The sequence below is a fragment of the Schistocerca gregaria genome, chromosome X, assembly GCF_023897955.1.
Source record: "Schistocerca gregaria isolate iqSchGreg1 chromosome X, iqSchGreg1.2, whole genome shotgun sequence".
Lineage (NCBI taxonomy): Eukaryota > Metazoa > Arthropoda > Insecta > Orthoptera > Acrididae > Schistocerca > Schistocerca gregaria.
In genome coordinates, this window is record NC_064931.1 from 533484414 (window position 1) to 533628592 (window position 144179).

The 144179-nt window shown below is 40.6% G+C and overlaps 1 protein-coding gene across 3 annotated transcripts; it reads left to right on the plus strand.

Moving 5' to 3' along the window:
* Positions 1 to 13238: 13238 nt before the first annotated feature.
* LOC126298639 (histone-lysine N-methyltransferase SMYD3) lies at positions 13239 to 118013 on the plus strand. Of its 3 annotated transcripts, XR_007552635.1 has the most exons (10): positions 13239 to 13741; positions 26324 to 26495; positions 26576 to 26645; positions 69279 to 69406; positions 72057 to 72233; positions 80495 to 80671; positions 104187 to 104304; positions 110659 to 110821; positions 112263 to 112362; positions 117703 to 117791. XR_007552635.1 is itself a non-coding variant. In XM_049990051.1 (9 exons), exons 1-9 carry the CDS (start codon positions 13572 to 13574, stop codon positions 117911 to 117913), a joined length of 1386 nt encoding a protein of 461 aa, XP_049846008.1. In that variant the 5' UTR covers positions 13239 to 13571; the 3' UTR covers positions 117914 to 118013. The 3 variants fall into 3 exon arrangements, 2 of the variants coding, with proteins under 2 accessions (XP_049846008.1, XP_049846009.1); XM_049990051.1 differs by lacking the exon at positions 112263 to 112362 and having other exon boundaries at positions 117703 to 118013; XM_049990052.1 differs by lacking the exons at positions 112263 to 112362; positions 117703 to 117791 and adding an exon at positions 112076 to 112150.
* The last annotated feature ends 26166 nt before the right edge of the window (positions 118014 to 144179 follow it).

The window sequence follows — 144179 nt, forward strand, 5'->3', positions numbered from 1 at the left end:
CGACTCCATTAAGCGTTTACGGTGGCATTTTGGGTGGTCCAGTAAACAGGGGATGGCGGAGGGTGCGTGCTCCGCGCTCAAAAACTTTTTAACTGTTTGATTACGTACGATGGGTATTTCATGGCGGTATTCCTTGCGCGATCGGATTGAAAAAAAGCGCCGCAATTGTTTAAATATTCCACATACTGCCATCGATTACCTTACAAATTCTTTGAATAAACTATAGTCCGTACACTACCTTGCCACCCATTAGTTTTTTTAAATAAACAGAATTCCACGCATTGCCTAAATTGTTTAAACCAGGGCTTCCCAACATATGGTCCGCGGACCCCTTAGGGGTCCGCCGGCTCTTTCTAGGGGATCCGCGGCCACCTTTCACCAAATCGTGTAAAATAATGAGTAAAATTATTGAATAGAAATGTGAAAATCAAATTCATCACTTTTTTTTTCGTGTGAAAAATTTGTGTACTCTTACTTCAGGTCGTATCCCCAGGCAGCGTTTGCGGTTCCTAAGTGAGACCGCATACACAGTTAGTCCCTGAAAATGCGGTTTCTCTGATCGACTGCTTCGCAACAATACGGGGGTCGTTTGTGTCCCGGCTCACGGTGCTCGATGCGCTGAAACCTTTTACGCATGCGCGGAGCGAGCTTTGTCGACCAATCACAGCGCTCGCTGGCACGTATGCGGCCCCAGGCATCATTAAACGTTAAACTTGCTTTGTCAGTGCACTACCTATTTCATAAGTCGATTTTTGACCAGTTTATTACTTCTAACATTGGTCGGTGGCTGAAGTCAGGATCATTCAAGAAGGGTGCAGTTTCTCCATCGTCTTCACAACAATGGAAGTTTCCAGTTGAAATGAATGAGGAGGGAGGACGACCAAAGGAAGAACATTTTTCTTCGGATTTCACGAAAAATCACACACCACACACACACACACACACACACACACACACACACGACTGTTACGAAATATGCATGCTCCTTACACAACAATAGGCAAATAGTGGAAGTGAACAGACCATAAGAGGCAGCTTGTCAACAACGAACAGTTTGGACGTGACGTTGATTACTCTAGGAGGAAGACAGCTTCCCCGTGTGAAATGTCAATTACCAAGTAATTTTAATCAGGCTATAGTGTGTTGAACAAAGGGAGTAAATCTACTTGTAAGTGTCTGGATACAGTGGGAATTCAAATTGGATCGTTAATTTCAAGTTGTTTTCATTCATCTCTAAACCAAAGACTATTGATACTTCGGGGGTGGGGGCTGATCTTTGGGAACATGGCACTTGCATTAAGAAGCTTTCAGTTCCCATGGCTTTCGCTCTTAAATTTAAAGTTAATGTGCTCTTGACTGACTAGGGGTCCACCATAGATTTTCGACTGAAGAAGGGATCCACCAGCTGAAAAGGTTGGGAAGCCCTGCTTTAAACAATATTCAATACAATGCAATCTATCAATAAATACTTGCAGAAAGGTGAAGGAGGCAAAGAAAACTGAGGGATATCGATTTAATTAATTAATTAGTCAATCAAATTGATACGATGGTAGAGAGGTGGAGTGGGCTATTCGAATAACGTGAAGCAGCTCGTGACTACCGAAAGTGATACAACTGAGCTATTTCTCACCAATCGTTTTAATAAATTTAATTAATTAGTCAATTAAATTGATATCAGAAGTGGTGCTGAGTTTCCAAGGGGTGGGCGGGGTAGGGGCGACATTGAAACCTCTTGACGAAACAATAAATTAAGGACCTGCCAACCAAAAGGATGGATTATCCCCAGGGGATCATAATCCCTTAGCAGAACAATAGATTAAAGACCTATCATCCAATGAGAACAATAGGTTTGCCCATGAACTTATACTTTCCCCTGATGTAGGCAACTCACGATGTGGCATGATGCCCCTGTTTCCCTGTTACTGTTGTATTATTCCCAGGCTTAAGTATGTGGATAACTATGCTGTCTTGCCATTGCGAGGGGAAGACACCTGTGAGCCACATATGGTTGATGATCCTGAGTAAATGTTGTTTCTAGATAATGTCCAAGTGGTGGTTCATGTGGCTGTAGATGGAATCTGGGCCTGGGACCAGGTCATGTGAAGAGATAAGAGCCTGCCAGAATTCCCATTCAGTGAAGAGTTCATTAGCCGGCCGGTGTGGCCGAGCGGTTATAGGTGCTTAAGTCTGGAACCGCGCGATCGCTACGGTCGCAGGTTCGAATCCTGCCTCGGGCATGGATGTATGTGATGTCCTTAGGTTAGTTATGTTTAAGTAGTTCTTAGTTCTAGGGGACTGATGACCGTAGATGTTAAATCCCATAGTGCTCAGAGCCATTTGAACCATTTGAAGAGTTCATTACATGCTTCAGCTTGGCGAGGGTTGAAACAGAGGGTGATTTGTTCTACTTGTCATTACTGTCGGAGAAAGGTAGCAGGATGGGAAGAGGACGCCGATGCTGCCGCAAAGTGTGCTGTGAGGTGTTCTGCAACAACTGATGGATCAGTACACAGAGCACACTGTTGAATAAGATTCTGGACAGTTAATTGTCACTGGCGGCCCAGAAAGCTAAGGAGCTTGGATCAAACTTGGTATGAAGAGGCATACGTCCCCAGTGAGGAAACAGAGTTTCCAGCATTCCTTTTTACTCTGCTTAGTAAGGTAGAAAGCCTTAGCATGGAGACACTTAAAAGGGATATGGTTAGTCTGTGAAGGCTGTTGTTTAAATCATTGCAGCACCTGTCAGCAGTCCTGGACAACGACTGCTATGGCCTTAGTCCACCTTGGTACCGGTCGACAATGAGGGGGGCGTGTGGATACAGTGACAGTGGCACAAAGAATAGTGTCGATGTCTTGCATGACCACATCAATGCAATCCGAGAGAGAGGTGCAAAGTACACAGGAGACATATATAATAGACAACTGGCTCTGCAGAATGCACTACGTAGGGGCCTGTATGCCTGGTGGTGACATGGGAACGATAGAATCATCAGAAAGTGGTCACTGTCACAAAGATCATCATGGGGTGACCAGTGTAGTGAAACCACGAGAGCAGGGCAGCAGATCATGAGACCGATGGCAGAAAAGGTGCCGTGAGCAGCATTGAAGTATTTAGGAGAACCATAACTGAGGAGACACAAATCAAAGTTTGTAATAAGTTGGTCAATTAGAACACTCCTACCTGTCGAAGTGGCTCTCCCCCACCGGGGGAGCTTTGAAGTCCCTGAGGAAGCGATACGTGGGTGGGAGTTGCTTTAATAAAGTAGGCAGTTCTACATAAGGAAGTGCCCTTCCTGGAGGGAGGCAGACATTGCAAATGGTGTCTGCTGGGGTTGTTTGCACTCTGACTGCTGTTGCTTCCATGTTGGTACAAAGGGAGATCCAGTCATTAAAGACATCATTGCAAACCAAAGTGCAGACCCCCTCCTGATGCTATCTTGGGGCTGGGTTTAGTTTGGTGATCTGATGCCCTGTTGAACATATGATTTTTCTCTGTCATTGCACATGTTAATGAAACTGGACTGCACTTTGGTTTCCTCACTAAGCTGTAGGCTATGATTCAATTCATACAATGAAGGGTTTCACGTCCGGATGTTTCAGCTGCCGAGAATTCTTCCAGGTTGTATGGCCCTGGTCCATGGAACTCTTCTACCCCTGACGTTTCGTCCAAAGCTACGTTGGACATCTTCGGAGGTGCTCCTGGTTATGCTGAGTCTTGCCGACTGACGAGTCGCACGTCGAAGAACGGCCTAAATACCGTGGAAAGTGGACGTGGTCTGGATTTTACGCGATATCAGAGAAAAATCTTGTCAAGGATAAAATGTAACTATCGATCATAGTACGTCAAAGATAAAAACACCTCATCGATTGTGTAGCGCCAATGTCAATAAATCGCTGAGTTTCATGACTTCTTCTCTTCTGTTAAAATTATCGCCATGTTTATGTAATTCGATGGCTTCTCTATATTGTCGTGGATAATAGTTCGTCATAGTAGATAAAACTTCAGCTTCCGAAAAATTTCGCTACGTGATCACCCAACTCAATTTCCAAGTGTGAAACAGACAAGCACATTCACTCTCAATAAAGACACACATCTAGAAAAGCACTGTCTTATTAGAATCACCATTCCAGTTAAGGATTTATTTTAAGATCTCATTATTTACTGATGTAGTTGTTCACTATCAAGTACACTGCATTGAACCCCATCCAATAAATAAATATACAATCGACTCTCGATAATTTGACATTCCATAAATTGAAACTCTTTAATTTGGAATTTTTTCCTGGTCCCTTGAAAAGTACTCGACAAACTGAAGGAAATCAATGTGTTTTGGTCCCCTCAGTGATTTGAAGCTGTTTATAATTTGAAGTCATTGCTCCCACACACACTATAATTTGAAGTCCCCTACTTCTGTGATTCCCACTGAAGTCCCCCTACACCTGTTATTCCCAGTACAGGCTCAGATCACCTGCCGTTAGTTTCTCCGACCTACGTCCAATTCAGTCAAATGTTCAAATGTGTGTGTGAAATCTTATGGGACTTAACTGCTAAGGTCACCAGTCCCTGAGTTTACACACTACTTAACCTAAATTATTCTAAGGACAAACACATACACCCATGCCCGTGGGAGGACTGGAACCTCCGCCGGGACCAGCCGCACAGTCCATGACTGCAGCGCCCTAGACCGCTCGGCTAATCGTGCACGGCCCAATTCAGTCTCCAATCAGCTTTAATACTGTGTTGTAGTCAGTCCGTGTTTCTTGAAACTGAAACGCTATGACTGCTAGGAGGTACAGGTGTCTTTCGATTAATGAAAATGGGTTGATAATGAAGCTGTGGAGAATGGACTTTCGAAAAAAGATGTGGCAAAACAGTTCGCTGTTTTACCATCTACAATTTTCGATGATTTTCAAAAATAAAGATCGTGTCACCGGAAGTGTCTCAGGAACAGGAAGAAAAAGGCCACGTCAGGGGCGAATTTTCTCGTCTTGAGGTGTGCTTGCACACGTGGATAAATCGAAGTAGAGGACAAAACATTCTTGTGGATGGTTTCATGTTAACGGAAAAGCCACGTCTTTTGCTCAATGTCGTGCGATTGAAAGATTTGCGGCAACTGAAGGGTGGCTCACAAATTAAAGAAAAAAAGAAAAACCTCACGCCATCACGTTAAAAAATCTGCAGAGAGAGAGTGCTGACTAATATGCAGCATATTAAATACCGACGAACGCGGACCTTTATTTTTATAAATGTCTTCCTAATCGCACCCTAGCATTCGGAAAAAAATGGTTCAAATGGCTCTGAGCACTATGGGACTTAATATCTGAGGTCATCAGTCCCCTAGAACTTAGAACTACCTAAACCTAACTAGCCTAAGGACATCACACACATCCATGCCCGAGGCAGGGTTCGAACCTGCGACCGTTGCGGTCGCGCGGTTACAGACTGAAGCGTCTAGAACCATTCGGCTACACCGGCCGGCCGTTCAGTAAGGTGTGACAGGAAAACTGAGCAAGGGCAGAATAACTCTCATTTTAGCCTGTAACATCGACGGCTCTCAGAAGATGAAATCACTCGTAATAGGGAAAACTGCAAAATCACGTCTTCACAATGGAATACAATCGCTTCCCACAACTTACTGTTCAAACAAAAGATCATGGATGTCGACAGAATTGTTTAATGAATGGCTGATGTCGGTTAACAGTGACATGAAGAAGGAAAAACGCAAAACTAGATCACTTAAAATTGATTTTTTTTCCACCCAACACGACATATATTGAGCAAGCAGTAGAGGAAAGAAAATAAAAATTCGGAGTAGGTATTAAAAACCATGGAGTAGAAATAAAAACTTTAAGGTTCGCCGATAACATTGTAATTCTGTCAGAGGCAGCAAATGACTTGGAAGAGCAGTTGAACGGAATGGGCTGTGTCTTGAAAGGAGGATATAAGATGAACATCAACAAAAGCGAAACGAGGGTAATGGAATGTAGGCCAAGTAAGTCGGGTGATGCTGAGGGAATCAGATTAGGAAATGAGACACTTAAAGTAGTAAAGCAGTTTTGCTATTTAGGGAGAAAAGTAACTGCGATGGTCGAAGTAGATAGGATGTAAAATGTAGACTGGCAATGGCAAGGAAACCGTTTCTGAAGAAGAGAAATTTGTTAACATCGAGAATAGAATTAAGTGTCAGGAAGTCTTTTCTGAAAGTATTTGTATGGAGTGCAGCCATGTATGCAAGTGAAACATGGACAATAAATAGTTTGGACAAGAAGAGAATAGAAGCTTTCGAAATGTGGTGCTACAGAAGAATGCTGTGATGGGTAGATCACATAACTAATGAGGAGGTATTGAATAGAATTGGAGAGAAGAGAAGTTTGTGACACAACTTGACAAGAAGAAGGGACCGGTTGGTAGGACATGTTCTGAGGCATCAAGGGATCATAAATTTAGCATTGGAGGGCAGCGTGGAAGGTAAAAATTTTAGAGGGAGACCAAGAGAGGAATACACTAAGCAGATTTAGAAGGATGTAGGTTGCAGTAGGTACTGGGAGATGAAGAAGCTTGCACAGGATAGAGTAGTATGGAGAGTTGCATCAAACCAGTCCCAGGACTGAAGACCACAACAACAACGACATCAAGACCACAACCATTGGACTAAGGGCGCAATACACGACATTAAAACTCTCTACTGCAGAGAGATTATTTCACTTGTGCTGAATAGCAGTCAAAAGCGTGAGACGGCGAATGTAACAGTTTTGACCGCTACTACCATGACTGATAAGGCCTGGAAACATGTCAGCCCTACCACTCTTTGTAACTGTCTGCTTCAGAAAGTGCGGGTTTATAAGGTAAAGAGAAAATGCGGCACACCTATTAAAAATTTGAGAATTAAGGAATTCGACCACCCCCCTCCATCAGACTCGGGGTGGGTAGTTCTAAGTTCTAGGGGACTGTTAAGTCCCATAGTGCTCAGAGCCTTTTTTTGTGGTGAGTTAACCTTCGAGAATTTCTTTCGTGTTGACGGTAACGTCGGTGTCCCTGGTGCTTGGCTTGTCCACGATGAGCATGAGGAAGATCAGGGCATGCCATATTGGCTTCCCGCGCAGACTGCTAGCGAAACGCCGTGACGTCATTATAGTCTGATCCACAAACGATGGGGTTTCGCGGAAGTCGGGGCACGGACGGGGACTGCATTGTTGACGATTTCAAGCGACAGTAGCGGTACGCGCATATGCGTGCTTTCTGCATGAAGAAAGCGTATGTTCTGCAATTATGTCTCTCACTTGCTTATGTAGTATGTATCACTTATCAACACATTCAGCGATGACAACTCGCAACAAATGGGATCGAAATTCAATAAACAACTCGCTACGATCACATTTAATGCTCGCATTAGCTACGGCATTTACAGCAGGGCGCTCATAACACTACTGAACGCTCATTGGCTGTTGTACAATACGTGACGTAGGTGCGCACCTATATCACGTATAACAAGCCTAAATCCGGCCGCCATCGTTCATGACTCCAACTATAGGAATACGGAAAGCGAGAAGTGGTACGCCAGGACACTATATGTGCATTGTTAATGCAAATTTCCCAATTCCTGAGTCGAAATAAATACATCATGTAATCAAAAGTATCTGCACACCCCCCAAAAACATACGGTTTTCATATTAGGTACACTGTGCTGCCACTTACTGCTAGGTGCTCCATATTAGCGACCTCAGTAATCATTAGACATCGTGAGAGCAGAATGGGGCGCTCCGCGGAACTCACGGACTTCGAACGTCGTCAGGTGACTGCGTGTCACCTGTTACATACGTCTGTACGCGAGATTTCCACACTCCTAAACATCGCTAGGTCTGCTGTTTCCGATGTGATAAAAAGTGAAAATGTGAAGGGACATGTACAGCACATAAGTGTACAGGCCGACCTCGTCTGTTGACTAACAGAGACCGCCATCAATTGAAGAGGGTCGTAATGTGTAATAGGCAAAACATCTACCCAGACCATCACACAGGAATTCCAAACTGCATCAGGATCCACTGCAAGTACTATGACAGTTAGGCGGGAGGTGAGGAAACTTGGATTTCATGGTCGAACGGCTGTTCATAAGTCACACATCACGCCCGTAAACCCCAAACGACAACTCGCTTGGTATAAGGAACGCCTCGCTTGGTATAAGGAGCTTAAACATAGGACGATTGAAAAACATTGTGTGAAGTGACGAATCATGGTACACAATTAGACCATCCGATGGCAAGGTGTGGGTATGGGGAACGCCCGGTGAACGTCATCTGCCAGCGTGTGTGAGTGTTAACAAAAAAAAAAAAAAAAAAAAACGGTGGAGGTGGTGGTGTTATGGTGTGGTTGTGTTTTTCAAGGAGGGACTTGCACAGGCCTAGACTTATGTTTCAAGCACCTTCTTGCTTCCCACTGTTGAAGAGAAATTCAGGGATGACGAATGCATCTTTCAACACGATCGTGCATCTGTTCACAATGCACGGCCTATGGCGGAGTGGTTACACGACAATAACATCCCTGTAATGGACTGGCCTTCACAGAGTCCTGACCTGAATCCTATAGGACACCTCTGGGATGTTTTGGAACGCCAACTTCGTGCTAGGCCTCACCAGCCGACATCGATACCTCTCCTCAGTGCAGCACTCCGTGAAGAATGGACTGCCATTGCCCAAGAAACCTTCCAGCACCTGATTGAACGTATGCCTGCGAGAGTGTAAGCTGACATCAAGGCTAAGGGTGGGCCAACACCATATTGAATCCCAGCATTAGCGATGGAGAACGCCACGAACTTGTAAGTCATTTTCAGCCAGGTGTCCGGATACTTTTGACCACACAGTGTAGAATCCAGTAACTGCTTATTTGCTGTTCTTCTTGGTTGTCGTTTTGCAGGATTATGAGCAAAAGTAGAACTCATTGTGCTACTGCTGAATGCTAAAATGCTTCACATAAAACTGCTTATGTCATTTACCACAGATTTCAGAAAGGTAAGGGAATTACAGCGCAAATGGATGTCTCGCTGTAAAAGAACTGATCTTGTTAATGTGAGTAATGCAAGGATTTATTGGGATAATTTCCTTTCTGAAATCGTTAATGGGACTCAAAAAATTACCTGTTTCCTTTTAAAGAATAATTAAGGTGTGACTTCCTGCCATCACAAAAAATTCCAAATTGTCATGGAGATGCATTCGAGGTTGTCGCAAGCACCAACAAGACAACGTACAGGTAACTGCCGAATATTAATCCTGTTTAGGTTCAAATGGCTCTGAGCACTATGGGACTCAACTGCTGTGGTCATTAGTCCCCCAGAACTTAGAACTACTTAAACCTAACGACATCACACACACCCATGCCCGAGGCAGGATTCGAACCTGCGACCGTAGCAGTCACACGGTTCCGGACTGCGCGCCTAGAACCGCGAGACCACCGCGGCCGGCAATCCTGTTTAGAAACACGTTTCTGTGTATTATCGGTTTTGGAATTATTCGCGAAATTTTTTTATAACGGTACAATTTATTTCTAGGCCAACGATAAGGCGATTCTAGACCATTATTATTAGGTAACATGAGCAAGAGATCGCCGATAGGAAAAGAGAAGCGTACTTTGTCTGCCTTAAAAGATTTATCACGGAAGACAAATTAGATCAGACGACCTGCACAGAGGCAGTTCTTGGCCTAGACGTTGCGGCTAAACAAGAAATAGAAATTTTTTAACTGAGTTACAGCTGCTGAAGAGAGAAAACTACGCTCTGAAAAGAAGTAACAAGGCCTGCAGGCAAAGTATTCCAAGTATGTTGCGGATGTAAATACACTCCTGGAAATGGAAAAAAGAACACATTGACACCGGTGTGTCAGACCCACCATACTTGCTCCGGACACTGCGAGAGGGCTGTACAAGCAATGATCACACGCACGGCACAGCGGACACACCAGGAACCGCGGTGTTGGCCGTCGAATGGCGCTAACTGCGCAGCATTTGTGCACCGCCGCCGTCAGTGTCAGCCAGTTTGCCGTGGCATACGGAGCTCCATCGCAGTCTTTAACACTGGTAGCATGCCGCGACAGCGTGGACGTGAACCGTATGTGCAGTTGACGGACTTTGAGCGAGGGCGTATAGTGGGCATGCGGGAGGCCGGGTGGACGTACCGCTGAGTTGCTCAACACGTGGGGCGTGAGGTCTCCTCAGTACATCGATGTTGTCGCCAGTGGTCGGCGGAAGGTGCACGTGCCCGTCGACATGGGACTGGACCTCAGCGACGCACGGATGCACGCCAAGACCGTAGGATCCTACGCAGTGCCGTAGGGGACCGCACCGCCACTTCCCAGCAAATTAGGGACACTGTTGCTCCTGGGGTATCGGCGAGGACCATTCGCAACCGTCTCCATGAAGCTGGCCTACGGTCCCGCACACCGTTAGGCCGTCTTCCGCTCACGCCCCAACATCGTGCAGCCCGCCTCCAGTGGTATCGCGACAGGCGTGAATGGAGGGACGAATGGAGACGTGTCGTCTTCAGCGATGAGAGTCGCTTCTGCCTTGGTGCCAATGATGGTCGTATGCATGTTTGGCGCCGTGCAGGTGAGCGCCACAATCAGGACTGCATACGACCGAGGCACACAGGGCCAACACCCGGCATCATGGTGTGGGGAGCGATCTCCTACACTGGCCGTACACCTCTGGTTATGGTCGAGGGGACACTGAATAGTGCACGGTACATCCAAACCGTCATCGAACCCATCGTTCTACCATTCCTAGACCGGCAAGGGAACTTGCTGTTCCAACAGGACAATGCACGTCCGCATGTATCCCGTGCCACCCAACGTGCTCTAGAAGGTGTAAGTCAACTACCCTGGCCAGCAAGATCTCCGGATCTGTCCCCCATTGAGCATGTTTGGGACTGGATGAAACGTCGTCTCACGCGGTCTGCACGTCCAGCACGAACGCTGGTCCAACTGAGGCGCCAGGTGGAAATGGCATGGCAAGCCGTTCCACAGGACTACATCCAGCATCTCTACGATCGTCTCCATGGGAGAATAGCAGCCTGCATTGCTGTGAAAGGTGGATATACACTGTACTAGTGCAGACATTGTGCATGCTCTGTTGCCTGTGTCTATGTGCCTGTGGTTCTGTCAGTGTGATCATGTGATGTATCTGACCCCAGGAATGTGTCAATAAAGTTTCCCCTTCCTGGGACAATGAATTCACGGTGTTCTTATTTCAATTTCCAGGAGTGTAGATGTACTTATTTTACATTTATATGATTGCTCTGCATTTCGCAGTTAAGTTCTTGAGGGTTCATCCAACCACCTACAAGGTATTTCTCTACCATTCCACTCCAAAACAGTGCGCAGGAAAAACAACCACGTAAATCTTTCCGTGCGAACTCCGATTTATTTTATTAAGCTGATCATTTCTCCCTATCTAAGTGGGCGCAAATAAGGAGGAGAAAGTTGGTGATGTATATTTCATTCGGTCCTGCTGCAACGAAAAAAGCCCTTGTTTTAATGACTGCCACGCTCTCCCCTATTTCGCGATAATACAAAACGAGTTGCCTTTCTTTGAACTTTTTCAGTGTCCTCCGTAAATCCTATCTGATGCGGATCCCACGCTTCACAACAATACTCCAGAAGAAGGTAGATACGCGTAGTGTATGCAGTCACTTTAGTAGACCAGTTGCATTTTGTAAGTGTTCTACCAATAAATCGCAGTCTTTGGTTTGCTTTCCCCACAACACTCCCTACGTGATCGTTCCACTTTAAGTTATTCGCAATTGTCAAATTTCAAATGACTCCAAGCACTATGCGACTTAACATCTGAGGTCATCAGTCCCCTGGACTTAGAACTACTTAACTAATCCAAGGACAGCACACACATCCATGCCAGAGGCAGGATTCGAACCTACGACCGTAGCAGCAGCGCGGTTCCGGACTGAAGCGCCCAGAACCGCTCGTCCACAACGGCCGGCATTCGTAATTGTAATCTCTAAGTATTTACTTGAATTTACAGCCTTTAGATTTGCGTGATTTATCGTGTTACCCGAATTTAGAGGATTTCTTTTAGTACTCATCTGGATGACTTCATATTTTCCATTATTTTGAGTCAATCGTCAGTTTTTTTTCTGCAATAAAACGACAAATTAGACAGTTTTTCACACGAGGCCGGATTCGATCTTAGATTGACACATTATTGGCTTCAGTCTCAGAGAAACTTCTTCCAGATTCAGATTACAACATCGGTAATGACTGGATCTCCTTAGCCTCCAGGGTTCCCAAAATGCAACACAAAGTGGTTTCTCTCTGCTGAGTCTACTAATGTGAACATGTCAGAGTGTAAAGAAAGAACCTGCAAGCTCAAGTGGTGGAAACCCACTGTCGGGAAAAAGAAAATACTGACAGAAAAAGCTTACAAATTCACCCTGCACCTTCCTCAGGAAGCCATCGAATCGTGCAAGGATGGGGAAGGTAATCGGCCACTTCTTTCTTGAAGGAACCATCAGCGTATTCGAATAATCAATTAAGAGTTTTTTTAACTATTTCCTCCCGAAAGCGAGCGAGTCCAATGAGCGTCACGTTTCACAATGTGAAGCTACCTAGCTTGTGCCGGCGAAAGATGGGTGTTTCTAATTAGTTCCGGCCGACTAGCATCAATATTAAGTGCTTGTAGAAATCGGGATTATGAGGTTCGTTGTCAACAGATTACTGATAGTGACGTGTTTAGCGTTCCCACGTTTTGTCTTTGTCTTTCCGCTTCCTCGAACCCAATTAGTAAAAATCAGAATACTTGGGCAGCCAATGGTGTAGCAGCCGCCACGATGCCACTATTAAATGTTATCTCCTGGCGGTTGTGCTAAGTAGCAAGTGTCATTTGCGCAAATCTTTCAGCAATCTAGTTCGATTACATTAAACACGTAAGCGTTGGCTAACAGTACGTTTCTATTCGAAGCACAAGGGGCAGACTTCCCGTTTCCCGTTGGTAGCGCTAGAGTCACATATCCAGACATCCTAATATTAACTCTATTCAGTCGACACATAATAGAACTTGCTTCTCCTGCCGCTCCAGCTTCCGCCGCACTGAAAACAAAGCTAGAGTGGGATGGAGCATCTTTACACCTCTCCTCCCCATTGACCGCTTTGAATCCCCACCAAGCGTTGCCTCCGCTCCCCACTTCTGCCCACAACACGTGGCTGGCGGGGGGAGAGAGAGAGAGAGAGAGAGAGAGAGAGAGAGAGAGAGAGAGAGAGAGAGAGGTGTTACAAGCAGTAATAATAGTTGTTTACTTCTTTATGTGAGTGAAAACTGTTGATATAGGGAATGCCCTCGAAGGAACAGTATTCAGTAGCCCGTAATATGAGACACATGAGTGAAATGCAATATCAAAATTTTTGACGAATAGTTTGAATATAACGCTATGCCGGTTACAGACAATTTTAGCTGAAACAGGGGGAGGCACTCCTATATTTACAGTGACATAGTATATTTATGGTTTTAGCTGCTTATTGAGTCGAAGATAACGCACACAGCATTACCTGTGAATACACCTAGCTCTAAAGTAAACATGCTCAGAAATATGTTTCCGAATAATGTTGAATATTCAATGACTCAAAAAAGTGGTAAAGATTCCCTGCGTGAGATAAGAAGTGGGTCTGTGCTACTTATAGAAAAACCGTTTGCTTTCGTTCTGAAGAGTTCCTTACGAGCAGAAAGATGTGCCTTCTGTTTAAAAACGTGAGTACTGGTCCCTTCCAGACATAACCTAAACGATTCAAAGTCTTCAATTTTTTGTCATCTGATGATTGATAGCATTCGTGGAAGAAAAAGAAATTAGAATGCATAATAAATTGTCTGTATGTGCTGTATGATATTTTATTGAATTCAAGCTCTGACATTTTTTGTGGTATTTATTATTCAATCTACGTCATTATACTACAGGAAGATAAAACTTCGGTTAATTACTCTGATCATTATGCCATAACTGAATATTTCCATTCACATGAGAACGTGTAAGCACGTCGGATTTTAGATTTACTTACAAGGATGCGTAACGTGAGCCATTACTATTACTAATATACTTAATTTCAATGACTTGAGATAATTATAAACTAACAAACACTTATTATGCAAACAAACACTACATCATCGTTCATTCATCGCATCACTCTGTCATCTTCTGGAACACTTGTTTCAGAACATGTATTTGACCTGTTTGCCCCCTCCCCGTTTTCCAATCCAAACTTCCAGGTGAAAGAAATATTTCCACTGTTTTGTTGTTTGTTGCACAGATTTCTCCTTCGTTCCTCAATACAGAAACTAATTCTAATGCCAGCTCATGCATTGAAGCCTTCAGAGGCACTATAGATAATCTAATTTATTATTTACTTTGTTCTCGCTAATGAGTCACATTTTATGCCCTTAACAATATCAGTGCAATACAACAATGCTGAAGTGTGTGTGCTCCTCTTTGTGTATAGCCCCAAAATCAAATATAATTGGTATGGTGCTTATGTAGGATATGCAGTGCACCAGGTCAAGAACTGTGTGACTTTAGCATCACCTTATTCGAGAAAATAACACAATGCCCTGTTGTGTTCATTACTGCAACAATGAATTATACTCGATATGTAATATTTATATAATATTCTTGCAAAGTTGAAGAAACTTTTGTTAGGCTTCAAATAACAGGAATGGGTTGGTGAAGCTGTATGTTACAAATTCGGCAATGAAACATTTCAAATGGTAGATATGAGAACGGAAATGAGAAAAAAAATGAAAGCTCAAGTGAAACGGCTGTCAAATCGGCCTTTATTGTATTTGTTCTCAGCTTGTGAGTTTTTCATTCCAGCGAACATAAACTTCTTTTAAAATTCTTGAAGAGCTTTAACGAAGGAATGTTCACATCTGTCACCCCGCTTTCGTTCATTAATCCTGGCGGCTTGATTGTTTTATTGGTCCGGCATAAAATACCTATAATTCAGAACTTAAATTCCATGGGATTAATTTCGTGCTCTGTTTTGACGATTGGATTATTAATGTACGAAACTCTGTTTACGCTTACCTGGTACGTTTGAATAGTTATTCATGAAATTTTAAAATACGATACGCATAAAGGCTTTCTGCTGTTGAATTAGCCGTGACTTGCGCCCCTCGCGGAGAAAGTAGGGATTTTACTGAACAGCGAACTCGCGACAGCCGAAATACAAAATAAATGTTTGAGCAAAAAAATCGTCGTATGGCTTATCGCATGTTTCCATTGAATTCATTTGAAGAGTTATTTGTTAACATCTAGTAGGCATCGCTGCATAATTCATTCATGCATGTAACCATCATCTTCCATTGCCGCCTCCTGTGTGATAGCTATTACTACTAACCCCACGTTGTTTTGAATATGTTGTTCCTTCCGAAATGAATAAATGGGAAGTTTTTTCTTCTCCAGTTGTATACTTCAGATTGCCGTTATCATTAGCTCTTACTTATTCCACATGGCATTATTTCTCACCATTAAGTGAATATAACTGCTAACCAACATAAAATAACCAAATAGTCCATACAGTTACCGTATGTTATTTTAGGTTGACATATTTCAGTAGGAAAACGCACATGTGTTAGATAAAGTGTTGAACACTGCCAACTAAAATTCATTGCTAATCTAGCAACAGAACACATCGTTGAACAATCTGCACTAGAACATAGCAAGTATTATTTGTTTATATATAAGTCTAGATGGAAACCTGAGCACTGAATGTAACAAACTGAAGACAAGCTAACACTGAATGTCACGTGTGGGACATGTAATTTACATACAACTACCAATTCTTCAACCATAACTAGCAAATTATCTAGCACCACTATTGATCAGATATTCTTAAATACTGACAAGTTTGAGTATTAGAAGGGAAACATCAACATAAGGTATAGTGAACAATATACTCACTTCATTGTTCTACAAACCAAAATTAGGCAATTCAGTTAGCGAAAACAAAAGAAGGCAGTTATTTCACCCAACAAACATGCAGCACTTACGGTACCCACTAAGGAGGAACTGCTAGGATGAAATATATGGCAAAAGTTACAAATTTGGCCCCCTTTTGCATTTTTCAGCATGGTGTGGATGTAAACGTGATGCTTTGTTACCAGTCAGTTTCTTACCACAACCAAATTTTCTTCCACATTTGTTGGCTTCGCCAGCTTACAACCAAACTGTCACTTTCCAATTTAACCTAGACCTCGAGCTACGCTATAGATCAGCCTGTCACCGCAATCAAGATTCTGGGGCGGAAGCAGAGAGGGGTGGAGGGGAGGAAGGAATCCAGTTCATAGCTTTAGCCAAATGTGCAGATACAGGGCAAATAATGAAAATTTTGTTTTCTAGAAATATTTATACGTGGTTGAAATATATCAATTCTCATCAAAAATGAAAATTGAAATCAGTGCTAGAAATCTAACTAGGCTCACCACTAACATTTAGAAATCTACAGAAATATGCAGACACTGTGAGGTCTCAACAACTCATAAAGTGACAGGTGTTTTTATCAGTATATCAGAAAATGCAAAACTACATTCAAAAAATTATGAAAGAGAGAAAGATGGGAGGTAATAATTACATCACAACTGCCAATAACAATATGAAAGCTCTATGGGACATAGTAAAATAGCAAACATATAGTGACAGTTTACAAAATTTCAATGCAAATTTAATAACAACTGCACAGAAATTACTAAACCAAAGGAAATTGTGTACACCATCAACATACGTCTTTCAAATATAATTTGACAGTTGACTCAGACCATACAGTAATAGTCACATATTATCAGACACCTCAAACAATAATTCAACTTCCATTTTCTTTTCTTTCAGCTAATTAGAGAAATTTTAATAATCATTATAATTTTGAAAGCTCACTATTCTACGGCTATATACGGCATCCCAGATTACATTATTATCAATGGTAGTGACTTTATAATTAAACCATTCACCCATTTGTGGAACAGTTCCATCAGCTGGAACTGTCTCTAATTTAATTAAAGTGAAACTGAAATTGTGATTCTGTGGTTTCTCAAAAAATACCAGAAAACATTTTCCAAAAGAGCCTTTAGATTTACTGTACGAACATCAAGTCCTTTCCACAGTAGAATGTGATTTCAGAGGAAGCTGATGAACTGATGCTGCAATGTTTGAATCTGTAAGTAAAATGCTCCATAAATTAGACAATGGGGCTCAAGACACTGGTATATGACTTGCTCTGCCCAAGATTGTTGTTGTAATTGACCAAAACACATTAATTTTTGAGCTCTACAATGTAGGTGTTAGGAGAACAGATTACTCTCCATAGCTAATATGTCGCAATGTTTAACTACATGTAACAACAAATTGCATAAATATAAGAATGTACATAAACTGACAACATGAAAAACAGTTCAAATGGCTCTGAGCACTATGGGACTTAACTTCTAAAGTCATCAGTCCCCTAGAACTTAGAACTACTTAAACCTAACTAACCTAAGGAGATCACACACTCCATGCCCAAGGCAGGATTCGAACCTGAGACCGTAGTGGTCGCGCTGTTCCAGACTGTAGCGTCTAGAACCGCTCAGCCACTCCGGCCGACCTGACAACATCCATACATTTTAAAATGTCCATATGGCTAAATAAATAAATGTACAAAAATAATCTGACAAACAGGGTGAGCAGCAGTCTGCAGCTAATTGCAGATGATGCTGTGGTGTGCGGAAAGGCACCATCATCGAGTGACTGTAGGAGAATACAAGTTGGCTTAGATAAAATTTCTAATTGGTGTGATGAATCCTCACTCTAACATAGGAAAATGTAAGATAATACAGATGAGTAGGAAAAACGATCTCATAATGTTCAAATACAGTATTAGTAGTTTTCTGCTTCACACCGTCAGATCGGTTAAATATCTAGGCATAACATTGCAAATCAATCTGAAATGGAATGAGCACATAAGGATTGCATTAAGGAAGGTGAATGGTCGGCATCATCTTAGGAGGATAATTTCAGGGAAGTGTGGTTCATCTGTAAAGGAGACCATGTATATAACACTAATACGACACATTCTTGAGCACTATTTGTGTGTTTGGGATCTCCACCAGGTTGGAATGACAGACAACATCAAAGCATTTCAGAGGCAGGTTGCTAGATTTGTTACCAGTAGGTTCAGTCAACACACGAGTATTACGGCAATGCTTCATGAACTCAAGTGGGAATCCTTGGAGGGAAGGAAATGTTCTTTTTTGTGGAACACTTAAGAGAAAATTTATAGAGACGCAGCATTTGAAGCTGAACGCAAAAAGATTCTACTACTGCCAATGTACATTCCATGTAAGGACTACGGAGATAAGAGAAATTAAGGCTTGTGCAGAAGCATGTAGCCACTTATTTTTCCCTTGCTGTATTTGCGAATGGAGTCTGAATGAAAATGACTAGTTGTAGTACAAGGTAGTGTCTGCTGGATACTATGCGGTGGTTTGTGGAGTACTTGTTTGGATGTAGAACTACAAAACTTGAAAGAAAGAATTGTAGTAATAATGGAGGGAAGAAGAAGAAGAAGAAGAAGGGGACCATTATTCAGAACTACAGGAATTCTCCATATTCCATATGTGTATGTTTATTAGATTATTGTATTCATTAAAAATATAAAATTGAAAATCCATGCCTGTCCCATGAAAGTGAAAATGTCCATGATTATAATTTACAGCAAGAACCAAATTTCCACACTGAACAAGTAAAAAGCTGGTTTCTGTGAGAGACTAGCATTATACGTCATCCACAAGGGCATTGATGCTGAAGTACTCAGTTGGCATTGGATACCAGCATGTTGTTTTCTGAAGTGATGACTGTAACCATGCAATTAGAGACAGGTGAATATAACTGAAATGATTGAAATGCTGGGAAGTGGGAGACAATTTTTCGTCTTTCACAAGCCAGGTATACTTAAATGTTCTTTATTAGCTAATACCGAATTACAGGACAACATTTTTCACAGACAATTTGAGTGCTAGAATGCAGCTAACTTCTATTGATGAGGAGTCACAAGCAAAGGCACATAATTTTCATTGTGGGTTGCACATGTCAGTGATTAAGATAGCCATGCTGCAGATGCAAGAATATCACAATAATATGGAGCGGCCAGACTAACAGTTGTCCTGAAGAGGGGCAGCAGTCTTTTCAGTAGTTGGAGGGGCAACGGATTGGACAAATGACTGATCTGGCCTTGTAGCACTAGCCAACTAGCTGTGATAAGCTGAAAGCAATGGGAAAACTACTGCTGTTATATATCCTAAGGACCTGCAACACTACTAAATGGTTTAATCATGATGGTATCCTGTGGGGTAAAATATTCCAGAGATAGCCCCTTTTCCGATCTGTGGGTTGGGACCCCTCAGGAGGATGTTGTTATCAGGAAAAACAAAATGATATTTTAAGGGTCATAGTGTGAATTGTTAGATCCTTTAAGCCAGTAGGTAAGTTGGTTGGTTAAAGAATTTAAAAAGAGAAATGGATGAGTTGAAGTTAGCTATAGTGGGAATTAGTGAATTGTGGTGGCAGATGAGAGCAGGGCTATCAACAGAACCAAATAGGGTCAATGAAGAAGTAAATCTAATAATGAACAAGAAAATAGGAATTCTGGTGAGCAGCTATAAACAGCATATTGAATCCATTATCATAGCCAAGACAGATACAAAAGCCAACCTCCACTACAGTAGTGTGTGGTTATATGCCTATTAGCTCCTCAGATGAGGAAGAGACTGAAAGAATGTATGACAAGATACAATAAATTATTCAGTTAAAGGAGGACAAAAATGTAATTGTGGTGGGTCACTGAAATTTAGTAGCATGAAAGGGAAAAGTGTAGGAGAACATGGACAGGGAGAAGGGAATGAAATGGAAACCCACTGGTAGAATTTTGACAGAACAGAAGTTAATCATTGCTAACACTTGGTTTAAGAGTCATGAATGAAGGTTGTATCCTTGGAGATCAGGATACACTGGATTTCAAATTTATTGTGTAATAGTAAGGACAGAAATTCTGAAACCAGATTTTCAACCAAAAATCATTTCCATGTGCAGATGTTGACACTGGCCACAATTTATTGGTTACAAACTGCATATTAAAACTAAAGAAATTCTGAAAAGGTAGAAATTAAGGACATGGGATCTGTATAAGTTAAAAGAACCAGATGTCCAAAGTTTTTTTAAGGTATCGTTAGCCAGTAGTTGACAAATGGGAGAAAGAACACTGTAGAAAATTGTTGGATAGCATTTCTAGATGGACTAATGAAGGTAGCAGTGGGTCAAGTAGACAGAGTAGGATAACACATGAGATATTGGATTAAACTGATGAAAGAGAAAAAAAATGCAGCAATGATCTAAAAATGACACTTACAGAAAGTGCAAAATAGCAAACCAGAAACGGCCAGAGGAGAAATACAAAGCTGTAGAAGTATGCATTACTATGAGAAAGATAGATGTCACCTACAGAAAAATTAGACACGCCTTTGCAGAAAAGAGAAGTACATATATGAATGTTAACAGCACGGCAAGTCAGTACTAAACAAACGAGGCAAGGCTGAAAGGAACATATAGAAGGGTTGTACGGAGGTAACAAACTTTAAGATAATATTGTAATATTGTGGAAAGGGAAGAGGAAGTTGATGAAGATGAGATGAGAAGTATGACACTTAGAGAAGAATTTGAGATAGAGCAAAAAACCTAAGTCAGAAGAAGACACCTAGAGTGAACGACTTACACTCCTAGTTACAGAGAACTGTGGGAGTTCGTGATTAAATTCTACTTGCTATGCAGGCTATCTAAAACAGATGAAATACTCTGACTTCAAGAATAATTTAATAATTCCAAGTCCATAGAAGATGGATGGTGGTAGGTGAGAATATTACTGAACCATTAGTTTATTAATTTGTTGTTGCAAAATTCTGACATACGTTCCTTACAGAAGACTAGAACATCAAAGCAATAATGACCTTGCATTTCTGAGGAACCCAAACTGATCTTCCCTTAGATCACTTTAGAGAAAGCTTTTGACAATGTTGGCTAGAATAAGGTAAAGCTGTCATCAACTTGGAAGTTCATTTGAATGCCATAGTGCATTACTAGGCATTGTATTACTGAAGAAATTATGCTCTTTCCTTCCTCTGACATTATAACTGACTTAGCCACTCAGTTGTTGGGTGATATACTGCTTTATGTGGACTTTGAAGCACAGTGCAACTAGGCATTTTTACATTTACAAACATTAACAGACAGATAAAAATCCGAGAACTAAGTGGAGCTTGTACCTGAGAACATAGGATATGTAGGCTGGTACTTAACTGAGTCACACATTTGACTGGAATACAGCCATCGAAATTCTGAAGGTAGCAGACATAAATTACATGAAATGAAAAACTATCTACAGACCTGTTCTTACACTGTAAGGTGCAGTGCACAGGCTTGTAAGACAGGAAAAGGGATCTAGGCCCAGATGAAATATGTGCAGAAGATTAATAACAGTGGGTTTGTACACTGGCCAATTGGAGTGCGGTTTTTAGGCAGTTCACCAAGCTCACTTGGGCAAATGCTGGTCTGGTCCCCAAGTTCTGCTTCAGAGAATGTGATACATAAACAGTTAAACTTTGATAACACACATGACAAAGTTTACATGATTCACAGAAGAAAATGAAGAAGAAGAAGTGAAGGATTATGTACAACTTGTACAGAAACTAGCTGTAAGACTCCAAGGGCAGGAGAAGGCAGTACCTAGGTAAGAAGGGAATAACAGACAAGGTTGTAGCCTATTGTTAATGTTGTTCAATCTGTACATTGAGCTAGCTGTAAAGGAAGCCAAGGAGAAATTTGTAAATGATATTGCAGTTCAAAAAGAAGAAATAAAAACTTTGAGATTTCCTAGTGACATTACAATTCCATCAGAAATGGCAAATGACTCGGAAGATCAGTTGAATTGCATAGCTAGCATCTTGAAAAGAGGTTATAATATGAGCATCAATAATGGAAAAACAAAGGGTAATGGAATTTAGTCAAATTAAAATTAAGTGATGCTGAAGCCGGTAAAATTAGTAAATGAAACATTAAAAGTGGTTAGATGAGTTTTACTATTTGAGGAGCATAATAAATAATGATAGCCAAAATAGAGAGGATGTGAAATGTAGACTGGAAACAATAACAAAAGTGCACTTGAAAAAATATACGAAATATAAATTTAACTGTTAATGCTGTAGGAAAGAAACATTTGTGTGTTAGGAAGCTGTTTATAAGGAGTGGAACTTTGTACAAAAATTAAACTTGTATTATAAATAGTTTGGACAGGTAGACAATATAAGCTTTAGAAATGTGCTGCAGAAGAATGCCAAATATTAGATGGGTAAACTGAATAACTAATGAGGAGCTACAGAATCAAATTGGAGAGAGAAGAAATTCACAACACAACTTGACTAAAAGAAAGGATTGGTTAATAGGACACATCATGAGACATCAAGGAATCATCAGTTTGGCAAGAAAAGGAGGGGGGGGGGGGGGGATGAAAATCACTGAGGGAGACAAATGCTCAACTACACTAACAGATTCAAATTGTTGTCAGTTGCAGTAATTATGAAGAGACAAAGAGGCTTTCACACAATAGACTAGCATTGAAGAGCTGTATCAAACCAGTCTTCAGACTGAAAACTACAACACCCAAATGACTTTTCACACCATAGATGTGTTAAATAGAAGTGATTGAGTGGGACCATTTGTGTTTTATTCCTGATAAAAATACAAATACCCGTATGTCAAACTTGATTTTTTCATGTGGCTGACTTAGTACAACAACAGAACAAATATTTAATGTGGCAGGTTATGCAGTTGTATACTTCTGCATTAGGAGGAAGCAACAGATTGAAGCTTACTTTTACAGGTTAATGTCGCCACCTGTATTCTTAACAATTCTGAAAATACAGTATTCTACAAAATATAAGCTTATTTCCATGACCACTACTTCTTATTAATAGTTTGGATTTGGGGATTGTTCACCAGTTGACAAAGCAGTTTATTTCTTCTTACAGAGGCTCTTTGCTGCTGAAAGTCACAGCAGTGTTGTGTAAAGTAAAATCTACAGTTAGTTCTACTCTCATGTAAGAAATTGGAGCTAGAAATTAGCTTTATTTTAACATGTGACACGAATTGGGCCTTTATTTGGCTTGGGCATTGTACATTCAGGTGTCCTTCAGGTTTCTATACTTCTACCACTTTTTAATCAGTGACTCATGCAAGGAGAAAACTTTTTTGCTTGAAAGTGAGAAACTGTGTTTTTTTTTCCCTCGAGGAAAAAAAATTCTTTTGCCATAGACACTTTGTAGGACAGTGTGATTTGTCCAGCCTTTTACACCATCTAGATTCTATCCTTAAAATGCAATTCAAGAAGAACTGCAAATCGTCCACCTGTGACTGCCATAATCTCTGCATTTGGGTGCACAGCCACTGGCTCCCATCTACTGGTTTATTGTTGTTGTGCTTCTTACATGAATAGCAGCCTTAATCCCATTCATAGTAACAAACTGATTTACAACATCTGCTGACATTTTTAAAAATACTCCAAACATAACTGAGATATTCATTTTCACATTTGCTTTTGGTTCGTATCTGCCAAATATGGTATCCATCTCACACAGGGGCTTCTTGTTGGCGAATGTTCAAATAAAATGTACTGTGCTCCTTCATCTTATGTCTTTGGAATCAGCTGTTTCATACACCTTTAACTGTTGATCATCCAATACCACGCTGTGCATTATTTCAATGTTTACATGTATGGTTGCAGTTTTGGCATGCCAGTCACATTGGTAATCTTCAGGTGAATTACTCCTGCATTTGAATTCAGCTACTTATTTTATAACTCTAGAAAAGGTAGAGGCTGGCTCCTTATAGACCTTCACCAAATTTGGATCAATTTCCAGTGGCAGTAAACCATATGAGACAAAGAATTTTATGAGGGCACAAATGCCATGTTATCCATCTGACAGGACATTACATGCCTATTTTAAAAAGCCATGAAAACACAGTTATACAGCAGATTTAATTGATACTTCACTTAAGGTACTGCACAACATGTACCATACCTATACAACTAAAATAAAATTCAACCGATATTAGTGCCAGATAGAGATTTTCTTCTTCCCCTACTTTTTGATACATATTTATATCAGGCACTAAATAATAGAGGGCATCATATATTAGGGGAATCAGTTGTTGGTTTAAGCTAGTAGGCTGATTCAGAAACTTGCTCATAATTGTGCTAGGTGTGATATTCTACACCCATCAAATAATGACACAATCAGTGAAGTGGTGGGAATCAGGTAGCTGAGGTTGAGTATTGAGAAGCTGGACTTGAGGAGATCCTCCCATAGACTGCACATCATGTATAATTGTGCAAGCAGAAGTCGAATGATATTACTTTTACTGTCAGAATACTGTCAGTGGTCATCATCTGTTTTGAACTGGTTTACCCTCTGATTCTCAAACAAAAGTTGAAGACTTTTCACTCTGGAAACTTCTGTTTGTGATTTCCTTCACAGTGATAATGCAAATTACTCCACAGCTGTAGTTTAAAAGTGAAGGATAAAATATTTCGCAATATAAATAGTTTGTATCATGACACATGAAGAGTTTCAGCTTTCAGTGAATCCATTACAGGTTGTGCTACTTTGTTTGTCATTGAACTTCCTGTTCTCTGCATGAGCCTTAAAGGTCATTTAGTAATGCCTGTTGTGACTGTAAAAAAACTGAAGGCAGTGCCATGGTACTATTTTGAGAATTCATGCTTGTTACATGATGCAGTCATCCTGAATTTCCTTTTAATATTGTTTTCCTAGATCATTTGTTGTGATTGCACCAGGATGGTTTTTAATTATAAAGTTTAACTGATTTTCACCCACCCTCCCTCCCTCACTGCACCTTCCCCAGTCCCTGTGCAGTATCTAAGTAATTTGAAAGTCACATATTAGACAGTCAAATTGTTGGTGTCATTTATATTATTATGTTAAGTATTGTTTCCTTTTCTTAATCATATTCTACCATATTCAATTAGCATTTCAAAGAAGATTATTTACTGTCATATGCTATATGAACATGTGACAGTGATTCAGTGGAACCCAAAATAAATGTGCTGTTGTTGCAGTCAATGAAACTATCAATAAATGAGCAGTTAGTTGAAGCAGTGCCATAGTTTATAACCAGGTTTATGTTCCTACAGCTCGTATGGCAGAGGATGAACTTTGTCTATAAACTACAAGGACAGTTTTTGAAACAAGTGGCATGAATGGTAATAGCAGGTGGAATCAGAGGGGTAAAATTTTTTGTTTGTTTGATGATAAAAGATTTAGGTGGTGACTCTTATTACAGCTTCTCCAGGGAAACCTTCATTTTACTTTAACCAATTTGTGTCTTGTACGAGGTTTGAACTTTCTCAAGGTAAAAATTGACTTAACAGTGCAGAAGCAGAAACAGAATTTGCCCCAAAGCCCAATAAATCTGTTTCAGCCTTGCTGCTAATGACCTGAGTCATGTGACTAAGTATAATTTAGAACAAGGTGAGAGTAGGCACTCAAAACCCACTTTGTATGAAGAGGATGGAAGCCAAATTTGAAGAAAAGCCATTGGAGACTGTAAGGTGTCAAAGACAGAACATAAGTAAGAGGTGTTTATGTTTAAGTTCAGACATTTGATTTTCACAAGTTTCCTTTCTACCATTAAAACATAAATTTGTAAGACTCGTGATACCAGCCCAAACCGTTGAGTTAACTGTTGGTACAGTAAAAAGGCTGTGAGTTACTGCATCACACCCAAACAAAAGTTGAAGCTCAGCAAAAATGAACTTGTGCCAGTTGTGGCTGAAATGTTGATGTTGCAAACCAGAACTGACAGAGATTACAACAGAACATAAGTGGCTAGTGGTTTAGTTGTAAAGTAAAAACACTTTTGGTGTGACTGTGTTATGGGGTGCATTGGTTATGTCCGCAAGCAAGTGGAATTCACATCTCATCTGAATATTAAGAATGTATAAACTTTCCCTGTATCACTTTGTGTAAAAGCTGCAGTGGTCCCTTTAGGTTGCAACACATCCATGTCCCATGGGCTTCGTCTTAAGTGCTCGAGTTTCATATGCAATGACCCTAATATCAAGAGAAGAAAGAGAGGAGGAAAAGGCTACTTCATAAGTTTATGCTGATCTTGACAAATGCACAAATTTTGCTTACTATTTAGTTTTGTCTGTTTGACATCAACAGATTAATTTATTATTCCAGTGGTAAACTATCAAGATGTTCTGGTTGTCAATTCTGTTATTACTGTGGCCGTGAGTGTCAAAAATCTGCTTGGCTTGACCACAAGTATGAATGCCACTTGCTAAAAAAAATTTCACCCCGTGTTGTGCCAGATGCTGCCATGCTTGTTGCAAGAATTATATTTAAATTACAGGTTAGTACTAATGGTAATATTTCAATGAAAACCTTTTCTGTCCACTGTTATTTTATAACTCTGGGTTTACAAATTTTCAGAGAGGAGCAGATCAGGAAATGGGATTTTACTCAGACAATACGTACCGTAAATTCAGAGATTTGATGTCACGTGAGTAGAATATTCTGTAAAATCGTCTATGCCTAAAATTAAACATAAATGTTTCCTGGTTTGGTTACTTTATTTAAAAAAATGAAAGTGTGATATATGGTGTGTAATTTTGGATACTAAGGAAAAAGTCAGTTAATTGAAAGTGTAATAAAATTCTCTCTATGCTAATTTACAGCCAGTACTTCTGAATTATTTCCCTCACTTGAGAAACCAGCTGTCTTCTCAGTGGAGTGTGTTTTCATAATGATTGTTTATTATTTTGTGTCTTTGCCAAAATATCATTTATTTCTTCACAGTTCAGATAAGTTCAAGACACACACACACACACACACACACACACACACACACACACACACACACACACACACAGTTAACCCACTGACTTACTAATATTTTTCTCCATAGTTTACCCTATATCTGCTATTTAAATTTATGAAAATCAGCATATTTTGTTGTACGCACTTTCCTCAAAATTATAATTTTTTTGATAGGAATTCTTTATAAATCTGTCCTTACTATTTATTGAAGTGATGATGGGTAGAGATAATACAGTTTCCAAAATTTTTATTGATATGGTATACCCGTAAAAATACAGACATGTGCAATACCAATAGACATTTCTCTCACTCACACTGTGTATCACTTTTCTTCTTCCTTGCTTTACATGCTACACAATTTCTGGAGGGCATTTTCTTGATAGGATTGGTGGGGATAAACCTAACAAAACCTGAAAACAATTTCTTATAACTTGCAAAATATAAGAAGAAATCTAGTTTATTATACACCATTAAATAGATCAATTTCTCAGCTTCCCAATGGTATATAACAAATCATGCCATCTATTAACAGAGAAAAAGAAACACTGGGAAGAAGCTATATCTGCTCAGCCTATTTCACAGCCTGCAATATAACAACAGCCTTGAAACTTGCAACTGGTTGTGAGCCTGCTGATAAGCCAATTGGTTAGGAATACTGAAAACAAAGTAGAGCCAGGTCATTGTTAGTGAGAAATATGAATGTTCCAAAGTCATACCCAACTCAAATTAAGGTATGTAGCACACAATCATTGTATAAAGCACAGTGGAAAATAAAGCATTATAAGAACCAGCAAGATAATAATCAATGCAAATTGTGGGTTCCAGTACAAGTGGACATCGTGGTAGGCATCTGACATTTGGTGAGCAGAGACTGGTGGCAAACAGCAGTGCTGAATTTAAGTGTGAGTGTTGGTCACAGAATTTCTCCATATAACTTTCTCCATCATGGGTGGCATGCCCCATAAGAAGGTTGTCTCCATATTTTGTGATAGACATTCCAGACTGATTTCAGAATGAGACTCAAGACAGCATATTAATACACTCCTGGAAATTGAAATAAGAACACCGTGAATTCATTGTCCCAGGAAGGGGAAACTTTATTGACACATTCCTGGGGTCAGATACATCACATGATCACACTGACAGAACCACAGGCACATAGAGACAGGCAACAGAGCATGCACAATGTCGGCACTAGTACAGTGCAGCAATGCAGGCTGCTATTCTCCCATGGAGACGATCGTAGAGATGCTGGATGTAGTCCTGTGGAATGGCTTGCCATGCCATTTCCACCTGGCGCCTCAGTTGGACCAGCGTTCGTGCTGGACGTGCAGACCGCGTGAGACGACGCTTCATCCAGTCCCAAACATGCTCAATGGTGGACAGATCCGGAGATCTTGCTGGCCAGGGTAGTTGACTTACACCTTCTAGAGCACGTTGGGTGGCACGGGATACATGCGGACGTGCATTGTCCTGTTGGAACAGCAAGTTCCCTTGCCGGTCTAGGAATGGTAGAACGATGGGTTCGATGATGGTTTGGATGTACCGTGCACTATTCAGTGTCCCCTTGACCATCACCAGAGGTGTACGGCCAGTGTAGGAGATCGCTCCCCACACCATGATGCCGGGTGTTGGCCCTGTATGCAGTCCTGATTGTGGCGCTCACCTGCACGGCGCCAAACACGCATACGACCATCATTGGCACCAAGGCAGAAGCGACTCTCATCGCTGAAGACGACACGTCTCCATTCGTCCCTCCATTCACGCCTGTCGCGACACCACTGGAGGCGGGCTGCACGATGTTGGGGCGTGAGTGGAAGACGGCCTAACGGTGTGCGGGACCGTAGCCCAGCTTCATGGAGACGGTTGCGAATGGTCCTCGCCGATACCCCAGGAGCAACAGTGTCCCTAATTTGCTGGGAAGTGGCGGTGCGGTCCCCTACAGCACTACGTAGGATCCTACAGTCTTGGCGTGCATCCGTGTGTCGCTGAGGTCCGGTCTCAGGTTGATGGGCACGTGCACTTTCCGCTGACCACTGGCGACGACATCGATGTACTGTGGATACCTCACGCCCCACGTGTTGAGCAATTCGGCGGTACGTCCACCCGGCCTCCCGCATGCCCACTATACGCCCTCGCTCAAAGTCCGTCAACTGCACATACGGTTCGCGTCCACGCTGTCGCGGCGTGCTACCAGTGTTAAAGACTGCGATGGAGCTCCGTATGCCACGGCAAACTGGCTGACACTGACGGCGGCGGTGCACAAATGCTGCGCAGCTAGCGCCATTCGACGGCCAACACCGCGGTTCCTGGTGTGTCCGCTGTACCGTGCGTGTGATCATTGCTTGTACAGCCCTCTCGCAGTGTCCGGAGCAAGTATGGTGGGTCTGACACACCGGTGTCAATGTGTTCTTTTTTCCATTTCCAGGAGTGTATATAAACTTGTCTTTTTTCCATGGCTTTGCCCGTGTATGTGTTCAATGAATATATTGAATACATCTCCCCCTTTGTACACCCACCTCGTCCTGTCTTTCTGTCCACCTCATCCTCTCACCTCTGTCTCTTCCTTCCCACTCTCTCTGTTCATTCCTCCAACACCTCTCTCTGAACATATCTTCCTCCCCCTCTGTCTGACTGTATCTTCCTTCCCCTCTCTCTTTTCATCTCCACCTTCCACTCTTCTTTTTCCACCTGCCTACTACCATTCCTCTACACCTTCTGCCTGCCTCATGCATCTCCCCTTTCTTCCCATTCTCTGTCACTTCCTCTTTCCCCTAATTCTGTCCATCACCCCTATCCATCTCAACCTATTCCCAGCCATGCTCATCAGCACGTGTAGCCCCTGCAATACGGTTCAGTAAAGCAGGCCAATACTACTTCCAGAACACACCTCTTATTCAGGGCAGCCTATACGTCAGGGCCCAGAAAACCATTTCTTGTCCCTAACATGTAGGCTGCCTTGCAAAGCAGGTTGATTTGGCAGGCCAATACTGTTCCCACACAACATGCCTGTTGTTCAGGGCAACCTATATGCCAAGGGATGGAAAAAACACGTTTTTCCTCATATCTCCACTCCAATTGGAACCAGATGGCTATAAATTCCTTAGTGCTGATACTCATGAGGCCTTCTGTGCCAAATTTGGTTGAAATTGATACAGGGGTTTGGGAGGATGTATCACACACACAGCTTTATATGGTGGATATTGTACTGTTAGCTGTGCAACAAAATTTATTGTCTGCACCAAAACAGAGGAATAAGCTTTTTTCACCAGCAAAGTAATACGTGATACATTTCTTGGCAACAAGAATTTTACATGACAATTTTTTTGCAATATATGTACACACATTCATTTTGACTAACTTATTGTTATACAAAGACAACAAAAATTGCACTTCCTTGCTTGTTTCTTCACCCCCCCCCCCCCAAACAACCCAAAATTAGATATTAGTATACTTCAGCAGAAAGCTTATCATATCAACATTCAGGTTAAAATCAGCAGTCGAGAGATCACAATAATATTTGTTTATTTGCTGGTTATGGATTATGTTAAAGCCATCCTCAGTATGATCATGGTATCACAAGAAAATGAGGAGCTGCCAGCACCAGCGATATGTGGCTGAAAATTCTGAAGATGGCTTATTATTGCAATCTCGACTGTTGATTTTAAGCTAAATATAGCACCAGGTCACTGTACTCCATGGGCAATGTTGTCTAAATTTATATCAACATTCAGTGTACCACTTTTTATATGTACGTCGTCATGAAATGCTAGACATCAGTACCTGAAGCTACTTACTGCCTTTGTGCAATGATGTGGGTAAGCTACCATGAACAGCATAGTGAACACATTATTGTAGCCAAGATGGACATGAAGCCAACACCCACCACAGTAGTACAAGTTAATATGGCAACTAGTTATGGAGATGATGAATAGTTTGAAAACAATGTGTGTTGAGATAAAGGAAATGAGTTAGGTGGTTAGGGGAGAGGAAAATTTAATTGTAATGGGATTTTGATAGTATGAAGGGCAGGAGATGGAAAAATCGTAGGTAAATGTGGACTGGGGGAAAGGATTGAAAGAGGAAGCCGTGTGGTAGAATTTTGTTCAGAGCATAATTTAATCATGACTAACACTTGGTTTAAGACTCATGAAAATTGTCTGTGTGAAAGAGACATGGAGGTACCAGATGGTTCCATATTGATTACGTAATGGTAAGACAGAGATTTCAGAACCAGATTTTAAACTATAAGATGTTTCCAGGGGCAGATGTTGACTGTGACCACAATTTATTGATTATTATTGTAGCACACAATACAAAAGAATGCTGGGCAGTTACTTGATTATGGAGCCAAACTCAAGACTGCACAGAATATAAAAACAGGAAAGCAAGAGCCATAGGTAATACGAAGGCAGTAGATGTGTTCTAGCCCAGCATAGCATAACATACGTGGTGCGTAAACAAGCAAAGTCCAAACAATGTAGCACATCCAGATTTTGGTTATGGCCTGGTATGATGGCAGTGAAAGCCAGACGAATAAACGTCAATTTGATAATCACTGTAGCACCATACACAGCAGCACTGAGTAGCCCAGAAGATGTCTGGTAGTGTTATGTGACTCACAAACACAATCCAGTTCCTAATAGCAGCTTTTATGTAGTAGCTGCGCTCACTGCCTGTGAAGATGATGGTGGCACCGGCTAGCATAGAGCTTGTAAACATCATATTTGTAATTAGCACTGAGTTGAAACATGCAATACACTGGCAAGGGCCATAAACAATCTCTGAAGCAGGAGTGTCCGCAAGCCAAGGGCCAGCAACCAACAGAATGCACACACAGTGTCAGAAAAGGTGTGATCAAGTACACAGGGGCCCAGTCCACATATACTACAGTTATGCACTGTAGATAGCTCTAAGAGATGGAATAGTGAAGGTGGCAAAGGATCAGATACATAAAAAAAACAAGGTCCATTAGAAATCCTTGGATATCACAGCACATAATGAATTTAATTGATGAAAGGAGAAGATATGAAATGCATCAAATGAAGCAAGCAAAAGGGAATACAAACCTCTAAAAAATGAGATTGAAAGGAAATGCAAAATGCCTAAGCAGCAATGGCTAGAGTACAGTTGTAAATGTATGGAAGCATGCAGAGTGTTTCCGTAAGAGTGTGAAAAATGTTACAGGATGTAGAGAATGGTCGACTGAACAATTTGAGGTAGGGAACATGGAGTCAGAAAAGCCAGCATAAGGAAATGTGGAAGTAAACTTGTCATAAGGAAATGTGGAAGTAAACTTGTCTACCTCTTTGTCTAGCATTACTGTTTTCCAGCTTATTTGGAAGTAACATGGGTACAAGTTTACATGTACTGTGCTGTTTATTTACATAGACAATCTTTATATCCTGCAAGGAAACGAGGAAGATGAACCTGATTAGTAGGAAGTATTTCCTGATCACTGGGTTGGAAGGGGAGGTCCTATTCCATGGCCTGCAAGGTCACCTGAGCTGAATCCTCTTAATTATTGCCTATGATGATATCTAAAGTCACTTGTGTATGAGACCCCAGTGGATACAGAGATGGAATTAGTCACCAGAATTGTAGCTGCCTGTGATGTGATTTGAAACACAGCAGGAATATTTGTCAGGGTGTGTCAGAATCTTGTTTGCTGATGTCATGCTTGCATTGAGGTTTATGACCATCAGCTTCAGCACATTTTGTAAGGTACAGTACAAATGCCATGCTCATTGTGTCAGTGATGGTATTTGCTGTTAACTGTGACTACTGGAAATAAAAAAGTACACTGTACTTTTACTTCTATTAGCTCCCTAAGCTGGCTTCTATGACCCCAGGTTCCCAACCTCAAATTGTTCAGTGGAGCATCCGCTGAGTATGAATATCAAGAGCTCAGATGGGAAACCAGTACTAAGCAAAGAAGGGAAAACAAAGTCAGACATAGTATACAGAGGGGCTATACAAAGGAAATTAACTTTAAGGCAGTATTGTAGAAAGGTAAGAGGAAGTAGATGAAGATGTAAGAGAAGATATGATACTGTGAGAAGAATTTGGTGGAGCGCTGAAAGACCTAAGTTGGAATGAGGCCCCTGAAGTTGATGAAATTTTTCCAGAATTACTGACAGCCTTGGAAGAGCCAGCCATGATAAAACTATTGTACCTGGTCCACAAGATATATGAGCACGCAAAATAGCCTCAGACCTCAAGAAGATTGTATTACTTCAAATTCCAAAGAAAGCAGGTTCTGACAAGTATGAATATTACTGAACTATCAGTTTAAGAACCCATGATTGTAAAATACTTACACAAATTGTTTATAGAAGAGTGGAGAAACTGGTAGGAGCTGACCTCGGGGAGGATCAGTTTGGATTGGACAAATGTTGGAACACATGAGGCAATACTAACCCTATGACTTATCTTAGAAGGTAGGCTGAGGAAATGTAAAACTATGTTTATTGTTTTTGTAGATTTAGAGAAAGCTTTTGACAATTATTATTGGAATGCACTCTTTGGAATTATGAAGATAGCAGGGGTAAAATACAGGGAGTGAAAGTTTATTTGCAACTTGTACAGAAACCAGACACTAGTTATAAGAGTCAAGGACATGAAAGGGAAGCAGTGGTTGGGAGGGAATGAGGCAAGGTTGTAGCTTATGCCCGATGTTATTCACTCTGTACATTAAACAACAGTAAAGGAAAACAAAGAAAAATTGGTGAAGGAATTAAAGTTTAGGAAGAAGAAGTAAAAGCTTAAGAGTTTTTCCAATGACATAGTAATTCTGTCAGAGACAGCGAAGAGCAGTTGAATGGAATGGACTGTCTGGAAAGGAGGACATAAGACCAACAAAAGCAAAACAAGTGTAATGGAATGCAGAGGGAATTGGATTAGGAAACGAAATGCTATAAGTAGTAGATGAGTTTTGCTATTTGAGCAACAAAATAACTGATGTTGATCAAAAATAGAGAGGCTGTAAAATGTAAACTGGCAATGCCAATAAAAGTGCTTACGAAGAAGAGAAATTTGTTAATATTGAATATAGATTTAAGTGTTGGGAATTCTTTTATGAAGATATTTCCCTGGAGTGTAGGCCTATATGGAAGTGAAATGTGGATGATAAACATTTGAGACAAGAAGAGAATAGAAGCATTTGAAATGTGGTCCTACAGAAAAATGCTAAAGATTAGATGGGTAGATCACATAACTAATGAGGGACTGAACAGAATTGGGGAGAAAAGAAATTTGTACCAAAGCCTGACTAGAAGAAAGGATCAGTTGATAGGACACATTCTGAGACATCAAGGGATCATGAATTTAGCACTGGAGGGAAGTGTGGGGCTTAAAAATTGTAGAGGAAGACCAAGATATGAATACAGTAAGCAGCTTCAAAAGGACATAGGTTGCAGTAGTTATTTGGAAATGAATAGACGTGCACAGGACAGAGTAACATGGAGAGCTGCATCAAACCAGTCTTTGGACTGAAGACCACAACAACACAATAAGACTACTTTCAAGTTGTAGAAAGTGTATCAGGGAGTTTTGCAATTTGAATCTGTAAGTAATCAAGCCATAATTTGCAATTGTGCATGTTTGGACCTCTATACTAAAGGTGAGTGATCCACTCCTGAACTGATTCTACAGAGTGAGCAGTTGATGACTTAAAAAAAAAAAAAAAAAAGGAAGAGTAGCTCTTCAGATCAGAAATGTCTCTACAGCATGAAGTGTACTGACCATATTTGGGCATATTTGCATGAGCCTGGGTGGTGTATTGTAGCAGCACTGCTGGCAGGCTGGTGTGGGATCTCATCACTGTAAATTCAACAGGGCCAATCCAATGTTGGGAGGTGGATTAGCTTCCTGAAACAGCAAACTCAGCAGTACAGTACATACTAGTGCAGCAAGAGCAAGGCAGATTTCTGTACTGACAATGACTATAAGGGTTTAGCATACATGACTGGTAATGACAAATAAATGCTGCAGACTGTAAGTATGGACATTTTTGTAACAAAATTATTCTTAGTCTCACAGCCCTATCAGCACAATGAGACTGTGCTGGATAAGGTTGCCACATGGACATGGCATTTGCCACATGGACATGGCATTAGAAGTCAGCGTTTCAAGGCCATAGCATTGAAATAACTCTACGCTCTTAAGTCCCCCCCTCCCTCCACCCCCCGCCACCTGACATAGCGCCATGGTGCTGCTGGCCATCTCAGATCAACTACAGCAGTATGGTTTACTCTTGCCCAGGATGCAGTGGGTTACTTCCAATGCACACGAGCAGTCTTTCGCCAACACAGGATGGGCATCTCATCGTTACGGGCATCCGGTGCAGTGATGCAGCTGGGTAAATCCCATGGCCATAGCAAATACAGCAGCGTCAAGTGTACACTTTGTTGGTGTAGAAATCACATGGCTGGCTTCCTATGTAATGAGGGCACTGGCACTTGATGGAGACTCTGTGCCAGCATCATGGGGTGTGCAAGCAGCCGGGCCAGCAGAATTCAGTGGCCAGCCACCCACTGACACGGTATCAAACAGTGCAGATGCTTCAATAAGGAACTCTTTTTACATTGCATCTGCCTTCCTGTGGAGCCACCTTGTCTCCCACCATGCTTCTACCACCTGGTCACACCATCTTGGCACTTAGCCATCCTCTCCTGCACTGGGGGCACGACAAATTGAATGAAAATTCTAAGCATCCCACACAACATGCTAGATTAGCTAGTATGGCATAGACCAGTGCAGTGAGAAATGTCTACTAAACTGCAGAAAAATACAATGGTGGTTTGAAATGTTCTCAGAATAGCATAGAAATAGATACTTACATCACTGAAAGTTTTTTTTATTTTTCAATGTAGTCTCCTTGTGGATTAATGCACTTGGTCCAACAGTGTTCCAGTGCCTTGATCCCACCTCGAAAATGAGTACCCTTCAGGCCTGCAAAATAGTTGTCAACTCTGGCTATCAATTCTTTGTTTGAAGTGAATCTTCATCCATTGAGAAAAATTTTCAGTTTTGGGAAGAGGTGGAAGTCTGATGGAGCCATGTCAGGTGAATAAGGTGGGTGTGGTAACAAGTCATACCTCAGTTCGTGTAATTTTGCCATGCTGACGGCATGTGTGCAGGCGCACATTGTCTTGATGGAAGAGTACTTTCTTCCTTACTAAACCTGGCCTTTTTTCACTTATCTTTGGTTGCAATTTGTCCAGGAGGTTAGCATAGTATTCTCCAGTAACTGTTTGCCCAGTGGGGGGATAATCTACAAACAGAATCCCCTTCACATCCCAGAATACTTATGCCATGACCTTTCCTACCAAAGGAATTGTCTTTGCTTTCTTTGGTGGTGGAGAATCAGCATGTTTCCATTGCTTTAACTGTTGTATTTTCTCTTGGGTATAGTCGTGCAACCGAGTTTCATCTGTGGTCACAAAGCAGTGCAAAAAATCTTGTTTGTTTTCTCCTAAAAGGGGCCAAGCATTGTTCCAATATGTCCATTCTCATGCGTTTTTGATCCAGCAAGAAAGGTCATGGCACCCATCCTGCAGATATTTTTTTCATTTCCAATTTTTCAGTTTAAATGTGATATACCCTTTCAGGTGACATCTGGCAATCCTCCTCTACCGTTTTGGGCACTTTTGCAATGATTTCTGTAGTAGTGACACTTCTTGGCCGACCACTGCGCATATCATCGTCTAAGCTCTCCCAACCAAATTTAAATTCATTTGTCAACTTGGCAACAGTTGAATATGAAGGAGGAGAGTCCCCCAGTGTATTCTGGAAATTGGCATGAATGTCCTTTGCTTTCATACCTTTCTTTAAGAAGTACTTCATCACTGCTCGAATCTCGATTTTTTTCTATCTTCGCAAATCACTAAGTGGGAACAACAACAGAGCCACGTCACTGCCACAGCTCTCTTCCAAGAGCACTGATGTGGCACGTGTTTACAGGCAACAGTCCAATGAATATCACGTGAGCAACACGTTGTGCCAGCACTGACCTCTTGTGGTGATTCCAAGAACTTTTCAAACCACCCTCGTATGTTACAGACAGAGTGGATGTGTGTGTGTGTGTGTGTGTGTGTGTGTGTGTGTGTGTGTGTGTGTGTGTGTGTGTTTATATATATGCCATACTCCTATGGGAGCTATTGGCAGCCATAAAAAGAAAGACATGGATGAAAGATAAGTTCTTCAGCACGCTCCGTTAATGAAAAAAATACTTCCTCAACATTGCTCGTGCCCTTGAATTTTAAAAGACAACTTGAAAGGAGCAGTCATACCATACCGTTTGCCTCGTCATTGCAAAAGGAGGTGCTCTGCAGAGCAGGAGCACTCTGCAGCTCACTTGGGAGTGAGTGAACTGCAAAGAACTGACTCATAAGAGCTGGTGATCTAGCTCTCCATTCAGTGCTTACCACTCCCCTACTGCTCTGATCTCCACAGAGCAGACTACTTAATGACTCAGGATTCACCCCACTCTTAGCACTCTTGACTCATTCACTGATTCAGCTTTCAGTACTCCTGGGCATTTAATTATCTTCTTGACTCTGCGCTCTTCATTTGAGTTTGACTCACCATAGATATTGTTCATTATAATACGAGGAGTGTTCAATAAGTAATGCAACATATTTTTTTATCTGCCAGTTTCAGTTGATGAATGTGGAATTTGTTGTGGGACTTTGTGTAATATTTCCACTTCAGCCCCTATAGTTTCATTAAGTTCCAATAGGTGGCAGTGCTATATGTAGCCTACAAAATGGGGTCTGTAACTTAGGTGCATTCCATGTGGAGAGCTGTGACTGAGTTTATTTCTGTGGAAAGCCAGAATATTGCAGATATTCATAGGTGCTTGCAGAATGTCTACAGAGGCCTGCCAGTGAACAAAAGCACAGAGAGTTGTGCGAGGCATCTATCATCATCACAACTATGTGACACAAACCTGTCCAATCTCCTGCATGCTGTCCGGCTGCACACGTCTGTGACTCCTGCAATGTTGGAACGTGCAGACACTCTCATTTGAGGTATTCGATGGATTACAATCAAACACTTCGCTGCTGAACTGGACATTTGTGTTGGTAGTGCTGACACACTCGTCCACCAGTTGGGGTACTCAAAGGTGCGTGCCCACTGGAATCATCACAGCCTAACAATAGACAATAAAGAGCAATGAAGAATCATATGTGCAGAATTGCTTGAGCGTTACAAGGCTGATCATGACAATTTTTTGTCAAATATCATCACAGGTGATGAGACATGGGTTTATATGGGTTTATTACTTCAAAGTGGAAACAAAAGGGCAATTCATGCAGTGACTTCACAGCACTTCTCCTCCAAAGAAAAAGTTCAAAGCTGCACCCTATGCCAGTAAAATCATGGTTATAGTCATCTGGAACTCTGAAGGGATTGTTGTGTTGGATTTTCTCCCTCATGGTACAACAATCAACACTGAAATGTGTTGTGTTGCCCTCATGAAATTGAAGAAATGACTTCACTATTTTTGTATCCACAAAAATTCAAATGAACTACTCTTCCTCCTTGACAACGCAAGGCCCCTCTCAATTCTGGACACCTGAGAGAACCTCACAATACTTCAGTGAACTGTTCATCCTCATCCACCCTGCAATGTGGATCTCCACCTTCTGACTTCCATTTGTTTGGAAGGATGCACTCTACAGGAAGCGTTACGATGATTGGGAGGTTATTGATGCCGCAAGGCATTACCTCTGACATTGACCAGCAGAGTGGAACCATGCATAAGGCCATCACATTGAACATAGATTATGTTGAGAAATAGGGTTTTGTAGCCAAAAGAGTGGGGAATAATATGTTTTGCTGTCTCCATTTTGTTCGATTGTGACCGTGTCTGGATGAATATTTACTGCCTTCAGGTCACTGCGCAAAGCGTCTACCCATTGTTGTCTAGGTCATTCCTTGGGTCTCTTTCCCACGACTTCCAATGTGTATACTGCCTTTGAAATGGTATCATCCTTTGAATGCAGCACATGTCCAAATCATAGCAGATGGCTTTCACACATTTTATTCTTGATCGATGTGACCCAAGAACGTTTCTTGATAGTATCATTCAAGACATGATCTAGTTGGACATGATCTAGTGGAGTGATGCCACCTGCCCATTTAAGCATCTTAGTCTCCATGACCTCCAGTTGTCCTCCTGCCTTTTCTGTAACTTGCCAACACTCAGTGCCATAGAGAGCAACAGGACGGATGACAGTCTGGTAGACATCTGACTTCAGAAGCCACTAGCCAAAATCTGGATTTGCATAATAAAATCTAAACAAGGACAACTGATTGTTGCACTCTATAATTTATAAGTCACATAACTCACTGAGTGCATCCACTTTCCGAATGGAAGGTAACCTGACTCCTTAATCTGACGATAGCCACTTCATCCGGGCTGCCTGAATCCTTGCATTGACCTTGTCTGTAAGTTGCCCATTGTTGGAGACTGTAGAACCGAGATACATAAATTTTGTTACTATTGGTAGATCCTCTCCATCAACACTCATGGTCCCATCTTCTCGCAGATCTTATGTCATGTTATCAGTTTTCTTTTTGCTTGGCCACAGGCCATATTGTACAAGTTGGTCATTCCACTCTTTTATTTAGTGCTGGAGATCAAACATGTTCTCTGCAGCCAACATAACATCATCAGCATAGATAAGTGACCATGATAGTGGCATGTGCAGGTCTGGTGTGACAGTGCCCATCACAAGGATAAACTATGGTGGTGATAAGGCCAAGCCTTTGTTGACTCCTACTGTGGTGTGAAAGTTGATTTCAGATATTCTGCATATCTTTTTGTTGAGAATATGTCCAAGGATCTTCATCATGTGGCTCAGTAATTTGATCAGGTGATAATTAGAACACTCAGCAGGACTTCTTTTCCTTTTGAAGACTGATGCAGTGCCAATCTGTTGGTATTTACGTTCTTTGATGATCCAGTTGAAAAGATCCATTAGCCAATCTGCCTGTTGAGAACACCAGAACTCTGCTGGGAGGTCATTGGGGCCAGTGGATTTCCCTCTCTTAATCTCCTTCAAAGCAGCCTCAACTTCAGCAGTAATAGTGTCCTTGTCTGGTCCTTAACAGCTAACATGGTTGGTAGTGGTGTAGGGGGAAATTCGTCAGCAGAAATTCTTTCAAAATAGTTCTGGCAGCGTTCCCTTGCTTTCTTCATGTCAAGCAGCAGCTCACTTCTTTTTTTGTTGATGCCAAAAATGTGTTGGATACCTTCCGTTTTACGATGTTTTTATTTGACTACCCAATAAATGTCATGTTCTCCTTCATGTGTGTCTAGTTTCATGTAGAGATTGGAGTGCTTGTCTACTTTAGTGAGTGCAATCTTTTTTGTAAGCATTCCAACGGGATAGTATTTTGTCTGCAACAAACTCATGGTACAGTTTTTTTCTTCTTGCCTGTAGGATCCTTAACATCGTCATTCCGGAGCTACATGTCTTAACTGATTCTTAGTCGTATTGGTTTCATTGTTCTGAGATTAGAGCATGCAGCTTTATGAACAAAGGTTTTCAATGTATTCCAGATATCTTCAACCGTGGTAATAGGTAGCACCATAATTTCTGTCATCATGTCAGCCTGCTTCTCTTTGAAGCACCACCATTTGTTTTTTGATGTTCCATTTCTGGCAGAGTACCCTGATATTGGTTTGTTTATTCTAAGCTTACAGATGACTGGTTGGTATTGCATTGTGACAGTTTCATATGGAACAACTCTCATGTCTTAACACATTTTTGAGGTTCTGATGTCTTACTAGGACATAGTCAATCTGAGTTGCGTTTGATCCATTGTAGTATGTGATTAGGTGAGTTTGACATTTTTGGAACCAAGTGTTTGTGATGACCAGGCCATGTGTTTCTGCATAACCGAGGATTTATTGGCCGTCATCGTTCTTCCCTCTATATCCATGTCCACCATGATCTTCTTTCCTTTGTCAACATGTCCATTCAGGTCACCAGTGATAATGATGTAGTCTTCTACTGGGACTTGAGCAGTCTTCTCGTCAAGCAGTCCATAGAAGGTGTCTTTGGTTTCTGCACTCAGGCCAGTTTGTGGGGCAAAGGCACTGAAGAAGTGGACTTTTTGTCTGTATGCGATGTAGACAATTTTCAGTAGGTGATTGTTGTAACACTGCACATCAGAGACAGAACCACTGAATTTTGCCGTTATAACAATGCCGACACCATTAGTTGGTCTGCGGGTACCATCATATATCAGTTTGCAACCACAACCATTGCCATATGACTTTTGCCCACTCCACTTTGTTTCTTGAATTGCATAGATGTTGATACACTTCTTTTCAAGTACCATAGCATTCGCTGCATCGTCCAGTCATAGTCCTGACATCCAGTGTTGCGAGACAGAATTTGTGGGCATGCTTGTTTAGCTGTCGCTGCCCTTGCAACGGTAACCCTTGCCACACTTATCGGGCCCTGCCGGCGCACATCACTTTCGGGGAATCCCCTAACCATAGTAACTAATCTTTGGGACAGCCTTTCCATAAGAATGTGACAGTGGTTTTACAGCTGGCTTGTCACAAAACCCGTTGCCTGGCATAAGTGAGTAGAAGCAATACCAGAATGAATCGGGACCCCATTATCACCATCCACTTACTCAGTAGATGTGAGTCCCTGAGAAATCTTAATAGTATTTTACTTTTTCCATATGACATATTTTTCAGTGCTACAGGACATAAGTCAACTATTGCCTAGAAGAGCTTCAAGTGATGTATGGTATCCATTTTACACAACATTTTAAAAAGTTAATAAATATGCTTTGTCCAAATTATAATTTACAGATTCACAAACATTGTCAGACACTCAAATTTCTAGTTATTTGACAAAATTAAAAATGATGTAGTCAGTGGGATGGTAACAATAGGTAGACAGTTACAAATCATATTAGTTTCTATGCACTTATGAAATTGGTTAAATGCTGTTATCACCAAAAATAATATCAAGTTTAAAATTGTTTGGTTGGCCCAATGGTGGATATCAAGAAATAGGTGGGTGCTGAGACAAAGAGGAAAAATAATGAGAAACACACATAAAATGTACATCCTTCGGTTTACTTAACTTGTTTAGCAAGTTCAATAGTTCCACGAGACAGCAGGTTTGCCATATACAATAACAACAGAGGCTAACTAGTAACACTTTGAATGCACAGATAGAACTCCCCGAACAGACTAGCTGACATTGGTGCAATGTCTCCTTATGTTGGATCTGTGGTGGTGCTAGATGCATGTGCTGCAGAGCGTGTGTCATGAAGCCAGCCACAGGTTAGGAAGGCAGTCACATGAGTTACTACCAACTGCCCAGTGTGGACTGCCTGGTACGGTATTGACCATGTACGACACCATATTCCTCACCCCAAAACTCCTTGCCACCACTGTTTACTGCTACTACCGGAAAAGACGGTGGGGGTTGTGGGCACAGGTGCCAATGAGGAGGCAGGAGCTGAAACTGCAGCCTATGTTAAGCTTCTGCCCACGCACCAACATTTATGTTGCGAATGGCCAGAAACATTGGCTGATAAACCAGCCGTAGGGACATTATTTCCATTAGCAGAGGTACTGAGGTGTTGTGACACTTTGCGATGGCCCACTGGAAGGTGGGAAGGCAAAGGGAGACCATCGCTCACAGCTGGGGCTGCTAGCACTGAGGAGATAGCACTGCATCGATGTCCATCAGCTCTGCAGCATGCACCAGTGGTGTAGAACCCAAGGGATCAGAATGTGGCTAAGGCTGTGGGGTCCTCCTGGGCACCAGATATGCAAATGAAGAACCCTCAATAGGATAATGCAGCCCGCACAAACAAAGCTGATGCTGATGTTACTTCTGCAGCCCAGTGGGACCCTGTAAGACATACAAAGAGCGACCCTAAACTTATTTGATAACACCTCGTTACCAGTGCCTGGGTCTGCAAGAAAAACATTAAAAAGGCTATATCATTCACATTAAACTTAGTGTGTTATGGAGGATGTGCCGATTGTTACAAGTTATGCAGCAACTGAAGCAGTGTTCTATGTTCGCATCCATGCAAAAATTCTACTGATGATTTGGCATCACATGGCTGGGAATGCTGTGAAGTTAGGAAGAGCACTAATGGTTGATTCTGCATTTGGGAAGCACATAACATGTTCATCTGTTGCTTGAATGTTTGGATGAAGTGTTTCGCTTCACCATTGGATACATGAGGATAAAACGATGCTGTTGTCACACGCTTGATGCCATTGGCATCACAAAACTGCTAAAATCCTGCCAATGTGAACTTGTTCCCTTTGTCTGAAATCAACACTTCTGGTAATATTCCATGCAAAAAATCAACGTTGGAGGCGTGATGGTACTAGCTATTGTGGTGGACTGTCCGGTCACCACAAACAGAAACTTTGCAAAGGCATAATAAGCCAAGGGGAATTCCAGTAGGTACCGACAAAGTTTAGTTGCACACACTGCCTAGTGTCGCTGGGCTTGGGCCAATTGGACAATTTCTGCAGCAGAGCAGCCTATGTTCTGACCATGTTAGACATTGCAAAGCCAATTGTTCTATTTGTGTTTTCATGCAAACCCATGTGCAATGGTGTCAGGTGAGCTGTCTAGTGCGTACAATGACCCAATGTCCTTCGGAAACAAATATGGCATGAGCACACAGGATTGGTCATTGTCTGCATGTAATAAGGTAACACCCAGCTGGACAGATGAGTTGTGCCAAAGTGGAACATAATGGCTTACCACGAAATCACTAATTGAATTTGACCAACCAGTGCAGAGGTTGTGAAACAGAATCTTGAGACTTGGATCCACAGCCATTGCCTGAGCAATCTATCAGTGGTAGATGGGAAAACCATCAAGTGTTTCATTGTGTGAACATCAATGTGAAAACAATAATCTTCTGATGTGTTGAACTCTGAATCAGTGCGGACTGGTAGGTGAGAAAGTGTGTCCACATTTGATTGCTTAGCTTTTGGCCTGTACACAATTTCACATTGATCATTTGAGAGGAGCAGAGACCAACGCTGCAGCTTTTGCACCATTTGTAGAGAGACTGAGGCTTGCCATCTGCCACCAAGTAGAATTTTGAACCACATAAGTATTGACAAAATTTGGTCAGCATTTGGAATGAACCAAATGTAATAAGTTAATTTACCGAATACACCTTGGAGCTCACTCATGTTCCTAGGAGCTGGGAGGTCCCGTCGTATGGCAGTTAAGTGTGACTGAAAGTGTGGATGCCGTGATTGTTGTTTGTGTGTCCTAAATATTCAGTCTATATCTGGAAGGAGGAGCACTTGTCTTTATTGCACTTTAACCCAGCACAGCACTTATAACAATTGCCTGGGATTTGACAGATGTTTGTTGGAGGTATGACCTGAAATGAACATGTCATCCAAATAGTTCAAACAAAAAGGAACTGCAGCAGACAGCTGTGACAAATAACATTGAAAAATTTCATGTGTGGACACACTGCCAAAGGCACCTAAAAAACTTAAATGAAACTATGTGGGGCATTGAGCACAAAAAACTGTCGTGACTGTTCATCCAAGGGAAGCTGCAAATAAGCATCACAAAGATCAATCTGGAAAAGAAGAGATCTGGACGAAATTTGTCCACGAGTTCTTCAGCCCATGGCAAAAGAAAAGATTCAGTCTGTCTGTGAATTTACCCTTGCCTTGAAATCTCACCTATTCGGAACCTGCATGGAGTGTTCTCTGCAATCACTAAAGGGGATGCCCAATGACTGGCTGCTACTAGGGAAAATCATGCCACTGTCCTGCCAAGATAAGAGTTCCTGCACCACCTGATCTGTGATAGCATGAGGGATGGGCTTTGCACAGCAAAACAATTTTTGTGCATAGTCTTTCATGGTAATGTGAGCCTCAAAATTACTAGCTTAACCTAGGCCATCTTGAAAAATGTCACTTAATTCATCACACATTCAGCTACCCCACCCGTATGCACAGAGGAGTTCAGAGAGAGAACATTGTCTTGAATGTACAAACCAAACAGATCAAAAGAGTCCATGCCAAAAATATTTTCACTGTCACATGAGCTGTGAATGAAACTGTTTTTCTAATGTTACAGAAAGTGGCAGGTAGCCTGCAAAAGCCTAACACAGAATACCATGACAACCATAACCAGAAAAAATTGCCTATGACTTTTGTAGCTTGGGTTTGCCTAACAGTTCGGAAGGGCTTCTGTTCAACAAAGTCATTGATGCACTAGTGTCAAACAGCATGTGTATTTTGTGATTGGCAAGCTACAGGGTGACAGTCAACTTATTGGTCTGGTGCTGAATGGAAGAAGTTTGTCACTTCTTTACTTTTGGACTTGGCTTGCACTGTGTAATGCAAGAATCACTATTGGGCTCGAAAAAAATTGCATTAATGTCCATTGGCTGAGACTTCTCAGAACTTGCAAAGTGTATGTTGGATGTGCATTTCCGCAAACAGACTGAATGTGACCGATCTTGACAAAATAACACTTAGCATCGCAGCATACACCTGACATTTGTGTACTGTGAAACACAGAGGGCAAGATTTAGCACTGCTAGTCTACTGCCTAGCACACTGGTTCTGTTTGCATCACTGCCTTGGCTGAGACTTGACATGCTGCAGTATACAAACTACATGTATGACTTCTTTGCTACTACTCTGTATTGCCCAAATAGGAGTGGAATCTAAGTCTATGCTGCACTGTCGTACAAGTTCTGATGCTCCACTATTTGCAAAACCTGTTGCAAACTAGGATCAGGATACTTAAGAATTCCTTCATGTATGTGTCAATCTGATACATTCTGAATAATGTCATCCATGATCACAGCATCACTATAATAATGTCCACCCTCACACTTCAATTTGCAACTGCGTGTAAGTCCTTGTGAGTCTGCTACCCACTGCATAGCAGTCTGATTAGGTCACTTACACAACCAAAAGAATGTGTAATGCATAGCTGCCACGTTAACCTGTTCATCTGTATTTATTTAGTGCAGCAGTTAGTTCTTTATGAAGAACACTCTCAGGGTGGGCAGTGGGGGAAAGTTTGTAGGCTAGCCTGTGCTCAAACACTCCACCCGTTGCAAGAAAAATTTGTCTGTCCCTGCAGGGTCACCCACAGGTTTTTGTCTCAGTAGGGGCAAAAAATTTTCACTATATATATTTGTTTTCTTACCACTAATAATTATTTAAGCTCTTAAAAACACTGCTCATGCAGTGAACGCAGTTGGATTTAAATTAACAGTCCGGAAAAAAAAAACGGTTCACTACACTCAACTGTGAATACCTGGTCAAATTCACTTACATTACTGTGAAAGCTTCTTTACTGAATTACTATTGTTCTCTGAAGAGCATTTGTCGTTTCATGGTAAGCCAGATGTTTTCCCCTTATATGCAATTTAGAAATATTGATGCACTTTTAGTACCATGCCAGACTTATGAACATAAAAAACTAACATTATAACTATAGTAAAACCTGTGTTTACATTAGCAGACTACATTTTGGCGCCATTTTCGTTTGGTCCTGTCATAAGCCTTTTTTCTCTCTGAACTACTTGTTTTCCTGCTATTGAAAATCGACATTCAGTAGTAACTGAAGGGTATCTTGTCATCCTTCCCTTCAAACAACATTTAGAAAGCTCCATCCTCCCCTCTTCTTAAATTAATTGGATGATGATCCCAAATTATTCGGTTTTTCCTTCTTTGTATTCGTCGACACAATAACAACACTGTTCATTTCAAACAAAACTGTACGTTCAAAAACAATGAATAATTTACGTAACACATTAAAATTAAATGAATGGGTTTGATGATGAAAGTACATTGCCTTTAATCTGCTGACTCGTGCGGTGGCGACGGTGATTTTACCGCCGTGTGTGTAAACACTGGACTTCTGACAATGGCGACGGCAATTGACTTGCGGGCTAGCGATCCGACCTGTGGCCTTGAACAGCAACGGCAACTGCCAGGCCGCATCGTTGTTGTATATAGGTATCGGTCACACATAGCGCGACTCTGGCCGGCTCGCCGCACCGACTGACGTCGATTTTCAACACAGACAGATTCGCAGCAACCCGGAGCGGCTGTTAGCATTTGCTGGCGCATTTGACAGCAACGGCGCGAGGCAGATCTTTGTTGCCACGCTACACGTGCAGGCTGGTATGTGGCGAGGTTCCGTCCGTTCCCACGGTGTGATAGCTGACGCAGCAGCAACCGCTTTTGCCTGCGCGGCGTTCCTTGCCTCGGTCTTTCGCCGTGCCTGACCCGCACAGACAGACTGCGGCGTTGTGTCTGACCAGGCCTTCAAGACGCTGAAAATCAGTTTTTAATCTTTCCGGAAACTGGCACACTCGCCATATATTATAGGAACGAAGCCTGAAAAGACAGGTGGCCCTTGTGACTCCTAAGGGATTGAGACCAACTCATTTCTAAGTCATTATCAAACTATCACAAACAAGCCATCATTGTCTCATTTATCATCAGTCACTTATTAGTTACCATCTCTCTACAATATGCCATATCGATCAAATGCCTGGATGGTTAATGGGGTACCCTCGCTTGCAATACTGAAGTAAATGGCAACTGGCAAATGTGTCAAACTTGGTCCCAGTGTGGCGACTCCACATGGTCATAGAGGATACAAATAAAACTGGAAACGCATTTCTGAATAAAATTTGGCAGCTCTGCAAAGTTTAGATTCGTGTGCTATGTTGTATTCTTACAGGCAGACGCCCTAGTGTCAGCCACATCGGTTTTAGATGAATTCGCCGTTTCTTACACATTTGCTGTTAAGGTGTCTCATTTTAAGGATTAATGTTGTGGGAATATTCTGAATTGCTCTCGTAAATGCACATTTTGAGGCACATCGCCAGGCCAGTAAGTGCACCACAGCTCAGGGGTGTTAATAGGTGCTTAAAATAAATAATAATTTCAGATTGTTAAATAGGTAAAAATAAATTCTCTCTTTTTAAGTAAGAATATATCGTTCGTTTTCGCCTGCCTCAATACCTTTTCTTGCTATTTACACTTTTCTCTGTTAGTCCCCTGAAAAGAGAAAAAAAAAACCAGGGCTTTACATTCTATTTTGTACAGTAAAAACTAAATGTAAACAATAATTTTCACAACCCATAACAGATTCATGTCGTAACAAATTTTGTAAACTTTGGTTGTAAGGATGATGTGACTGTTTTATTGTTACAAACATATTAATGTAGTTTGAAATGCTGTTGTAAATTTAGTATTAAGAACAAAAGACGGCATACGATTGTGGAAATCGGTTCTGTTACTAATAATGTACAAAACTTGACTACTCACATACCTGCATTACGTAAACAGAAATTGAATTCGTCTCGGGTCCTTCCCATAACTATCTACCACTTTTTCGATAAAGGACTCCTCCTCCGATTTTACCTTATCACGATGAACTGACACCATACACAAACAACTGAGTCGATTATCTGCCGTGGTAGTTCTTAGCCACGGTTTCACGCGCCTCAGAATGCTGCAAACAAACATGATGTAGGCCTATACTAATTCATACAGTGTAACCTTCTCCAATTACACTATTGTGATAATATTTAAAACAAGATTTAAAAATAATTAGAAGAAATGTTTCATCTGACTTAAGAAATTGTTTCAAAGTTTTTCTAATTAAGTAATTACAATCAGAAAAATATTACTGTGGTAATTAAGAACCTGAAAGATCTTTCAGTAAAGCAGGTGGTTGCCGGTAAGCTAAGGGCTATCTTCAAGGCTGAAGCTACAGCGGGCAAGAATTTGGCTTTGTCCAGTAGATCAGTCAGGCTTAATTCAGCAATATCTCCTTCAGTTATTTTTATCGCGTTTCCAAATATTGATCCATGTCCACGCTTCTTCAGTGAAGTTATCTAAAAGATCGCCATAAAAATCTTTTGATATTTTCAATTATCCTTTTCATATTTAGGTCGCTTTGGGATTTCATTACCTTTGAGCGCATGCAGAGAATCTCAAAAGATGCCTTGTTTTCTTCTGAAAACCGTTCTTGCAAGGACTGGACTAGGGAATCCAAATATGGAATAAAGAGAGATTTTCTGTATTACTCAGTGACAGAAACTGATGGATGATTTGAACGATGCATTTGTCGTGCAACAACTTACAATTGTCTAATGCCAGTGACATCTATTCCAAGTGCAATATAGTTGCTTTCAGCACTTTTCATTATCATTTCAAATTCGGCTTCCGCATTTTCTCTGTCATTCAATAACATTTTTACAATTCCTTGAATGTGTTCTGAAACTTCTAACAAGTTAATGTTTACTGATTGTAGGATATTGGTAACAGGTTCTAGTTTGGCTGAATATTTTGCTATGACTTTTAATGTAGCAATAAATGTTGGAGAAGTAAGTGTACAGTAAACTTACCAGGCTTTCTGCCTAGTTTCACGATCTCCTTCTTTATGTAAAATTGCTAATGTTTCAACAGTTTCTAAAAACTTATTATTAAATTTCCTTATAGACTTATGCTTCTCAGACCAGCGTGTCTCACACAGTTTTTGAAGGTTCCCAACTAGGACTTTCCTTTGCGTGCTCCCTCGGAAAAAAGAAATTCCTTCTTTGATAGTACCACTGACATTTTTAAGCTCTGGTACGGTGTTCAAATCATTCACGACTAAATTAAGTCTATGGCTAGCACAATGATAGAAGTGTGCCTTGGGATATTTCTCAGCAACTATCTTCTGTACTCCCCCAATTTTACCCGCCAAGGTACTGCACCCATCATAGCCTTGTCCTACCATTTTATCTAAATTTAAACCCCAGACAGATAAAGTAGATATTATTGTGTTGGAGATATGTTTTGCATCTAACCTTGCTAATGGTGTAAATCCAAGGAAGTCTTCTCTGACAACATTAGTTGCAAGGTCAAGATAACATGCAGAAAGTGAAAGTTGTTCTGTGCCTGCAATATCCATTGTTTCGTTTGCCAAAACTGAAAATGATTCGCTGTCATTGATGGTATTAATCAAATCATTTCTTAGTTCTTTGGCGCATACATCAATAAATCATTTTGGGTTCTATGAGAAACATAGGTAGCATTTTAGGCGCACCCTCAAAATGTTTCCGTAATGTCTCGTCACCTGACTGTACTCTAAATTGTAACAAATCATCAAATACAGCATTTGAATTTGTTTTTCCTCTTAAAGGTAAGTCATGTAATGCACAAAACAATACGCAAGAAACAAGTGATTTTAACTTTGCACGATTAGTTTGTACTAATTTCGCAAGATTCTCGTTGGCGAGTTCTTCCACACTTTTAGTTTTGCTTGTCACAACACTAATAAAATTATTTGACTTTTCTATTACATCTTTATGCCACTCGGAATTCATATGCACTTTTGTACATTCATGGAACTTTTTGAAATTTGTGAATGGGCGGCTTATGAATGCGCCATGATGACTGCCATGCGTTATGCGTGGGCGGAAAAGCACACACAACTTGCAGAGGGCACCATTAATTGCTTTAGAATAGACCAGCCTGACAGCCAGTCAGGGCGAAATGTTCTTTTTGTGCTGTCTATGTCATTCTTAAAATTATAACTTTTTTCAGGTTGCCATGGATTCAATAAAGTCTTATACTTTAGGCATTGTCAATATCCTTTTTTTCAATGTAATTTCCGACATCGGGAATACTGACCAGGATACTACTACCGTTTTCATGAACGCACTTGAAGCCAGCAGAGGTACTGGCTTCGTCTTTATTTTCTCCATCAGCGCAACTACTGAAATTTTTAATAGTGATGGTTGCGTTTGACTTACCCTTTTCCTGTGATACCTCATCGTAGACAGTATCTTCTTCGACACCTGCACTTTCATTTGTAGTTTTCATTCGCTTATGAGGTACAAAAAACTTTACGTATATCGGTCATTTTGTCACTGTATACACTGCGCTTTTACATTCACAACGCACAAACTTCTATGCAAACCACAATCATGCACCACTGTCCACTTACAAGTAACAATGAATTTACACAACCCTTAACGCGATGCGATGCCGAACCGAGCTGAGCGATGACTAAAGGACAGAAGCTGAAATCGTCACAGTGGTAGAAGGGAGGGAGGCGTTTTGGTTCAACAATGCAACAGCGCGGTGGCTATTAGACTGCAAGCCAGGGACTTTAGAGTTTCGCGCGATTGTTTGGAGCGGTTTCTTGCGATGGATGTGGAAATATTTATGCGATATGTCCCTATTAGAACGTGGCAAGACTCATCTAGAACCTTCCGGAAATGAAGGTAGCTCACGCCACACCCTGCTAGATCACGTTCGTTGACAGTAGTTCCAATGACGAATATTGTCTACTTCTACAGACAAGTAGCGTTTTAGTGGCAACACAGTACCCTCGAACACTTCTTCAGCAAACGAAAAGGAACATAATACAATACGCTCATTTAAATTAGCGCCTGACAATTTTTTGAAATTTGAAAGAATAAAATTTTGCCGAGTGTGTTTTGTTGTGCAACTGTATTGTGTTGCCAGTTGAGGTTTATGAAGAGGTTTGTACCTAGTGAGGTGGGAACAGAGAGGGTGACATTTTAGTACCCTATAAGTCAACATTTTCGAGATGGAACTCTCACCATTCTTCATGGGGCCACATACACATGTAGTAGTTTGTCGATCGGCCGATTCGCTTTATTTTATTATAGCTTATTAGTAATGCCCAGAGTTTATTAACATGTAAACGGTCTTTCCCTATCAGGTATGCATTGTTTACAGTTACTAAAATCTCGAATATTCCGGCTATAGATACCTATCTTTAATTTTGTATTTTTCGTCATATAGATACTGTATCGTAGATTATTTTTCAAGGAAGATATCATTTTTTTACGTTTGATTCTTTTAATATGTAAGGTACGAACAGTGGGCGTGCCCTCAGGAAAAACGCTTAAGTGTTGCTCAAGAATGCATTTGGAAAAGTTAACAATAAACTGCTGGTTCATCTGATTATTCCCATTGTTACCTCATTTGCTGTTGTTAATTTCTACCACGTGTAGGTGTAGAAATAAAAATAAAGAAACTTGGTAGGCAATAGCTGCAAGACGGATATATAACAATTTTGCACATCTTCAACGAACAAGATTTCGTAAAGAAAAACACACCATTTCTAAATTAATCATCATTTTTTAATTTTAGTTCGATTCTCCTTTAAAGTTTTTCATTGCTTTAGTTCATCCTGTAATTCTGTTTACATATGTTTTATATCATTTTTACGTCATTTTATCGCTATTTTCCGGTTATTTTAGTGGTAATTTTACAGGTATTTTAAATCATACATAACTGAGCCCTAAAGTTACAGGTATTTTTTATATTCGTAAACTGAATGAATTCTCGCTAGGGGCAACTGCCCCCCCCCCCCACCCCCCACCCCCGCCTGCGGGTGCCCCTGTGTCCCTGCCTTCATTCAGTGTCACGAGTATATGCAGACTAAAATGCACAGAATGGCGGTACTGACACTGACAATGCTAGTTGTGGTGGTGCTGTGGGTGGTGACAGTGTGTTTGCTTGTTCAGTGAGCAATGTGGTCATCATTTTCATAAACTGCTGCATTTGCCGCCCCTGAAACTGAACAGTGTGTGTTACTGAAAGTTCATGACTGACCATGATCAATACATAAAAAAATTATGAGAAACAAGAGAAAGAATGCACAACCATTGAAAAAACTAGAAATGTTATCCTCTGAAAAATGCAAAAAAAAAAAAAAAAAAAATACAGCCAAGTGCAGGGCACATGTTGTAAAACAATGACACAAATGCAAATCAGGGCACGCAAGGTGAGGAGGCAATGTTTTTCAAACAAAGAAGAAGAAGAAGGCAATTTAAGTCAAAGTCACATGGTATTATGGTGAACGAAAAGACGTAGTTGAGCACCCATTGGAACAGCCTCATCGCCAGTTGGTGGGCCAGCCCAGATGTGGGTGTCAAACAATAGGTGGGTGCAGAGACAGAGAGCTAAAATAGTGATAAACACATGTAATATGTATGTCACTGTGTTTTACTTAACTTTTTCAGCAAGTCCAAATATAGTCGAAAGGGTCCGTGAGACAAGCAGGTTCATCATATATAGTAACAACAGAGGCAAACTAGTAATGCTTCAAATGCACCAATAGAACTCCACGAGCAGACTATCTGGCAACGCCTCCTTATGCGGGCTCCATGGCACCACTAGTCACGCGTGCTGCAGAGGGTGTGTGTTGCGTGACTGGCATGGTATTGATAGCATATGACAACACAAAAATCACTGTTATAATAATGGACAGTGCTCCAAACATGAAATCAGCTGCCATGCTTTTGCATCTTCCACATGCTCCGTGCTTTGCACATTCTTTATATCTCGTTCAACATGCACCACAAAAGACAATACAGGAAACTGTTGGTGAGGGCAAACAAACATCTCTGCTTTGTTTCTTAAAAAAAAAAAAAAAAAAAAAAAAAAAAAAAAAAAAAAAAGGGGGGGGGGGAGTTGATTTGTCTTATGCAAGCGTGCTGAAATACAAGAATTTTTTGTACAGACCAGTCATCTACTGGCTACTACCATAACAGGTGTGAATTCTTCTATGTGAGATGAGTTTGAGGATACCATCAGCCAGACGCAAGGAAACTATGCCCCAGGACCTGTAGCAATTGTCAAACCAGACAAATATTGATCTGCAGCATATTTCCAAGAAGCTGTGATTCCTTTAAACTTGGGGAAATCCAGAAAACTACTGTAAGTAATGTTTCCCCAGGCTCTCCTGAAAAGAAGTAAGAAAGAATAATGTGTGTACTCTGTGAGCATATCTTTTCAAAAGAAGACAGACATGCACCAAGAATACAAACCAACTCACTTTGAGTAAAATTGGTCAAATTTTTTCATATATATAAGTCATAACATCAATTCGTTCCAACTTCTTAGAAACTTTTATTTTGGTGTTGATTATAAACAACAGTAGATAATTTCAAGAGGTAGAAAATTAATTTCATCTATGTTGTAATTTTTTTGTATTTTATTTTATTTTAATAAAATTATGTAAAAGTTGCAGGATTGAGTTTAATTTTTATAATTTTCTAAGTTGACAAAAATATTCAGAATTTAGTTATGGTATTTTTAATTTCTACTGAAAATAATGTGTAGGACTTGTTGGAAATCTTAAATCTACAAGGGATATAATGGAAACTTATTAATCTTCTTTCAGCATCCTTTCAAAACAGTTTAAAGTAAAGTAAAAATGACTTAATAAGACAAGGCATATTCGTTTAATTTATTTTAGTAAGTGATTGGTGAGTCATGAAAAAGAGCTAGTTCATTCCAGTGATTGAGTGATTCGGATCCAATCCCTGAAAAGAGTGGTTATGCCCATCTCAACTCCATACTAACTGAAGCTGTTTCCACTGAGCAACGTTGTGCAGCAGTTAGCCCATTGGACTCGCATTTGGAAGGACAACGGTTCAAATCAACATCTGGCCATTACTTTTGTAAATCCCTCCAGACAAATGGTGGTATGGTTCCTTTGAAAAGGACACAGTCATTTTTCTTCTTCATCCTTTCACAATCTGAGCTTGTGTGCCATTTCTAATAACTGTGCTGTCAGTTGGACATTAAACTCTAAGCTTGCCCCCTTCCATCAAGCTGTTTGCTAATGGTTTTTCTATTGCAATTGATGAGTTGGCATTTAAGGATGTCATAATTGGAAAAGAAAGTACTGATAGTGGATTTGTACTTCAGGGAGACTGTATTCTGATTGGTTTTTTGAGGGGGTTATTGTCTTAAAATCAGGAAAACAAGTGTAAGAAGAATGGTCTGTTGTAAAAAAGACAAATAAATCATTATGTTTGCATGTGTAAAGTCATTTAATAGAGACAGGACACTGAATCGGGGCAAATGGTACAGTGTTGCAACACTTTTAAGAAGAGAATTGTAATATTTCTTCCTTTTTGCAATGGCAATATTGAGACACGTTTTGATTTTACTCTCGGGAAACAGTTATGATGGAGTAGTATATGAGACAGTACAATTTCAAATTATAGAGATGTTTAAAATATGGACATCAAAACCTAATTCTTCATGGTGACAATAATGTGTTACTTTCATGGTAGGTTTAAAAGTATTTGAGAGTCCTTTGTACAGGCTTGATCATTTGTCATTTGACTATAACTTGTTTTCACATTCTATATTGCATGAAAGGTTTATAAAATGTGGTAGTCATGTTCTACATGTACAATCAAACTCTCATCTTGACCACAAAATATTTTTGTTCTGTTTCTTTCTTTTGCATTTTGGCATTTTGCCATTGTCAAAGGAACTGAACTAAAAGGAGAATCAAGCAATGAGAAATGCCTCTACATCACAAACTGAATGCAATAGTACAGACAGCAGAACTTGAATATGCGAAAAGAGGGAGGTGTTACATTCAGGGTGTCCATAATTAAAGTTCGAGTTTCAAAACACTGTAGAAAGAGAACTACTACTCAGAATGCTGTCAAATTTGAACAGCATGTTATTGATGCAGTGGGAAATGTCATGGAATGAAAAAATAAATAAATAAAAATTTAATGAAAAGTTGATCAATAGCACTATAAGCATTAGAATATACAGACCATCAGATGTGTGACACGCAGTTGCGTTTGAGACTCCTAACATGATTGAGGACTGCACACTGCTGGTAAAGCTCTTCTACAAGAACAATGACAGTAGCCCTGCAGTAGTTCCAGACATTCAAGGTTATTCTAAAAAGGCATTAGTACAATGTCTGCTAAGGGTCTGCAGAAAATATTATAAAATTTAAAAATACAGGTTCTTTTGAAGTGCAATGTGGCAGAGGGAGAAAAGCAGTTGATCTGACGTGTCTCGAAGATGTGGCTGCAGCATTACAGGAGGGGTCGAACAGTGGTGTGAAAATGTGCACTGCATGGATAATTGCCCGAACATTGGACATGCCTGCAAACACAGTGCATAAAATCGTATAAAACATCCTGCACTGCTATTCATACAGAATAACCAGCAAGACAAACATTCACTCTGAAGTTTCTTCCTCACAAGGTATTGCACAGTGAATGGCAATGGAACATTCTGTGGACAGATGAAGCCCAGTCCCATCTCTAAGGACTTGTAAATACATAGAATGGCAAAACATGGGCAATGGTTAATCCACTCATACATCAACTGGTACCACTTCATTCTGCAAAGGCGACTGTATGGTGTGAGTTGACGGCATCATTTATCATAATGCCAAATTTTTTTTAGGAGATGAGTCTTGCAGGTCCTGTTATCTGTACTGTCACAGGCAAACACTTTGAGAGAGTTTTGCGCACCAATGTTATTGCATCCCTTCAACAGCATGGCTGCGTGGGTAGAATTCTTTTTATGCAAGATGGTACTCCTCGCATTGTACTGCCACTGAAGTGGCTGCTGCAGGTGCATTTTGGAAATGTCAGAATTATCAGCCATCATTTCCATACAGCCTGGCTTTCTGAATCACCTGATCTTAATCCATGTGACTTCTGCCTGTGGAGTCATTTGAGAGATGATGTGTTTTTTTTTGTGAATTGTGGTTTATTTGTCTTGTAACACACATAATCTAAGTCATTTGATTCAGGTACAGGAGATATGTCAAATTGTGGTAAAATTTCACCATAAATGAAGAACAGCTGATGTTAACAGACAGCATAATAATAATAATAATAATAATACTATTTTATTATACATTCATACAATAAAATCGTACACTTGATTATCCATTGCTCAGATCATCATTTCATCATCTATGAATACTTGTATTGAATAGTAGCATTTCTCACACAGAATCTGCTGTAACCTCATTTTTAAAATTTCTGGCTTCATATTAAATATGTTTTTGCCCATTAACATGTTATACACACAGAAAAAAGATTTTGCATCACCTCAGTTCTGAGAGTTCTGGAACCTATACAGAAAATTGGAATGGATGTCAACATAAACATCATTTCCGCCCATTTTATTCCTCATGGAAACCACACACTGCATGTTGTATCACCATACAGCGAGACCTTCGAAGGTGGTGGTCCAGATTGATGTATGCTTGTATTCGTCATGGCATACTTTCCACAAGTTCATCAAGGCAATCTTGGTCCAGATTGTCCCACTCCTCAATGACGATTTGGTGTAGATTCCTCAGAGTGATTGGTGTGTCACGTTGTCCATAAATAGCCCTTTTCAATCTATCCCAGGCATGTTTGATATGGTTCATGTCTGGAGAACATGCTGGCCACTCTTGTCCTGAAGGAAGTCATTCACAAGATGTGCACGATGGGGGCACGAATTGTCGTCCATGAAGATGAATTCCTTGCCAACATGCTGCTGATATGATTGCACTATCGGTCAGAGGATGGCATTCATGTATCGTACACCGTTAGAGCACCTTCTGTGGCCACCAGCGGTGCACATCCGCCCCACATAAAGCCACCCTAAAGCAGCAGGGAACCTCCACCTTGCTGCACTTGCTGGTCAGTGTGTCTAAGACATTCAGCCAGACCGGGTTGAGTCCAAACACGTCTCCAACGATTGTCTGGTTTAAGTCTTATTTACACTCATTGGTGAAGAGAATGTGATGCCAATCCTGAGTGGTGCAATCGGCATGTTGTTGGGCCCATCTGTACCTCACTGCTTGGTGTCGTGGTTGCAAAGATGGACCTAGCCATGGACGTCAGCCTATTGCGCACAGTTTGAGTTGTAACACAACGTCCTGTGGCTGCACAGAAAACATTATTCAACATGGTGGAATTGCTGTCTGGATTCCTCTGAGCCATAATCCATAGGTAGCGGTCCCTTGGGTGTCCTGAGTGAGGCATGTCATAGAGTTTCTCTCTCTCACTGTATCTGCTCCATGTCCAAACAACATCGCTTTGGTTCACTCTGAGACACCTAGATGCTTCTCTTGTTGGGAGCCCTTCCTGGCACAAAGTAACAATGTGGACACAATTAAACTGTGGTATTGACCATCTAAGTGTGGGTGAACTACAAACAACATGAGCCGTGTACCTTCTTCCTGGTGGAATGACTGGAACTGATCGGCTGTCTGACCCCCTCCTCCTAATAGGCACTGCTCATTCATGGTTGTTTACATCTTTGGGCGGTTTTAGTGACATCTCTGAACAGTCAAAGGGACTGAGTCTGTGATATGATATCCACAGTCAGTGTCTATATTCAGGAGTTCTGGGAACCGGGGTGATGCAAAATATTTTTTGATGTGTGCATATTGTCATCCCCATATACTATGGAGTCTGTGCATATAATTTCAACTGGTGTTTGGGCAGCATAAAATTAGCTGAATTGAAGGCATGCATTTCACAACATACTCTGAACATGACCCCCAAGCATTCTGATATGTTGTGGAACATGCTGTTTCTTGATTTCAATTTGTGGCAGGAAACGGTGGACAGCATATTGAACTTGTCTTGTGCCAGTCTCTCAACAATTAGAAACAAATGCTATTTTGCTTTGTATGTGGTTTTTGGCCCCAGGGCAATTACAAACTGATGTCATTTTGCTTTTTACGCAGTTTTTGGCCCCAGGAAATTAAAAACTGTGTCATTTTGCTTTTCATGCGATTTTTGACATCAGGACAATTAAAAACAAATTTTTCCCATCCATTGTGGAATGATGTTCTCATGCTGGATGGGCTTACCTAACTAAGAATGTCACAATTGTTGGCTGCTGAACTGGTGCAGTCAACCACATTGAACAGCACAGATGGTGCAATGCAAACTGTACCAGTTGTATTGCACATCATCTGTGATTTGTAGCTGACCGCATTTATGTCAAGACAGTAATATATCAATGGGTAAAATTTTTGTTAAATGATTTGTTCCATGATGTTCCCCCCTCAATAATATGTGGTTCTAATTTGGCACTATTCTGAGCAGACGTTTTCTTTCTACACCGTCTTTAAACTGGAACTTTTAATTATGGACATACTGTGTATCAAGACAGAACACAAGCTCAAAAACATTAAGGCACGTATGTTTTGTAGTGATCAACACATACAAGTATGTGACTGTGAATTAATACTAAAAAGTATTTCACTTTTAATTGTAACTGTATATAGATCACCACTGGGAAATTTTGAACTGTTTATGAGCAATTTAGATTCCTTACTGCACTATCTGTCAGGTAGTAGCAAATAGTCAATAGCCTCTGGCGACTTCAGTGTAGATTTGGTAAAGGATTCTGGTAGGAAAAATTCCCTTAAAATGTTATTTGCATTGTGCAATTTGATCTCAGTTATCGAATTTCAAGCACTGGTTCATAAAGATAGTTGGACTTGAATTGTTTATGTTTTCTTTGATGAAGCCCAAACTAAGAAAATATCTGTATACCCAGTAACAAATGCTGTTTCTGACTAATGCAGAGTTAGTTAGGATAAATAACATAGTGCATTACAGTGGAGACATTCTTCAGTGAAAATCAGTTGGAATAATTAATGACTCCAGAACAAATGTTTGTAAGGATAGTTCACAAGATATGAGAACTGAGGATCATTAGAGGGGTTAAAATATCATATGAAAGGAAAAGGGAAATGTATATTTTGGCAAGAACAAATAAAGTCCTGCAGTAGTTGTACATTACAAAAACTACTCAAAGTTACAAACAAAAGATATTAAAAAACAAGGAGCTTGCATATTGTCAGAAATCAGTAATTATGACAACAGACTTAAGGCTATATGGAATGTTGTAAAAGGAGAGGCAGGATAACAGGCCACAGAGCAGAATAACATCACTATTTAATTAAATGGAAGGGCTATAAATGATCAGTCACAGATAACAGACATGTTTAATACTCGTTTCTTAGTGATATATTCTTGTCTTGGTCCCAAATTCTTTTTATTATACTCCTTAGTATGGATTTTTCTTTAACAGCACATTCATCTGACCTGACTAATTTTCATGTTCTAACAGCCACAGACCCACAATTACTCGAAATTGTGGTTCCACATTAATTGAATTACATCCCTTATGGATACATGGTATATAGTTAAAGTTAACGTCTTGCACATCAGAGGTCAAACTGGCTCTCGCTCCATGGTACATTATAAGGTAAACTTGTTCAACCACCACAAGGGTGAAATGAAAGGCATACACTGAATATGGTTTCCCATGTTATCTTAATGTAAAACAATTATGCCCACCATAAATTTTAAAATTACAGCCTATACATACTGCAGTATAAAATGCATTATTACATCACAGTAAACATTATTGTGCCTCGAAAATGTTCAGATAGAATCACATGTTCCTACATTTACAGTACAATTGTTAAAAATAAACAAAATTGCAATAAATTAATGTGCAGTAAAAACATATTATTGCAGCATTAATAATATAAACCATAATTAACTGTGTTACATATATAGAGGAGAAGGAAACTTTATTTTGAGTTTAGGAGGCTAAAGGAACCCTTTATATGGTGTCCTAAATAGAGAATCATATAAAAAATTGTAATGACAGTAATAGTAGCAATTATATTGAACAGTGTTGATAATGACAAAATTCCTTCTGCCTTCCAGGTGCATCAGGTGGTTTAAAATCAACGAGCTTTTGGCTGATGCTTCTCAGTCATATAGTCACGTTGCCTTCTGTGATGTCACTGGTGCTTGCGCCAGCACCATATATGGTGATGCTTTTGTTGGTTGCAATGATGTTTTTCTTGTGTGCCAACCGTGTTTGCTTCATCCTTTCAACAGACAGATTCCAAGCTGTGCTTAGCTGCAAGCCACCATCTTTATTGAGGCTGTTGTCACAAATTTGTATCTCTGTTGCTTCTTTTATGATGTTATCACAGAAACTATTAGTCCCTCTAATAACAGATATATCATAAAATGCAATACAGTGTCTGCATGTTGTGCTATCACTTATTTCTCAGGATTCCGTAGGTGAAAACATCTCTCATGTTCTATACGGCACTGTTTAATAGTATGCAGTCTCTCAGACAGAAAACTGTCTACGCCCACAGGGTATTTTATATACTCCTGGCATTTTGAGGTCTACATCATCTGTCACTGGCCTCAGGAGCTGTCAAATTTTCACTTGAGCCCTGAAGACGTAATTGATTTTATGCCTTTTTAGGAGCCAGCTAATCTTTCCTGTTACTGAGCCACAGAACAGCAAAAATGCAAACTTCTTTGTGTCTTCATCAGGGATGTTCTAATTATGGTAAACACTGGCCGAGGCACCCATATGCTGTAACGCAGTTGAGGGGTCAAGGAACAACAAGGCACCAGCTGTCTCTACATCCGTTGTGAACCTGATGTCATCATGAACGTTGTTGATGTCACCCAAGAATTATCCCAGCTTTTCTCATGCATGAGACCAGACAGTGAACGTGTTGCAGTGGGGCGGGGTCGGTTGTCTGTGTTCTCTCTAACACTTATCAAAAGTCCACCTATGTGGATATGCTTCTTTCCAATGTCTCTTCACTCTGCAGTAGCAGATATGTGCTAGGCAGTGTAAAGCAGCGTTGTTGAAACCACTACCTAATACCTACCACACAGAAGCCGCTTAACTCGAGTTGAAAGTCAGTTCCTGAAAGTTCATATTTAAACAATCAGGCATTCACAGGTTGGATTCTGCTTGCAGAAGGCATTTAAAATTAGACTGAATCTGCTTTTTATTAATATGGAAACACATGAAATGGCTATCAAGTCCATATTTAATATGATAATGCTCTATCGTTCAAAGTTCACTGTCTGTACAACGTAGTTTCACTCGAAAAGCAGCCAGAATTTTTGCAAGTCCGACCCAACTAATTTTCATGTTCAAACAGTCACAGACTCACAACTATTCACAAGTTAAACATTCAATCGTTTCAGTGGTCTTCTTAGTAAGAAGTGCTCACCAAAGTAGTCCATACAGAGCACGAAATATGCCACGCAGAATTGTTACTACAACCAGAACGTTCACACACTCATAACTCTCTAATTATTTAATTTATAAACACCAAACTTTCATTAAAATGTTTGTAACTCCAGTCACTTCAGTCACCACAATTAACACACTATTTCTTCATTTTTCAGAGCATTTTTATGGAGCTATTTAACATGGTGTTATCCATAGACTGGTTAGCAAGCGACTGTCTCAAACTACTTTACTCACTGCCCACTCCACTATATTCGTGTGGGAACATCTTAATTCTGATTGGTTGTTGGTCTAAACGACTGATCAGAATGTTCCTTCCAGATCATTCTCATGGCAAAACTCGCCTTATCCAATTAATAATATGATAATAATTAACATAATTAAAACTTCAATTTCTAGTATATTGTTTAATCAAAATAAATTGAAGTATGAATTATTCTCCAAATTGATAAACTTTCATTCTGGCTGTTACAAAAGCAAGCTCACACTGACATACGTCACCTGAATCATGGTTGTACCATAACTTTCCCATGGTCTATTTGTACAAGGTTTTATGAAAAATGACATATTAAGTTTTAACATATGTCCCACATACACTCTCTTAATCATTCTCATGCACTCACTTAACAAAATATAATTGAACAATAATTTTGACCTATTTTTGTATTACGTTACACACAGTGACTAAAGTGTTAAAACACGCATTGGTTTGAGGACTTTTAGGTAATTATCTTTATCTCTGGCACTATAATAAATAAAAATCCAAAATTTTGACAGCATTAATCCAGTAATAACAAAAGGCTGTGTACTAGATTTGAACAAACTCAAATGATAACTAATATGGATTATTTAGATTCATGGAGGGTCTGAATCTTCAGATCGACTGAATGTTACTCTATGCAGTTCTCATGGCAGGCAGCGTCAGCTGCACTGTGAGTAAAGTGACAAAAAAGCATAGCCTTCCTGCAGCCACTGTACCAAATAGCTGCGTGCCTTACTGCAATGAATTTGATCTTGTAATAACTTTCTATGTTACAATGTCATCAATGTAATGATAAAAGCAACTATGCTTTAAGATATTCTCTATAGTAACATAAAATACAATGACATCAGACTTTCCTTAAATAAATCCACAACAGTGTTATCAAAACACTGAGAGAGCAGATGTATAGAACTTTTATGGGAACATATGTGAGTAATGACACAACATCAGAGCTGAACATCATATCTCATTCTTCAAGATGCAAGAATTTAATTTGACTGATAAAGGTAGTTGTTTTCTCGATATGTGCACACAATGACCAATGTGCTGAGTAAGGATGCTGGTCAGATGCTTTGTGAGTTTGTAAGTCAGCTATCCAACGGTGCTCTTGATTAGATTTGGGAGTATGTTCGCCTTGTGAACTTTTGGAAGACCATTCAACACAGGTGGTCGAGGCATCTGCAGGGGGAGATTTTTAATGACATTGTCTTCCAATGAAAACTGCTTGAGAAACTGAGACATCTTCCTCATTATTCTGGATGGTGAGTCACTAAATAATTTTTTATATGTCTGCCCCACCAGCATCAACCGAATCTATGCAGCATAGTTGTTCCATAATGATGGCTGTATTGCCCTTGTCAGCTGTCAGGACTACAATGAGAAAATCGTGGATCATGTGAAGATCATTAGATTCAGCACATCATGTTCAAGGTCAGCAGCTTGGATTTTGAAAGAATGCAGCTCATTTGTAGATACATTTCTTGTGCAATTTCACTGGGACTTGCAAATTGCTTTTACCTCACCACTCTCTGTGTCAGCAAGACAGATACTTTATGGTAATGGTGCAAACTTAAGTCCCTTCTTAGAAACCAACATGGCACCCCCTGTCAATGTTTCCTTTTGTCATGTCAATAAATGTGTGTCCTGCTGTTTTACATTCTACTACCCCATGCTGTTGCTGTGAAAGCCAGCTGAATTTTCCTTTCTACCTTTTTGTTGTTTTACTCTGTGATGACATCTCTTGTGCTACTGTGGCTGCATCAATCCAGTCGGAATGCAAAGCTGAGACTGGCTCTGTCAGATGCATGTGGACAGCCATTAGCCCATGACTGTCTATATCCAACTACTTTCTGGCATGATGTATCCTCTCTTGTAGAAAGATGAAGCTGTCACAACGAAATACTCTCCTGGCCACAGCAAAGTTGATACGGTGGCTCACAACAGCAGAATGTAGAATCACCTTTTCTTCACACCAGTGTAGTAGGAAGGCTAGAGAGGTTAATAAATTAGCCTTCTTAACATGCAGTTTCCCAGGCATGCTGGGTGTCTCAGCCACTGGGACTGGTTTTCTGTGAATGTCCTCACTCTTAGTTTCAAAAAACCCAATGTATCCTGTTCTGTACATCTAGAGATACTACACTAATGGTAAGCATAAAACAAGGTGAGGGAATAGTAAATAAGGTGAAAACTTCAGAAGTTTTAGGTGTCCATATTGATGAGAAATTAAAATGGAAAAAAGTACATTTTGAAACCAGTAATTTTTTAGAACATTTCTCATGGAGAAACAATGGTCTGGCTAAAAATATTTTAAAAAAGATTACAAATAGTTGCGAGTACAAAAACTTTTATTTTGATGGTAACCAATTTTGCTCAGTATTTGACCATCCTCAGACCCTCATACCACGATTGTAGGCAGTGGCAGTGAATGGATCAGGAGTTGTGGCTCCATGAATTTCAGTAGCGTTTTTGTGAAAAGAAAACAAGTTTTTCTGCACTTACAATTTTATTGTCACATCGAACAAACAAACAAATCCCATTTCAAAGGTAGGATTGTCAATGAAGTTCAACACTTGTTATTGAAAGAATATTTACCACTGACATCGAAGTGCAGCAATATAGAACTGATCCCCTGGACGGAGAGTGCAGCCATTTGTAGAATGTTCCAGAATGCTGATATTTATACAAACATTGAATATTCCTGAATATACACACATTACAAACATAAGACTTTTCAAGAAACTTTGGGAACTTATAAATACTAAATAACAAATAATTGCTGGTGGTCATATTTGACCTCGTGACCCATTGTGCCCCATCCAATGACACTAGTCACTACGACATGCTGCATGCACCACAGCTTGTGGCATTACTCCCTACCCTCCAGAACCAGTGACCCACTGGTTCAGAAATTCTTGTTGGACTCATCTGCAGCACCATTGATCTAGATCTTGTCAGTGGTCCTCTGTATGGCGGTGCTGGTGGGTCCTTGTGTTCTGGCCATGTCATGACATTCTCTTCACTATGATGAGCATTGGAAAAAGCCCCTCTCATCAAAGAACCTCCCGCCATTGAATCTGTGCCTATGGACTGTAGGTAGGGCTCCATATGGAGGACATGGATAACATCTCCATGCTTTTGTCTTCTTGACTTCATATGACATGCCCAGCAAGCGCTGAAGGATACGCTACAGTCCAGAGTAGTGCTATAGTAACTTTCCCAGTATTCCCACTTTCCGCAAGGCATAAAAATCCATACCGAGTTCCCCGGGCTGTGTCATTTGGGCCGGTGCTTGCCATTAGAGTCTCTTAGGTCCATAGGTGAGCTAGCTGTCTTGCTTCTTCAGTCCAGATGAGATGTTTCACATAATTATCCCGAGTATCATCAGACTGAATTGGGAGTAGTGTGTCCATTGTTTTTTCGGCATTGCAACCATGCAGCAGAAAGAATTAAGTGAAGCCTTCAGTATCTTGCTTTTCTGTGTTATATGCAAATATCATAATGGGCAGTATTGTATCCCAGTCTCTCAGTTCGACACCTGCATACATCAAGAGCATATCTGTCAATGTCTTATTAAATGTCCTGTGAGGCCTTTCATCTTTGGATTGTAGGCAGTTGTCATCCTATGGGTGATGACACAATGTGAATTTAGCTCTGACACTATTCTCGACTCAAGAACTTTTCAACAGTCAGTTATCACATGGAGTGCTCCATGCTTCAAGATGAAATATTCTATAAGGAACTTCACAATTTATGGACCGATGGAAATCTACACATCTTTGGTGACAGCATAGCAGATGTGGTAGTCAGTGCAGACTGTTATCAATCAGTTTGTGTTTGTCAACTTCAGGAACCTCCCCAAGAGGTTGATTCCAATTCATTGGAATGACACTGCTGCAGGTGGGATTGGTACCAGATTCCCTGGTGGTAATTGGGGCACATGCTTCTGTTTTTGACATTCCTTACAGTGGCTCACATAATGTCTAATGGATCTCTAGAACCATGGCCAGTTATATGTGCCTCCAATACTGTCTAGTGTGTTCACAAATCCAGTTGCTGGAATGTCATGGTAATACTTCAGGATAGCTGGCTATAGATGAGCTGGAATGATGAGCAACCATTTCTGTCCTCTTGCATCATGGTTCCTCTCATAGAAAGCTCCATTTATTAATTGGAAATCTCCTTTTGTTGGTTGCTCCTCCTTCAAGGCTTCTATGGTTTAGAGCAGTGCTGGATCTTCCTGCTGATCAGCGGCAGTGTCATTTAATGCAATGATGACTGACATTCTATCTGCACTGCTGTGTTCCATCAGAGAGTTCCTTGAAAGGTGGTCAGTGTCCTTGGGTTTGCATCTACTTTTATATACCACTGAGACAGCATACTCCTGAAGCCTCGGTGTCTGCCCAGTCTACCTGATGGATCTTTTAGGTTAGTCAGGCAGCATAGAGAATGCTGGGCCATCAAAACAATGAATAGTTTGCCAAATAAATATGGCTGGAACAAACAACTGCAACTGCATATTGATAATGTTGTGGTGAAGGCAAACCAAAGACTGCATTTTATTGGTGGAACATTTAGAAGATGCAATAGGTCTTTAAAGAGACTACCTACACTTGTCCATCCTCTTCTGGAGTATTGCTGTGTGGTGTAGTACCCACATTAGATACAACTGATGGAAGACATCAAAAAAATTAAAAGAAAGAAAGCTGGTTGTTTGTTATTGTGAAACAGGGGAGAGAACATAATGGTTACATATGCAAGTCAGGGTGGCAGTCATTAAAACATAGGCCTTTTTCACTGTGTCGGGATTCTTTCATGCAATTGCAATCTTCAGCTTTCTCTTAATGCAAAAATATTTTGTTGGTGTCCACCTACATAGAGAGAAATAAGCATTATTATAAAATAAGAGAAATCAGAGCTTGCACAGAAAGATTTAATTGTTCACTTTTCCATGCACTGTTCTGGAGTGCAATGGTAGAGAAGTAGCTTGAAGGTGGTTCAATGAATCCCCTGCTGGGCACTTTATCATGAATTTCAGAGTGGAAGACATAAGTGTAAATGTAAATGGAGAAGGCACTCTTTCTCGGTTATAGACTAATTCATCTCGGACTTACTCTGGAAGCATAAGCTATCACGTTTTCGACACCTTTCTGAACCTGCTCTACAACTGTCCCTATTCCAAAACCAACAGTGTCAGTGTGAAGTTCTATCTTTGCATTCTCAGCATACAATCTAGAATTGGAGATCATGTTAGCACCTCCTTAAGGACAAGGCAATATCTCTCTTGTGCCTTGTTTCAGGAAAATTTGGCACCTCCCTATAATAGTTCTTGCAGGGGTGTGCCTTTGTACAGAAATTATGTATGAACTGCTGGTAGTATGAGCACATTCTGAGAAAAAGAAAATGTATGTATCACAAATGTGCTGAGGGATCGGAAACTCTGTCACTGCTCTAATTTTCCCTATTTCTGGACGATTTTATTGCCATTCACTAGTGATCCATCATTTTTATTTCTTGGGCAATAAAAAGGCACTTTTTCGGAATGGGGCTGAGACTAACAGACTGAACACACTTCAACACGGTTGTCTGGCAACTTAGATGTTCTTCAAATTTCTCGGAAAAATAATCAATCATGTGGTCTACAAGCTAAGCTGTAACCACTGTGCTGCATTCTATGTAGGCATGACAGCCAACAAGCTGTCTGTCCGCATGAGTGGCCACCGACAAACTGTGGTCAAGAAGCAAGTGGACCACCATGTTGCTGAACATGCTACCAAACATGACATCCTTCCCACCAACACCAGCTTTTCTGAATTGCACAGGTGGGAACTTTCCCTGCAATACATCCTACATTCCCGTAACCCTCCTGGTCTCAACCTTTGTTAGTTGCTATCCTCACCCATCCAGCCCCTTCCCTGCTCCTATTCCAGTGTTACACAGCTGTCATTCCACCACCACACCCAGTCTTTATTTTTATTTTATTTATTTCTCTCTATTTATTTCCTTTTCTGCTACTTCCCCCCCCCCCCCCCCAACCTCTTCCCTGCCTGCCGCCCAACCTCCAGTACTTCACTGTCTGCCATCCCCACCATACTATCCCTCCCTCTCCCCACCCTAGCATCCTCTTTTCCCCCACCCAGTCGCCACTCCCATCATGCACTGGTGCTGCTGCTTGCAGTGTGGTTTCAGTTGCCTGAGACTCCAGTTATGTGTGTGAGTTGTGTTTGCATGAGTGTGTGTGTACATATGTGTGTGTATTGTTGACAAAGGCCATTGGCCAAAAGCTTTAAGTATGAAAATCTTTTTGTTGTGCCTCTCTGTGACTCAGCATCTCCGCTATATAGTGAGTAGCAACTTTCCTTCTCATAATATTGTTACATTCCATCCTGGATTTTCTTAAAATTTTAATTTATTTTGGGACTGAGGCAGGGTTAAAAATTGTATAGTGATGAACATTAAGTAGTTAAGGGTTCTGATGGAAGTTTTCCTTGTCTTTGTGAGCTAGGTGTACTATTTCAGGTCTTTGCACATCTGGTCATCTGAGAGGTGTGAGAAATTATATGAATTTCAGAAATACATGGTAGGTACATAGAAAATTACTTAATAAACCCAACATAATCATGAAATTATTGCTTGTAGCTTCTGGTGTCACTTTGCAGTTTAAAGATACCAAGAATTAGCAGTTTCTTTGCTGTGAAGACACTTTAGTTCAAGAAATTAATAGCTCCTAAATTGGTAGTAAGATGTAATATACTCATTGGCATTTGTCAACCATAAAGTATTGCTGAGAAACTTAAAAAGATTTGGTGCGATATGTAAAGAGGTATCCTGACTAGATGTTTCGCCTAACTCTGAAACTTAATTGTTGGTGGAAATAGTCGCAGAAATTTATTATAAAAATGACATTTGAAGTAATTATAGTATGTGTCTATGTGGTGATAAAAAATATGAATATCAGAAACACTATACAAATTCAGTTTCATAGTCCATAGCTGTAAGGGTCAGAACTATTTCTGTGACGCTGAAGTTAACTGAAAATACTCTTACAAAGTATTTCCAAGGAACTGCAGCTATATTGGTATGTAAAGGCAGTCTTCTCATTCTTTCCTTTTCTCTGATTTTAGATTATCCTGACATAAAGAAGGATGACCAGAGAATGCAGCATTTTGCATCTATCTGTGGTGTTCTTCTTGACTATATAGGAGCAGCCAACTTGCCAAATCATGCCGAACTCATGGGAATATATGGAAGGGTGAGATGAAGCTGTGTTACACATTAGGTCAGGTCGATTAGTTCTAGTTAGAATTTTCCTTTCTCATTAGCTGTTTAAAAGGCTGTATATAATAAAGAACTTTATAGAGTGGTATGGGTTTAATGAAAGGTAATAGCCTTAAAATTATTCAGTGATATTGTTAATTGGTGTTGTTATTGCATCTCCACCGCTTGAATATAATAGAGTTGAATTAATGTACTGCTTTCATGGCCGTTTTAGCTTTCTTTAAAATTAAGAATTTGTTGCTAATATTCAAACTATATGCAGTTTTTTGCAAGCCTTATTTATGGGTATGGTACAGATTTGTAAACTAAGCTACACTCATGCTCATAAATTAAGGATAATGCTGATACATGGTGAAACAATGCTGTAGTGGGCGGTTTGCTGGTTTAAATCACCTAGGGGTATGACCATGCGGTGCATTTGACCTACGGTCGTCGCACGGTGGCACTGGCAGCAGTCCACATACGCAGTGTTAGTTCTTGTCAGAGTATGGTGCAGCAAGTAAATGTGCAGACGTTTTCAGATGTGCTAATGGTGTCTGTGTGTTGAAAATGGCTCAAAGAGCACATATTGATGACGTTATGAGGGATAGAACACTAGGGCGACTGTAGGCTGGTCAAACGCAGCAGGTCATAGCACAGGCCCTCCGTGTGCCACAAAGTGCGATCTCAAGATTATGGCAACGATTCCAGCATACAGGAAAAGTGTCCAGGCACTACAGTACGGGACGTCCACGGTGTACAGTACCACAAGAAGACCAATCTCACCATCAGTGCCCGCAGATGGCCATAGAGTACGGCAGGTAGCCTTTCTCGGGACCTTACCGCAGCCACTGGAACAGTTGTCTCCAGACACAGATTCTACAGACAACTGAACAGACGTGGTTTATTTGCCTGGGGACCTGCAAGGTGCATTCCACTGACCGCTGGTCACAGGAGAGCCCGTAAAGCCTGGTGTCAAGAATGTACATGGTCATTGGAACAGCGGTCCCAGCTTATGTTCACAGACGAGTCCAGATAGTGTCTGAACAGTGATTCTCGTCAGGTTTTCATCTGGCGTGAACCAGGAACCAGATACCAACCTCTTAATGTCCTTGAAAGGGGCCTGTATGGAGGTTGTGGTTTGATGGTGTGGGGTAGGATTATAATTGGTGCACGTACACCCCTGCATGTCTTTGACAGAGGAACTGTAACAGGTCAGGTATATCGGCACATCATTTTGCACCAGTATGTCCGAATTTTCAGGGGTGCAATGGGTCCCACCTTCCTCCTGACGGATGATGATGCACGGCCCCACTGAGCTGCCATCGTGGAGGAGTACCTTGAAGTGGAAGATATCAGGCGAATGGAGTGGCCTGCCTGTTCTCCAGACTTAAACCCTATTGAGCACGTCTGGGATGCTCTTGGTCGCCATATCGCTTCATGTCTTCAAACCCCTACGACACTTCAGGGGCTCCAACAGGCACTGGCACAAGAATGGGTGTCTGTACCCCAGCAGCTACTCGACCACCTGATCCAGAGTATGCCAGCCCTTGTGCGGCCTGTGTACACGTGCGTGGTGATCATACCCCGTACTGATGTCGGGGTACATGTGCAGGAAACAGTGGCGTTTTGTAACACATGTGTTTCGTGACAATTTCCTCAACTTATCACCAATACCGTGGACTTATAGATCTGTATCGCGTGTGTTTCCTATGTGCCTATGCTATTAGAACTAGTTTTGTATAGTGCCACATTCTGCAGTTATCCATGATTTATGAGCATGAGTGTAGTTTAATGAGTATATATTTTCTTTCCAATTGTAGATATCTTTCACATTAGTCTGTGTAGACCTCAGCGGTACTAATCTGATTGTTTGGTAACATCATGTAAGCAAGCAGACTGACATCTAATGAAATGCAACATATTTTATTGTAATTACTTTTAGCATTGTGTTATGTAGAAAAACATTTAGTATTTGTTCCAATAAATAATGGAATCATAAGAGCACCATTCACTGTATAACTGGGGCAATGAGTAGCCAAGAGGCACATAAAGATGTTAATTACTATACTGCATCTAGCGAGAGTACAGGGCTGTGGAACGGGGTCAGCAAAGGCAAATCATTACCTACCACTACCAAGAAGGATCAGTCTTATTTCATTTTTCTTGCACTCGGGGATGCTGACCTCTCAGCCACAAAAACATACTGTCTTTCACCGTGTCGTTGTCTATATTATATTCAGGCATTTCCATCATTGTATTAATTTATTCCACTAATTTAGAGCTCAGATAAACAGTATCAATTGTCAGAAAGTTGTGATTTAAATAATATATTAAAGACTTGATTTAAGTTGTATTTGTCAAGAGAAATGGCGCATCCACTGAGTTTCTTAAGAAAAACTGTGTTGCATACATATCCAGGAACTAATTCAGATAAGGAAAACATTGAAAAATATTATTTACAATTATGAAGGCCTGTAACTCATCCCTGCCTCTCCACACACTCATTTTCAATGCCATTGTATAAATATAATTGTTCATGTTATTAATATGATGTTTTAAAGTTATAGCAGTTTATTTTAAAATCAGTAAAAATGTGTGTTCATGAATATTAGTGGAACATAATGTCTTTTTTTCTTTTGTAGATGTGTATAAATGGTTTCAGTATTTTAGATCCTGAAATGCATGGCATTGGAACTGGTATTTATCTGGGTGCATCTGTTATTGACCACTCATGTTGTCCAAATGCAGTAGCAGTTTTTGATGGAACAAAAATATACATTAGAGCAGTGGAGGATATTCCTTCTCCAGATTGGAATAAAGTAAGTATTCCAAATAAGTGTACGAATTTCTGCCCAGACTCCATTTCAGTAAAATATTTTTAGCCATGTGATTGAATCATGATGCCAATATTTCTGTTACTATTACAGCCAGCTTTCATCAAGGTGATTACTTGTAGGATGTTGCATTTGTATATGTACTGTTGGCTCTCCGTACCTCCAGTTGTCCTATGACAGAGTCATCTTGGCATCCCATGTGTTGAGTTAGTGATAGGATCAAAAGGGGAGGCACTTTAAGTCCTTTTTTCTCAGAGCTTTTGATTTCAGTTTTTATTGTATATTTTAGTGGAAGCTGCCATCACAATGTAGTGTTACTTACTCATTTTCCAGGAACTTCCAAGAGTCTGTCAGTGCTTTATGCCCATTTTAGTGTAAAGTAAATAATGTTATAACTCTTCAAGAATAATTGCCATATTGGCTGCTGATCACTAGCAACACATCCTTACAGATTTTGGTAGTCAGTTATTTTGTTATCTCATGACCTCCTTGGTGGTAAGAGGCTGCATGGCTAAAACATGGGATTATCTAAACTGTATGAAACTGCTACACTTGTTTAAATGTTTCATCAGTTTTGATACATTGTTCTGTATCAGCTATATGTAATGACCATACTGCAAAGTGTATCAGTAAAGACCAGTTCTCATTTTCAAGTGAGCTTGTAGACTCTTAACATATAAAGTTTATTGATTGTGTCCTTACTAGTATGCAGAAAATTTCAGTTTTTTCTGCTGTTAAATCTTTCTCACTCTTTCACTTATGCCTTGCATGTATGATAAATCAGAAATTTGCTGTTGTCCTTCCCCACCTTGTTTCTGGTTGTCACGGTGACAGTTTGTCCAGAAAATTGTTATTTTGTGCTGGTATGTTGGTGACGACAAGAACGAGTCATTAAAGCACACTTTGAAATGTGTGGGTAGTATGGATTTAAGAGATGATTTAAGAACTCAACAAATGCATGAAGTTTTGAACATGTCTGTGTCTGGCACATTAATGTCTCATCTTATTGGTTAGATATTGCACCTGCAATTGTGTTGGCGAATTAATTCTATAAACTACGGATCTTAATGAGTATGCTTCCTTGGGTACCTTGGGCACTTCTATGACCTTGATGCAGGTGAATCTGGGAGAATGATCCTCTTGGATGTGTGGCATTGTATTCAAGACTCCTTAAGTAGAGCCGATATGTCTCATTATCATGGCCTTGTATCATCTCTGAGTTATTTATACATGGGGTCTCTGAGAAGATGCCTGTCACAGTGCACATTGCACTGTCCTAAAAAACACACACACACACACACACACACACACACACACACACACACACACACACACACACACACACACACACTTATTCTCTCTCTCCTGCTGTTCCTAATATATGTGAATGACTTGTTCTGTCAAAAAGAACATTGTTTGTTGCTTTGTTGCTGATGGCACAAGCATCGTGGTACATAATACATCAGTTATTGAAGTGGGATTTGCTGTTAAGGACATACTTGAGGAAGCTCTGGCATGGTTCACTATCAGCTTCCTTTCAATTTATCTTACAAATACTCATTCCATTCATTTCCACACAAATCAGAAGTGTAATTGCCAGTTAATAAATAAAGTGCACTTTTCTAAATTTCTTGGTTTTCAAGTAGATATTAGGCTGAACTGAGAATATCATGTTCTCCAGACACTAAAACTGTTGTCATCAGCAACACTTACTATAAAAGTGATCTCCCACATTGGTGGCTGCATTATCTCACACAGCATATCTGGGCTATTTTCATTCAGTAATCTGTTACAGCATAATATTCTGGAGAAACATGCTAGCATAATTTTTTAAAAAGATCGCAAGGCAGAAAAGTGCATTTCAAATTATGTGAGGCATCCCAGTTCAAAATAAATTGCCAACATCATGACAATAACCCTACAAGGAAAGACAATCTCATCTCAGAGCTGAAACAAACTGGGTCAAGTACTCTGGTCTCAAAATTTTCAGTTGACTCCCAAAGCACAAGAAATGTTATACATTCACTTATTAATAATTTAAAGAAGTGCCTGCTTGATACCCCATTTAGTACTTTGGAACAATTCTTTAGCAGTAGCAAATGAAACCTTTTATAAGACACTTTATGCACAGAATTGAACAAATCTGGTAATAGTCCATGGCAATAAGTCTTTTTAATCTAAGGTGGCAAAGAAAAACTACTGCAGAACACACCACTGTTTATAAACTTCATTACTGCTGATGCATAGTTATTGTTGTTCTGTACATCTGTCTTATTCTTCTTTTTTTCTGGCCCTTATCCCATATCTACACAGGGTCAGCCTATTAAATCTTGATTTGGCTTGTTGTTGTACACATTAGTATTTATATTCTGTGTATTGATATTTACATTCAATATATTATATTTTATGGATTGACATTTATATTCCATGCATTGAGTCGTTCCACATCCAAGTGCCTTGCTCACATATATGGATCAATGGAACACACATACCATAAATAAATAAATAAAAATAAATATATTTCCTTTTTTATCTTGATGTTCAATTAATATATTATCAAATAGTCTCTGAAAACTGGGGAATAGGGACCCAGTAGCACAAACACAGCTGCACTGACACATCAGAAATGGTTTCCTCTAAGGCTGCCTGTGGTATTTTTACTTATTTCAAAATACAGTCATAGGCCCACAAAAAATGAAATAAGTGTCCCACCTTTGGCGTTTTTAACTGTGCAGCTTTTATGTAATCTGTCTCATGCAGTTTTAATGCAATTTTTTTGCTATAACCATAGCTAATTTTTAGAAAGTGCAATAAATAAGTAATATCAATAAGTTAAATCATGTATTAAAGTCATTGTTTCAGCAAAGTATGGCATATTTTGTGTCCTGAGAGAAACATACATTCATCAGGCTTAACTGAAAACAGTTTGGTTTCTTAGTCCTCTATTATCTGCCGCAGGCAAACAATAGCTGTGTGTTATTGATGGTACTGATAATGTGATAAACTGATGTCAGTAAGTGATAACTGTGAGTCACTGAAAATCCCTTAACTGAAAACAGTGCAGGTCTTGAAACGCCCCAACAGATGAGGATATGGCATATCAGTAAGCAGCTGCTAAAGCATTCACTAATAAGTGCTAGAGTTTGTAACATTCCTGAAAATAAGTAGACGTCTTAATACTTAGAACCCAATGTCAGTTAAAGCCTTATGCTGACAGAAACCGGATCTGAGAGACAGACTTAAGTGTTAAGGAAATGTTTAATTGCCTAGAATGGGAAATTCAGTAGTTAGAAAAATTAAACGGAATGACAATGAAATTGCATCCGGACTCGAGGATTGTCTATCGAGACTGTGTGGCTTGGAGGCTCAGTGGGGAAGTGCCAGGCTACAAACCAAAAGGTCCAGAATTCAGTCCCTATTCAGTCCTTGGATTTTTCCCATCATTAATTTCACCTTCCACAGTGATTTGTAAATATGAAAAATACCACATTGTACTGTGGTTCAGAATCCATATTAAACTGCAGCTTCACCCTTACCTTACTGTGTAAGCCAGTTCAAAGTTATATGACAAACACTGCAAAGCACTTCTAAAAGTATTATTTGAAAACTAAATGTAAGAAAGAGTTTAGGAACGCATGAATGTTGAAAATATCTATTAAACTTGTTGGTAACAAACACACTTGACACATTTTAGGATGTTCAGAAAGAGAAGGGGTCAAAAACTCAAATTATCAGTAAACTGACAGACAGAAGGATTCAGTGACCCAGTTGTAAAAAGGTGCCACTGATCTTCAGAATAATGACAGGCAGTGGAGCTTCCATCTGGAATTACCACAAAAAAAAATATTTTATAGATATAACATATGTTTAGATCGATTCATGAGCACATTATCAGCCTGAAGAATATTTGTGAGGAGGAAATGCCTTGCAACAACAGCTTAAATAATACATTGCATCAAGAAAGCTCTTAACTAAATGCCTTTTTTCAAAAAAATGCATCCCTGTAGATACACTCATGACTTCCACTGTCTGCTGCTGTGATGTTTTCTGTTGGCATTGCTAATGTTCTGCCTTTATACAGTCTGAGATATTTTACAACAGGTTTTCATAACTGAAGGAATATGCACTAACAAGCCCATTGTGAAATATTATTATACTACCTCAGGAACTAACAAAAATTGCAACAATACACAAGAAAGATTAAGTAAATTAAGAAGATCCAGATTCTTTCTTAAACTGCTAGGAAACTGTGAGCATTATTTTAAAGAACTTTCAAAAAATCAGAAGACGGTATAATCTGAATTTTGGTGCTGAGTGTTTTAGTATGTTGCAAATATGTCCGGTAACATGGGATCTGAAAATAAGCCAAATGTTCTCATGGTGCATAGTGAAGTAATGACATCTGACTGTCTTTCATATGACTGCACAGTTGAATGTGTAGTCCTGATTGAAGGACAGTCTGATTGAGCATGACATTTGGGTCCTTACCACTACAAAACATTATAGCTATTGATTTCTTCCACTGTGGAGTATGTGCAACATAAAGCTTATCATATATTTTCTTCACCAATAAAATCTGATATTGTCAAACTGGAATATGCAATCTATTTGAAATATGCTATTTTATCTACAAATGTCTTGATCACATCTCCATTTTAAAAAAATTCTGTGCTCTGTAATTATTGTAATCCAAAAGTATTTTCATTTCATCTTGTCAAATGTGTGATTCCTCTTTATCTATGTTTCTTTCAATACTCTAAACTATGGTTGATTCTAATTTAAAAATTATTATGCTATTTTTTAACATAAATAATTTGTCACTTTGCTCTCCTTGTGCCTGTAAGCCAGTATGTTCATGTGTCATCTATGAAAATAACTGTTCCAGTTTTAAGGTATTATGCATGAGCATGCATCACAGTTGATTTCAAGTGACCACAACGATTGCTTTATGACAATATGGCATGTTTTTTTTCATAATGAGTATATTTTTATTTTGCTCTATAGCTTGCTTGCACTTTTCAGTATTTTTATAACTGTTTATACTTTATTCTCTTCAGTCCTTGCATCCAGCTAGGTGGATGTTACTTCTCTATTTTGCTTTAAGTGAAATTACATTTTTTCAACACTGTAACCATGTGTCCAGTACATTGGACATTTTAGCTGTCTCCAGAATTTTTTTGTCAGTGATATTTGGTTTCTGCTGTTGGCTACACTGAGATGTTCGACTCACTGTGTCATGGCAGCCACTTTTCGTGATCTCTTTGCAATGACTTCGAGAAAGGAATGTAAACACAAATGTCATACCCAGATTTCTGTTACTCTTTACTGTTGTTGTAAATAGATCATCAAATCATGTTACAGTCTATGGAGTAACCTAATGCCATTACTTCTTCATTATTTACAAGAGTAAACAATGAAGTCCAGATAACTGGATAGAGATGGTCACAGCTTTGTTCATTTTTGATCACTGACTAATTTCTCTGACCACAGTATCTACTATAAAATATGTCTGTGATTCTTATTACTTTGTGAGATTATGAAATTAACTGTTCATTGGGAATCACAGTAAGTCTCCCATAAATATTAATTTTTAATTAGGTTTAGAAGTTCACAACATTTTTTTCTTCCGAATTAAAACAGGCATGAATGAACCACCCACAGAAGCTAAAATCGAAAGAGAACTGCTAATAGTAGTAGAAGAGGGCAGTGATGTGAGTGACATAGGGGACTTTTCAAATTGAGGAAGATCTTGACAGTACTGCAAGTACAGCTTGTGTACACCTGAAGTTCATCTGAACTGGTAAACTTAAACTTTACACCATTGTTTTACTTGCTACAATAGATACCTTCTGAGATACATATTCAAAAAGTACTGAATATAGGAAAAGATATTGAATTTGTAATGTTTCATGAATAAATCCAGATTTTTAACTTCAACTTTCTTCTTCCAAGATGAAACTGAAGGGAGGAATCTGTGTCCAAGCACATCAGCTATGAGAAAAGGGGCTGTTGGTAAATCAAAGGTCATACCTAGACAAATGCTGCAGAAAAAAGGATCTGTTATTGATTGAACAGCCAATATTGCCAAGAAGGAGTGATCAGTGGGAGGCAGGGAACTGTGGACATCACTAAGATATTTTGAACAATATTTTGGAAGTTACATGTGGCATATCATTGCTGAGCTGACAAACATAAAGGCCCTACAGAGTAACCAACTTTCTCTAAATGTAACAGCTACTGAAATTAATAAGCCTGTGGGTGCACGCATAATACCAGGTTGTATGAAACTACCAATATTGAAAATGTATTTTTGTGGCAGATTGAGGGTTCCTGCTGTAACTGTAATTCCAAGGAATTTTATGTTCAGATTGAGGAACTACTTGCACTTTGTAAATAATCTGAGAGTTTTGGATGAAATCAAGGCAAATAATAAATTATGAAAAGTGCAACCAGTCATTGACAGTGTTAGGAGAAAATGATTTTCATTTTCAGCTTGTACATACCTTTCAATAGATGAGTAAATGATTCCTTTCCATGGCAAAACATCTCGTAGACAGTATGAAAAGAATAAGTCAAATGCAGTCAGTTTGAAGAATTTTGTGCTGACAACTGCTGACTCAATGGTACTTGACTTCTTTGTTTACCACTTGGCCATCTGGGCAACCGGTGCCAGAACTCGGTTTGGGAGGTTCTGTGGTGAAGAAGCTGGTAGAGAGCATGGTTCACAGTGAGCATGTTTTATAGTTTGATCACTACTCCACATCCATTCCTCTACTATAACACATACTGGAAAGGCAAATATATACAGTAGGAACTATTTTTGCTAGCCATATTCCATCTGGTCTCAGATCAGAACTCACTGGAGACAAGGAACTGATGAAGAGAGTCAGAGGTTCCTTTAATGAGTTCGTCAAAGAAGATGAGAACATTTCCATTTTGAAGTGGATTGATAATTGTTCAGTTATGGTAGTATCTACTGTCTCTGGTGCTTTTCCCATTATTATAGTAACAAGGTGGTACATAAAAGCAAAAGAATTCATTGGAGCACCTCAACCCAAATGTATCTGTGATTACAACTAATCAATGGGAGGTGTGGATCTACATGACAGAATGATTTCTTACTCTAGAATATCCACATCCACAAAGAAGTGGCCTTTAAGAGTCTTCTTCCATGCCATTGACTTGGTGATTGTGATATTGTGGATTGAGTACAGAAAGGATCAGCTGGCACTAGGTGCTAACAGGAAATCAGTCATGGATTTAAGGATTTTAAGATTTATATTGGTGAATCCATGAGTTCAGCTGCAACTGCAGCATGACAGGACATTTACTCTTCAGACTCTGAATCTGAATCTCATGAAGTAGTTCCTAGGAAATGCACAAAGGTCATTCAATTGCCATACACAGATGTTAGAAAAAGTGAGAGTAGACATTTGCCTTTGTGCCCAATTATAGACAAAAATAAATGAATGAGATGCTGTAACAAGGGCCTCAAAACTAAAACCAAGTTCATATGTTCTGAATGCCAAGTATATCTGTGTATCACTAATGAGAGAAAATGTTTCTTTGACTTCCACAACTGAAAACTGATTGTGATGCGCTACAACAATTTCAGGGTCACTGATAGCTGTAACTGCTTTTCTTGTGTTTATTTTCTAATATCCTGTAAATATTGTATGTTAAATAACAATTAAAAAACACAATTTTGTGTTATCAGTTTCATGACCATATATCATGAATAGTCACATTGAGACCCAGTGTCCAGCCAGCTGGACATAGGTAAATCTCCACCCAGATGAGATATAACAAAAAAACTACCATTACAATGTTCATTTATGACATCCATATGCTATACCCTAATCAAAAAGTATTTTAAATAATAGAAAAATTTTGCTTGCGTTTGAAGAGGTTATAATAATTTTTCATTTTCATTTTTTATAAATTTCTACTTCTGACGAAGACACATTAGAATCGAAACTGGTTAACCGTAACATATCTACCAAATGCGGTCAAGACATTTGTGAATAAAATAGTATAGTTTTTTCTGATAGCAAGGGTTCTGAAATCACTTTTATGTATGTAAAATGGCTTGTATCTTCATATTCTTATGTAAGATTAAAATTGCCTGAGATGGTTAATACTTTCATGTGCTTCTGGATGCACAGTACCAGTATTCAAATTTCAGTCATTGTACTTAAAATAAGGGAAAGGCATCTCATACGTTGTATGCTATTCTTCTTTTACAGGTGTTTATTGCTTACATTGATACGTTAAATTATGCAACTGACAGACAAGCTGAACTGCAGCAAACGTATTACTTTACATGCTCATGTTTAAAGTGTAAAGACATTGAAGAAGCATGTCTTATGGACAGTATGTTATGTCCTAATTCAAAATGTGGTGCTCCAGTCTCACATACTTATGTAAGTATGCTCTTTGTTTGTTGGTGTTAAAAAAAAAAAAGCATCATATCTCTCTTCTTTAGCAAAAGCCAATTATCTTAGAAGACCGTCACTGTTAACTTTGCTTCCATTGTTCTTCACTAACATTCTGGATTAACAATACCAGTATTCAGATTTCTGTTATTATACATGAAATAAAGGAAAAGCAAGTTCTCACCTATAGCAGACTGACATGTAGCACAGAGACACATGTAACTGAAAACAGTATTCACTAACTTTCAAGCTTTGGTTCTCTTTTTAGTAGAAAGTACACACATTCAAACACAAAAACACTCAAATGCACACTACCTCAGCTGCAGTAATTCAGTTTATTTATTGATTGCCATTTATTGAGAGCAGTTACCTGGACTGATGGACATGGGGAGTGGGTAGGAAGGATGCTAAGGCAGTGGGAAGGTAGCAGAGTAGTGCAAGGCAGGTGTGGGAAAGGCAGATGACTCAGCAGCTGCACAGCATGACAGAAGGAGTTTTGATGGGGTAGAGCTTATAAGAAATATAGAAAAGGGGGAAGAGAGGAAGGTGAAGAACAAGAGGGAGAGGGGAGAGAAGGGATGAGGGGTAAAAAGGGGGGAAAAGAGAGAGAGAGAGAGAGAGAGAGAGAGAGAACACACAGGAAATACTGGAGAGCCAAAAACAGAAACGTGCTGGGAGGGAGTATTCAAATGGAACACATGTGAAGTAACTGCTGAAGTAATTTATGTTGCTGTATTCCACATGTATGGCAACTGAATGGTCAAGTTTCAAGTTAGCTACATTTTGGCAGTGGCCATTCATGGCAGTAGACAATTGGTTACCTGTCTTGGCTACAAAATAAATGCTGCACAGTAATTGAAGCATGGCTACTTCCATAAGTGGCCCTTCCTTTTATAGGGTAAGAAATGCCTGTGAGAAGACTGTGCTAGAAGATGGTGATTGATTGTGAGGGATAGGTTTTGCACTTGGGTCATCCACAAGGGAATGACCCATGGATTGCAGGATTGGCAGCAGGATTGGATTGGGATGGATAAGGATATTCTGTATGTTGGGTGGGTGGTGGAACAATAGTTTGGTGATATAGGTAGGATGTGGGGTAGGATATCCTTCATCTCGGGGCATGACAAGAGGTAGTCAAAGGCCTGGTGAAGTATGTGGTTGAGTTTTTCAAGGCTAAGGTGATACTGAGTGAAGAGAGTAATGCTAGTAAGATGCTAGTTAACTGCTTTACTGGTGTTAGAGAAGGAAATGGCCCAGTTTGTGTTTTTGAATGAGCTTCATACAAACCATTCACCCATGACCCAATCCCAGAAGTCTGCCAGTAAAGGCTGTGTTAAGGTTATTGGTATATTTTGACAACTCCTGCTTTCAACTGCAGATATGGTGTCCACAGGTTGTGAGTCTGTAAGGAAGAGATTTTTTAACATGGAACAGGTGATGGCTGTCAAAAAGGAGGTACTTTTGGTGGTTGGTGCACTTGATATGAACACACACATTTATGGAGCCATGTGAGACATGGAGACAGAAATCTATGGAGGAGACTTGTTGAGTAGAGGAGGACCAGGTGAAGTGGATTTGTGAGTAGGTGTAGACATTATGGAAGAAAGAGCAAAGGTTGTTGCCATGAGACCAGGTCCTGAAAATGACGCCAATGAAACTGAACCAGCCAAGGGGTTTTAGCTGTTGACTGGATAGGAAGGATTCCTCCAGACGGCCTATAAATAAATTGGCATAGGGTGGTACCATGCAAGTACGCATGGTAGTAACATGGATTTGTTTATAGATTTGGGCTTCAAAAGTGAAATAATTACCGATCAGGATATGTTTGACCAAGAGGATTAGGAAAGAGGTGGTGGGTTTGGTGTCAAGAGGAGAATGGGAAAGGTAATGTTTCATGGTCGCATGGGGAGGGTTGTATACAAGGATGTCACTTCCACAGTGACCAACAAGGAGTCTGATGGTAAAAGGACATGAACACAGAAAGGTGGTGGAGGAAGTGGACAGTGTTTTGGATGTAGAATGGGATGTACTGTCAGTCAGTATAGGCATTTGTTCCCAGTCATCAATACAGTATACTATCCAGCTCTCCCATACAGACACCACCTGTGCGATCTCCTCTGACACTAGTAAAGCCACTAACCAGCCCCGACCAGCACTACTCTGATCACCCAGTGTCATCTTGGCTTTGGAAACTCAACCACATCTTTCACCATATCTTTGCCTACCTCTTACCACACCCTGAGATGAGTGATACCCAACCCACATAGCCCAAAGTAGTGTTCCACTGCCCACCCAACTTACAGAATATCCTTGTCTATCCCTACTCCAATTCTGATCCTAATGCTGCACCCACATCTGCACCCCATGGGTCATTCCCCTGTGGATGAACCAGATGCAAAACCTGTAGTATACACCCACCCATCCCCTTCCTCAGTCCAGTCTCAGGCATTACCTACCCTATAAAAGGAACAGCCATGTGTGAAAGCAGCCATGTTGCAATTACTGTTCAGCAATCTCTCTCTCTCTCTCTCTCTCTCTCTCTCTCTCTCTCTCTCTCTCTCTCTCTCTCTGTGTGTGTGTGTGTGTGTGTGTGTGTGTGTGTGTGTGACAGGTAACCAACCGTCTAGTCACATGAATGGCCACCACCAAACTGTGGCCAATCTCAAATGTGACCATCCAGTTGCCAAACATGCTACAAAACACAACACAAAAGACTTAGCATCTAATGCAGAATGTGTGTCAGTTGGATACTCCCTTCCATCACAAGTTCCTGTGAACTGCAGAGGTGGCAGTGGTCTCTCCAGTATATCCTGTGTTGCCTAAACTTCTGCTAACATGTCTGCCACTGCCTCACCTTACTTTCTCTCTTTTCTCTTTTGTCATCCACATGACTCATTCTCCGTCTAGCTTGTGTACTGTTTTCTTCTACCCTTTCTTCCCCTCCTCCTCCCCCACATACAAGCATTCTCCCTCTCCCCATCACCTCTCCCTCCCTCCCTCCCTCCCTCCCTCCCTCCCTCCCTCCCTTCCTCCCTCCCTCCCTCCCTCCCTCCCTCCCCCCCCTTTCAAACCCTCTCCCCCTCTTCCCCTCTCCCTTTCTATCTCTCCCCTCCCTGTCTCTCCATCTCCATCTTCCTCCATTTTCCTGCCTCTGCCCTGTCTTTTTGCAGCTTTTATAACCCATACTGCCTCAGTGTTCTCATCTTGTTGTACAACTGCCGAGTTATCTGTCCTTTCGCTCCTGACTCATACTACACAACTATCCATTCCTTGCCTCCTGCATCTTTCCCTATCTCCTCCCCACATCCAAGTGCTCATGTGACTGCTCTCAATAATCAGTGTTGGAGCAATGGCAGTGGTGTGCGTTTGGGTGGTTATTTATGTGATTGTGTGTACTTTCTAATTTCTACTAGAAAAAGAACCAGAGCTCGAAAGTTAGAGGATACTGTTTTCTGTTAAGTGTGTCAATTAGAGATCAGAAATGTGCTCTGTACACTCGATTTAAACTTGCCTGATGGTCCTATGACATCATCTCTGAGCTCACTGTGTCTATACACTCAGAGACTTAACTAGCAAGTCTCTGCCACTGCCCAATTGAGTTTTGGCAGGTACAAATGAAGTCTACCAGCATAGAAAGGAGACTGAGTACATAAGTTCACAAGTAAAACTGAAGACTGGCAGCATTGCCACTACAGGAGCAACCATTGGGCACATCGATTATTATATAGCAGTATAATGACTGACTTGTTAGCAATGAATATTGTTCTGTTTATATATTATTATTATTATTATTATTATTATTATTATTAGGTGTGATTGTTGGATCCTGTTGGATCATGCAAAGTTATTGTGTATCAGTCTTCAGAGTTTCCAGGCAATCCTCTGATTTTTTCACCATGGATTCTTTTTCTTTCTGGTTTCATTCTCTGGCAGTACTTTCTGTTTGCTAATTTTTTTAGATTTATGAGTGTCTGTCAAAAATGTTTGATGGACTTACACGGCCCTTTTCTAAATCTTTATTGGCCTGGTGGATGCAGGGTATTCTAGTTGTGTACCTGGTGTGTATTTATTCCAGTCTTCTATTAGTTCATCTCCTCATTCCTTTTCCCTGACCATCTCCTCCTCTCCCCTCTGTCTGTCCACATCCTCCACCCCATAATCTGTATCCGTGTCTTTCTGCCTACCTCTCTCTTGTCATCTGCTCCTCCCTGTCTCTCTGACCATATTCTCTTCTCTCCTTTCTCTGCCTATTCCCTCTTCCTTCCCCATTCCCTCTCTCTCTGTTCATCTGGTTCTCCCTCCTCTCTTTCCATCTCCCCTCTCTCTCTATTCATTTGGTTCTCCCTCCTCTCTTTCCAGCTTCCCTCTCTCTCTGTTCATCTGGTTCTCCCTCCTCTCTTTCCAGCTTCCCTCTGTCTCTGTTCATCTACTCCTTCGCCTTCTCTCTGTCTATCTGCTCCTTCGCCTTCTCTCTGTCCATCTGCTCCTCCCCCTTCTCTCTGCCCATCTATATGCTCCTCCCTCCTTTCCCTGTCCACCTTGTCTTTCCCCTCCCACAATACAACTCCTCCTTCCCACTTTGTCTGTATGTCTCCTCATCCACTCTCCGTCCATCTGCTGCTCTTCCCTCTATGTGTCCATCTGTTCCTCCCCCTTATCTGAGCCCATCTCTTCCTGTCCTCTTTGTGTTTGTCCATCTCTTCTTCCCCCTTCTTTCTCCATCACTGCGTTATTTAATTGGTGGTTCTCTCCCCCACAGTATTTCACCTATATTAAACATATTTCACACATGTTTGTGCACACTTTTCACTTCTATCTTTAATGAATTTTGCCCTGCACTTTTGTTTTCACATAGCTCAATGTTTGACATCATAGCTCCTGAACTATATGTTGTACAACGATACAATTTGGCAGATACATTCATTGGTAGATGTGTATATTGTTTGCAAAATGTGTTGCTAATAGAGATGGTAGTGGAAATGGAAATCAAGTCCCATGCTTCTTGACAGAGCATGGGGGAACGATGCGGGAGACCCTCACTGCTGTACTAGGCAAGGTCCTAATCAAGGTGGTTTGCTGTTGCCTTCCTCTGACCATAACAGGGATGAATGATGATGATGATGATGATGATGATGATGATGATGAAGATGACACAACAATACCCAATCATCTTGGGGCAGGTGAAAACCCCTGACCCTGCCAGGAATCAAAACCGGGACCCCATGCTTGGGAAGCGAGAACACTACTGCAAGACCACGAGCAGAAGGGAGAGTTGGTAGTTAAGAAGTAATAAATTGAGACGTTATGGCTGATGTGGCAGTTTTACCATGAGAACAGCGAAAATGTAGTAGGCAATGAACTTCTTCCTTTCATCATTTTGTGAGGGATGTCAATGAGAAAATTCTTGTAAAGTTTTGAAATTACATGTTACGTTTGTAGCAAGTCACTGAGTGCTCTCATTCTCAGATACTATATGAATATAGTTTGGCTATGTACACATCATGAGGTATGCTTCTTTTCACCACCACCATCACCTTTTTGAGAGGTATATGTTTCTTACCCCCAAAATGGTTCTTTCCAGACAGTAAGTGATATGTGCCCCCCCCCCCCCCTCACACACACACACACACACACACACATACACACATACACAGGATGTCTCAAACATTTTGGGTCAAATTGAAACATCTGATAGTGGGTCCACAACCAATTTCTTTGAGATAGGGAACCAGTGGTTGGAAATGCACATTTATTGTGTTATGGACATACACACCTTACATCACATAACAACAGTCCATCTCGTAGCAGTTGTCCAAAACGATGACCACCAGTCTCAGTGCATGTATTGCAACAGCGCTTTCAATTCTGTCATACTCTCATAAAGATCCTGGATATCTGTAGTACACTGCAAGAGGCAGTGGGTGATATTCAGCATCCACTCCTGATCACAAACAAGACATACTGTACACAACTTAGCTCACAGGATGTGTGTCATGCGACAACAGAATGCATTTCAGTGGTGCATTAATCTGTGCTGGACGCACACCACTATTTCTGGTGTCGCTTGTCCATTGCATCAGACAGATTGTGACATGTCTATGGTGAGGTATGTTACTGTGTATAGTGCATGACACACAGTCAGAGATGGAATGTTACTTGTCACGAGAGTTGGCAGACATGCATTTAATGTATGGTGTTGCAGGATGTATTGCATCAAAGCAGGACAAATGAACAGAAAACACTTTCCCAACAGTCATCATCCTAACTGAAAGGAGTTTGCCTCCAGGGATACTAACTAATGAGATATGAGGTCATTCACTCCCCAGAGAGCTGGCCACCAAAGACATGTCTGAACACCACACTGTGGATTGTGTGGCCAACCATCTAGCAATAAGCATGTGTCAACTTTCCTGTGGAACACATACTTCAAAGGATACAGTGTGGAAAGCACTGGTGGAACATGTACTACATGCCTGTCACAAAGAATATGTGCAAGCACTGGGACACAGTGCTTTAGTGTCAAACTTCATACAGTTTGTATTGTTCATGAACGTGGCTTCATTCACCCATGATGGTGTTTTTCAACAGCCATGTCTGGAGTGAGGACAATCCCCATGCCATGCACTTTGGTGGCCACCAGCAATGATTCTCTGTCAACATGTGGACAGGCATTGTCCAAGATAATCTATTAGGACCTTACTTGCTGCCTCCCCATTTGACTGGACCATGTTACATGGTGTTCCTGTGAGATGTGCTGCAACAGTTCTTTGAGAATGTGCCCCTTGTTGTCCATGAAAGGGTGTGGTTTCCACTTGACAGTGCACCAGCAACCTTTGATATTAATGTCTGCGTGCACCCGAACGACACATACCCTCATCATTGGATTGAGATCTGGTGACTATGGTGGCCAGGGTCAGACTCTGTGAAAATTCATTCTTGTGCTCACAAAACTAATCCTGGATGATGCAAGTTGTGTGAACAGGAGTTCTTTTGTCTTGGAACACAGCATTTCACTCTTGACAGCAAGCAGTCTGTGTCGTAGGCTTGGGAGGACATACATCAGATGTAAAGTCAGTCAGAAGTTGGATATAGTGTGCCACAAGACTCATCCAACCAAATCACTTTCTTTAATTGCTCCATAGTCCAGGTTTTATGGCTTCGGCACTGTGTTTTCCTGTTATGAGCATATGTATCATTGATGTGGTGTTATGGAATTCCATTTTGCCCTGCAATCCCCATCTTATGGAGCTCCCTTCATGTTGTTTTGGTGCTGGTAAGATTCGTGAGTGCAACATTCAGTTCTGCAGTGACTTTTTCAGCAGTTATCCTCTTATTTTTCATCACAGTCCTCTTCAGTGACCATCTGTCACTTAACACACACTTTCATCCTTATTGTGACTTAGTAGAGGATGTTTTTCCACTTTATCTATGTAGGCTATAAATCTTGGATACAGTGCCTCTTGACACACCAAGCACTTTGGTTATCTTGGTAATGGAAGCATCCACCATATGAGCACCAATAACACTGTAAAAAAAAAAAAAAAAAAAACAACTTTTTCTATTTCTGATTAAAAAATATTCTGATCCTAGTTGTATTTTGAGTGCTGAATTGAAAACTGTTTTTGGTTTTTTTCTGTCAGGGATAGTTTATGAGTAATCACAATTTTATTTCTCTTTTCAGTTTCTGATATGGTGCAGCAAATGAGAGGTGAAATTCGACAAACAAATGCACATATTTATGATGTTATAAGTTCATCACATTAATGAAGGGTGGGATCTAACATATAACACAGTAACCTTAATGTATACACTTTGAAGCATTTATTTGACATGAGAAATTACAGAAAATTGACAAACAATGAGCCACTGCCTTGTAATGCACATCACTTTTTTCTCTTGTATTGTGAATCTTTCTTCTCTCGAATGATATTACAACAATAATCTGCTAACATAGAAGGTACCCACTTCCCTTCATAGCGCCTTTCTATGGTAGAAATGCCTTTATGGAATCTTTCCCCATGTTCATCCGATACCTCACTACAAATCTCTGTGAAGTAGTCCAGATGAGAGTCCATCATTTATACCTTCAAAGACATATTGCACCCCAAATCCTGATATGCTTTGATCATATCCTTCATCATTGCTTTGTAATTAGTAGCTCTTCTTCTTCCGAGGAAGTTTTCCGACACCATCTTGAAACAACCCCATGCGGGTTTTTCTTTATCAGTTAAACATGCTTCAAAATTTGCATCTTTCTGCAGCTCCCTGATTTGTGGGCCCACAAATACACCTTCCTTTATTTTTGGAGCTGAAAGATGGGGGAATCTGGTAGCTATATATGCAAACCCACAGCCTGTTGGATCCATGGCCTTCACGAATTGTTTCATCAGGCAAAGTTTGATGTGAAGCGGTGGAAGTAGTGTATATTCAGGAGCTACCAGACTTTCACGTTGTACATTCTTTTCGCCAACTTTTCATCTTCGCCTAGGCCACTTCTTTTTCACATAGTGAGAATTTCGGTCTCGACTAGCCCACTCGCAAAGGAAACAGGCATACTTTGTGTAGCCTTGTTGCATTCCCAGTACCATAGCATTTACCTTGAAATCTGCACATATTTTCCATTTGTGTTAATTGTATTTTAATGAATTTATTATCCTTTGTACGAATTCGTAATTCTCTTTTGTCAAACTAGTGTAAGCTACTGGAACAGAGGGTATTTTATTTCCGTTATGGAGCAAAACACACTTCAGACTTGTTTTCGGTGCATCTATGAAAAGTCTCCACTCCCGTGAAATATAAGTGAAGTTCAGCACTTGCATCAGGCCAGCAACGTCATTGCAAAATGTCAGTGCTTCATCAGTTGAAAAATAAGAAATAAAGGCGTATTCTCTGTGCCTGAACACACTGATTTTAGTACTTTGTTGCAGTATATTATACTCTTGTAATCTTTTACCAAGCAGCTGCACCTTTTGTTTACTTAGTCCTATATCACGCACTAAATCATTTAAATCTGCCTGTGTTAACAAATGTGACGATGACTTACTTGTGCAGTGATATAAAGAATCATCATCTGTGATTTCTTCAGTGCTACTTATTTCACTGTCACTCGGAATTTGACCTCGAGCTCTTGAAGGTACTGGAAGGTTGTCAGAATGCTGCACTGGCATTCTCGCTGAAGGCAGATCTGGGTAAACAATGTGCCTCTTCTACTTTTTGTTTGTAAAACCCTGAATTTTTGTTAGACAGAAACAATCAGTAACATGGTCCTTAGGCTCCCTCCACACCATGGGAACAGCAAACAACGCCACATTCTCTTTACCTTTCCACCACTGCATTAGTTTGCAGTAACATGTAGCACAACAGAAATGTGGTGCCCATTCTCCTATCTCTACTCCAAAGTAATGTTTGTATGCTTTCTTTATGACTGAAGAAATTTTCTTCCTACTTCTGGCAAAAGTGAACTTCCCACAGATGTAGCAGAAGTTGTGCGGCTTATATCGACATCCACGACGACGTGGCATTTCTGCAAATTTAAAAATACCACTTTGGGAATACACCTGTATTAAATTAATAGTAGGGAACTAGAGGAACGCTGATGTGTAAAAACAAGCACTCGTTTTACCTTCAGCACCAGGCTCAATCAGTTTACGCACAGGAACTAAAAAATTCAACCGTGCTTGGAAATATGGCAGACAGTTACTTGTCAGCCAAAACACCCACTCATTAAGACTGACACAAATTGCGGCTAACACCACTGTTGTAAACTTGATGCACCTGCCCCTAGGAGGCGTTAAGCTTTACTGCCGAGGCAGCGACCGGCTGTCGCCGTTCGAGTTAATGAGATGTTTCAGGTGGTTTTAATGACATGGTGTGGCGGGGGATAACCTAATGATGTCGATTCTTCCCACCTGCTGATGCACAAGAAATTATCACGTTCTATCACTACTGGATGCGGCAACATACCTGTATTTCTCTATAACGTCTCTGTGTTTGCCATGAATTGTGAATATACATATATATACATATTACATAAAAAGTATTCGTGACAATGATATTTTGTTTACATATTTGAATTTCCCATGGTAAAATGGTCTAGAAGCACATACTTTAATATCAGAAATAGAACCCATGTTGAATAGTGTAATTTGCCCATGTTTGAATTCACTGAGCTACGGCATAATGCACTCACAACTACACAGAGCATTGTTCTGACCGTATCTCACACTTGCCACGTATTGAGGAAATTGTACAGGTGCCGTTCATGGTTAAATACAACAGCATCACCTGCAGCTTGTGGCTAGCATCTGCATTTATGTTCAAGCATGCATTTCTCTCAGTGTTTCCATATTTTTGTCCAACCCACCCCTGTGTGTGTGTGTGTGTGTGTGTGTGTGTGTGTGTGTGTGTGTGTGCAAAAATGCTGTAAATTTGCTTTAATATTTAATCTCTATTCAGAGAATGTCTAACAATTATGTTGTTGTTTACGCCCACTGTTGACATGTTACTGACCCTGTGGCAACAGTATAAGAAAACAGGACATAAGGATGAAGTATGTTTCTAAATGGTGATTAATTATTAAAATAAAGTTACAGCAGTCTTCAAAAAAGTTACAGAAGTGAATGATAAGCTACAAACTTGCTATTAGCAAATAAACACAAGTTGCCGTGGCTAAAAGAATACAAAACTAGTGCATTTTTTAACTGCAGGGACAAAACTGTAAAGTTGTTCTGTACTCTGTCTTTGTTTGAAGGAGCACATATATTTCTTTTTCTCATGGTAGAATAAACAAGAATACAATCATTTTGTTTGCATTGCAGGAACTGTGTATGTTTTTCATTTGAAAGGTGCACTACAGTATTGAATTTTTTACAGACATCACTCATCCTGTGATGGAGCACATTTGTAATTTTATACACTGCATTACTTAATTTTCATCTGTCACCCTCCACAGACTCACAAAAAACAGCTTTGTTTGATGTTATCAGTTCCAGCAATTGGGCATTTTGCCCATTCAGTCCTAAATTATAACAGTAAGATTGTGCACTCAACTTCTGTACTAAGTCATGACTTGTCTCACACTGATGCAAGTCTCAATAAAGGGAACGACTTGATGAGTAGAGAGAGATTGCAGTGTCACCATTCTCAGACTGATCATACTCACAGAACTACAGTGGCAAGGAAGGCCACTGACTTTTAACAGTGGTGCCTTGATTTCTAAAGAATGCAACTCTCAACATTAGACTCATACTCGCTCAGTTTCTGATCTCTTGTGTCTATGTACTACACATCAATCTGCTATAGTTGAGTGGTTGACTTTTCCTTATTTTATGTATTGTTTCATCTGGGAATTTCAATTATTAAATAAGCCAACGGCCTTGCTGCAGTGGTAACACTGCTTCCCATCAGTCCACTGAAGTTAAGCACTGTCAGGCTGGGCTAGCACTTGGATGGGTCACAATCCGGTCCGCCAAGCACTGTTGGCAAGAGGGGTGCACTCAGCCCCTGTGAGGCAAACTGGGGAGCTACGTGATTGAGAAGTAGCGACTCCAGACTCGTAAACTGACATACAGCCAGGAGAGCTGTGTGCTGACGACATGCCCCTCCATATCCACATCCAGTGACACCTGTGGGTTGAGGATGACACGGCGGCTGGTTGGTACCATTGGGCCTTCATGGCGAGTGATTCTGAAAAATACAGAAATAGTACATTGTTGTGTGATGGAGGAGGAAAACTGTCTGTCACGTGCCATGTCCATTAGCTTCTAGTAGCAATGGTAGACCCTCAGCATCTGGTATACATTGTCGAAGCATCTTATAAAAATGGCAATTCTAATAATGATTAGGTGCATCATGCTTTCCACAAAAATTTTAGCTTTTGTCACAGTGTTTGACTGTACAATTAAAAAGTGGGTATAACATTCTGAAGAGGCTTCAGCAACAATAAGAACTAAGTCTGAGAGACATGAAACAGTGCATACACATAAAAACATTTAACATGTTTGAATTGAGACTAGAATTAAGTTTGATCTGGCTTTGTTGGCAGGAAAATCCCACGGAGTGGGTTCAGCCGCCTATTGGAAAGGGAAATTTTCCTCCATCCACAGTGGCCCCTTGCTTTGAAAATACATGAGAGTTGTCGTACCTGTATTTATAGAGTGTAGGTGAGTGTAATGGATACGTGTATTGTGTCGCATTATGTTTGTTGGACTGGAAGAAACTTGCAACACTCAGATCACCAACATAGGACTGTGCTTAAGGTTAAAAACAGATTGATTAGCCTCTTCCACACTTCAGTCCATTCTATATGAAAATGGTTCAGGCTCTTACAGAAATCGAGCATATGATTTGAAGCTTCTGCAAATAACTTTTTAATTTAACTAATCAAGATGAGGTAACTAAAAACCAGTTTCTGGGTGAGTGAGAGAGCATTTTTCCATTGCCCCGTTAAACCAAGTAGAGTCAGATTTTGGAGTGACCTGAATTGTAGTCAACTACATCAGCAACCCCCTCCACACCATGAAAGTTAGTGTGCAGTGCACAATGTGCTTATCTGAGATCATACTTTTTAAAAGAAGCTTTGGCAGTGAGAGTGAGGTGCCAAAGTAGTAAGTAGCTGGACGTGCATTAAGGAGGACAGGGACTTAGCTCTTCCCTGGTGTCACAGATTTAAGTTTTCTGTGGTTCCCCTAAATCGTTTAATGCTAATGTCAGGATGATCTTTTGAAAAGGACATGGCTAATTTCCGTCTCAATGCTTCTCTAAATCAAGCTTTTGACCTGGCTCAAATTGAGTTTTTTCAAAAAGTAGTTACTGTTCAACATTCATGCTTGATTTTCTTGTTATTTTTATTTTTTTTTAGGGGCAAAAATAAAATTCTGGAAAAATATCATTTCCTTTTTTATCACATTTTCTAAATCATGCTTTGTTCTGCTCCTTCTCCCCCACTTTTGTGTAATTAAATGTGAAGAAATTGTATTAAATGTGACATGGATTCCTTAATGCTTCCAATGTAGGAGAAACTGTGACAATTTCTAATACTCCAGAAAACCTCTTTAGAGCTCACCATAGTTTGTTAGAAGATAAATCCATATAATAATTGCTACATCAGATACACTGGTAGTGTGTAGTGTTGGTACAGTGGTACTTAAAGGTGTGTAGACGGTGACTGTTCTGTCAACTGTTTTACTGGCAGTATGGTTCTACATACATAGAATAAATAAAAAAAACTTTATCTCATTCTTTTTACAGCAGATTAATATTATAGTAGCAATTTATTTTGTGTTAGAAAATAAAGTTCAGAAATTAACTATTCATACTTTTTTTAAAAATTTAATCAATCCATTGCTATAGCAAAAAGAAACAAAGTAAGTACTCTTTTCTGTGACAAGTACTATTAATACCTCCTTGTATAAGCCTTTGCTGCTGTTACAGCATCGTGTCTTAAAGGCATAGGTTCAATTACATTATCTATTGTGTCCTTCAGGAATCATTTTCCATTCAGACTGCAGAATTTCATAGAAATCTGCCAAGTATCTCCTACATATGCTCTATCAGATCTAAGTCCATACTTTGACACCATGTCAAAACCTTTATCTTCTTCTGCCTAAGATATTTTTGGACATATGCTCCTTTGGTGGGGAGTCATCCCTATACAATAATGTTTCCTCCAAGCCTTGTGGTTGGAACCTGGTGGTGAGGATTATATCTTTCCCCTCTGTGATCACAAATATACCAAATCTCATTGGAAGATATGAAATTAAATTTACTTTCATAGCTCCATAACACCTTGGACCATTCTTGCTGTCCACCTGCAGTGTTCTTTATCAAAGGAAATTCTCTTGTTCCTGTTTTTTGAACTAATGAAAAATTTCTTGCAAGACAGCTTTACTGTAAAAACATGAACTTCTGCTCCATAATGCTTCTTTAGATCATCAGCAATTTGTTACGTAGTTTTCTCAGGGTCTGCTGCACATTGTCTTCTAATAACTCTGTCAGCTTTGACAACAGTTTTTTTGTTGCCAGCCTCATCATCATTTGTTGCTCATATATCCATATATACTGCAAATTTTATTTGAAAAAGCTTTCTAGATACTCCAAATTATGACTGACCTCAGCCTGCATTTTACCTCCTTTCAAAGTGGGCCTCCTTCCAATACGTGGAATACTTTTACATTTTGGTGGTGGCGTTTTTGTATATTAAAGACTAGATTTGTCTGAAAAAGATAACCACTTACAATTAAGAAAAAGAGATTTAAGAATGTAATATCGAAACAGTTTTACAAGCAGCTTTTATGTTTTTTCCTTGTACTGCTTGTAATTATCTACCTCTATTGACTGTGTTGTGCTGTGAAAAGAAACACTGAATCTCATCTGATTTTATGCTATATCCAGTAGTAAGTGTGGTAGAATGGACCTCGCAACATTGTGTATAATTTGGGGCCGCGTGCCCCAATATGTGGCCTCTTTATAATGTTTAAAAACGAAAGGTTATTCTTCTGATTTAGATTTAATTTGATGTAGATATACATACAAACCACACCAAAGGTTAGTGTTATAACTTCAAGTTGAACAAATATATTTCAAGGAAGACGCAATACATGAATGTCACAGATCAAGTAAACAGGGTAAGACGTGTGTACACTTGAACAGTCAAATCATAACTGAGTCCAAGTCTAGCGGCCGCTGGCTGGCTGGCCGCTTAGGTCGCGCTGCTGCTGCATGGCTGGCAGACAGCGCCGCATGTAGAGGACGCACGTAACTGCGCGGCGAAAAGATCGGCGAGCCGCAACACTTCCCCCCCCCCCCCCCTTGAATTTTTTGCACGGGTCTTGATGGAGGTGGCCTGTAGATTGCTAACGTCCATAGGTGTTGTTTGACTGGCCGTAAAGTCTCGAGGAGGAGGCTTCCCGTACGGACGGAAGTGTCCCCGATGATAACAGGTCGAGATGACAGGAGACATGGGGGTCAAATCTGCTGGGGCCCCATGCACCAATCTGCCCATTGCGGCAAGTCCATAACAAGAGACATGGGCGATGTGTCCGGGTCTGTAGGAGAAGGAGGCGAGTAGACTTGCTCCGACAGATGACGGTCATCTGGTTCCTGCAGGGGCACGTCTCCTGGTGGCGTCAGTTCTTGTGTTGGCACCGATATGATGGTGACAGGGCTGCATTGTGAGTAATGAGAGATTCCAGTATCCCGAGCATCAGGTAGAGCCGGAGGTGGTGTAGCGGCATCCGGAACAGGCGTTGCCGGCACACGAGCCCGAAGCTGGTCCGATGACGCACTGCAACACCCGTGTCCGTCTGGATTTCATACAGGTGTTGGTCACAGTGTCGTAAGATGCAGCCAGGACTCCATTTTGGTTGCCTGCCATATCCCCATACCCATACAAGGTCGTCGGCGATGAACCGGCCAAGCGAAGGCACCCGCGGCCATGAGCTGGAAGGCCGCAGAAAATGAAGTAGCGTGCGGGGCTGTTGGCCATGTAAGAGCTCAGCCGGGCTGTGATCACCCATGGGGGTGAAACAGTAAGAAGCCAGAAATTGGAGAAGCTCATCATCAGCAGAAGAAGTAGTCAGGATTTTCCTCATCTGAGCCTTAAATGTGCAGACCAGTCGTTCAGCCTCACTGTTTGACTGTGGATGGAATGGAGGATCCGTGACATGCATGACGCTGTCACAGGCACAAAAATCCGCAAAATCGGAAGAGGCAAATTGCGGACCATTATCAGTAACAAGAGTAAAGGGAAGGCCTTCCAAAGAGAAAATGCGAACTAGAGTATTTGTGGTTGCCGCGGTGGTGGGCAACGTGCAACGGACAAAGATAGGAAAGTTAGAGTAGGTGTCAATAACGAGAAGCCAATAAGTACCTAAAAAAGGTCCCACAAAGTCAGCAGGAACAGGCTCCCAGGGGTTCTCAGGTAAAGGCCACGGTGACAAAGATGACTTCGAGGTAGCGGCCTGTGACGCACAAAGGCCACAGGCAGTGACCATGTGTGTGATTTCAGAGTCGATGCCGGGCCAGTACACATGACGGCGCACCAGAGATTTTGTGCGAGAGACACCCCAGTGCCCTTCGTGAAGGAGTCGCAAGACTGAAGCACGCAAAGACGCAGGTACCACAACATGCGGCAAAGCATTTTCGGTGGAAAGGAGGATAACACCATCTCTAGCCGTGAGGCAGTAACGCAAAGCGAAGTAGTTCTGCAATTGATCAGAAGTCTTAGTGGACGGACGATCTGGCCAACCCTTTTGAATACAGCGTAAAACTCGGGAGAGGGTAGGGTCAGAACCCGTAGCAGCCGCCAGCCGGTCCCCGGTGATGGGGAACTCGTCCACAACCTGCTGCTTGGCAACATCCAGTTGGAAACACAAAAGTTCATCCCTATCAAATGCCAGATCGGGACCCATGGGAAGGCGAGACAGTGCATCAGCATTCGCATGTTGAGCTGTCGGCTGGAAATGAATCTTATAATTGAAACAAGACAAGTAAAGAGCCCAACACTGGAGGTGGTGTGCAGCCTTGTCAGGAAGTGACATTGATAGATGAAACAAGGAAACAAGTGGTTTGTGATCCATGACAAGATGAAATTTGAATCCATAGAGAAAAACACTAAACTTATAAAGAGCATAAATAATGGCCAAAGCTTCTTTTTGAATTCCAGAATACTTTTGTTGGGCATCCGTGAGCGGTTTGGAGGCATAAGCAAATGGGTTGTTCATAACCATCATAAAAACAGTGCACAAGGACTGCGTCGGACCCCTTAGTGAGAGGCGTCCGTGGCAAGAACAAGATGTTGGCCAGGTCGATAAGTAGCGAGGCATGGGGCCTGTTTCAGCATAGTCTTCAATTTCTGGAAAGCCCCATCGCGTGACGCGGACCAGTGAAAAGGCACGTCTTTATGCAACGGCTGAGCCACTGTAGCAGCAGACGGTAAAAACTTGTGATAGTATGCTATTTTCCCCAAGAAGGCCTGCAGTTCCTTAACAGATGTAGGGCGAGGAAGGGCATCGATCACAGCGACAGTTTGCTGAAGCAGACGATTACCATCCCGAGAGAGTTGAAACCCCAAGTACGTGATAGAGGCCTGAAAAAATTTTGATTTCTGAAGATTACACTTAAGAGCAGCAGTCTGTAAGACATGAAAAAGTGTGCAGAGATTTTGAAGATGTTCGTCAGTGGTGGAGCCAGTGACAACAATGTCATCCTGGTAATTTATACACCCACGGACAGTGAGCAATAATTGTTCCAAGAATCGCTGAAAGAGAGCAGGGGCACTGGCAACCCTGAATGGCAATTGTTGGTATTGATAGAGGCCAAAAGGCGTGTTAAGGACCAGAAACTGCTGGGAATCAGCGTCGAGAGGGCGTTGATGATAAGCTTCAGACAGGTCAAGTTTAGAAAAATACTGGCCTCCAGCAAGTTTAGTGAACAATTCTTCAGGTCGAGGCATAGCGTAAGTGTCAATAAGGCATTGAGCAGTTACAGTGGCTTTGAAATCGCCACAGAGACAAATATCACCATTTGGCTTAGCAACGGCGACGGCAGGAGAGGACCACTCACTGGAAGTGACAGGAAGCAAGACCCCTGAAGCAGTGAGATGATCCAGCTCTCATTTGACCTGATCAGAAAGGGCCACAGGAATGGGCCGAGCCTAAAAAAACTTAGGCCGAGCAGTGGGTTCGAGCATAATATGAGCTTCAAAGTCATTTGCACGGCCTAACCCAGGAGAAAAAGGGACGAAAATGTCATTGACAAGGAATCCAATTGAGCATAAGGAATAGCATCAAAGACGATATTGACAGTGTCATCTATGGAGAACCCAAAAACGCGAAAGGCATTGAAACCAAAAAGATTCTCCGCGTTAATATGGTCGATCACAAATATGGGAACAGTGCGAATGACAGATTTGTAAGATACCTCAGCATCAAATTGTCCCAAGAGATAAATCTTCCATTTATTATAAGTCTGTAATTGCCTAGTGACAGGTGACAGGATTGGAGAACCCAACTGAAGATACGTCTGAGAATTGATGATAGTGGTAGCAGAACCAGTATCCACCTGCATGTGAACATCTCGACCAAGTATTTGGACAGTGAGGAATAACTTCCCAGAAAGGGAAGAAGTACAATTGACAGACAACACAGAATCAGAATCAGCGTCATGTTCATGAACATCATGCATGCGGCCGGATTTGCAAACGGATGACACATGATGCTTTTTTTTGCATTTGTGACACACAGCCCAACGTTGTGGACAATCTTCTCGTGAATGTTTCGTAAAACACCGTGGACATGAAAGAAGTTGCCATGGGTTTTGCTGCAGTTTCTTAGAGGTTTGTTTATGGTTAGGCTGAGGCTGCGCTTGGGAGCGTACTGCGGCCACGTCGGCCAGCGGGGACACGCCACACACTTTGTCAACATCGCACAGAGGTTGTATTTCCCCGACATCGCCCCATGCCTTTATTTGCGCCCCAGTGGAGCGACAAATTTCAAAAGACTGAGTGATGGATAGGACTTCATCTAGAGTCAGATTTGCCAACTGAAGGGCACGTTGCCTAAGTTCTTTGTCGGGCGCCGATCGGATAATAGCATCCCATACCATGGAATCGGCATAGGATTCTTTGTGAACTTCAGCAACAAACTGACACTTTCTACTGAGGCCGTGAAGTTCAGGAACCCAAGCGCGATAGGATTGATTTGGTTGTTTTTGACAACGATAAAAGGCAACACGAGAGGCTACCACATGCGTTTTCTTTTGAAAATAGACGGACAGAAATGAGCACATTTCAGCAAAGGACAAAGACCCAGGATTTTTCAAAGGAGCCAATTGCGACAACAACCGATACATTTGAGGTGAAATCCATGAAAGGAACTGAGACTTACATGTTTGTTCGTCCATGACATGGAATGCCAAGAAGTGCTGTCAAAGACGTTTTTCGTAATCAGACCAGTCTTCCGCCGTCTCGTCGTAAGGAGGGAAAGTAGGTAGAGACAACAACGACAGACGCCCCGCATTTGATGATGCGACAAAATCACGAATCGCATTTGTAAGAAGCATTTGCTGTTCTATGAGATCTTGCAATAGTTGCTCTAAAGTAGACATGGAAACATGTGGGTCAACGATGGAAAAGAAAAATCACTACCTCGTTGCCAATTGTTATAACTTCAAGTTGAACAAATATATTTCAAGGACAGCGCAATACATGAGTCACAGATCAAGTGAACAGAGTAAGACGTGTGTACACTTTAACAGTCAAATCATAACTGAGTCCAAGGCTAGAGGGCGCTGGCTGGCTGGCCGCTTAGGTGGCGCTGCTGCTGCATGGCTGGCAGATAGCGTCGCATGTAGAGGACGCGCATAACTGCACTGTGGCACTTTGAAAGGTCGGCGAATCACAACAATTAGACCTCTTCATGTTGTCAGATTGCGATGCTTTCCTGTGGGGCGATACAATCAGTGGAAAATCTCTACTTAACAATGGCTACTTAAGTTCACATAAAGTCTTGAAGTGGTATACATCAACTGATTAATTTCATCATTGAGTGTTTTTGATTTGTTGGATATTTGCTTCATTTAGTGTTAAGGATAGTCTAATTAATTGTTTGTGGAAACTAACTACACTCCTGGAAATGGAAAAAAGAACACATTGACACCAGTGTGTCAGACCCACCATACTTGCTCCGGACACTGCGAGAGGGCTGTACAAGCAATGATCACACGCACGGCACAGCGGACACACCAGGAACCGCGGTGTTGGCCGTCGAATGGCGCTAGCTGCGCAGCATTTGTGCACCGCCGCCGTCAGTGTCAGCCAGTTTGCCGTGGCATACGGAGCTCCATCGCAGTCTTTAACACTGGTAGCATGCCGCGACAGCGTGGACGTGAACCGTATGTGCAGTTGACGGACTTTGAGCGAGGGCGTATAGTGGGCATGCGGGAGGCCGGGTGGACGTACCGCCAAATTGCTCAACACGTGGGGCGTGAGGTCTCCACAGTACATCGATGTTGTCGCCAGTGGTCGGCGGAAGGTGCACGTGCCCGTCGACCTGGTACCGGACCGCAGCGACGCACGGATGCACGCCAAGACCGTAGGATCCTACGGCGTGCCGTAGGGGACCGCACCGCCACTTCCCAGCAAATTAGGGACACTGTTGCTCCTGGGGTATCGGCGAGGACCATTCGCAACCGTCTCCATGAAGCTGGGCTATGGTCCCGCATACCGTGAGGCCGTCTTCCGCTCACGCCCCAACATCGTGCAGCCCGCCTCCAGTGGTGTCGCGACAGGCGTGAATGGAGGGACGAATGGAGACGTGTCGTCTTCAGCGATGAGAGTCGCTTCTGTCTTGGTGCCAATGATGGTCGTATGCGTGTTTGGCGCCGTGCAGGTGAGCGCCACAATCAGGACTGCATACAACCGAGGCACACAGGGCCAACACCCGGCATCATGGTGTGGGGCGCGATCTCCTACACTGGCCGTACACCTCTGGTGATCGTCGAGGGGACACTGAATAGTGCACGGTACATCCAAACCGTCATCGAACCCATAGTTCTACCATTCCTAGACCGGCAAGGGAACTTGCTGTTCCAACAGGACAATGCACGTCCACATGTATCCCGTGCCACCCAACGTGCTCTAGAAGGTGTAAGTCAACTACCCTGGCCAGCAAGATCTCCGGATCTGTCCCCCATTGAGCATGTTTGGGACTGGATGAAGCGTCGTCTCACGCGGTCTGCACGTCCAGCACGAACGCTGGTCCAACTGAGGCGCCAGGTGGAAATGGCATGGCAAGCCGTTCCACAGGACTACATCCAGCATCTCTACGATCGTCTCCATGGGAGAATAGCAGCCTGCATTGCTGCGAATGGTGGATATACACTGTACTAGTGCCGACATTGTGCATGCTCTGTTGCCTGTGTCTATGTGCCTGTGGTTCTGTCAGTGTGATCATGTGATGTATCTGACCCCAGGAATGTGTCAATAAAGTTTCCCCTTCCTGGGACAATGAATTCACGGTGTTCTTATTTCAATTTCCAGGAGTGTATTTGGATTTTCCTGAATATCAATGTGATAAGACACACTACAATACCTTGGGCAGTTATGTTGACAACACATTTTCCTAATGCTATGCCTGTGACTGAAGTGCCACAAAATATTAAATGCCCTATATTATGTTTTACCCTCAGTTTACAAACTGACTTTAAGATAAGTGTATTGCACTGTGTTACTGACATAAGTAGGGCTTTGTATTCTATGACCTTTTGATATTCAAATATTATTATTTCCGCTACCACTGCTAAATTCCTGACCTCAGATTAGTCTTGGATGTTTACATCACAGCACTAGTTATTCATAAATGGAATGCACACTGGGCTTCATTTTGCCATTTGCATAAAAGTATAATTTAAAACTTGGTATTGTGTAACATATGTTTTGTTTCTTCCTCTCAAATCATATTCTGCAGAGTAGCAGCCAATTGTGACACTCACTGTGCTAATGCTTTCTGAATATTGAACTGGTGTTGGTCAATACTGCAAATAGATCCACAACATGGAACAGCTATAACCAACATGCTTTAAATCACTATATTCCTGTTTTCACTTTCCATCTCCCCCACTTTCTGGCACAGCAGCACGTACTGTGAAACAAGATCTCTTTTGTGTATAAAAATTAAGCTGCTTGTCTATCGAGTTTGGCTGAAGTCCCATATATCCTGCCTCAAGTACAGCTTTCTATTTTTGTCAGAAGTACAGGAACCTGGTGCAATCCTTGTCTCATTTTTATCAGTGTCACATCTTTTCGTATTTATCTGAAAACAAGTAAAGAAATGAATATCCATAGAAATTAACATATTTGCACTCCAAAATGGGAAAAAAATCCAACTATTATATAGTACAGTTAATTTGCTTCGGCCTGACTGACTTCTTGACACTTCAAAGTTCTCAAATAGCCTTTCTTATAAGGGCTCTGTTGATTTTATGTATACTGAAGTACAGGAATAATACTTATTACAATTTATTAAAAAAAATTAATTCCTTGTTACAAATGTCAATTTACTGAACTCTGTGGGTAGGTTGATTGTTTTGAAGTAAGTACCAGGTTTGATCATATGGTTATTTTCTCTGGTCATGTATTCAGACTTCCCATTATATGTGTGTTATGGGAGCTTAGCATTGGCACCAAATGGTATGTGTCCAAGTAGTAGACGTGTGTGAAAAATACAGTTCTGTTCAGAAAGGTGTATCAAAACTGACGCATAAATCAAACATGGAATGAATAAAGAAACATCACTGTAAAATAGATATATTGTAAGTATTCAACCTATACACTGAAGATCTGCATGTGGTGTGATACAAAGTCCTTTGCTTGCTGGTGGTGTTGACATGCACAATTGTAAGTCTCTGTACAATAGTTCTGTTGTGCCTTACTGAAGTCAAAGTTCCACAATGCTAAATGTCTTAGCCATGAGCTGATGTCTCTGAGGCGAGGTAAACTACTGGGACTAGACTGGCTGGGCCCCTGAAGAGTAATGGGGCCTGTCACTGCAGATGGCGTCTCTATATATGGTCGAGTCTTGTGCCCTGGAGGCACTGCTGCACAGGGGGTGTGAAGCTGACACTGCTCAAGGTTGGACGGTGCTCATTGTAGTAATGACAACTGGTGGATGGCCACTGGACTTGTGCTGCCAACTTCGATGATGGTCTCCTGTGTGGTATTAGTTGTGCATTGATACTGCAATATGAATCTTCTGTTCCCATTGTAAAGCATCTTTCATTGCCAAAGTCACTTGGTACTTAGAATATCCGGATCACTGAGAAGCTTCATATATTCATTTTGTTGAGTTGAATTCAATCTGCCCTGATTGGAACAAAGTCTTATATCATGTTGCTGTTGTGCTCACAAGTAGTTCACCAATGAGGACATTTACCTCATATCAGGTAGGGGGGAAATTATATGCAGTGAAAGTAACTATATTACAGCTAATTAGATTGGACATTGCTTCTTGCATACACTTAAATTGCATTTAGTTACTGTATTTCCCCTGCAGATGAGATATTGTTCCCTGATGCAGGATCTTATCCACTGCTATGATGGCCCATTAGTATGTTGTGGGTGCTTTGTCAAAGACTTTAATTAATGTTGTGATTAGAGGCCTAGTTTCAAATTATTGTGTAGAATAGCCTCTAGCATGTATGATGATAAGTATAAGTGAAAGAGTTGTGAAATTTCATGACATTGAATATGTTTTTCCCAGGAATTAGCTACAGTAGAAGCACTTTGTTAATATTTACAGAAAATGACACAAAGATAGTGTATCATTTTAGGTTGCAGTTTAGTTATGTAATTTGAATTAATGCCTTCCACAAGTAGGAGAATCGTCCTATTTCTAACACTTATTTGATGTTTTATTTTTGTAAGTGTCACTAATGACATTGTTATTTGTCAAGAAACAAATAAAATTACGTATATAAGTGAGACAGTAAGGATTTTCCTTTGTTACAGGGTATCAAAAGCAAATGTCCAGAATGTGGGACTGACATTTCACAAGAGCTGATAGATGAATATCAAAATGCTTCATCTTTCACTGAACGTCATCTGAATGACATGAAAGAATATTGCTGTATCCTTTTCTCAAGGGGCAGAGTGAATGAGAAAGGGAGAGAGAGGAGGAGGACTGTATAAGTAACATCAAAACATCTTAACTAAAACCATTTATTACACATATCTTATCTTCAAAATTTAAGTTCACTTTAAATATAAAGAAATCAGTCACTGTGAACATGTGCATTGGCATTAATTGATAATACTGTGTATTGATTCTTATGCTGATTTATTTAATTTGAACTATTTAATAAGTTCATGATCTCATCCGTATAGCAGGTCTGAGTACTTGACTATAATCCCTATATAAAAAAAAAAAAAAAAAAAAAATGGCTCAATGTAAACAAGAAGCTTCATTATTATACTCAAAATGCATTTTTTTTTCAAATTGTAGTGGAGGTGGCCAATTACTTTATCCACATTCATTTGACATTAAATCCAACATGTCATTGAACCAAACTACAAAAGCACAAAACTATTTTATTAAATGATAACTGTGCATCTTTATTCATTGTTGATCATTTACAATAAAATAGGCTTTGTTATATACATCATAATAATAATGTAGGCAACAGCATAGATACAGTCTTCAAAACTAAAGTCTATATTGTGCAGATCATAGAGTTATTTTACTTACCTAACACCTAGTTATACATGGATGATGATAAGTATAAACTAAAAAAAGTTAAATATTCTAGACTGAGCAATGAGTAGTGGATTTCTAGATCTTCTCAGCCTATGCCTCAGTGTATTAAAATATGACATAGCTCTGGACTCCTGGTGGTGATTATTTTCCACCATCAACATATTCAGCATTATTGTTCCCAATACTGTACACCAACTGCTGGTACTGTTTAACCTTTACACAGAGCACTAAAGTGCTCCTCCAGACAAGTTTTGCATGTTAGATGGGAGATATTCTTTATTTTTGTCTTAAAAATATTATCGAGATGGGGAGAATATTTCCATATGAGTAATCCATACAAAATAAGTGAGTGGGAAATTTTAATGTAGTGGATAATGTTCTATTGCACAGAGATGTCCGATCATTTACATTATTTCTTTTTCCTGTTGTATGTGAAGTTCTTCCATTGTCTTTTTTAGGTAGATGCTGTTGGTATCTTTCATAATTTTGGAAGTCTCTGCATTTATCAGATATCAATAAGTCGCAACCAGGCGTGGAATATGAGCTACTGTTTCTTTTAGCACACCATGGAAATTCTAGAAACTTGCTTGGATATTTTTGCTAGGTGTACAGATTGTAATGAACTAAACATTGGTAGAGACAAGTATACCAGAATGTTCATTGTTCCAGTGTTTGTATGGACAGGTCTAAGTATCTCCTGTAGTGTATTGTCATTCAGTTCACTATCTGTTTCTACTGTGTATAAACTATTTTCATCATCATCTTCTTCCTCTTTTTCTCCTCCTCCTCATCATCGTTGTCCTATTGCAGCCAACCTGATTTACGGTAGAAAAGGGGCTGAATTTTTTTTGTGGTGAAAGTAAGTTCAGTCACATTAATACTATTTCAATTTTGTGAACCATTGTTTATGGCTAGTTTTATGCAGATAAACAGGTAGACACATACTACACTTGACTGATGTCCTATAGTATTTACTGTCCAAGTGCAGTAACCTAACACCAACACTGTAGTTTCCTGTTGTCACAAAAAATTTATCAGCAGAAGATGCAAAACAAATCACTGTCTACAGTAGCTCCACGGTTTAGCCAACCTATCACATTGTTCTTCAACTCACAGGAACATTAGTTACAAGTGCACAGTAAGATTTTATTGTCATTAAACAATACTGTCACTACACGTCAGAGTTAGAGATTGACATCGTTATGGGTATCACATAACTTCACATTAAAAGTAACTACCAAAAATTGTCACTGAATTATTGAGCAATATGGCAGGACACAAAATGTGTTGCAAACACTACATTTTTTTGTTTTGTTTTAACATATCCACCACACAGACTGTGGTACATTTTCCATACAGGTGGACATACACTATGTGATCAAAAGTATCCGAACACCCCCAAAAACATAAGTTTTTCATATTAGGTGCATTGTGTTGCCACCTGGTGGCAGGTGCTCCATATCAGCAACCTGAGTAGTCATTAGACATCGTGAGAGAGCAGAATGGGGCACTCAGTGGAACTCATGGACTTCAAATGTGTCACTTGTGTCATATGTCTGTATGAGAGATTTCCACACTTTTAAACATCCCTAGGTCCACTGTTTCTGATGTGATAGTGAAGTGGAAATGTGAAGGAACAATTACAGCACAAAAGCATACAGGCCAACCTCGTCTGTTGACTGACAGAGACTGCCGACAGTTGAAGAGGGTTGTAAAGTGTAATAGGCAGACACCTATCCAGATCATCACACAGGAATTACAAACTGCATCAGGATCCACTGCAAGTACTATGACAGTTAGCCAGGAGGTGAGAAAACTTGGATTTCATCGTCAAGCGTCTGCTCATAAGCCACACATCATGCTGGTAAATGCCAAAGGATGCCTCACATGGTGTAACGAGTGTAAACATTGGATGATTGAACAGTGGAAAAACATTGTGAGGAGTGATGAATCATGGTACACAATGTGGCAATCCAATGGCAGGGTATGGGTACAGTGAATGTTATGGTGTGGTTGTGTTTCTCATGGAGGGACTTGCATGCCTTGTTTTGCATGGCATTATCACAGCACGGTCCTACATTGATGTTTTAAGCACCTTCTTGCTTCCCACTGTTGAAGAGAAATTCAGGGATGGCGACTGAATCTTTCAACATGCACGAGCACCTGTTCATAATGCACGGTCTGTGGTGGAGTGGTTACATGACAATAACATTCCTGTAATGGACTGGCCTGCATAGTGTCCTGACCTGAATCCTACAGAACACCTTTGACATGTTTTGGAACACTGACTTAATGCCAGGCCTCACCGACCAACATTAATACCTCTCCTCAGCACTCCATGAAAAATGGGCAGCCATTCCCAAAAAAACCTTCCAACACCTGATCAAATGTATGCCTGCGAGAGTGGAAGCTGTCATCAAAGCTAAGGGTGGGGCCAACACCTTACTGAATTTCAGCATTACCAGTGGAGGGCGCCACAGACTTGTAAGTCGTCTTCAGCCAGGTGTACGGATACTTTTGATCACATAGTATAGATGTTGTTACTACATTACAGAATCACCACAGACTGACTCTTGCATGGTGGAGGTGACTCTTATAAAATGCAGCATAAGAATAAATTGCTAATTTGAAACTACATTTTTAAATTAATGAAGTAATTAATTAGTGCTATATGTAAGATTATTCAGAAAAATTCAGACAACAAAAGTATGTAATCAAAGTCCAGAATCTCACAGCGGATCTGATGAAATCTACCATGAAAAATGAGGCTGTGTATGAACTTTAAGTATAGTAGAGGACAATCAGTTTTAGGTAATTTAAAATACTTCTCAGGAAAGTGGGAATGCTTAACTTTGGGATGGTTTAGGTCACTTTATGAAACTATACTGACAAGCTCACCAGTTTTTGCATATATGAGGATAAGTTAATTATTACCCGCAAAGTAGCTATAAAATTTTATTGTAATAAAATGGAAAACTTACAAGAACATCATTTGTCAGCCTATCTCCTTGCATTTCAATGCACTTTGTCCATTGTTGTACAAGCTTCCTGATTCCCTCAAAAAAGAAGGTTGTTGGTTGAGCTGTGAGCCAGGAATGCACCGCTTCTTTCACTGCTTCGTCCGAGGCAAATTGAAGGCCCCTTAATGCCTGTTTGAATGAACCAAACTAGTGGTAGTCAGAAGAGGCAATATCAGGACTATATGGAGAATGACCCAGTTCTTAAAATTTGAGTTTCTGGAGTGTTTCAGCATTGTCGTGCAACAACACAACACCTTTTGACAGCAATCCTCGGTGTTTGCTTCAAATTGCAGGCTTTAGCCTGGCAATAAGCATCTCACTGTTGTTGTGCCCATTTCCCCATAATGCTTCAGTACTGGACCATGTGCACCCCAAAAAACCACAAGCATCAGTTTTTGTGCGGACAGTTGGGTCTTGAACTTTTTCTTGCATGGTGAATTTGGATGTTTACATTCCAAATTCTGCCGTTCACTCTCCAGCTCGTAATGATGGATCCATGTTTCGTCACCAGTAATGATTCTGTCTAAGTAATTGTTCCATTCATTACCATAGTGATCCAAATGCTATTTGCAGATGTCCAAGCATGTTTGTTTATGCAACTGTGTGAGATGTTTTGGGACCCATCTTGCACAAACTTTATGAAACCCAAGTCTGTTGTGGATGATTTCGTAGGCGGAACTGTGACTAATTTTCAGACAATGTGCCACTTCGTCAATAGTTAATCATCTGTCTAAGAGACTAATTTCATGTGAACGCTCAAAGGTTTCTTCATTTGTGGCGGTAAACGGTCGTCCGGCTTCTTCATCATACGTAGCACTTGTATGACCATTTCGGAATTTTTCAATCCATTCGTAGACACACTGTTGTCGCAAAACACTGTTTCCATACTGTACCAAAAGTCTTTGATGAATTTTGGCCCCTGATACATCTTCCAACCACAAAAAACGGATCACTGAATGTTGCTCTTCTTTGATGGAAATAAACAGCGGAGCAGCCATGATTAACAGTACGGCAGTGGTAACGAAACTAACCTAGCAGCTTTAAAATTGCAAATATATAACAACAAATAGACAATGTATGTGTCATCAACGTAAAATGACAATACTACCAACATAAAAAAACTATAACTAAATTGCGGGTAATAATTGACTTACTCTCATACCAAATGATTGTGCAAACTTTAATTAATTGTAACTTTTAATTTACAGTGCCATAATGAACACTCATTACATAATGAAATCAGAACACTTGGCATGAGAATCTGAACAATAAATTTAAGTGAAATTAAATGTAAGTAGAATCTTGAGATTTTCACATAAGTATTACATGCCAATAGGTAGATGTATTGAAAATAAGATAAAAATTAGCAAGAAAGGCTACTTGTGGGAGAAGAAGAATGCAACAGATGGAAAGAATCCACACGTGCAATGTCACACCATGGTCATAGGGAGTACTGTAATGTTCTGTTTCATGTTTTTGCAATTTATTTAAATACAGCTCAATAGTGGGATGCTTTTCTACTCACCTTAGTCACCATTTAACCAAAATCAGAAATATCATGTGCATAATCTGCTTGTGGGCCCCACAAACATATTTCTGAATGTTATCATGTTTTAACTGTGTGCATTTTATTTTCTAAGGCAGAATTTGTTAACCAGTCCAACATTTTCTGTAACAGAAGTAGTAAACTGTTTTAAACTATGGTCAGGCTGGCCTGTGTACCAGACCACTGATCGTCAATTTAAGATGAATTCACACATTTTTCACTGTAGACTAGTATGTGCCATTTAATTGTTTTGTTAATTGTTTTCTGTTCTTCAGCGAAGCTGAATTTTTATTTACATCTTTTACAATTTTGCAGAATTGGCACTCCGTATTCTCTCTTTCTCTATTTAGTGCATCATTGGCAGGGTCCTGAAATCCTTTAGCTGCACGTGTATACTTGTACTGCTTATTCCTTGTTCTTTATCTTCTTCCAAGAACTTCTGTATTTTTAATGGGCATCTTATATCCTTTATTTTGATGAGGTGTCTACACTGTCATCCTTTCCCCATTTTTGCTGGCTGGGATGGCCGTGCAGTTGTAGATGCTACAGTCTGGAACCACACGACCGCTACAGTCCCAGGTTCGAATCCTGCCTCGGTCATGGATGTGTATGATGTCCTTAGGTTAGTTAGGTTTAAGTAGTTCTAAGTTCTAGGGGACTGATGGCCTTAGAAGTTAAGTCCCATAGTGCTCAGAGCCATTTGAACCTTTCCCTATTTTCATCATAACTAATTTTCTCCAGTTTTTACACCATGCATCTTCTCCTCATTAACCCATCTCTTAAAACTGCAAATTTTTTCTTACTCCTTTTTAACTACTCATATTTCTGAATTACATGAAACAGCTTCCTCAATAATTTGTGATTTTAGTTTTTAATGGAAATTCTGATTGGTTTACTTTACCAAACAGTGGTCATTGTTGTTGTGTGCACATTGTCTGAGAGTACCATCACCATTTTTGTGCAATTTTTAAGCATATTGCGTGGAAAAATTGGAACAGTGTTATGACATCTACTGAGAAATAATATAATACAGAAGTGGGATGACATAGAATAACTTAAGTTTCATTATTATCATTAAAAGATAATTTGTAGATGAAATTGATGTAATATGTACACACGGCTGCAAAAATCTGTTCTGTTATGTTCCTGACTTATTAAAAGATCTGGATGTCTGCATTAGTTGTTTAAAAAAACAAGAAGGACTGTTCCACCCTTACAATCTGCAGCATGTAAAAACATTGGATATGGCATTTGAAACTGCTATTCAGATGGGCTTATTTACGCAGGCAAGAAAATATGGTGAGGAGCTAATTCCAGGCCTCAGGTAATATTTCCAATCATTATTAAAATATATTTTAAGTAAATGCTGATGTTACAGAGATAGCTCAAAGCTTTGCAACTTGGAACACTTGGGAATCACGTGCTGAAGATTCTTAATGAGGTTTCCAGTTAAGCTCTCCCAATGATTTTCCATTCAGTTTTAATTAATTACAACAACATATTTCCATCTTTAATTTAGTTTGCATGAACTGTGAAGATGAGGTTATGTTTGTACATTGTGTTGGGACTTAACTACACATTTACATCTGTATCGGAGCATGACAAGAAAGTTAAGGGGACATTGTATGTCCTATACCACCAGTGTTAAATTATCGAATTTTGTGACCCATTATCTTGGAAACTTTTTAAGACACCAACTTACAATTTTCCATAATTATTGAATGCACATTTCTAGATACACTGAACTAGAATTATTACTAAAATTATATTGTAGGGCATGTTGTTTTTTTTGTTTTTTTTTCAAAATCTCGATTTGATTGACAGAATTTTGTAAATAAATGAACATAAAACAAAACAACTCAGGATATTTTAATTATTCTAGTTCCATATGTGTTGAATCTCACACTTGGCATGCTGTGAAAATTTCATGTCTCTACCATCATTCCTTTTATAGAAAATGGATCATTTATTGCAAAAAAATGTAGTTCAGAGATATTGAGGCTTAGAACTCTTTTATTACAAATTCTTATACAGACTTATATTTCTGCATATTTTATCCACTAGAATTGCCCTGGCCTATAGTCTGTGTCGTCTTCAGTGTCACAACAGCCCAGTGGTTAAATGTCATGGCACTGTCACAACACTTATAACTGCTGCAGAAATAGTAATCAATTGTATACGCAAATTCTTATAGGTAGTGATGGTCCAATAAAAATATTAAGAATTGATCATGTAGTCAAAGTGTAAATAAGATAATCAGTTATAGTGTGTACAGTACATCAGTCCTTATCGCTCTTGATTCACAGAAAAATGAGTAATATTATTACAACAATATATAACCCCTGTATGGACTAAACAGTTATTAACCAAGTAAATATTAAATGTAAATATTTTTGTTTAAAACCAAGGCTGTACCAATACTCTGACATTTCAAGGAAGGGTTTAAGTAATAAATAAATTCATTAAATTAAATAATAAACAAATACTAAAGTTCAGTAACTTGTTACAAAGTGATATTTATTCCTGTTGTGATCCCGTAGTAAAGATATTTATTCCTAGTTAACATTTTTTTTTGCAGTCTGTAGTTTGAAGAAGTAGTTAACACTTAACTGAGGAAGCAGCTTGTCCAAACATGTTTATGTGTAATGTGTGTGTAAGTATTATCTACAAGTTGGTCATTTACTGGAATTACACATTTTTGTAAATGTAATAATTTCCCAGTTTCTGGGTTTGCAATATAGTAAATGTTGTCATTTTCCTTTCAGAAAAATCTTTAAATCATTCCTAGCTGTCATCGTTTGATGTTGAGCAAATGTTTCATTGGTTGCTGTATGGACTCCAAGCAAACTGTGAACAAAACACACTGTATGTGATCCTATTGAGTGTGTCCTGGCATCGTCAAAGAATAAAACACTCTCACAGAATCTTTAAGACCAACCCAAAGGCTGTGCCTAACCATAAAATAGTAAAATATAAGGGAATGTCAAATATAATATCATTTACCAAAAAATACGTTGCTAGAGGCTTATCTTTGACTAAAGACAGAACTTTGATATTTTTTCCAGAATGATTTGAGTAAACAGAGCATCCAAGTTGACATTTTATGTAAACAAAAGCCTCTGTCTTCGATAATTAAATTATCTGCCACTCTAATATTAATTAATTTTTAATTACATTGTCCAAAAGATTGAAATCTTCTGTACCAAGAAAGTTGCCAATTCACATGCACCTCTACCTGATTCTCCATGCCTGAAATTTGTCCTATTAGTCTACTCCTGCACTGTCCTCTCCACAGACTCCCTTTTCCTCTGTTCTGCCTCCATCTCCCATTTCACTCCTGTTTGTCATTGTGTGCCATATTGAGCTCCTTGTGCCTGCACCAGAGTGAACTCACTAGTGCCACATTCTTATCCCACTCCCTTGCTCCCTCTTTCTTCTAGCTCTCAGCTATCCTCCCCTCTACATTTCCCACCCACTTCCTACCTCCTTCTCCTTTCATCCATTCCAAATAACACAATGCCTCTCACCATTCAAGCTGCTGAGCTGGAATGTGTTGTACTAGTTAGCTCTGAAAGAAGACATTCTCTAAATGTTCAGGAATGTTTTCAATCTTAGTTTAGGTGCATGCTGACCACTCCACAACCACACATCGAGTGGTTACATGTACTACTATAATTTTTTGTACACCACACAGAATTTTCAATTGCCATAATTATTCATAGACACCTAGCACAAGTTGAACCATACTTTGATGAAATCCATAGACCAGAACAGCAACTATTCATTTTTTAAACTTGACAGTCTTCATGCAGAGATGACACCACCATTCTGTTGAAAAGGGGAAATGAGGAAGACTTACAGTAGTCAGTAAGAACTGTCATGAAATAACTTAGTAACTGGGTATAGAATAATCAGCTTATAATAAACAGTCAAAAATACTAATGCAGTGCTCCAAATAAGGATATGTACACTTGCTAGTAGCACAGGAGCCAAATTCATAGAATTATAGCTGCAAAACAAATGGAAGTGGATAATTTGTAATTTAAAATGTGTAAGCATAGAAATTACTTTTATGTGTACCTATAGGTTTAAATTGATTTGACCAGAGTTTTATCTGCTGTACCAAGGGTTTCCAAAACTCCAGCCTGCTAAGGACACCACCTCTGGAGAGCAACAAAAACTATTTGGTATCAACACAAACACACTGGGTTGTTTTCATAATTAAACCTCCAGCAGCTGCTATGATACTGTGTGGTACCAGTATCACCACTAGTGGTGTCAGCACTGCCGCAAACCGCCCTGCCACTCTCGCACTACCGCGCTTTCACAAGTCACATGCTTCTGCCGATGTCCTTTTGCCGGGCGAGTATCTGGGTCACTGCCCAACCACTCTGCAGCGAGTTCACACTCCGGCCTTAAGACGGCTGCACCTAGCAACTCGTCAATCGGAGTTCAGATCACCGAGCTAACGAGGAGTCTGTCACTGCGTCATCCACAGACTTCAACCATCCTGTAGTACTGTACTGCTCACTTCTGACCTCAACCTCACGGAATTTGTACTTCGTCCATCCTCGACCACCTATCTCTCACCACTGACCTCAGCCTCCAGACTTTAGATTTCATCCATCCTCGAGCAACCTACTGCTTACCAATAATCACAATCTCACAGACTTCATCAGTGTAAGAACATTCCAGTGCAAAGTCAGTGACTGACTTTCAGTCTGAACCAAGAAGTGCAGACACATGTCCCAAGGAACTGTGTTCATGTATTCTGTTCATTAGATTTAATAAAAATACAGGTGTTCCTTGCTACCTGGGTACTTCATTTCATAGCATGTTCCGTCCCCTGAGTCACAAACGCTGCAACAATGAGGATCAAAGTTTGTAAAGTTTAGTCACAGTATGCAGCATCAAAGATTGAAGATTAAATGTCTACTTCCCATTGACTATGACGACTACAGTAATTGGCTTTGGCATCCCGTCCCAATAGTAACAACCATTCAGCCCATCAGCTTTTTGTGCTTCCGTGCTTGCACAAAATAGTCTTTTCATAGTCATGCACAGCTTAGAACAGTTACTATTTTTTTTCCTTCTGAAGCACCTCATCAATGCCAGATGTTCATACTCTTGTGCACACTCACTGTTCTTGCCACCTCCCTCGATTCCACAGGACTCGTTCCTCATCCTGCCTCCTCCACTTTTCTGGACTCGTACACACACACTACACAATCCACCTCCTCTGCCACTCTGCTTCTTGGTTCCCTTCTGGTCCTTAATTCTTATGAGTGTACTGGTGTCACTGGCACCTCTACCATCAGGGTATCTGTCTCAGGCAGATCTGCTAGCAGCCAGCCTGTAGCCGAACCACCAGCAGCTGACCCCCTGCCAGCAGCCTGCCCTCCTGTCAGCAGCCTGTACGCCCCCCTCCGCCCCCCCCCCCCCCGGAGACTGCATGCCCCCCTCCCTCCCTTCCCTCCCCCTTGCAGCCTGTACGCCCCCCTCCGCCCCCCCCCTCCCCCACCGGCAGCCTGCATGCCCCCCTCCCTCCCTTCCCTCCCCCTCTCCCCCTGGCAGCCTGCACGCCCACCTCCATCGGCATCCTGCACGCCCGCCGGCATTTTTCCTTCCTGCCGGCATCGTGCCTTTCAGCCAGCAGCCTGCTCCCCCACCAGTTGCTTGCACAATCACCCGTCTGCAGCTAGTCCACACACAGATGGCCTGTTGGCAGTTGGCCCAATGGGCCATCCCACACTCTCCCCAGGCTGCGAATTGAACTTCCCTCAGTCTCCATTTATGCACTCCTGTAAATTTCAACACAGACCCAGACGGCACCAGGTTTCATCCCAATTGCCACCATCAGTGGCTGGATCTGTGCTACACGACAATGAAATGGCATCTCTATTGCTACCCTTGGTGGCCAGGTTGACCTACCCAGAAAATGGCACAGTACATTTCTCTTTTTCAGATTTGTTCCTACCCTTCCTTTTCCAAGGCAGACTCATTTGCCGCAGTTGCACCCAATGCATCTGCCTTTGCCCAACACTCCCTGTGTCCAGACCTCCACTGTTATGAACACCAAACTCAAGGATCATTTCCTCCATCCTGGGGCATCTCCTACCTTGTCTCCGAGATGGTTCTGTCTTATCTGGCAGAGGGGAGGAGGGATGCTATATACCCAGGATACCACCTGTGACACAGCCACCAAGCGTGCAGCTGTATGTCGTGGGTTACCAAAACTCCAGCCCACTAATGACACTACTTCTGGTGATCTAACGGAAACAGTTGGACATCAACGCAAACACGCCAGGTTGTTTTTACAACCGAATCTCCAGCAATGACAATGGGACTGTATTTGTCCAGCCTCAGTGCTAGAGGTGTAAGCAATGCCACAAATGACACTGCCATTGTGGCACTCTGTCATTTCTGCGTGTCAAGTGCCTCTGCTGGTAACCGCCTGCTGGGCGAGCATTTAAGTTGCCACCCATCCATTCTACAGCAAGCTCACACTGCAGGCTTATGCTAGCTGCACCTAGCAGCTAATCACAGTTCACATCGTCAAGCCAACAAAGAGTATCTTGCCACATGATCCACAGACTTCAACCATACTCGAGTACCCTATCGGTCACTGCTGACCTTGACCTTACGGACTTCGGACATAGTCCACTGCTCTCCAACAACCGACCTCATGGACTTGCAACAGTGTAAAAACATTCCAGTGCAATGTCAGTGACTGACTTACTGCCTGATCCAAGTAGTGCTAACTCACATCCGAAGAAACTTATGTTCTTGTGTTCTGTTCATTCGACTTAACAATCATACAATTTTTCCTTGCTATCTGGGCACTTCATTTTGTAGTTTGTTCCCTCCCTCAGTCACTAACACTACATTATGCATAAGCTCGTTTAGTAGGTGAGAAGTCCAATAGAAGTAGAATACAACACAATACAATGTGGCAGTAACTACCAAATTAAATGTAGACTAAGAGTTCTGAAATAATGTTGGAACAGAAATTAAATAATTAAAAGACATTTGAGATTCTTGTGGATTTTTTTCCCCCTGGGGTGCGATGTGCTCGACCAAATGCTAGGCTGCAAAGTTAAAAGTGTGTTCAGTAACTGTACTTGATGCTAACCTACTTTCTGTGTGTCATCCCTGTGTCCCATCCTCTCCCACCCCACTTCTTTCCCATCCCCCAACACTCTGTACAGGAGCCTCTCATCCATGTCCCGCATTGTACTGACACTCCCCCCCCCCCCCCCCCACTCACCCATTCCTTCCACTTTCTTCTCCATCCTACCCTCTCACCCCCCCCCCCCCCCCCCCCCCCCCGTGGCCATTTCATGGTCTTATTACCATATATTGTCTTTCAAAACTATGCTTCACTTCATTCTGTTCATCTTTTAAGGTAGTTGTTAGACTTTTAAAATTCAATATGATTTCAACAGCACAACATGATAATTTTCTTCTTGAAGTAATTTGAAACTTCAGGTGCTTAAAATATTTGTGTCAGTGACAGTACATATGTGTCAACCATTTTGAAGTAATATAAAACCGAAATGAGGTGTTATACTCCCTTCGTCAGAAAAGTTCCAAGATATGGTCTTCTTCTTCTAATTTTTTAATAGAAAATTGCACTTACCAAATGATGATCCTAGCTCCAATTGAGTTAGTCCCTCTGGCTATCTGTACACAGGTGCCAACATTTTTGGAAGTCTTGGACACAAGCAGAGAAATTTTCCACTGGGACGACACTTATAAGGTCATTTGTCATGGCCTGTTGGATGTCTACAATATCTTGATGAAGGTTTCCTTTCAGTCACCTTTTCACTTATGGAAACAAGAAAAAATCACAAGGAGTGAGTTCAGGTGAATATGGCGGATGGTGGATGGCAATATCAGAATGTCTGGCTAGATACTCAGTAGCAGGTAAAACAGTATGGGGTCGGGTCTTGTCATGCAGTTAGAACCAACATACTAGGTAACATAAAAGCAACATTTGTTCCATTTTAGTATTTCAAAACAAAAAAAAAAAAACTATCCTGGAACCTTTCTTACAAAGGGAGTATATACCCAGAGACGATACTTTAAGATTTCATTCTCTTCCTCCTACTATTCCTCCTCATGCTCTGCAATATTTTCCTGTTCCTCTTGTGAAAGAAAATAAGCTCTTCTTTCTACCATATCCATTGTATATTTCTGTTACAGGAAATATTATGGAGAACGACATCCTCTGCTTGGGATTTCACTCATGAAATGTGGTAAGATATGTGTTTATCTCGGAGACTTCTCAGCAGCACGCAATAAACTGGAAGAAGCAGAACATGTTATAAAAATAACTCATGGTGTGAATCATATTTTATACAAATCAGAGCTTGAACCACTGTTGCTAACATGCCACGTTGAACTAAAGAGTTAGGCTTTTTTTCCTATTTATATAACAAGCTGTTTCCACACCTCCTTTTTTTTTTTTAAGGAACTGACTATGTGAGGTAAAATAAACCATATTATTGCTGTGAGTGGATGGATGTTGTGTTTGGTTGTTAACAGTTGGATCTATTATTTGATGTGGGGGTTGACACCTGTTGTTGCTGGTGAGAGTAAAATGATAGTCTGAAGATTTATAAAAATGAGGAAAGGCATCTTCTCAATTGCAGCTGATTGATATGTTATACACACATGCATTTCACTAGCTTTTGAGTTCTTTTTTTCCAAAAAGAAGTGCTAGCTCGTTTGAAGGCTAATGTCATTTCATATACTGTCAGATACATCTTTGTGCAATGCTTTTGTCAGCTGTAGGTGATGCTTACCTTTCCTCATTTGTGTTTGTTCTTTCCATCCTAAAGTTTCCCTTATAATAATAGTCTACAAATTCTATAGAGACTACTATTTTGATGCAGTGCTGAAGCAATGAAATGGTGGTGGTTCTGCTGTAGTTGGGAGCATTGACAGTATTGCTTGCAAAAAATTCAGTTATGATTTTCCATGTGATTTGGGTGAAAAGGAAACAACTGGTACAATAAAGTGCTTAGCAGCAGGTAGTATGTGCAGCACTAACATCAAGAAATATGAAGAAAAGGCACTCAAAAAATTACTGTAAGTTTTCAAGGTATTATAGTCATCATCTTCTGGAAGGATAAAGAACTGTTTTGAAATTGTGAAAAAAAATTATACCAAAATTTAATCCTTTGATATTGAGTATGTGGGAGTTTGGGTCCTTATTGTTATAAATAACAACCCGTTGATCCACTTGTTAAAACAATGAGAACACTTATTGTCACACTTCAGATATACGTCATTACACATCAAAAGTATCACATAGACAGAACATAATGGCCGCCTTGGCACAAAGAGTTTTTTGCACGCCAGAGATGTTATGGCACGTCAGTGTTGCCACAGAGGCCTCCCCACTGCAGTGTGGAGCACGAGGCTCTGGCTGTTGTGGGGGGAGGGTGCAGGAGTCGCGCGCCGTCTTCATCCGGAAGGGGAACTGGGCCGGGTGGGGCCGGGGTTCGAGCCCTTTTGGATGGAAAAATGTAATCATGGTGCCACACCGGTGGGAGTATGCAGCGACCGGTTTGTGAGGTGACAGAGGGGGTGGGGGGAATAGAAGGAGACACGGGGTACAACACGTACAGTGTCCCTGTGGCATCAATGAGAGATTGAATGAGGAAAGGATCTAAGGAATTGGGGATCAGTGAGGAGTGGAGAATGGAAAGATGGAGCAGGGGGGAGGGGGGGGGGGGTGTGGATGACTAAGAGAGAATTATTTGTCATTTGTGGTAGCTATACAGATGTCAGACGGTGAAAAGTGTGAGACGTCGATGGAGACGGTAGTGGATTGTTGAATGTCAGGTGAAAAGTGTGTGGCGGGCGTAGCAAGAGAGGGTGGGGTGAAGGGCGTGGACCCCGTACTCTGTGCAGTGAGGGTTCCCGGCTTTGGGGAAGGGGCTGTGGTCAACGTATTGTCCCTTGAGAAGGCGGTGGTGTGGAGGTCGTTGTCTGTCATGGTCTATGGCGTCGGGTCGCTTGTGGTGGTGTCATGCAGTGACCCACACCGGCTTGAGTCGAGACACTGACACTGTCGAGGGTTTGCCTTTGGTACAGGATGTCGAATGTATTAGACGAGTGCCTAAGTACACTGTAAGGGCCTGTGTATGGGGGTTGCATGGTGGTGCACACTGTATTGTCCCTAAGCATCATAGCTTCACACGTGGTTAATCGCTGGTGCACAAATGTTTTAGGCAGAGTGTGTGCTTTTGGAGTGGGTGCTCTCTGCACACGTATCGTCTGTCGTATGTTCTCGATTAGCACGGAGTATGTGATGGTATCTTGGAGCAGTGAAGGCTCAAGAAACTCAGCTGTTATGGTCACCGAGCACTGCAGGTCATCTTTATATACAGAACAGAGGCCTAGCAGTACCCACGGAAGGGCGTGTCACCACCGTTCCTCGTGGCACATTAGTGCAGTCTTTAATGTGTGGTGCCATCGTGCACTAAGCCATTTGATTGGGGGTGGTAGGCTGTCATGCGAATGCGGCCGACGCCGAAGAGCTCACACATTTTTGTGAAGATGATATCCTCAAATTGATGGCCTTGGTCTGTAGTAATGGTTTCGGGGCAGTCGAAACGTGCAACCCATGTGGAGAGGACAGCATTGGCGACTGTTTCGGCTGAAATATCGGCTATAGGGGTTGCCTCAACCCATTTAGTTGTTCTGTCGATAAAAGTAAGCAAGTATCGGGTAACCATCCACCTGGGGAGGGGGGCCAACAATGTCAATGTGGATGTGGCGGAATCTGCCAGAAGGAGAGCGAAAAGCATCTGAAGGGGGTGTGCAGTGGTGTCCAACTTCGGACCACTCCCACAAAATACAAGTGCGACACCAGTCGCAACAGTCTTTGCGAAGCAAAGGCTATACGAAACACTTGGCGATGATGTGCGTAGTTGCGCGAATGCTCGGTTGGGCGAGACTGTGCAGTGCGTCAAACACCGAGCAACGCGTGGCACACCAGTGGGAGTGTCACACCATAGCTCCAAACGTGTGCCGGGGATCATCTTGCGTGCCAGGCGCAGAGAGTGATTATTGTCAGATAAAAGGCTCACCAAGGAGACATCATTTGTTTGTGCTCGAGCAAGAGTGTTGAAGTCGATTGAGGAAGATATGCCCGAGATCTGGGAGAAATAATCAGTGGCTATGTTGGCGGATCCCCGAACGTATTGTACATTAGTTGTGTATTGTGAAATGAGGTAGAAATAATGGAACCTCGTAGGAGGTGGGTCGGCTGGAGGGTTTGTGAGTGCTTGGGTGAGAGGTTTGTGGTCTGTAAAGATCGTGAGGGGGCGTCCCTTGACATCTTCACAGAAATATCTAATGGCTTCATAGACAGCTAAGAGCTCTCTGTCGAAAGCGGACCATTTGCACTGAGAAGGAGAAAGTTTATTAGAAAAGAACTTAAGAGGTTGCACTACCTCTCCTCTGTGTTGTTGAAGTACTGCGCCGATAGATATTTTGCTAGCGTCAATGGTGAGCAAAAGTGTTGTATCCGGGTGTGGATGGGCAAGCGTGATGGCTTCCACGAGTGCAGTTTTGAGTTTTTTTGAAAGACGCACGCATGACCTCTGTCCACGGCACACGCCTGTTGCCTGATATTTGTGGCCCGCGCAGTGTGTCTCTGAGGGGGACCTGTAGTTCGGCCGCTCTTGGAATGTGGCGGTGGAAAAAATTGATCATTCCTAAGAACCGGCAGAGTTCATGGTATGATTCTGGTATCGGCAGCTGTTTGATAATGTCTATTTTCTCTTGTGTGGGCTGGATACCATCGGCTGAAACTATGTGTCCCACCATCGGCTGAAACTATGTGTCCCAGAAAAACAACAGAATCCTGTCTCAGTTTGCATTTGTCTTTGTTGACAATCACACCATGGGATTGTAATGAGTCAAATAGCGCCTGGATGTGAAGCTCGTGTTCCTCCCAAGAGGAAGAAAAGATCAAAATGTCATACAGGTACGCGTAGCAGAAAAGTAAGGGTTGTAACACTCTATCTAAGAACCTCTGCCAGGTTTGGGTGGCGTTTTTCAATCCGTAAGGCATGTAAACGTATTCGAAGAGGCCAAAGGGTGTGGTGATGGCCGTTTTATGGATATCTTGTTTGTACATTGGTATTTGGTGATTCGCTTTCTCACAATCTACCACACTGAAAATTTTAGCACCTGCCAACTGAGAAGCAAAGTCCTGAATGTTTGATACTGGATAATTGTCCATGATTGTGCAGTCATTGAGACGTCTATAGTTGCCACAGAGTCTGTAGGAACCATCCTTCTTCGGTGTGAGATGAATCATTGATGACCAGTCACTGAGTTTGTGTGGATTCAGGCGTCATGGTCGGTGTCTGACCGGAGGGCCCTCAGTCGTATTGAGTTTGTGACATGCACCGCTCGTGATTGATAACATGCTACGTGTTCCGGGGGTGTCGTTAGCGTTCGAACACTCATGCGATAAGTCAATGATTTGAGCACACACTGGTTTGAGCAAATACCTCAAAGTGAGGTGAGTTCGGATTTCGTGCTCTGTAATGTCTGTTCTGTATGCTTGATAAGGGAGGTGAGCTTGGCCTGCGTTTGCTCGAGTTCACTGATTTCTTGTCGTCGTAGTAGCACATCGCAACTTTTACTAGTTAACTTGTCTGCAAAAATAGCACATTCGGTATGCAATAGTGAAAAGTCAATGTTTGTTGACTGAATGGATGATACAGACACAGTGGCCTTAAGGGTGATAGTCTTTTGTGAAGGTTGGTGGACTAATGTACTTCGCGGTATGTCTAGCGAAAATTTGTGGTGTCGCAGAAAATCAATTCCTAAGACTGGACAAGTCACCTGTGCCACATGAAAAGTCCATGAAAACTTCAAGTCTTTTGACAGTTTGAGCATTAAAGGCGCCATACCTAACACTTTGATATGAGAGTCATTAGGCGCGCGGAACAGTCTGGATGAGGAAGTTAACACTGTAGGTGTGAGAGCTGGGGGTATTACACTCATATCAGCACGACTGTCAACGAGGAATTTAGTTCCTGAGATGAGGTCAAGAACGAATAGACAACCATCGGCGCGTACCATGTTAGATGCTGTTGTTGCTGTAAGGTGTCTTTCTTCCTGTGCACGAGATGCTGACCCTATGGCACCTCGCGAGCTGCGTTTCCCGTCGTGCAAGGGCTGCGACATTTCCTGCGCGTGTCGCCGAAGTTGGTGTGGAACCAACACAGGGCCCAGACTGCGTTAGGCAGGGGTGATGTAGAGCTCTTGGTGTCCGTTGTGGAGCACTGCAGTGCGGTGTCGGTCATCATGGTGGATTTCATGGAGGCTGTATCTGGTTCCCCACGATGGTGGGCAGATGTCACCACTGTCATAGCGTGAGCACTGAGGAAGCGAGCTCGCCCAAATCCTGGAGGGGGAAGGGGGGGGTGACGTGCTGTTGAGATCGCTACCCCCACTCTTCATACTGTGCGCTCACCTGTTAATAATCCTGAAAGCTTGATCTGTGACCAAAAGCTTCTCGTCCAAGCTGCTGTTGGTGAGTCGCAGGAGCTGTAGTTGTAATGCTTCTGGCATTTTGGTGAGTCACATTGACCATAACGCTGTATCAGGTAGCAAATCCACAGGTGTGAGGGCGTGGAGTCGTCACCATAGTCCTGATGGGGTGTGGTCATGCAGGTGTTCCTCGTGAATGATATGATGAATAATCTTGTCCAGAGCTCAAGAAAGTCTTTCACAAATGAGTCTTTTCGCGTTTGTATATTTCGTTGAAGGCAGCGGGCTGATCACAATGTTACTAATCAAATCCAAATGGTCATGCAAATGTCCCATCAAACACATGAAGCGTGATTCTTCTGAGTCAATGCCTGTGGTGGCGAAAATAGAGTCAACTAATGCGAACCATGTGTTGGGCTGCATTTTTGCAAAAGTCGGCATTTAGGGTAACTTAGTTAGTTTGGAATCCATGACCACTGGGCATGTAAGAGCCACAGGTGTGGGAGCAGTCAATATCAATATGGCGTCTGCCGGGACGGAGCGGTGGGGGGGGGGGGGGGGGGGGGGGGGGGGGGAGTTAGGCCTAAGGGCCCGTAAACTGTTACACCCCTCAGATCGGTTGTTATTGTTGTCTGATGTGTAGCAAAAGTGGGCGAAGTACTAGGAAAGGTAACATTCACTATACACTGTTCAGTTCAATCAGGAAATTGAGGCTGTGCATAGCCAGGCGCGTAACCGATTCACGGCACGGATGATGTAGCAGCCGTGTGGTGGCACTGCTCTGAAAGTTGGTGCAAAGTTCTGAGGGGGGTTTGTGCACCCCTGAGCATGCAACCGTTAGTGGTGGAATGTCCGGATCTCTTTTCACACTTTGTCCTGTATGTTCGAAAGAAGTATCTTGAGGTAGGATGGTGGGCAGTACATACACGTTGTCTGTGAGTGTTGTGGTACTGCAATCCACTCGCAGTTCGGAGGGCCTCGAAGTGTTGGATGTATAGAGTCCATCCGTAGTGCAGGTGGGTGGCATGGTCGAATTTTGACCGTAGAAATCATATGGCGATACACCTCGTTGCGTAGACCACATGACAATATAGGCGGTTCACTCATGCACACATGATTGTTATTGTTATTGAACTCAGGTAGAACACGCGAAGAGCGTTACAAACTGTCATCAGGGTAACCAGTGTGGGAGTTTGGGTCCTTATCGTTATAAATAACAACCCGTTGATCCACTTGTTAAAACGATGAGAACATTTATTGTCACACTTCAGATATATGTCATTACATATCGAAAGTGTCACATAGACAGAACATAATGGCCGCCTTGGCCCAAAGAGTTTTTTGCATGCCAGAGATGTTATGGTATGTCAGTGTTGCCACAAGTACTATACAATATAAACTGACTGAGATAGCACGTAAGGATCTAAATGTAAAACTGGCTCTGTGTGACAATATTTGCCACATCATTCGTGTTTTTGTTGTCTGCAGTCCAAAGATTGGTTTGATGTGGCTGCCTACACTGATCTGTCCTGTGCAAGTCTCTTTGTAACTACTATAGTTTCAATGGCTGCTTTACAGCCTGGACTGTCTGGATCCTTCCCTCCACCACAAGCATTTCTGAACTACACAGATGGGAGTTATCCTTGCAACACATCATTATCTCCCATAACCCTCCTTGCCTACTGTCCCCACACCCTCCATCCAACAGTTTCACCTTTCTCCATTCTGTCACTCCCTCCCAATATCAAATGTCTAGCCCATGCATCTGCCACCCCTTCCTCCAACATTCCTAAGCAACAAACTTCCTGGCTCCCTCCGAGCTATTAGCTACCCACCCCCACCCCCTCTTCCTGCCTTGTGCCTCTCTCCTCATCTACTCTCTCCACCCAACATAAACACCACCCCACAGTAATCAACTTGCCAAACCTCCATACCAGCATTGTGTGTCGAGCCATCACAAGCCATCACAAGCTCTAGCTTGGCAAGGGATTGATTCTGAAAGCTAGCAAGCTTTCTTTTTCTTTTGTGTGTGGATGTTGATACAAATCAACACTCCTGCTACTTGATGAGTGGTCTCCTTTACTCTTAAATTATTTAAAGTGTTGTGTGTTTATTTATGACATATCTGTGCTCTTTATTTCATCCCCACCATTTAGGAAGTAGAGTTTGTTACCATAAGCCCAATTTACCTCATCTGTCAGTAAATATGGAAGTGTTCCTGCAGTTGATCTCATAAAATAATCGGAATAGTGAAGTTTAATATAAGAATGATTGTTTCAGTGTCTTCTGTTGGAAGTAAGCAGTCACTAAATTCCTTCAGGTGCACTTTCTCCTGTTACATTATTTGATTCCGTACTCATCACATTCGTCGTTGTGCTGCATATGAATTTACATTTTCAGTAATGTAATTTAGTTAATAGGTTTAACTAGGCTGATTCTTTATTAAGAATGTTCTGGCATGTTTTGATTATAGTATGCAATCCTGTGCATAACAACTCTCTCACTCCACTGCATTACAAATTTCTCGTTGGTTTTCATATCTCAGGTGTACTAGCAGTGAGTGGGAGGGGAGGGGGGAGGGGCGGCTTTCCCACCTGCTGCACAGTACTAAAATATTAGATTTAATCTGCTCCTTACTTTACCTTTTTTCCAATATATCTTGATTTTGTGTTCTACCTTTCCAGTACTTTATGGATGTGAGTTACACCATAAAACACAACCCTTCTCAGTTACTAAATTGTGTGTGTTGTTCATTATTATTTATAGAACAATAATTCACATGTCTGGGCTGTTCATGACTTTTATGGATTTATGTCCATGTTTAGAAAGACAGGCATTGTGGGAGTAGAAATGATATCATATTATCATGTAGGAGAAAGTGTAATTAGATGAATGACGAACACTAACTTCACTTAACGAAGGTTTATTCAGCACTTGCACATACAAAAGTGCGGAGCGAACTGCCTCCGACCAGAACACATACAGTATATATATACAGCTACAGAACATTCCAGTACAATGATTCTTGACATTTGTGGATACTTCTACAATATACTCGAACCGAATATAGAAATTAAAATTGTACAGTTCAGGTGAGGTTTTTTTTTTATTTTTAATCTCATTTTTTTCGCTTTTGTTCGTTGCATCTGCTTGGGGTGGACGTCGTAAGACATCCACTGAAGTTTGTTGTTGATCGATTAGCTCAGTTTTTTTAATTACAGAGGGTTGCTAACCCTCTGACCGAACACACTGAGCTGTCGTGCTGGCATTTTGAACTCACAGCCCTCCACGTGACAGTCTTATATCATAACCACTACACCATGGTGACTGTGCTACTCAGCTACTTATGCAACAGTATTATTGCTAAGTATCTTGTCACTTTATTACTAGAGCCAGTTAACATCCAGAGTAATCACTGTGTGCATCATGGACAATGGCTAGACAGCCTTGGAGTGATTATTAGCTAGCTGGTAGGGTTTCATAGATATCAAAAACCATGTCAGGTGCAATATATTCAACATTTGCTGAAGAGTTACTGGCAGAAGAGCCATTGCATCATAAACAACACATCTGAGGTGATCAGACAGACACACATCTGGGTGCAGGTTTTGAAAAGTTAGGAAACCACCAAATGAAATATGAAGATGCAGATTTTGAGAAGTTAGGAAACCACCTAAGGAAGCCTTAGTAACATTCTGCTAACTAGTAGGACTGCTTGTCTGCTCATGATAAACACTCACCACATTAACATGTGAAAAGTTGGCAAGTGTCACTGGTGAACAGTCAAAAAGTGTCACAATTTATCTGAAACACTACCATTCTTGATCTAAAAACTGATTTCATTTTGGTAGTAAAGTAAGTTAATCTTTTTACACTTCTCAGCAAGAAGTGTCCTAAGTACAGATTGTGCTTCTGCACTCTATGAGAAATGAAATTTTGGTGTGTCAGAGATGGCATATGCTTGACATCCTAGTTTATATTCAGTCATGTTAAGTCATGGAAAACAGATGTAGATAGAATCAGTCTGAGACCAAACCAGTGGTGGATACAGAAAAACCTCAAGAAGGGGGCACTAAAGATATATTTAGCTACCTTTACTTTTACTGTGATAAAAAATAATCAAGTCACATGCAAAGTTTAAGAAAGTTTTATTTAAACAGATTATACACATATACAAGACAATGCCATCTTATAATATAAAAAAGTTACAATTGTGCTTCTCTTCCTTAAATGATGAATTCTTTGTGTCTATTCTTCCCAGAAAATTGGTTAATTACATTGTCAATAGGACAATCAATGTCAGGGCGAGTGTTCAACAGAGCTTAGCCATTAACTCAATCCTCCTTCATTGTCGACCTCAGTCATGTCTTTGTATGCTGCAATGTTGAAAAACTTCTTTCTACTGTAGCAATAGATGCAGGTAGTCAAGCAAATATTTTGTACAGTGTGTGCAAAGTAGGATAGTCAGATGTAGGACAAACGGACAACGCTTGCATAACAGATTCATGATCATTAAGGGCGCTTATGCTCGTTTGCTTGTATTGAAGAATCTCTTGAAGAATCCCTCCCATTAGTCTCTTTTTTAATCACAAAATAGTAGGTTATTCATGACTTTTCTCTAAAAAATGCCATATGGAATAATGTATCAAGATCACTAGAATAGCTGCGAATTTTTTCGTAGGTATGTGTTAGCTATCTATGTGCCAGACAGAAACATTTAAAATACGATGATGCAGATGCACATGCTACATAGGAAAGCACAACAAATCGATTACTCAATTCAGTCACATCAACTGACAAAAGAAACGAACAAATAGTGTGCTGGCTGACCGGCGGAGACGGCGTGGGTTGCAATGGAGGCGGCCCCGCAAGCAGGGGGCGCGTGCCCCCCATATGTATCCACCACTGAATCAAACTCCAAATCTTTTGATTATTAAATCAGCTGTAGACAGTGTAAAGAAAACAATTCAGGAGTACTGCAAGTTTACAGATACTGGTTTGCAAATGCTGATTTGAACATGTTGTGCCTCCGCTGTGTAATGAATTAATTGTTATGTATGCTGTATGGTGGTAAATTTGTGAAGAAAAATTTGTGGGTTCACAAGCATACATTTCAATATTCTAGTAAATTTTGTCTGTTCATGTAATACTGTTGCCTATAAGTTCTTTGTGTCCCTTTTTTAATTTTTGATAGCATTGTTGGGAAACACCGATCTTATAAGCTATATAAAATCAATGAAAAAACAGTCTAAATCATGATGGTTATTTTATTAAAATAACCAGTTTTGGCCTAGTCTTAGACCATCTTCAGAAGTACTTGTGAAAAATAGAAAATGTGCTGGTTGCATGAAGAAGTCAGTGGGACTTAAAATAAAGTAATTTGTGTATATTAAAATTGGGAGGCATTACCTATCAGCTGAAGCTGATGGTGTGTATAACCATCAGTTGACCTCAGTCACTGAAACTGTCGCTGTTGGATAGGCAGCATTGTATTATATAGATCTGGTGAGGATGTGTTTGTGCTATATGATGTCACTGACATCTCCATGGCAACAGCGTCCATAGATAGCAAGTTCAGGCCAGATGAGTGCGCCACTGTTCTACTAAATTTCATATTATTCAGAACTCAGTGTAATTACTGCATAATTATCATAGATGATAATTATTTTACATTAATCCATTTGTTTATTTTATTCACACACACTATTGATTAAACAGCCAATGCTATGGGCATTTTATACTAGTTAAATAAATTATTTCTACCAGATGGTACTGCAAGAAATAAGGAAATAATTTTTAAATGATTTTATTACATTTCTCACCGTTTTTAACCTTGTGTTCTGTCCTATAGGCATTGCTTTATATAATTATTCACTTTTAGACAAACTGTATCTTCAAATGATATGAAATTTATATAAATCATTCCTCATTAGCTGACGTTGGTGTCATATAACATAAACACATCCTCACCACATCTATATAACAGAATGCTGCATAGCTACCAGCAACAGTTTCAGCGACTGAGGTCACTTGACTGTTATACACATCGTCGACTGCAGCTGAAGAGTAACACCTCTTCGATTTTAATATGTATAACTTACTTTAAGTCACTGACTTCTTTATGTAACTAGCACGTTTTGTATCTTTCACAGTGCTGTCTGAAGATGGCCTAAGAGTAGGCCAAAACTGGATATTTTAATAAAATAATCATCACGATCTAGACTATTTTTCATTGATTGTATATTATGTGGACTTACAATAAAAAAAATTGTGCAAGAAGTGTTACCATTTTGATTCTTAATAATTAATGTTCACCAGCACTGTGCAATTGAAGAAAATGGAACTGTGACTACTGAACAACTATAAAATACTGAAAAACTGTAATCTTCAAATAAAAATCTGCATGTACATAACTGTTAGTATGTGATACACATGCTGCATAAGATTACAATGTACAGCACATCATCATTTTTCAGAGTATGTTAAGAGACTTCCAACTGCATTAGTCCTTTCCTTAAATTAAATTTTGTATCCTCATAGCTAACAACTGCCAGCAACTGGTTATTATAAAATTTGTTTCAGTGATAAGATTTGTATTAGAAAAGTATCCAAAACAAAAAACTACATGTTAATAGTTGAAGTGCACAATAAAATAAAAAATAATTTAGCATGGTGATACAGTAGTTGACAAATCTGTTTTTTAAACAAAAGCACTGGCAAGGTAAAAAGCTAACCAGAGTTTTCTAACACCATAAAATGGTGGCAAATTGAATGGCATATGGAGTTCTCCAGGAATTTATCGTTGACAGTTACCACATCTCTTAAACAGATATGTGTGTGCTAACGTGCCAAATAGTAATTATTTTCTTGGAACAGGAATGTTAACAAGTAGTAACTAAAACAAAACTATCAAAACAATAATGTAACACTTTTATATTTATCTTATTTGTTCATAAACTGGCAGTGAAGTAAAAGGTACAGTGGCATTTTATAGGACAAACAACACACAATAAAGTGTTTTATTTGTGTGACAAAAATTACAAACATCTGCTTCTTCTTTCAAAAGACTATGTCTTTGCTCAGAAGCCACAGCTTTCACTCCTTTCATCTCCATACATCAAGTACATCTAACCTCACTGATCTTATTTTCTAAATAGAGTGTTCTCAGCCATCCCTTCATTTTCTGTCCTGTAATCTTGCTTTTGAAATTTTTTTGTAAAAGTATATCTCATTTAATTAAGGGTCCAATGTGTTTTGCTTTCTGTTGGCCTGTAACTATCAGTAGTTCTTTCTTCTCTCCTATTTTTTGTAGCTCTATCCCAGTCATTTTCTGTCAGTCCATCTAGTTCTTGTAGTTCTTCTCCAGAACCACATTTCCACAGCTGCAACGCAAGCTTTCTCCTGCTTTACCAATGTCCAGGTTTCACATCTGTATGTCAAGACATACCACGTGATGGTCTTTACAAATCTTTTCTTCGTGTGAAAGTGGATGTGATTGTTCAATTAAAGGTTCTTATTGTGGAATGTACTGTGCATGGATGGACTGAGATTAGTACTTCAGCAGGAAGTGGGCTCCCAGAAGTGTCAGGAAATTTGTTGAAAAGTCAAAACTAGAAGTGTTCAGATCACTGACTGGGGTTTATTACTCCATGACCTACTACTAAGAGGTAAAAGGAAATACAAACTGTGGTGGCAGGAGGCTGCCGCAGCTAGACTGAGGCATATGTTGCTTGAACAGAGGAAAAGGAGAACATGTCTGACTGGGATGAAAGCTGGCGGACAAGAGAGCTACCCTGTGGTACTGGTATGCTCTCACCAGCCAACTCCACGTCCCCCACTTGACCGTTATCAGCCCTCTGATTGGCTGGCAGAGGGTTGGATGTGTCCTGTCAGCAATGCGTTGCCATAAAATCTTTCAGCAGTACCAGGTGTGGGCATGCTGTTCCTGTGGATCGTGCAGTATCTAGAAACATCTGGTACTGCACCAGCCCAAGTTCAGCTGTAAATCAACTGTAAGACACAGCGAACTATGTGAGAAATCCAAAGAAAAAAAAGAAAATAATTTGTTTTCTAATTCTACTAAACCTTTCAATAAAACTTTCCACTCAGTCTGACTGCTCAACATGCACGTCCCTCATCCTTCTGCCAGGGCCATTTAGGGATCTTGTGGTGACTTAACAGTGACAGTTGGTGAAAAGTGTTGAAGACCACCCTTGGACGGGTTATGCCAAAATTTGAAAGTGATCTTGATCTATTGGAGGGTACCTTTAAAACAGAATAGTCTTTAAAATGACACAAAAGATAAAAATGTTGGTATTATCTGTCGATTTTAACAAAATGTATTTACAATGAGTCATATTCAGCTTGCTCCACATTACAAAATAGGGAAGAAAGTAGTTTTCTTAATTGTTGTGCTGATGTGATGCCATCAGAGCAAAGGTGGCGCCAATTGTCACAACAGTAGACAGAACTGACAAGGACAGTGTGACAGCTGTCAAGGGGCACCAGCTGGGCAGTGAATAGGATGGCATGGTGTCAGTGCTTGGGCACAGCAATGGTAGGGTCATCAGTCTCATGCTGAGGCAGTAACACCCGTTCTTCCTATAGAGCTAGCTGCTCACAGTCTTGGAAAGTGTTTAGTGGATGGTGACATTATGCAAGCCATCTCCCTCGTGCATTTCAAAGTTGCTCTAGGGGGTTAAAATCGGGAGAGCAAGTAGGCGACACCACACGTGCACTATTTTCAGTTTCCAAGAAAACATCAACCACCCATGCTCTATGAGGTCGAACATTATCATCCATCACTACAACACCTGGGTCCACAACACCTTGCAACAACCACAGATGAGGTCCCAAGATCTCATCACGATACCTGACAGCAGTTTAAGCCTTGCCAATTCACCTGTACTATTTAATGAAGAGGGGTTCAAATGGTAATCATAATCACTACTCGCACCATTAGGGATCCTCGTTGATTTCAGTCTCTTTGCACAATGTTTTGATCCATAAATCATATTCCACGTTGCCTCCAGATGCAAACCCACAAAGAATCACTCTCCAGACTAAATTGGGACTCATCTGTGAAAACGACTTTGGCCCATTCTTCGACTTTCCAGATGGCCTGTTGGTGACGCCACTCTAAATGCTCCCTTATGTGAAGATATGTCAGAGGTAGACATACAGCTTGTCTCCGACAATAGAGGCCACTCTGCCGAAGCCCTCTGCACACTATTTGCCTCAATACAACACGTTCATTGGATGCTGTGAGCTCACATGCCCGTTGCCGTGCAGTACTAATGCAGTAATATCATGCCCTTACAGCTAAATAATGGTCCTCTCTTCTTGGGTCACACGTGGTCTGCCTTGCCCTGGTCTTCAGAATACAGTTTCAGTCTCCATAAACTGTTGCCACATACGAGAAACAACAGAACAATTCACATTAAGCTATCGGGCCAAATCAGTTTGTGACTATCCTGCTTCCTTTCTTTCTATGGCCCTTCACTACAGAGAGAGTCTGGTAGGCATCTACTCTGTGACATACTGTGCCATCTATGACTGTGTACACAGTGTTTGTGGATGTGGAGTTACCCGGCAAACACTACCTCACTCCATAGGTGCCCTGACATGATTGTTAGCATGGTTATCCATTGACCAAAATGCTATCTTCCATGCAGAACATGACTGTACAGACAACTTGTTGACAGTTAGTATGATTATATCATGTATTAGACACAGGACAGGGAAATAGCAGTTTCTTGCTTTAATTTTGGACAGCAGTGTAGTTTACACTTCTCCATCCTTGCTTGTAAATTGTATAATTCATTGAGAAATTATTGACTGATTGCAACCCCTTGCATGGAACATTACCCAGTTTTAAACTGACCAAGTATGAAGTACTGTAGAATGTATTACATTTGCATGATTTTTTAGTTAATACATTCCCATAGTATACAGTACAGAAAGGATTCAAATATTTAATTTAAAAGAAAACAACCACTGGTGGTTAGTACGTAATCTCTTAATCTTAACATAGGAGAGAGGGCCATGTCTGTAATGTACCATACAAAAAAGAAATCTCTTAATAATGGTATTCACCTGACAGCTCTTGCTCAGGTACTGCTAGCTACGGTGATTGGTTGTTTTGGGGAAGGAGACCAGACAGCAAGGTCATCGGTCTCATCGGATTAGGGAAGGACGGGGAAGGAAGTTGGCCATGCCCTTTGAAAGGGACCATTCTGGCATTCGCCTCAAGTGATTTAGGGAAATCACGGAAAACCTAAATCAGGATGGCCAGACGCGGGAAGAACCGTCGTCTTCCCGTATGCAAGTCCAGAGCTATGGTGGCTTATAAGCATTTACAGTAGCCTCAAGTATATAGAACCCATACCACAAGACATACAGTGAGCAGAGTTAAAGGAACAGATGTAGTATTAGAAATAATTGTCCTACATAGGTAATCTTAGTATTCCACTTGACAGTGTGTGCAGTAGCACGGTCAAGGGCAATCTGATCTCATTCCTGAACCAATAAATCATTGATAGATTGCAAGAGGCAAGTCTTTGTCTTTGGCAATGTAGGTAAGCGGTCAGGATGGGGCAACACAAGGGGGAACTTCAAATAGGTAAAGAGGAAATGATTTGAAGCTAGTGTTATGTGCATATATGAAATGGGCAGATAGTTTGACAGCAGCTGTGACTATGCTACAGGAGGAAATGTCAAATAGAAGTTCACTATTAATCAGAGTGACCTGGTAGGGCTGAGACATGAACACATGGTTGTAATTAGCAATGGGAAGACTCGTTCATCTTTGGGAAGTAGTTCACTGGTGATGATTCCTTTTTGGGAACCATTCACTTTCACTCATTTGTCTTTCCTTTTTTATCTAACTGTGCACACTACATGCATTTTAGATACATTTCCATGAAAAATATCAGATATGCACAATTATTGCTTCTGAATGATAGATTCACTGACTGCCCTATGTAGGCAGGTTGTTGATCTCGATCGTCTTTAGAAAGTATCACTTTAGTTGGTTGACATGATGGACCAGTGGCACAAACTAGTAAAGAAAGGCCAGAGCAGGCTGAGCCATAGCTGTGATTCACTTTTGAGACAAGCTTATAACCGTACAAACACAGTGTCTTCATTTTCTGTTCATTTACAAAAAGTAATATTTACTCGTGTCTGCTGTTGTGCTTGAAGTAACTGAAACTAAACTGTCATCTGTCAATCAAATTATTAATAGTTTTCTCTTGCAATGTGTGGGTGTGTAAATTAACTACACATTAAAATGCCTTACTCTCTGTCTGGGAAGTGAAGATTTATTTGGAAAAATCAGAAATTCAGTCACCGGAGTGCAGATATTGCATACTAAAATTAGAAGCTTTGTGTCAGCAATGGGGGCAACTACAGAAATTCAGCAATGGGGGAACCTAGGGTCTTTATGTAAGGACTTTATAAAAGAGGGCTATGTAGTGATAGTGGGTGTGGCAGGAAACAGTTTAGAAAGGGATGGGGTATATGACATAGGTGGTGACCTGGACAAGATAGCTTCCCTGACTCATGGCACCAATGTACACTTTGTTGAGCTGTTCCGGCGTCATGATCGACCACACCTTGATGGAGCTGTGAGGCGAATCAATGTGGGATTAGGGATGACTCTGGGGACAGCCAACTTTGCTCATGTTTCCTGGTGCCCGTTGAGACTATCAACAGATGGGGTTTTGCTAGGGATGGCCTACACCTAAACAGGACTGGGAAGGGAAGATTGGTACAGCTGATACATGAAAGTATAGGGTATGGATCTCGGGCCACACATGGTCAAATACCTGTTGTCATGGGTAGGAAAAGTAGGACTTTTTTTAGGACAAATCCAGACAACAGGTTCCGCTGCCTAAAGAGTATCTCCAACAGTTTAAAAAATACTGAAACAGTCACTCACAAAACAGATTTTAACACTTCAAATACCACACATACCAGATGTCACGAAGAAAAACAAACCTTGTAAAGAGTAACATGGGGCATTTCACAGACTTAACAATCCTCCATGAAAACATGCAGCACTAAAAAATAAAATACAACTGTTAGAAGTTGAGCTCCAATCTTTGAACTGCACAGTAGTTTGTATTACTGAGCACTGGTGTAGAGACACAGAAATCCAACATGTAGAATTATCATTTTATGAAAAGGCAAACTCTTACTGCATAACCACTTCAAGGGGTGGAGGATCATGCAATTATATCAGAAAAGGAACACAGTTCAAATCAAGACATGACCTCAGTACAGTAAGTGAAGACAAACACTTTGAGATATCAGCTATTGAATTAACAGGGCTTGATATCACCAAGAAAGTAATCATTTTGTGTGGGTGTAGATCTCCCAGTGGTAGTGTGGACACTTTTTTCAATAAATTAACAGAAGTTCTAGATAAACTCTCAAGCACAAAGGTCAACATAATTCTGTTGTGGGGACATTAACATAAACACTAATATCATAAATGAATCCAGCAGCACCTTCATAAACATCCTTCAAAGTTTTGGCATGTCTCTATTGGTCAATAGTGCAACAAGGGTTACTACAATGACTGCATCAGTAATTGACCACATGGCAACAAATATGGACAGGGAAAAATGTGATGCAGCTGTAACAGATCTTGGACTATCAGACCATCTATGTCAAATAACAACAGTAAAATCAGGCATCGAATCGTTCCCTAAACTACAAGCCTACAAACAACATCTATCAGAAATCAAAATAAAATATTTTTCAAAAGAACTAGAAAAACAAAGCTGGGATGAAGTGTGTAAGGAAACCAATGTGAATATGAAATTCTCCACATTGTTTAAACTGAACTTTGAAAATGCATTTCCAAAAGTATGCATGTCTGAATCAACATCTCACAAAAACAGATGGATAACAGCAGCTATTAAGAACTCCCCGCAACACTTAAACACCTCAGTTCCATGAAAAAGATTTGCAATGATCCAGAGTTCTTAAATTTCTATCATAGATACAAAAAGATATATAGGAAGGTGCTGACTGCTACAAAAAAGTCATTTAATGACAAAATAATATATAATGCGGAGAATAAAAGCAAAGCAGTCTGGGATGTTACAAAATAGGAAACAGAGAGGCAAACAAACGCAGAATAACAAACTGCTAAGGTAGAAGGATAAGATAATAAATGGTGCACAACACTTAGCAAACTATGTAAATGAGTATTTTTCAAATCTTGCAGAGAAGTTACAGCAAAAATTCCCCAAAACAAATATAAAACCTGCAAATAATGTCGCACTAAATACAATGATGTTACTTCCAACCACAGAGAATGAAGTCAATAAAACTGTTCAAAAATGAAAAAATAAAAAGTCAGTAGGCTTAGATGAAGTACCAATGTGTGTACTGAAACAATGCATAGGGATTATAAAGGCCCCTTAACAAATATAATAAGTGAATCCATGATGTCAGGAACATTTTCAGAGCAGTTAAAACAGGCAAGAGTTGTACCTTTGCTGTCCGTATTTGTTGCCTTTGCTGAGCCCTCGCCTGTGGTTGATTGGGAGGTCATTCCAAGGCATGGCAGGCAGCGAAAGACAACGTCCCCGGAGGCTGATCAGAAAGCCTCAACAGTGCGTCTGACAAACAGGTTTCAGGCACTGTCTCTGGCTGAGCCAGATGCAACTACCTGCCCTGTGTCTGAGGATCATTCTCAGTCTTCAAGGTCCGGGCAATTGCAGAGGGTGGGCTTATTGGTAGTTGGGAGCTCCAATGTTAGGCACATAATGGGACCCTTTAGGGATATGGCGGCTAAGGAGGGGAAGAAATCCAGTGTGCACTCCGTGTGCATTCCGGGAGGAGTCATTCCTGATGTGGAAAGGGTCCTTCCGGATGCCGTGAAGAGCACAGGGTGCAGCCAGCTGCAGGTGGTGGCACATGTCGGCTCTAATGACATGTGTCGCTTTGGATCTGAGGAAATTCTCTCTGGATTCCAGCGGCTATCTGATTTGGTGAAGGCTGCTGGTCTTGCTTACGAGATGAAGGCAGAGCTCACCATCTGCAGCATCGTCGACAGAACCGACTGTGGACCTTTGGTGCAGAGCCGAGTGGAGAGTCTGAATCAGAGTCTCAGACGGTTTTGCGACCGTGTTGGCTGCAGATTCCTTGACTTGCGCCATCGGGTGATGGGGTTTCGGGTTCCGCTGAATAGGTCAGGAGTTCACTACACTCAGCTGGCGACTACACGGGTAGCGGAGGCTGTGTGGCATGGTCTGGGCGGTTTTTTAGGTTAGATGGCCTCGGGAAAGTACAGGGTGGGCTGCAATGTCAAAGGGTGCATGGCAAATACAGGACTTGCTTGGATCAAGAAACAGTCGGAATTATAGTTGTAAATCGTTGTAGTTGTGCTGGAAAAGTCCCTGAGCTTCAAGCACTAATAGAAAGCACAGAAGCTGATATCGTTATAGGTACAGAAAGCTGGCTAAAGCCTGAAATAAGTTCTGCATAAATTTTTACGAAGTCTCAGACGGTGTTCAGGAAAGATAGATTAGGCAGAATTGGTGGTGGAGTGTTTGTGTCTGTCAGTAGTGGTTTATCTTGTAGTGAAGTCGAAGTAGATACTCCGTGTGAATTGGTATGGGTGAAGGTTATAATTAACAGTCGAACTAAATTAATAATTGGCTCCTTCTACCGACCCCCAGACTCCGATGATACAGTTGCGGAACAGTTCAGAGAAAGTTGAGTCTCGTAGCAAATAAATACCCCACTCATACGGTTATAGTTGGTGGGGCCTTCAACCTTCCCTCGATATGTTGGCAAATATACTTGTTCAAAACTGGTGGTAGGCAGAAAACATCTTTCGAGATTGTCCTAAATGCTTCCTCCGAAAATTATTTCGAGCAGTTAGTCCACAAACCCACGCGAATTGTAAATGGTTGCGAAAACACACTTGACCTCTTAGCCACAAACAATACAGAACTGATAGAGAGGATCATGACTGATACAGGGATTAGTGATCACAAGGTCGTTGTAGCTAGGATCAATACTGTTTCTTCCAAATCCACCAGAAACAAATGCAAAATAATTTTATTTAAAAAAGTGGTTAAAGTGTCACTAGAAGCCTTTCTAAGAGACAATCTCCATTCCTTCCGAACTGACTATGCAAATGTAGATGAGATGTTGCTCAAATTCAAAGATATAGTAGCAACAGCAATTGAGAAATTCATACCTCATAAATTGGTAATAGATGGAACTGATCCACCATGGTACACAAAACAGGTCCGAACGCTGTTGCAGAGACAACGGAAAAAGCATGCGAAGTTCAGAAGAACGCGAAATCCTGAAGATTGGCTAAAATTTACAGACGCGCGAAATTTGGCACGGACTTCAAGGGGAGATGCCTTTAATAGGTTCCACAACGAAACATTGTCTCGAAATTTGGTAGAAAATCCGAAGAAATTCTGGTCGTATGTAAAGTACATAAGCAGCAAGATGCAGTCAATACCTTCGCCACGCAGTGCCGATGGTACTGTTACCGATGACTGTGCCACTAAACCGGAGTTATTGAACGCAGTTTTCCGAAATTCCTTCACCAGGGAAGACGAATTGAATATTCCAGAATTTGAAACACCTTAGTGGTTGCGAAGCAACTCAAATCACTTGATACGGGCAAGTCTTCAGGTCCAGATTGTATACCGATTAGGTTCCTTTCAGATTACACTGATACAATAGCTCCCTACTTAGCACTCATATACAACCACTCGCTCACCGATAGATCTGTACCTACAGATTGGAAAATTGCGCAGGTCGCACCAGTGTTTAAGAAGGGTAGTTGGAGTAATCCATCGAACTACAGACCTATATCATTGGCGTCGGTCTGCAGTAAGGTTTTGGAGCATATACTGTATTCAAACATTATGAATCACCTCGAAGGGAACGATCTATTGATACGTAATCAGCATGGTTTCAGAAAACATTGTTCTTGTGCAACGCAGCTAGCTCTTTATTGGCACGAAGTAATGGCCGCTATCAACAGTGGATCTCAAGTTGAGTCTGTATTGCTAGATTTCAGGAAACCTTTTGACACCGTTCCTCACAAGTGACTTCTAGTCAAGCTGCGGGCCTATGGGGTATCGTCTCAGTTGTGCGGCTGGATTCGTGATTTCCTGTCAGGAAGGTCGCAGTTCGTAGTAATAGACGGCAAATCATCGAGTAAAATTGAAGTGATATCAGGTGTTCCCCAGGGAAGCATCCTGGGGCCTCTGCTGTTCCTGATCTATATAAATGATCTGGGTGACAATCTGAGCAGTTCTCTTAGGTTGTTCGCATATGATGCTGTAATTTACCATCTAGTAAGGTCATCTAAAGACCAGTATCAGTTGCGAAGCGATTTAGAAAAGATTGCTGTATGATGTGGCAGGTGGTAGTTGACACTAAATAACGAAAGTGTGAGGTGATCCACATGAGTTCCAAAAGAAATACGTTGGAATTCAATTACTCGAAAAATAGTACAATTCTCAAGGCAGTCAATTCAACTAAGTACCTGGGTGTTAAAATTACGAACAACTTCAGTTGGAAAGACCACATAGATAATATTGTGGGGAAGGTGAGCCAAAGGTTGTGTTTCATTGGCAGGACACTTAGAAGATGCAACAAGTCTACTAAAGAGTCAGCTTACACTACACTCGTTCGTCCTCCGTTAGAATATTGCTGCGCGGTGTGGGATCCTTACCAGGTTGGGATTGACGGAGGACATCGAAAGGGTACAAAAAAGGGCAGCTCGTTTTGTATTATCACGTAATAGGGAAGAGAGAGTGGCAGATATGATACGCGAATTGGGATGGAAGTCATTACAGCAAAGACTTTCTCTTCCGAATGCGAAAATATTTTGTTGAGCCCAACCTACATAGGTGGGAATGATCATCAAAATAAAATAAGAGAAATCAGAGCTCGAACTGAAAGGTTTAGGTGTTCATTTTTCCCGCGCGCTGTTAGGGAGTGGAATAGTAGAGAGATAGTATGATTGTGGTTCGATGAACCCTCTGCCAAGCACTTAAATGTGAATTGCAGAGTAGTCATTTAGATGTAGATGTAGATGAAGAAAGCTAATGCAGAAGACATATGAAATTACCAGCTTCTTTCCCTGCTGTCACCATTCTCAAAAATAATAGAAACAATTATGAAAGACAGATTAATGAATTACCCGAATAAATACAATCTTTTAAGTGAATCACAGTTTAGTTTCTGAAGTGGCAAAAATATGGAGTCAGCCATAGTAGAATTTACAAAAGTTGTCCTTGATGCTCTTGATAAAGATGAGTGTGTCACAGGCATACTTTTGGATCTTTCTAAGGCATTTGATACAGTCGACCACAAGATTCTATTAAATAAATTAGAAGCATTAGGAATAAGAGGGGTAGCTAATGACTGGTTTTGATCATACCTAACAGAAAGGGTACAAAGAGCAGAGATAACACATACTTCAACTAGATCTAAACATTTAGTAAAACACTTATCAGAAACAAAATACATTAATATAGGGGCTCTGCAAGGTAGCACATTAGAACCAGTACTGTTCCTGATATACAGCAATGGCTTTTCCAGTAGTGTTACTCATGGTGAAAAAATTCTCTTTGCTGATGACAGCAATATTATAGTCACTGTGAAAACAAGAGAAGTCCTTGCTGAGAAAACAAATGAAACTCTCAAGAAAGTTTATGATTGGTTAAAAAGCAATAAAATGACATTGAATGTAAAGAAAACTAATACCGTGAATTCCAGTTTGAAGAGGAAAAATGACTATGTTAAATTAATTGTAGATGGCACCTCTACAGACTGTGTAACAACTGCAAAATTTCTAAGAATGAATATTGATTCTCAGCTGAAGTGGTGTGAACACACAAAGGTACTTGCAAACAGAATGTCATCAGCATGTTAAGCCCTTAGAATCCTATCATCAGTGTGTAACATGCCGTGCCTTTTAGTTACATTTATACATATGTACACTTAATTCTTAGCTATGGCATACTTTTTCGGGGAACAAACACAATTTTCAAATTCCAGAAAAGAGCCATAAGAATAATAACTAAAAATACTAGTCTAGCTCATTGTAAACATCTGTTCAAAACACTGAGGATTTTAACTGCTCCATGTGAATACATTTGCCAGTCAGTTGTACACATCAAAAATAACATTGGTAATTACTGCACAAACAGCTCTGTTCGTGACCATGCAACAGGAGATAGACTCAACTTACATTTACCAAGAACAAATAAACGTAAAACTCAAATCAGCATTTTCTACCATGAATAAAACTGTACAATAAATTACCAAAAGAGATTAAAGAAATTACATAAATACACTTATTTCAAAAGACAGCTAAAAAGTATGTGTTATGCAATACATTTTATACATTGAAGGATTACTTAGCGAGAACAGAGTAGGGGTTTGATAAAAAAATGTTATACAAATAAATAATAACAATGATTATAAAACATCCAACATTCCACATAACAGCTTCACTTTACTTTTTGTTCCTTTCTAGAAATGCTTACCCAATGCATAGCACAATACTAACACTTCTTCCTCTTTCTGAGCTCAACATCTCACTCATTATGGAGGGATGCTGACTCAGTTTTTCAGGATAGCAAATGAGACGCTGCGGTACAGAAAATTGCCCAGAGATCACCAGTGTTTGTAGTGACTGAAGTGTTATGAAACAATATGTGTATAGCGTGTGCAGTGACTGATAGTGAGATATGAGTGAACATTGTGATTTTACATTATTTAATAAGTTATTTGTAAAAAAAGCATTGTATACCAGGAGTAAATCTAATGACTGTCTCTAACTAGAAGTCTGTAAATATATGTATATACGAATTAGCTTATTTTAAATTGATCTACACTTGTAAATACTTTGACATGTCCTATGTCCTTGTAAAAAGAGATCTACAGATGAATAAAGCTGCCACTACTACTACTACTACTACTACTACTACTACTACTACCACCACTACTAGCTACATAAATATGCTTGGTGATCGTCGAAACTTCCTAAGTTAAAAGGAACAAGACTTTTTTAAAGCATTCATGATATAGCACAGATCATGGCTTCGACGATTTTTACAGCCCAGCCTAAAAAGATAACCAGTGCATTTTAATGTATCCTCCCCAATAGGACCTATCATAAAAATCAATGCCACAGTAGAAAATTGATTACAAAAGAAGTAATTGAACTCGCGGCTAGAGTGAAGAAACTTCAGACAGATAGGGAACATAGAAACAAGTAAATAGAGTCAGAAGAAGTAGAGGCAAACAATAAGGGAAGCTAAAGTCCATTCAAAAAAAGAGCCGTAGCAAATTCAAATCATAAAAGTAAAACAGTATAGCACATAATCAACACTGAAAGAAGTAGGAAATAAGTGTAAATAATAGAAATTTGATTATGTTAATGAGAACTGAGAACAATACAGTTACAGATGCAACAAAAATTACTAGTATACTCAACAACTGTTTTATAGGTGCTGTGCAAAATTTAAAAGGGGAGAGAAATCATCAGGGGTCAAAGCATACTTGAGCACTTGGACAAACATCCCACTCAGTGTTCCTATAATCAGTAACAAATACAGAATGCATAAAAATAATTGAGAATTCTGCAGGAGATGATGAAATGGCAGATTATCTAATAAAGACTGTGAATGAAGAAATACTTGAACCTGTTTTGGATATGGCAAACATTTCATTCAGAGGAGGAGTATTTCCAGAAAAATTGAAAATAAGCAGTGCACTACCAATACATAAGGAAGGGGATAAAAATGAACCAAATAACTACACACGAACAGACCAGTATCTTTAACCTCTGGTTTCTCAAAACTACTAAAGATGTTCATTTATTGTAGGATGACCATATTCCTAGAGAAACATAGCATTCTGATTCCAGAACAACATGGTATTCAAAAAGGAAAATCTACAGAAGCAGTTATCTCAAGCATAACAGAATCTGTTATATGGTAGATGCATTAGACAAAAGAAATTCTATATGTGCTATGTTTGTGGATTTTTCTAAAGTTTTTGACACAATCACCCACACAGCACTAACTGAAAAACTTACAAGTTAGGGCATTCATGTACATGCACTGCAATGAATAAAATAATACATCAGTAACAATAAGCAGTATGTGGCAACAGAATCTGGACGTAGCTCTGAAATTTGGGATATTCAGTATGGCCCACTTCTGTTCAACCTATTTGTAGACAATATTGAAGCCAGTGAGAAGGATAAAAAAAAATACTGTGTGCAGATTACATGACATTAGCGAATGTCAAAGAAAATCTGGAAACACTGGAGAGAAGTGTGCTTACGTTGACAAACAACACAATACAGTGGCTCACACAGGATGACTTAATTATAAATCTAAAATAGATCATGTTCATGGTGTTCTCAAATAGAGAAAAGGAAGAGCTGATAGGTCTATTCATGGATGAAACAAGATTGGCGGAAGTTATCTCCATAAAAATTTTGAGAATTACAGTTAATAATGAGCTCCAATGGAGACAACATGTAGACAGTTGTTGTTGGAAATTAAAGACCATAATATTTATTATGAAAGAGCTTGCACATTATGCTAATAAACAACTCCTATGTACAGTGTACCATGCACTATTTGAACAATACTTGCTGCATGAAGTACTGTTTGAGGACACTCCAACAGCAATATCACAAAAATAATTTTTGTATTGCATTAAAAGGCCATTAGGACTCTTGCAGAACTGACTTCCATAATCTAAAAATATTGACTTTTCCATCCAGTTACATTCACAAAAAAATACTTTCATTAATCAAAGGCAATACATTACTAGAAATGCAGATGTTCATTCATATGACACAAGAAATACTGGCCAGCTCAGAAGTATACCTCACAAACTGAAAGCTGCTAAAAAAGGTCCTCAACACTCAGGTGTATAGTTGATAAAGCATCTGCCCAAGAGCCTACAGGACAGTATGAGTCAAAGTATATTCAAGAAACTTCTACAGCCTTACTTAATGGAAAAAGAATTTTATAGTGTATATGAGTATGTATGTAAAAAGTGAGGACTGCTGTTATTATTTGTATGTATGTATTGTAATCAGTTGAAAATATTGTGGTGTGATGTATGTAAATAAA

Bases quoted from the DNA above. Each gene is read 5' to 3' on its own strand.
- LOC126298639 (XM_049990051.1), top strand. From the start codon at position 13,572: ATGCTCAGAAATATGTTTCCGAATAATGTTGAATATTCAATGACTCAA. The intron at 26,646-69,278 runs GTGAGTAGAATA...CTCTGATTTTAG, and splicing joins ATTCAGAGATTTGATGTCAC to ATTATCCTGACATAAAGAAG. The intron at 69,407-72,056 runs GTGAGATGAAGC...TTTCTTTTGTAG, and splicing joins TCATGGGAATATATGGAAGG to ATGTGTATAAATGGTTTCAG.